General features: G+C 33.1%; 14 protein-coding genes and 2 non-coding genes across 24 annotated transcripts in view; 5 read left to right on the plus strand and 11 right to left on the minus strand.

The window, feature by feature from the left end:
- Window positions 1-2,080: 2,080 nt before the first annotated feature.
- LOC112802278 (nuclear poly(A) polymerase 1) lies at window positions 2,081-8,640 on the minus strand. Its single transcript, XM_025845395.3, has 13 exons — window positions 8,516-8,640; window positions 7,750-8,375; window positions 7,576-7,653; window positions 7,388-7,495; window positions 6,428-6,490; window positions 6,189-6,350; window positions 5,717-5,830; window positions 5,549-5,611; window positions 5,103-5,432; window positions 4,253-4,417; window positions 3,060-3,983; window positions 2,523-2,593; window positions 2,081-2,425 (listed from the first exon to the last, which is right to left on the minus strand). Exons 2-13 carry the CDS (start codon window positions 7,867-7,869, stop codon window positions 2,377-2,379), a joined length of 2,247 nt encoding a protein of 748 aa, XP_025701180.1. The 5' UTR covers window positions 7,870-8,375; window positions 8,516-8,640; the 3' UTR covers window positions 2,081-2,376.
- A 17,712-nt stretch (window positions 8,641-26,352) lies between these two features.
- LOC140173256 (probable inactive receptor kinase At5g16590) lies at window positions 26,353-26,739 on the minus strand. Its single transcript, XM_072196061.1, has one exon. It carries the CDS (start codon window positions 26,737-26,739, stop codon window positions 26,353-26,355), a length of 387 nt encoding a protein of 128 aa, XP_072052162.1.
- Window positions 26,740-29,650: 2,911 nt separating this feature from the next.
- LOC112802279 (uncharacterized) lies at window positions 29,651-32,211 on the minus strand. The gene is made up of 3 exons (XM_025845396.3): window positions 31,311-32,211; window positions 30,856-31,041; window positions 29,651-30,276 (listed from the first exon to the last, which is right to left on the minus strand). Exons 1-3 carry the CDS (start codon window positions 31,782-31,784, stop codon window positions 29,989-29,991), a joined length of 948 nt encoding a protein of 315 aa, XP_025701181.1. The 5' UTR covers window positions 31,785-32,211; the 3' UTR covers window positions 29,651-29,988.
- A 1,787-nt stretch (window positions 32,212-33,998) lies between these two features.
- On the minus strand, window positions 33,999-38,377 carry LOC112802280 (2-oxoglutarate and iron-dependent oxygenase domain-containing protein CP2). 2 transcript variants are annotated; one of them, XR_003202296.3, is made up of 9 exons: window positions 37,694-38,377; window positions 37,397-37,444; window positions 36,622-36,798; window positions 36,073-36,223; window positions 35,824-35,907; window positions 35,414-35,538; window positions 34,858-35,019; window positions 34,423-34,534; window positions 33,999-34,335 (listed from the first exon to the last, which is right to left on the minus strand). XR_003202296.3 is itself a non-coding variant. In XM_025845397.3 (9 exons), the coding sequence occupies exons 1-9, from the start codon at window positions 37,997-37,999 to the stop codon at window positions 34,297-34,299; spliced, it is 1,161 nt and encodes a 386-aa protein (XP_025701182.1). In that variant the 5' UTR covers window positions 38,000-38,371; the 3' UTR covers window positions 33,999-34,296. The 2 variants fall into 2 exon arrangements, 1 of the variants encoding a protein (XP_025701182.1); XM_025845397.3 differs by having other exon boundaries at window positions 34,858-34,976; window positions 37,694-38,371.
- A 10,817-nt stretch (window positions 38,378-49,194) lies between these two features.
- On the minus strand, window positions 49,195-49,614 carry LOC112803872 (heavy metal-associated isoprenylated plant protein 47-like). Its single transcript, XM_025847326.1, has 2 exons — window positions 49,554-49,614; window positions 49,195-49,478 (listed from the first exon to the last, which is right to left on the minus strand). The coding sequence occupies exons 1-2, from the start codon at window positions 49,612-49,614 to the stop codon at window positions 49,195-49,197; spliced, it is 345 nt and encodes a 114-aa protein (XP_025703111.1).
- Window positions 49,615-65,346: 15,732 nt separating this feature from the next.
- Window positions 65,347-75,157, minus strand: LOC112802281 (uncharacterized). Its single transcript, XM_072196062.1, has 11 exons — window positions 75,100-75,157; window positions 74,692-74,989; window positions 70,150-71,147; window positions 70,023-70,045; window positions 68,129-68,216; window positions 66,883-67,031; window positions 66,679-66,773; window positions 66,452-66,563; window positions 66,159-66,272; window positions 65,814-66,053; window positions 65,347-65,689 (listed from the first exon to the last, which is right to left on the minus strand). The coding sequence occupies exons 1-6, from the start codon at window positions 75,155-75,157 to the stop codon at window positions 67,018-67,020; spliced, it is 1,479 nt and encodes a 492-aa protein (XP_072052163.1). The 3' UTR covers window positions 65,347-65,689; window positions 65,814-66,053; window positions 66,159-66,272; window positions 66,452-66,563; window positions 66,679-66,773; window positions 66,883-67,017.
- A 173-nt stretch (window positions 75,158-75,330) lies between these two features.
- Window positions 75,331-78,657, plus strand: LOC112802284 (peptidyl-prolyl cis-trans isomerase FKBP62). 4 transcript variants are annotated; one of them, XM_072237628.1, is made up of 6 exons: window positions 75,331-75,885; window positions 75,957-76,111; window positions 77,432-77,530; window positions 77,616-77,696; window positions 77,780-77,974; window positions 78,083-78,657. In XM_072237628.1, exons 2-6 carry the CDS (start codon window positions 76,075-76,077, stop codon window positions 78,118-78,120), a joined length of 450 nt encoding a protein of 149 aa, XP_072093729.1. In that variant the 5' UTR covers window positions 75,331-75,885; window positions 75,957-76,074; the 3' UTR covers window positions 78,121-78,657. The 4 variants fall into 4 exon arrangements, with proteins under 4 accessions (XP_072093729.1, XP_025701208.1, XP_025701205.1 ...); XM_025845423.3 differs by having other exon boundaries at window positions 75,347-75,838; window positions 77,432-77,503; XM_025845420.3 differs by having other exon boundaries at window positions 75,367-75,838.
- A 182-nt stretch (window positions 78,658-78,839) lies between these two features.
- On the minus strand, window positions 78,840-82,424 carry LOC112802285 (uncharacterized). Its single transcript, XM_029298477.2, has 3 exons — window positions 81,006-82,424; window positions 79,519-79,579; window positions 78,840-79,149 (listed from the first exon to the last, which is right to left on the minus strand). The coding sequence occupies exon 1, from the start codon at window positions 82,116-82,118 to the stop codon at window positions 81,012-81,014; it is 1,107 nt and encodes a 368-aa protein (XP_029154310.1). The 5' UTR covers window positions 82,119-82,424; the 3' UTR covers window positions 78,840-79,149; window positions 79,519-79,579; window positions 81,006-81,011.
- Window positions 82,425-91,041: 8,617 nt separating this feature from the next.
- Window positions 91,042-92,108, plus strand: LOC112802288 (phosphopantothenoylcysteine decarboxylase). The gene is made up of 2 exons (XM_025845428.3): window positions 91,042-91,404; window positions 91,866-92,108. Exons 1-2 carry the CDS (start codon window positions 91,042-91,044, stop codon window positions 92,106-92,108), a joined length of 606 nt encoding a protein of 201 aa, XP_025701213.1.
- Window positions 92,109-92,308: 200 nt separating this feature from the next.
- On the plus strand, window positions 92,309-92,504 carry LOC112804425 (U2 spliceosomal RNA). The gene has a single exon (XR_003203037.1). It is a non-coding gene; the product is annotated as a U2 spliceosomal RNA (small nuclear RNA).
- Window positions 92,505-92,613: 109 nt separating this feature from the next.
- Window positions 92,614-94,729, minus strand: LOC112802286 (WAT1-related protein At3g18200). The gene is made up of 7 exons (XM_025845424.3): window positions 94,413-94,729; window positions 94,267-94,329; window positions 94,054-94,170; window positions 93,721-93,955; window positions 93,479-93,637; window positions 93,237-93,388; window positions 92,614-92,994 (listed from the first exon to the last, which is right to left on the minus strand). Exons 1-7 carry the CDS (start codon window positions 94,601-94,603, stop codon window positions 92,829-92,831), a joined length of 1,083 nt encoding a protein of 360 aa, XP_025701209.1. The 5' UTR covers window positions 94,604-94,729; the 3' UTR covers window positions 92,614-92,828.
- A 1,874-nt stretch (window positions 94,730-96,603) lies between these two features.
- LOC112802287 (probable protein phosphatase 2C 8) lies at window positions 96,604-100,694 on the minus strand. 4 transcript variants are annotated; one of them, XM_025845427.3, is made up of 10 exons: window positions 100,262-100,694; window positions 99,950-100,050; window positions 99,114-99,150; window positions 98,931-98,975; window positions 98,563-98,615; window positions 98,269-98,430; window positions 97,633-97,716; window positions 97,421-97,510; window positions 97,286-97,333; window positions 96,604-96,984 (listed from the first exon to the last, which is right to left on the minus strand). In XM_025845427.3, exons 2-10 carry the CDS (start codon window positions 100,028-100,030, stop codon window positions 96,874-96,876), a joined length of 711 nt encoding a protein of 236 aa, XP_025701212.1. In that variant the 5' UTR covers window positions 100,031-100,050; window positions 100,262-100,694; the 3' UTR covers window positions 96,604-96,873. The 4 variants fall into 4 exon arrangements, with proteins under 4 accessions (XP_025701212.1, XP_025701210.1, XP_025701211.1 ...); XM_025845425.3 differs by having other exon boundaries at window positions 99,942-100,050; window positions 100,262-100,622; XM_025845426.3 differs by having other exon boundaries at window positions 99,942-100,050; window positions 100,306-100,561.
- A 943-nt stretch (window positions 100,695-101,637) lies between these two features.
- Window positions 101,638-102,663, minus strand: LOC112799807 (probable phosphopantothenoylcysteine decarboxylase). Its single transcript, XM_025841823.2, has 2 exons — window positions 102,310-102,663; window positions 101,638-101,889 (listed from the first exon to the last, which is right to left on the minus strand). Exons 1-2 carry the CDS (start codon window positions 102,661-102,663, stop codon window positions 101,638-101,640), a joined length of 606 nt encoding a protein of 201 aa, XP_025697608.1.
- A 13,507-nt stretch (window positions 102,664-116,170) lies between these two features.
- On the minus strand, window positions 116,171-116,366 carry LOC112804657 (U2 spliceosomal RNA). The gene has a single exon (XR_003203269.1). It is a non-coding gene; the product is annotated as a U2 spliceosomal RNA (small nuclear RNA).
- An 18,201-nt stretch (window positions 116,367-134,567) lies between these two features.
- LOC112802289 (protein DETOXIFICATION 16) lies at window positions 134,568-139,274 on the plus strand. Of its 2 annotated transcripts, none has more exons than XM_025845430.3 (8): window positions 134,568-135,186; window positions 135,766-136,310; window positions 136,875-136,961; window positions 137,045-137,101; window positions 137,517-137,755; window positions 138,638-138,756; window positions 138,843-138,929; window positions 139,013-139,274. In XM_025845430.3, the coding sequence occupies exons 1-8, from the start codon at window positions 134,914-134,916 to the stop codon at window positions 139,070-139,072; spliced, it is 1,467 nt and encodes a 488-aa protein (XP_025701215.1). In that variant the 5' UTR covers window positions 134,568-134,913; the 3' UTR covers window positions 139,073-139,274. The 2 variants fall into 2 exon arrangements, with proteins under 2 accessions (XP_025701215.1, XP_025701216.1); XM_025845431.3 differs by having other exon boundaries at window positions 137,664-137,755.
- Window positions 139,275-140,426: 1,152 nt separating this feature from the next.
- LOC112802290 (serine/threonine-protein phosphatase 7 long form homolog) overlaps window positions 140,427-143,650 on the plus strand; it is a 3,916-nt gene continuing 692 nt past the window's right edge. The window contains exons 1-4 of the mRNA XM_072196064.1: window positions 140,427-140,832; window positions 142,633-142,729; window positions 142,815-142,902; window positions 142,987-143,650. The exon at window positions 142,987-143,650 is cut by the window's right edge and continues 692 nt beyond it. Coding sequence (XP_072052165.1) covers window positions 140,427-140,832; window positions 142,633-142,729; window positions 142,815-142,902; window positions 142,987-143,382 — 987 coding nt within the window. The 3' untranslated portion in view covers window positions 143,383-143,650. The remainder of the gene's footprint in view (window positions 140,833-142,632; window positions 142,730-142,814; window positions 142,903-142,986) is intronic.

Here is a 143,650-nt window from a genome sequence, read left to right on the forward strand (position 1 = left end):
ATGCTTTGGAGTTTGGAGTTTGATTAATTTTTAATTTAAAAAAAATCAAAATCTTTGACTTAGGTTTTGAAAAATTGGACTTCTGTTGTTTTTATCCATGTAGATCGATCACTGCCGTAAAAATTGAATTGTCGTTGGATGTGTAAATTAAATTTCTTAAAAATTATTATGATTATTTGTTTTAACAAATGACAAACAAATTTTATGTATAACAAAATTATTTGTTAAGTAACCAAAATAGATTTCAATCGTTGACAACGTAACAATAATTAGAAGAATTATCAAATCTCGTAAAAAAAATTATAAATTATAATGAAATAATAAATTATGCTACAAATTTAAAACTTTTACTCATCATAAAATTTAGAATAAAAGTAATAAATGTGATAAAATGAAAATCCAAAATTCAACTAAATTAGTTTTAGGGCATATGAATCTTATTAAGTGCAGATTTAGTTTTATCTCTCAAATTTAAAATGTTTTAAATTAAATTAAAAATGGTTTTAAGTAATACAATTCAAATTGGTTTAAAAAAAAATTATGAGGTAATGACCAAATCAGTACCTGAAAGATTCAAATGCTGACATTTTAGTACCTCACTATTGTTATTGACAAAATAGTCCTTAAAAGATTTTAAAATTTGACAAGCGTACCCACGAGTTCATCGGAGCACATTTTCGGCAAGCACAGTGCTGACATAGCCACTGCGTTTTGATGACATAACAAATATCCTCCCCCACCCTAATTCTTCTCCTTCTCCTTCTCCCTCCCCAATGCACTCCCCCCTTCCCCCTCCTGAATGCATTCTCTTCCCTCCCCAACCCTAATCCTTCCCTCCCCCTCTCTAACCCTAATTCCCCATCTCCAACGCACTCCCCCCTTTCCTTTTTTGAATGCATTCTCCCCCTCCCCAACTCTAATCCTTCTCTCCCCCTCTCTAATTCTAATCCCCCATCTCCAACGTACTTCCCCCCTCCTCAGTCCAAAATCTCCATTTCTGAACCCTAATCCCCTTCCCTTACCTTTTTGAATTCTAATCCCCTTCCCAACACATTATCTCACACTCTCAACTCACTCTCCCCCAAAACAGCAGTAGAGTTCAACCTTCTCACCCTTACAGAGCCAGTGTCATCGACACCGGACTGCCGCCATCTCGTCGTCGGGTCTTCTGCGTCCGCCAGTGTCTCCTTCGTGGCATTGCGTTGCCTGTACGCTTTCACTGCTTGTATCTGTTTGCTGCTAACCCCCAGTCGTTGCCATGCCTCCTCTGTCTGGGTTCCATCTCGCCTCTATCGTGTTGTGCCCCTCTGTGTCTGGCGTTCTTCTTCTATTTTTGTTTTGGTGGTGTTTGTATTAAGTTTTATTTTATTTTATTTTAATTATTGTGTATGAATTTGTTTGTTTTCTCTGAGTTTTATTGTGATTAATCTTTTTGAATGATAAATTAACCTAAAAATTTGGGACAATTCATAATTTGGGACAACTCTGTTGATGTATGAATTTGGGGCAACTCTGTTGATGTTGAGGTTGTTGCTGTGAATGGTGGTGTTGAGGGAGGGAAAGGGAAGTGTGCGTCGGGAAAGGGGGAGTGGTGGAGAGAAAGGGTGGTGGGGTTGAGGGAGGGAAGGGTAGTGTGCGTTGGAAAGAGAGAGAGTGGTGGAGATTGTTGTTGCTTTTGATGTTAAAGTTGTTGCTGTGAATGGTGGTGTTGAGGGAGAAAGGAAAATTGTACGTTGGGGAGGGGCTTGTGATGCGGCGGGAACTGCGATGGGGGAGAAGTGTGCGTTGGGGAGGGGGCTGTGACAGGGAGGGAGAGGGAAGGGGAGGAAATGTGCGTTGGGGAGAGAATTTTGGAGGTGGTTTGCCAAGTCACCAAAACACGGTGGCCATGTCAGCACTGTGCATGTCGGAAATGTGCTCCGGTGAACTCGTAGGTACGCTTGTCAAATTTTAAAATCTTTTAAGAATCATTTTGTCAATAACAATAGTGAGGTCCAAAATGTCAGCGTTTGAATTTTTTGGGTACTGATTTGGTCATTACCTCAAAAATTATTTTAGAGAAAATTGAGAGATTTAGACAGGGCTACTAATACTTTTCAAAATTATACAAAGACACATTCAAAAATTAAGTTAATTACAAACCCAGCTTACTATAGTTGAAACATTAACCTTGGTCAAATTTGGACAAGCCAAATAGTGACCAAATCAAATAACCAACCATTAAGAAATTAACATTAGTTCAGGATAGGAATCTCCCTCCCATGGAGTCTCAATTTCAAGCCTCCATTGATGGCTTTTCTAGCTCAGGATTGTTCACTGCATAATAGTTATTACAAAAATGAAGGCTTTCCAGCTAGCAGCCTAAGCTTTAAGCGTCTAAGTACCTTCTTTGTCAGAAGCTTTCCCTAAAGAGGTGAAGTTCAACCTGAAGAGCAAGAAACCAACCAACCAAGTTTTAACACAACTTAACCAATGCATTAACTCTATAATCTATATGAATATACCAAGATATTGTTGATTACCTGATAAGAGGCTTCTTCTGAGGTAGAGGTGCAGGATTCATACATAATAATGGTGCTGTCAGTTCAGCAGGCTTTCCCAAAATGAAAAAGGTAAAACAATGGAAGGAGCCATGGAGAAGAGAGGAAAAAGAAGAAGTTAATAGTCAGAACAGTGTCAATTTGTTGATGCTATTGCATGGAACCATACTACAATACTATCATATTTGCCATCTTTTATCCATATTAGTACCAAATATAATTGGACCAAATTACATGAACCAAATTCTATCTGAAATACCATAATTAGACAAAGAAAACTACCAAAAACATGAAAGACATTGTGCAAGAGTGCATGCATGCAAGTAGAGGTAGACATTAGATCCAACCTAACTTGTAATTATAGCTGTCATACAGATTTGACAGAATTTTGAGAAATATTAGCAGGAATAATTGCACGCAATTCATGAAAAACTGGTATCTAGAATCTACAAGTGTTGCATAAATTGAAGAATATGACAATCTAAATCTTCCAAATTTAAGCAATAATAAGTGGTTAACCTCAAGCTCCTCCATGCCCCCATTAGTGCATAACTGAGTCGAACATGTTTCCTTGGAAATAACTGGATGTTCCGAGACAGCCAACTTTGAGATTGAAGAGTCCGAGTTGTCTCTATTGTCTCTAACTTGATTACTACCCGCATTATTGTCTTCAAGCTCTTCAGGTTCTTCTGGAAATGCTTGATGTTGATGTGCTTCATATGGACCAGATATGATCTTGTCACTGGATAGCTTTTCTTCATTAGAAATAGATGTATCAGTAACGGGAAGTATAGGGTCGAGTTCTCTGTTGATTCTCAATGATCCATTGGTCTCACTATCCCCAGACGGAAATTGTAAAGAAGGTTTCTCACTCTTTTGGTCACCCATATTGTTAACTTCAGTCTCATCAAACTTCACAGAACAAGCACTGGAAGCGCTAATAAAAGTTCTATCTTCGTGAACTTCCCGGCTGAAGGGCGTTAAAGATGTTAAGGACTTGGAAACCTTCGAGTTATCATCCATGTTGTCCTCTGATCGTTTTCTCTTCCTCCCGTCATCTGCTCCAGATACAGCTCCTTGAGACATTTCTGCTTGGCCATTCTGGCCAGAAACCCTTAATTCACAACTTCGTTTACTGTCCCAAGTTATTTTAGATGGGTGGGAAGGTCGGACACCGCCAGGAAATACGAAGTTAGGTATATTACGTCGTTTCACATGGGAAACATGGATGCCCATTCCAGGTTTCAATAGAGTATATGCATTAATAGAGTGCTTGAATTCGTCAACGGTTAGCCTTATATCAAATTGTTCACCTTCATTCACTGGAACTCCTTGCTTACGCTGAAGTCCCATAAAGTAACAATGATGGAAAGGTCTAGATTTGTCAGAAAATTCACCAGGGTGTGGATGACATTGAAGCATGCCATAAGTGTGCCTCTCGATCTAGAAAACCAAATTACGTCATACACCGAGAACAGAACATATGCAAAACCATGTTATCCCCCACCCCCCAATCCATGAAAAAATGAATATAAAAAAATAAATAACAAGAACCAACAATACAGGGGAAGCAAGAAAGAACAAAACAAACAGGTAATTGCAACAACCGTTTACCCCAACTAAGTGGGGGTCAATTGTGCGGATTATAAGCATCGTTGCTTAATTATAAACCATGTCTGTAGGCAAGACAAACATGTAGAACAGTGTTATACCTTCAGTGTCAACTGCCGGAGGCGAGATTCGACCCAGCCCTTCCATTGTCTGAGATCATCCGCATTCTCCGCAGCAATGTCAATCCGTAGATAATTCTTGTAAGCTTCAAAAAAGGGATAACGCTCAAAAAGGGTGTCCCAATCAGCATCTCCTGCCTCCATTTCCTACAAATACAATAAGTCCAGGAGATTGACTATACTTTTAAGTAATTCAAATATCATAACAAGGTTATAGCAAAAAACAAAAAAAATAACAATGAAAACAAAATAAAAATCTCACAGCAAGAACATAACTATTCTTTGTGGGATTGTTTATCAAAATTCAAGCAACATGTAAGGCTTGTCTTTAATAGGTCAGGTCATCTACATCAATAAATGTTCAAAACTGTTATGAAAACTTCAATGCTTATAAAAAAACATTCGCCTTGATAGGGACCCGGTTATTTATGTATAAATACGCATGCTTAGCGTCATTGAACAAACAAAAATTGGCTCATGGCAAGGCTTCCTCATTTAGTTCAATTCAAATCAGAAGCAGCAAAGTTATTGCAGACAAGCAAAGTATCTATTAGAAAGCATCATGTTAGTCAAGAGAAGCCAGACTTCTCTAAATGAATATTTAACCTGCATATCTAACATAACTTCAACATAATTACAACACCATACTTGATCATGGAAACTCTAAATTGAAGCCCGTGTTATAAATCATCTTGGTGAATGGGTTGCAACAAAAAGAGGGTTTAGGCTTTTAGGGGAGGCTTGAACAAAGAATTATTCAAATTTTCAATTTCCATAAACACTGAACTTCCAAGATTTTCCGGAGAAAATTTTTTGAAAAACAATGTAATACCTCACATATTTCACTTCCCCTCTGAAATTCCTGTGACATAATACGCAAAGTACTTGATGTCACATTGTAGGTAGAGTTCATGCAAGGATAAGCAGGAGTAATTATAGGCATCAAATGATATCTATCCCTGGGATTTCTTCTAGGATCCCAAATAGGAAGTCCAAGAGATCCTTCTTCAATAGCACAAAGCATGACTGGATTAGGCCACCGCCACTGAGTATATACCCTAAAGAATCGAGACACTAACATATTAGGCAGTGCATTAGGATATAGCTGGCATATTCGGGCAACAAGCAATGCCAAGTTTATACCACCAAGAAAACCTGAAACCTGCACATGAAATAGCAACAATATGCATTAGAGAAATCAAAGGAATATATCAAAAGATGATAGAGAACAAGTTCAGAACAGAAAATAAGCTATCCTGGATGCGAGCTATGCCATACATTTGAATAAACACCACGACGCTTTGCCCAAAACCTCATGCATCTCAATGTGGTGCGAAAATTCTGGATTTCAGGGGGAAAAAAGATTCAATCAGTGATAAGAATGTCATAAAAAACACTGGAGAAACATAAAATAGAAAATCAGTGAGTAAATGTTTAATCCACCACCTGAATATTAGGAACCAAACGTAAGACTTGATCAGTTACTCTGCAACCATTAAGACTAAGAACAGTTTGTTCATCTGCATTTTGCAATATTGAATCTTGCGATATATCTAAGTCCTGACCCACAAAAAACCCATGATTACGATATTAGGTGCAATTTACACTTTTAGATCATAGTGCAAGCACACAAAACATGAGGAAGTAAGATGTATGCATGTCCCAAGAAGGTTCGCTTTCAAAGGATCAAAATGTTCTAAATCACAAATTAACAGTCTCTTCCCTGCCACCAACCAAGGAAGGACAAGTCTTTAACACAGTAAAGAAACAGTTTAGAGACCAAATGACAATGCTGTCAAAATGACATTCATATATGTTCCTTGAACTTGATGCTTTCAAAATATCTGGAAAAACCAAGTCCACAACTCCAGGGAAGGAGATACAGAAAGGAAAAAAAATTAGTCCCAAACTCACTCACCTCAGGAATAACCCACAAAGCTAATCTTGCATACAGGAGATCTACAGAAATTCCATTGAACTTGAATTTCATCACAGGGACATGAGCATCAGGCACAGGGTGCAACTCTGTTACCTGTGGCATCTCCAATAGCATCTTATGTAGCTCACCAAAGAAATCCTCCTAAGACCAATTGAAAAAAACAAGTTTAGCAGCCAGCAGATATGACCTAAAAACAAAATTGAATGAATTTAGCATACTTCTCGGGTTGCATGTCTAGGTCCCACACAAAGAGTGTCTATATCAGCTCCGGGGCCATGTACCTATAAAATTTGTTGAAACAAATTTCAGTAAGATAATAAGACAACAAATATCATTGAGGATTTTCCTGCTAAGTGGGGATTAAGATAATGAAAGCAACCAGGTTTAACAAAAGTGAGAAATATATTGCACGAACTGAATATCAGATCTTGGTCCTAGTTTAACATAAATGCATGGTAGTATCATACGTCGTTCATTCTGAAAAGACTTTTTACCCTACAACCTCAGAAGTCTCTCTCTAGACAGTATCTAAGTTTCAGGACATGCAAAGATGAAAGAAACTCAATGGAACTGTGCATCAGCAAAGGTTTTGCAGGTGTTGCCATCTTGGCTGGCTTTGATGGTAGTTTCTATCATAACTTTCTATGTAATTAACTATCTTCTTCATCAAATACATACAGCTTTGGTGGGTATATCAAACTTCATCAGTTCATCCCCCCATGGGATATTGGGATTTGGGATAGAATAATAAAAATGAAGATGAACAAGACACCTCAAGAAACTAAATTATCATTACTACGATAGAGCCTAATCTTCAGCACGGACCAATAAGAAACCATACTACCTATGAAAAGCATCAATATATATTTTCGCATATTCCAAGTTAACAACAAGAATACTCTCTGCATATAACCAAGCTTTGGATAGCAAGACTGAGTAAATAGAGTTGCAAGCTTTAACATCATACAAGCATTTACAAGCTTCTATCACATATAATTCATATGAAAAACACACTATCATCTAAAGAGGCAATAAGGTATACAACAATACTATCCTAATTAACATGCAGGCACTCCAAACTAAGAATCTGTGAAAAATGCAGAGCAAATATAAATGTGTATGTACAGGTACATATACAAAAAGAGAGTAAGAACTAGAAGATAAAAGTAGCTCCATACCCCTAGCCGATATGAGCCAAAGGTGAAAATCTTGGCATTTGCTTCATGCACCAGTTGATCATTGAGTCCCTTTGCATGGCTTATGGTTTTAACCCATGTCTTCACAATCTGAATAGCACATCATCAAAATAAAAGATCTAATTCATATAGAACTCCACTAGTTGAACCAAACAATAAACAAGTTGAACCTGGTCTAGCCTGCCAAGAACTTCCTCCCTAACCACTGCCTCCTCCTGACTCTCATATAATCCAGCATCTTGCAAGTACTTTAAAAATTATCCAAATTCAGCACAAAAAAGAACCATAGAAAAAATCACTAGAGAATCAACTTGAATTCACAATAAGTTAAAAACAGTAGAAACCTTCTCAAGTTCCCGGGTCTTGATCACATCATACTCAGTTGGTCCAGCCAATGAAATAGGCTCAGTTATGCCTAATCTTTGTTGACCATTACTGAGATTGCTCAATCCATGGATCACCATTATTAAAGTGATAATCTTTTTCCCCTTATTTTTAATGTTATATTTGAGATTGTTTCTTTACAATGACAAGGAGCTATGAGAATTATCAGTTATGATTTTTTTTTCAGCCTTTTCCCAAAAAATCAAAGCAACGTTATGAAACAGAAAAAAAAACGCCACTATAACAATGGCATGATGTTATGATAATTGTTGATTGTACAGTACTTGGGAGAAACATTCAAATCTATGAACTTTGACCATAAAGCAATGAAAGAATAAATTACACCGCCACCCAGAACAACTTCATTGCCAAAAGGGGTAAAAACAGAGTACAAAATTCAATTAGGTTTCCTACTTCCGAATCAAAATCGAAACCCTAAAGGACTAAATCAGCACCAAGCAATCACGGGAACCAGATGAAGATGGAGAGATTGTGCTCCCGCGATCAGAACTGGAAAGTCTCAAACTTGAGGAATCCTCGAAGGTTTAGCATTTCCACCAGCTTCGAATATAATTGAAACTCCATGCTTCAAAATAGAAATTAAAACAAAAATGTGCATTGTGAATAAACAAATCAGAAAAAGATATTTAAATAAATAAATGATGAAAATGGAAAAGAAACGAGTTACAAAGGATAGAGATTGCAGAAAGGGACAAAAGTGCTTACGAAGAGTAACAGAGAAAAAGGATTGTTTTAGGTTTGGAAACGGTTTGGAGTGATGAACTGATGATGAAAGCGAAGAAAATGATTTATCTTATTTTCTTATGTTTATATAATTTTTTTAATTTATAATATATAATAAAAAGTCAAAAAGAAGAGGAATTTGATCTAAAATATTTTCTAAAAATAATACTTTGTTCATATAGTATTGAAAAAATTCTTTTAAAACTTGAACGTAAATTAATTATTAATTTATTAAAAAATAAAGTACCATTAATCTTAATTAAACTAAATAGTATTTAAAAATTTTATAATTATTAATTTTATAATAGTATTCATTCTTTTATTTAATAAAATAAAAATAAAAATAAAAATCTTCGACCCAACGGACCAGCCCGTTCCGTTCCGCCAAAACTCGCCAATTTGGCGGTGCGGATTTGGCGGGTTTTTTTAATTTGGCGGGTTCCAAATCCTAGTCTGACCCGCCTTTTTTAGCAGATTTAGCGGATCGGCTCGGCGGACTCGACCCATTTTGCCACCCCTACCTCCATAGTCATATCTAGCAATGTCGTTAATAACTAAAAGATCAAACTCATTCCACTCTTGTAGATCCTAATTGATTTGTTGAAAAATTTTGCAACACCTGAAATTTCCTAGTCCCTACCAGTCCTCTTTTACCATTTTGAGAAACCCACATGAGTGATCCAAGAATTTAAACTCAGGAACAGCCTCGAACTCTCTAACAATCATTATTCTCCACAATCAAAGGACAATAATCAGATAAACATCTTTGCCCGCCTTTTAGCATCGTCTCAGAAAACTCTTCAATCCATCCCATGCTAACCAATACCCGATCAAAGCGACTGGACGATTGACCCCGGAACCACGTAAACTTCCGATCATTCAGTTTTAGAACCACCAGCTCCATATCTTGTATCCATATTTTAAAAACTACTGCTGATACCATAAACATACTTCATTTGGTTAAGTGAAGAAATACCATTGTTAGAGGTAATGTTGCAAGGAAAAAAAATAATTACAGTACTAAAATCTTAAAAAAATAGCATCAAACAAAAACACAAGAAAAATGAACATTAATGTTAATAGTATTAGTGTTGATGTTCATAATGAATTGATGATAAGGTATAGTTGCACAACAAAAATAATAGATATAGAAATGATAATAACGAGGATGAGAAAGATAATAGTAGTAGTGGTGGTAGACTGGTATTAGTCATATTGTTGAAAAGAATTTTCTAAGGGTTTAAAACTCCCATAAATTACAAATAAAATTCTTACAAAATTAATTTTTGTTATTATTTAATGGATTTTTTAACAGAAAGGTCATATTGTCCCAAACAAAAAAGGTTGAAAGGTGAAGTATTATTTATTTTTCAGAGATCGTCCTATCCTTAAAAAAAATAGACAGAGATCAGATTAAATCTTTACTCAAATTTTATTATAGTCCGAAGACCAAAAAAAATAAAATATATTCGAAATTGGAGTTGAGATTGAGATTTGAGTTGGGAGGAAATGGATCCTCTCCAATTTTTTTAACACTTGAGGAAATGAAGTGTGATCTCTCACTATTAAGTTTGTAAGTGGGACCAAAATTAAATATGAGAAAGAGAGCAATGAAAGATAAGAAATAATAATTGACACCATCTATTTTTTTTTTCATTGGAGAGGATCCACTCCCAAACTAGGATTGAAATTTTAGAAGTTGAGTATAATTGCCTACATTAGACAACATTTTCAGGTGCATAATATTATTATCATTAATTATAATTTATAACTAAATCAAATTTAAATTATTTAACCATTCATAAGTAGGGATGTCAAAAAAATTTATACCCATAAATATCTGTAAAAATTATCCGTGATGTGGAAGCTAAAAAAGATATGTAAAATTTTCACAGCGGCTGAGAATAAATGGGGATTGAGGTACACGCTCCATAGAATCCGCAAAATTTATAAAAAAATATTTAAATATCTTTATATATATAAATTATGTAAGTAATTTTATTTTATTTTATTTTAATTTATATGTTGCTAATTTTATTTGTATATTATGTTAAATTTGAAATTGAATTATGTTTGATTTGATATAATTGGTTGATATAATTGGTCGAATGAATTATGTAACGAAAATATGATGAAGACGAAAAGTATTTTATCAAAAGAAAAAGAAAGGCGAAAAAAGAGCAAAAAAAACTTATAAAGATGTATTGTCATCCCTAATTATAAGAAAATGGAAATCAAATATAAATCATATAAGCAGTAGAGGCAGAAGCTCCAATCATAAGTATGTGCAATGACAGCCAACAATCAGGATCAGCCGATCAGCAATGAATCGCGAGTCAAGGTTCATAACAAAAGAAGAAACAAAACCAGAAGTCCACTACAACTAAAAAAAGAAAAAATATTTTGAGCCACCATTAAGTTTCTACCAAGATTTTTCAACTGACTATTTAGATCATTTTAAAGCTATTCTATTATACAAACTAATATGGTTATTGACTACTTTATTACAATACAAATGGAAAGCTGACGAATTTTTTTTTTGCACATAGAATATGATAGTTTCAAGAAAAGATACAAACACACCTGAAACATTATTTCTAACTAAAAGTAATCCTCACATCTTGATCAACACATTAAGTGATGGCATGCTAAAAGCGGCCACAAATATCGGCTAAAAATTTTGATATGGAAAATTTTATAGACATATGTCTCAAGATGGGACAGAATAGTGTTATGCCTAGGATGGTATATTGACTTCATTTCCTTGCATGGGCACAAATATCCTTCCTTCTGGCCCCTTTTATTTCATTTCCTTTTGGAAATTGACTTCAAAGTTTTACATGATTTTTGTCATTTGCTTGAAAAAAAAGTAAAATCACCTACATAACTCTTAAAAATATTCAATTAATGATAAAAAATTATGTATTAGTCACCAAAAAAAAAATTATGTATTGATAAGATTATACAAACTTATCTATTCTTGTCTTCTTATTTTTTTTTTTGTTGGCTTTCTTGTTGAAGATGCGATATTTAAATTTTGGAATATTTTTCAAACTTATGCAAATATCTATTTTATCAGCTTTAATTTTATAATATATTATATATATACTAAAATTAGTCACTAATAAATATATATTAAAATATAAATATATACTGAAAATAAATTAAACTATATATATATATATTTATATATAAATATATTAGTGAATGATTTTAGTATATAAATAATATTTTTGATAATATAATCCCTACTTTGCACCCAAATTATTTTCTTTTTAATTATCAACTATATCAATGTACACCTACCTGGCTACCACTTTTCGAAGCAAATACCAACTCCTTTAATATATTTTCTTTAGATGTTAAAAGGCAAAAGTTCTATTCCTTGTTCGAGATCTGATCCGGAATTCCTAGAAATTCTGAATAAAAAAAATATCAATTTTACATTTTCCTTTGCAAGATTCTCCAAGTAACATTCTTAGTCATCATTCATGCATCCCCTAGTTTGCCGTTTTAGATGGGCGTACATCATATACAGTCACATTCATTAATGATATGGTAAAAATTGACATATAATTATTTTTATGTAAAATTAATAATTAAAAATTATTAAATAATTTAATATATTTTATGAAATTATTATTTAATAATTTTTAATTATTAATTTTACAGAATTCAATTGAATATAAATTAACACCTACCGATTTATGCTAATCATAAAATGATGCACATTGATTTTTTTTAATATCCCAAATTAGTTTTTTAATTTTTAATTTCCAACCATTTTTAATACATAAATACATCTCTATTTTTCAACGTCGTTAGTTAGAATAATAATTTATTATATTTAATAGTTGAGTAAAATCTCATTCTAATCCTTAATTATTGTTTAAAAAAATAACCCACTTTTTATTGATTGAAAAATGACAATATAATTTCTAATCATTAATTCCGTCAGATTTTCTGATCCTTCGATTAAACTTTTTATTTAATTTAACAGATTTTATTTACGTATAACGTTAACAGATTATATATCAAGAATCATTCTAATGGATAAAACATTCCATGTCGTATCAGCAATGCGCTACAATAAAGTAGGACAAATAAACTCCTGTAAAAAGTTTTATAAAACACTTAAACTCCTAACTAGTTATATACATAGACACATAAATTCATAATAAATTATAAAGTAGAACAAGTATTCTTAAATTTCAACAAGTCATTGTACCTACTATTAGATTGGTTATTGGTCTTTTTTGGTAGTAATATCAGTTCCTTGCTAATTCTTCTTCTTATTAGGTTGCAGGAATTTTGTTTGATGAAATATGCAAAAAAAGGGTTCCTCTCAAATAGTGTTACTTTCCTCGTTTCTTCTTCTTCTTAGAAAACAATATAATTCGTTTTCAACGGAAAATGAAAATAAAATCTTCTTGTTATTAATAGTATCGACTGGGTCTTTGATGACGATGTCGCTTTTGATAAGATGGCCAAATTGATCTTTTTAATAGATTTTTCAACTGGCCCTTTACTTTTACTTTTAGTAGGGGAAAGTTTGGAAGACGAAGGAAAGATCATTCCTGCGAATTAGAATTAAAATTAGTCAAACAAATGCAAAAAATTGTAATATTTCTACCATTACAACATGAATAGTAAAAAAAAAACGTATAAAAAAATGTAGTAAAACTAATGATGATTAAGTAATTAGTAACATTCGAGATGAATGAAAGAGGATTTTTTATCCTAATAGAATTTGTTCTCAAAAGAACCCACAACTGCTAATTTATTGAGAATAGAATAAAATTTTTTCTTCTTTATGAATAATCAAGTAAATGTTATAGAGTAGAGCTCAAAAGAAGAGGAAGAAAAGTAAGTAGTTAATACGAATAATGCAAAACATACCTGATTCAATGAGTAGATAAAAGTGTTGTGAAGATTGAAATTTTAAAGACGACAATAGCAACAATAGCAACAACAGTAGAGATGTTTCTTTGGAGAGAAAAGAAGATTCTTTTAAAATAAAAAGTTCAGAGTGGAAGAGGAAAAGAAACATTAGATTGTTATATAGGTGTCTTGAAAATTGACATACTACAGCATGGGATTGGTAGAAAAGACTTATAAATAGAGTAATGAACGATGAATAAAAGGTTAGAAATTCTCTTTAGAAATACATTAGAAATTCTCTTTAAAAATACACTCACACAAATTTTCACTTCGAGCAACTTTTTGAAATTTAGTTCTAAGTTAGTTTTTTGTAGATTTTTTTCCATTTTCTTTCTTATTCTACTTTCAAATTATGCACTTTATATTTATGCAACTTATTTTTTTTGCAAAGTTGATTTTGTTTCTTTTGTACTTTATTAAGTTCTTCGTTTTAGTTAATACCTTTAAAATTCTGTGAAGGTTCTTTTCATTGTATTTTTGTAATACTTTGAAATCTATAAAGTGTTTTTTATGTTAAGTTCTTCAAGTAAAATCAATTTATTTTATTTTAGAGTAAAATTTCACTTAGGCCCTTAACTATTGCTTAAAATAACAACACGTCCTTTATCGATTGAAAAATGACAATGTAGCCCCTAACCATTAAATATGTCAGACTTTCTGACCCTTCTATTAAACTCTCTGTCGAGAGTTAACAAATCTAGCCTACGTGTAACGTTAACTGATTACGTTAACTCTCGGTTTCTTGCTCCTCCTTTTTTATCTTTTTTCCTGCAAAGTTCTTATATAAGTACAGTAAAAGCTACTTCATCAAGCTTAATTCCTCTCCAATCTATCATTTTCTTCTTGATCTCCAATACAGATTTCATATCTCATCCTTGCAATATTCATCTATTATTGTTGTGAATGTGATATTGTCAGGTTTTAAACTTCTTTCATTCATCTCATTCACAAAGTTTCTTCAAATCACAGATCTTACAAGGGTCATTGATCAGCGTAATGTACGTGATCAAGTCTGGCCTAATGCTCTAATTGATCATTACCTACAAATTTGTTAAGACCAAATTAATTTTTTATATTTATATTGTCTATCAATTAAAGTGGTTCATTATGAATATATGTGTCTATGTTTATAATTAGTTAAAGGTTTAAGTGTCTTATAAAATTTTTTACAGAGATTTATTTATCCTACTTTACTGTAATATATTACTGACACATAATCAACTAACCTTACAAGTAGGAAAAATTTGTTAATTTTAAATAGAATTAAAAATTAGTCATTAAAACCACATTATCGATTTTCAATTGATGAGAAATAGATTATTATTTTGAACAATAGTCAAAGACTCAGCCGTTGAGGGGAATTTTACTCTTCAATAGTTAGGAATTTGGATTTTTTAAATTTTAGTTTTTTATTTTATTTTTTTAACACAGGTAGCTCAACACAATAAAGTGGAGCAGAAGGAACAAAGGACAACAAAAAACAAAACATAAACATAAATAAAATGTAATCCGTTGTCATCTCTGGCATTGCTATCAACAACCAAACGGATCAACTCCACACTATTTCTTGTAACTTAAGAAGGACAGAATCTTGACTCCTTCAACACCTGTCTCTACTCTCTGGAAAAGTCTGCTATTCTGCTCCAACCAGATGTTCAAATAACCGCATAGAATCCTATCAGCCATTTCTTTTGCTCAGACTTGCCACCTGTTACTCCAGTCCAGCTCTCAAAGAACTCTTTAACGGTTCCTGGGGTGGTCCATGCGCTATCAGTAAACGTCAACCAAGCACACCACACCTGCCACGTAAACTCACAAGCAAAAAATAAATGATATACAAATTCTATGTCCTTTTTACACAACACACATATATTGTCATGATGATTAATAATGCCAAGTCTACTCAGCCTCTCCTTCGTGTTGACCCTGCCTACTAGCACAAACCATGCAAATAGCTCAACTCTTGGAGGAACCAAGCCTCTCTAAATGGAACTTATGAAGTTGTAACTCGTGATGTCGGCTGAAAGAGTGTCTTTCTGTAGCACCTGCACAAAAGAATTAGTAGAAAAAAACACCATTCTTATCAAATTTCCATACAACTGAATCATCTCTATCAACTGATAACCTTACCACCCGTAACCGGTCGTGAAGTTGATTGAGCAACTCTAACTCCCATTGGAAGAGTTGTCTCCTCCATTGGAAGTCCTATACCCATTCTAGCCCATCCCAAAACCCACAGTTCTCTATTACGGATCCTTGTTAATTTGAAACAGAAAAGAGTCTCAGAAAACAATCTTTCAAAGAGCCACCTTGTAACCAAGCATCCTTCCAAAAACGAATGTTTCTGCCATTTCTGACCTCCATGGATAGACCCCTGATCATCATATCTCTTACCTGTTGCTCCTTAATATTAAGCTGGCAAATATCTTTCCACGGCCCCCCTCTTGATGGCAAAGATTGGCTTGATAACATTACAGTTGGGTCCAACTGATTACAAGAGCAAACAACCTTCTTCCAAAGCAAGTAGTCCTCCTTTGAAAAGCACCACCACCACTTGAACAGAAGCGACACATTCCTAATTAAAGCATCTCCCACCCCCAAGCCACCTAGCTTTTTCGGAGCTTGAACTACCTCCCATTTCACCAGTGGTATCCCGTTATTCCCATCTTCTTTACCCCACAAGAACCTTCTTTGAAGTCCAATGATCTTTTCTGCAACCCCCTTTGGCATCTTATACAAGCTTAAGTAGTAAACCGACAGGCTATTGAGAACAGATTTTATGAGGACCAACTTACCCGCTTTGTTGAGAGATCTAGCTTTCCATAAGTTCAGCTTGTCTTCCACCTTGTCTATGATTGGTTTTCAAGTCTTCACCAACCGAGGATTAGCGCCAAGAAAAATTCCTAAATATCTGACAAGTAATACCGCTTCGGCACATCCCAACAGATCACACATATTCGTCACCCATTCCTTCTCACAATTGACTGAAATTAGGCTCGACTTTTCAAAGTTGATACTCAGGTTAGACATTAACTCAAAACAACGCAGAAGCCTTTTATAATTCACTAGCGTCTCCGTTTCCTGTGGACAAAATAAGATTGTGTCATCTGCAAATTGGAGATGCGACAATTCTATATTGTCCCTTCCAACCAGCAGTGAAGAAATTCTGTCATTTCTAACCGCCTCCCCCATCATCCTATGCAGAACGTCAACAACAAGAACAAGCAGGAAAGGGGAGAGAGGATCACCTTGTCTGAGGCCCCTTTCCATCTTGAAAAGCTTGGTTCGTGACCCTTTGATTAACAATGACATAGATGCTGTAGTCACACATTCTTTCACCTAGGTCCTTCATCTAAGACCAAAACCCATCTTCTGTAGCACTATATCCACAAAGCTCCATCTCACTCTGTCATAGGCTTTCCGAAAGTCCAATTTAACAATTGCCGTTTGCTTCTTTCGCAGCTTAAGCCATTGGATTGTCTCACAAGCAATGAGGGCACCATCATGTATTTTGCGACCCTTTACAAATGCAGACTGAGTCTCTCCCACTAGATGTGGCATCACTGATCGCATTCTTCTTACCAGCACTTTGGATATCACCTTATAGATACAGCCAACCATACTAATCGGTCTTAAGTCTTTGATTTCTTTGGCCCCCACAAATTTTGGAGCTAGCGCCACCCAAGTGACATTAGCATCTGCTGGTAGCTTAGCACTCTGAAAAAAACCCAACACAGTTGCAGTAAACTCCTGACCAATCTCATCCCAACATTTCTTTATGAAATTCATATTATAGCCATCACTACCTGGAGCTTTACTGGACTCACAATCCCAAAATGCCTCTCGTACTTTCTCCGTCGATGGCATTTCCTCTAACACTGCTGCCTCTTCGTTAGTAATCTGCTTAACCAGCCCATCACGGATCCCAATCAAAGGGGCATGCTCCTACCTATACAGCTCTTTATAAAAACCCATAATCGCAGTCTTTATTCTAGCTTGATTCCGTACTAATCTTCCATTAATCACTAAAGAATCGATTCTGTTGTTCCTCCTTCTTGTTGATGCTGGGTTATGGAAGTACCTAGTGTTCTTGTCCATATCTCTAGCATGCTTGGATCGGCACATCTACTTCCAATGCACCTCTTTTCTGACATACCACTTCACACAGCAAGTCACCAGAGCCTTACATCTAGCCTCCATTGTTCCGTCATAACTACCAGCACTAACCTTATCATCAATCTTCTTGATCTCTTCCTCAAACTTCTTTATCCTATTGTCCATGTCCCCAAAATTATCCGTATGCCATCTCCTGAGCGGTACTGTCAGCGCCTTCAGATTGTTTGTAAACATGTCGTCTACCAAATTCCTCCACTCATCCTTTACCAACTTCAGAAATCCTTCATGTGTAAACCAGGAATCCAAACTGCGAAAAGGTCTTGGACCCTCACAAATTCTAGAATCTTCTAAAATCAAAGGGCAATGGTCTGATAGGCCCCTCGGTCCTCCTTTGAAACGAGTATCTGGGAACTCCTCAAGCCACTCCAAACTGACCAAGATCCTATCAATGCGGCTACAAGATCGACCTCAAAACCATGTGTACTTCCGGTCAGTTAACGGTAAAACGACTAGCTGTATATCTTGTACCCATTCCTTAAAATCCTCCGCAGATGCCGGTAGATTAGTAGCGTATTTCCTTTCTTCCAAATGTAGTATCTCATTAAAGTCTGCCATGAAGCAAAACGGAACCTCACATAGACCCACGATGTAGCTTAACTCCTCCTACATCACCAGTTTCTCGCTCCGAACATGTGCACCATACACCAAGCAGAAAGCACATTTGAAATTATTTTTTGTCAGAAAACCTTCAATGCACAACCAGCCATCCCTTTTATAGCAGTTCAATCTTTTAAATAAAAAATTATTCCACATTAACAATAAATCGCCCGATGCACCAACAGATTCCACAAAATCCCAATCCACCGTATCACAACCCTACAAGCGTGCTACATCAAACCTAGTCACAGCCTCCCTTTTGGTTTAAATCAAACCTAGCATATTCAACCTATATTTTTTCTTCGACTCTTTCACCACACTCCAATTTCCATACCCTCCTAGGCCTCTAACATTCCAACAACTATAAATCATTTAAAATAATTTCTACACACCTTGTTATGTTGTTTGGGCCTGCTCCTCCTAGCTTTCTCCTTTTGTTTTGCCATCTTTCTTTTTGCTGCGATTACTTCATTCTGACTTTGTAGAATCACCATAATATCTTCTTCATCATCATAAAAAACTGCACCTGACTCCATTATGAGCTTCAACATTTCCTTATTCTCTACTAGTTGTCCTGCCTGCGTACCCATCTGATCAGAATCTAGTATTGTGTGTTCATTTTCTGTCTCGGATCCATCATCCTCATAACCCCATTCATCCACATTGCCTTGACCCACACCTTCATCTTCCCCTTCTATCTCTTCCAAATCGCTCACTTTTCCCCGACATAGCATGTGTTGAAAGCTATGTTCAGACCGGCCGCTTACGTCATCAACAAACCCCTCCAATTCTGGTTCGTCTTCAAAGCCAACTGGCATTTTTTGTCCCACCGTTATCACAGCTCCTTCACCAGTGCAATGTACCAGAGCATGGCTACGTTGCTCTGCTCCCCCGCCAGTCTGGCCAGCCGCGCCGCCAGGACATCCAGCAACGCCTCCCCTCGACTCACAGGGAAGTGAGTAACCCCGGTCATCCACCTCGTCCACCAAGGGAGGCGTCACGCAGCTATTCTCACGAAGAGCGCACCTGGTTGAATCAACTTCATTCATCCTCGACCCGAGAACGCATGGAAGCGACTGACCCAGCCAAGATCCACGCTCTTGTTGCTAGTCTGCCCTATCCTGCTTCTTCGACTCAGATCCGCGAGGACACGACTGACCCGGCCCAGCTTCAACTCTGCACTCTATTTCCTGACTTGCCCCATCATGCTTTCCAGGCCTAGATCTGCGAGGACGCAGGTTACTCGGCCCAGCCTCACACCTGTCTCCTTGGTGGAGTTCTACCCCACTCAGCTCTCCTTGGGGTCCCCGTATTTGATGCAATTGGACTCCACCCAATAGCCCATGAAGACAATACTCTTCCTAAAGCCCATTGGTTGAAAGCCCCAATAGCTGCCTAACTTTATTACAAACCTTGTGGGCCTCTCTCCTTTGTAAGATCACATTTATCTCATCCCCACCATGAAGTATTTCCTCTAACTGTTTGGTCCCACTTCTTTTTTCAAGGCATATATGTGTAACTGTTCTCTCAGATTCACACTCTATACACTCATCAAATCCCCCAAAATCAGCATTATCATTAAAGCCCTTAAATTTAAACGGATCCATCATCTGTTGCCTCTGCAAGGCTATTAAATTATCTTGATTGCATTTATTCAAAAAAATGTCTGTTGTGACCATTGTACCCTTATTTTCGCCACCGTCATTAGCTCGTGTCCTGATTAGATCAGCCGCCAGATCCCACAGTGCCGCCGTGATAAACCCCAATTTGACGGTTTATCTTGTATTGAATTTAGAGTATTTTGTAGACCTTTTCTCATATTTATTCAATAAAATAGCATGGTTTTGTATATTCTCCTTTAATTGTGCTTAAGAGTGAAAACATGCTTTTTAGGTCTTAAAATAGCTAAATTTAATTCTCCTTGATTTCATTAGATGCCTTGATATGTTTGCTAAGTGATTTCAGATTTAGAAGGCAAAGATTGGATCATGGGAATGAAGGAAAAGCATGAAGAAATGGAGAACTCATGAAGAAATGAAGGAATCGCAAAAGCTGTCAAGCCGACCTCTTCGCACTTAATTGACTATAACTTGAGCTACAGAGGTCCAAATGATGCAGTTCTAGTTGAGTTGGAAAGCTAACATCCGGGGCTTCGAAACGATATAAGATTTGCTATGGTTGAACCGCGCATGGTGACGCTTACACGCATAGTACGCGCACGCGCCGTTGCTGCCACCTGGTTCACTTAAAGCAAAACGTGGCCAGCGAATTCTAAAGCCTTGTGGGCCCAATCCAACTCATTTCTGATGCTATTTAACCCAAGGAGTGAAGAGAGAAACACATGTTAGTTACCATTAGTCATAGTTTAGCATAGTTTAGTAGTTAGAGTTAGTTTCTAGAGAGAGAAGCTCTCACTTCTCTCTAGAATTAGGATTAGGATTAGGTTTAGTTCTTAGATCTAGATTTTAATCTTTGCTTTCTTCTACTTCCACCTTTCAATTCCTTGTTGTCACATTCATTCTTCTTCTATTCTCTTGTTGTAATTTTCTTTATGTTGTTCTTATGTTTTGTTGTAGATCTACTTTTGTTCCTTCCATTTTCTTGCAATTCAATAAGAGATAATTCATAATAATTGTTCTTCTTTGCTTTTCTATTGTTGATCTCTTGTTTTTGTAGTTGTAGATTCCTTTAATTCTTGCATTTAATAATGTTTACTTCTATTGCACTTTATGTGTTTGTTGAAATGCCTCTTCTAAATATAGTGTAGATTTTGTTCCTCTTGGCCTAGGTAGAGTAATTAGTGACACTTGAGTTATCTAATTCCTTTGTTAATTGGTAATTGGAGAGATTGCTAATTGGTTTGGAGTGCACTAAATCTAGTCTTTCCTTGGGAGTTGGCTAGGACTTGTGGCTCAAGTCAATTCATCCACTTGACTTTCCTTCATTTAGTAAGGGTTAACTAAGTGGTAGCAATGAACAATTCTCATCACAATTGAGAAGGATAACTAGGATAGGACTTCTGATTTTCATACCTTGCCAAGAGCCTTTTATAGTTGTTATTTTATTCTCATTGCCATTTACTTTTTATGCTTCTTATCCAAAACCCCAAAACACATTTCTAACCAATAACAAGACACTTTATTGTGATTCATAGGGAGAACGACCCGAGGTTCAATACTTCGGTTTATAAATTTAGGGGTTTGTACTGGTGACAAACAAATGTTTGTATGAAAGGATTATTGTTGGTTTAGAAATTATACTTTACAACGAGATTTCCTTAGTGAAATTCTAAACCGTCAAAAATCCAATCATCACGCCGTCAACAACATTTCTCCGGCTTGTGAACTAGCATTTGCACATATTGACTTCATGCTTGTGTCTTCCAAAAAGCATTCATCTCCGTATATTTCGCGTCCTATTTCCTTCACAAAAACATCAAATCCACTAGTCGCAACCGTGATATGAATCATTTCCTTGATCTCATCAAAGACACATGTATCAATTAACACTCTCCCAACACTGAAGAATAAGGCAGACTTCATCACATCATCACTTTTGACAACTTCTCCCCATAAGCCGCCTATTGTATTGAACATCTCCACTGACCAAACATGTAAAGGCACTCCGTGATATTCTAACCAAACTCTCATAGTCTCACTACGTTCAGATTTCTCCCATCTCCATACCCTGTAAAAGAATTGTAAGAAGCTATTCATTCTGAAGGTAAACGCTTCATCCGCACTCTTCACAGAATCAAACACTAGTAGGGCTTTGTAAGCTCCAAGTTCTCTGACTTCAACAATCTGAGGAAAGTTGTTAACGATGGCTCTCCGTAAAGCTTTGAAATCCATGGCTCTTGTGGTTCCGCCTACTAAACTCCTCAATAGCCAATGAAATTCTCTTTTGCTACTTGCACTACAACCTTTTTCGTCCAACCATTTCCTTGGTCATCCTTGACGGGTGTTATATTCTTAGTTTCTTCCACTCTCGTAGAACTTTCACCCTTCTCAGGTTGCTTGATCTCCGCTTCAGATCTTGCAAAGACCCCATCGTGACCCTAGTGTTTTCTCCTCCCATAGCCCTTCTGTACTTGGCCTCACCTATATAGATTACCTTTCTCCTTATTCTTGTATGATGCATTTCGACTATGGCCTTCATCACTCCCCCTTTTGTTGTATATCGTATAAACACAAACATATACATAATTTCATTCTTCAGCTTCTGAGCCAGATAGATGTCGTTAATTCGTCCAGTCCAATGGAACAAGTGAAATAATTCCTTCTTCGAAATATCATTCGGCAGATTGTTGACGAAAATTGAAAAAGAAATATTTTCCAAACGTTGGTACTCTTCTCGATTCCAAATCCTAGTATCTCGTTTCTGAAAATTCCTAGTTCTACCCCACTCAGTGTCCCCTCCCCATTCTCTCTCTCTCATCCTCTCTTAATTCATTAAAAATACTATTGATGACTAATTGATGGTTACACTATTGATGACTAATTGATGGTTACTAATTGTTGTATCATTGAATAATGTTTTTTCTTTCCTATTTTCTTTTAGTCCCACCTATGAAATAAATAGTAATAAATTATACTTTATTATCTAAAATAAAATTTAAAATTTAAAAGATCTAAATTCAATAATTAATAACTAGCTATAGTTGCTCATGCGAAATGTTAAATCCTATACGTGGTAATTAAGGTAGCGTTTGTTTTTAAAGATATAACAGAACATGACACTGAGACAGAGACAATAGGACGGAGACATTAAAAATTATTTTTTGTGTATTGTGTTTGGATATGATGTACAAGACACTAATGTAATGTCCAGTATTATGTTTGGATACATATGGACAAGACTGAAATATTATATGAAAAGACTAAAATAGCCATGTGATTCCAAATTTTTCATACCAAGTACAAACTAATTTAACAGAGAATGAGAGTAAAACTTAAAAAAAATATTTGAAGAGGCAAAAAATTTTAATAAAAAATTATATAATAATATTTACATTAAAATAAAATTTATAAATATAATTATTTTATTTTTATATTTATTATTAATATGTAGGAATACATATGGCTAATATTAACAAAAAAATAAATCTGAGTTTGATTAATAAAATTTTTTTTTTAGGTTAATAAGCTAAATTAATTTTAAATAAAAAATTAATTTTAAAAAAGAATTCATTTTTACATGAAAAAATAGTTTTTGCATATAAAAATCTATTTTTATTTAAAAAACTAAATTTTTTTAATCTAAAAATTGATTTTTCTTTTCAAAAAACTGATTTTTTTAAATTATATAAAATCAATTACAACTTAAAAATTAATTTTTAGTATTTTAAAAGACTAATTTGACCTTTGATAATATTTATCTTTCAAAAATTTTAAGACTAATTATTTTTGTTATTATTTTTATTATAAATCAAATAATATAATACAAGGTTAAAATGATATTGGAGTAAAAACGATAAGAAGAAATGAATTATCCAACCCAATCAAAAATTCTGTAAAAAGTAAAGAGTACTTGAGAAAAAAGAAAGAAGGAAAACATAGAGACAGAGAAAGAGCATAGAGAAAAAAGTACATTTTTTAGAACAACGCAAATTAGAAAAAATACCATGGAGTAACAGTGGAATAATAAAAAATATCTATAGACAAAAAGAAAAAATGTTCATAAAAAAAAGTTCGTGTCTCTCATCCAAATCTCGTAAACATTATGATCCTTCGTAAAAGAGTAGACACAAAAGTATAAAAAATTATCTCGGAGACAATGTGTTGTGTATCCTGTCTTCGAAAACAAACGCTACCTTAAGTGCCGCATGTTGCAATGATAATAAATTTATATGTCAGCTAAGAGAACAGCATCATTTATCGATTTTTTTATTTTTATAAATTAAATAAATGTAATAATTATTGAAAATATTTGCCAAAATAAATATTCTTCTCTTATCTCGTTTATTATGTAAACGAGATACAAGATAATTTTGTATATATCTCATTTACATGGTAAACGAGATAAAGAGAAGTATGCGACATGTGTATATTTCGTTTACAGGGTAAACGAAATACATGTACTTTTAAAAAAAATTGAAAATAATAAGAAGTATTAATAATATCAATAATCCAAACTTTTAGTATATAATTAGTACATAAAAAGGTTGGTAAAAGAAATTAAAATGGATATTTTTTTCGGTGACTAGAAATTAAAATGGATATATTTGATCAATTAGTACTCAAAAAGGTTGATGGGATAATGGTAGAGAATTGAAATGGTTATCTCTCACGTTATCTCCCACTATTCACATGGGAGATAACCGTTTCAATTTTCTTCCTATTATCCCATCAATTCTCCTAACAATTGTCAAACGGTTATTTTTATCAATTAATCTCTACATACAAGTGTTTTGTATTTACAAGCTTACAAGTCTTAAGGAAACTCACTCATTAAACGCGCTGATTGTTACGTGCTTTTTTAATAGAATTTTAAATCAATTCAAATCAATTAACGCACAAATATATAACTTCTATTTTTCAAAAGATTTCGTTTCTTTTTTCGAGTTTCTTGCCAAATTTGTTGGATCTCCTTCTTGTGTTCTCGTTTTGAAGATAATGGAACTTCAGAAATACACCCAAACGATTACATAAGTACACCCAAACGATTACAGAAATACACCTAAACGGTTACAGAAATACACCCAAAAAGTTACAGAAAGAATTACAGAAATACACCCAAACGGTTGCAGAAATACACAAAAAAAATTACAGAAATACACCCAAAATAGGGGGAGACAGTATATTTCTTCTTGAAATCTTTTAATGTTTTGCTGGTTAAGGATGAGGCACATGACAGAGACAATCTAGAAAAACATTAAAACAGTATTTTGAATAATGTTTCTTCCTTTTTTCTAGTGATTTTTGATGGAGATTTGTATCTTTTCTTCTTGATTTCTTCTACTCTTCGCAACGTTTCTGCAGAATCGTAGTAGTTTGTTTTGAATGTCTCTTGAATCTTGATGGTTTGCGTTTTGATTGAGGAAGAAGAGGAATAGTGAACGTGTTGTGGAAGGGGCGCGTGTTTTTTTCTTGATGGTTTGTGTTTTGACTTTTGATTGAGGAAGAAGACGAGGAGTGAACGTATTGTTAAAGGAGCGCGTGTTTTTTTCTTGGACTTAGAGCAACTTGTATAACTTGTAAGTCAAAAAGGCTTGTATGTGTAGCAGGCCTCTATTTTTATTTTTCAAATTTAAATCAATCCAATTGTATTATAATTTAATCTAAATTTTTTAAAATAGATATATTTGATCAATTAGTACTCAAAAAGAGTACATAAAAAATTTTAGATTAAATAATGATCCAATTGGATTGATTTAAATTTAAAAAATAAAAATAATTGTTTGTCAATTGATAGCATAAATTGATGGGATAGTGGGAAGAAAATTGAAACAGTTATCTCTCACGTGAGAGATAACTATTTCAATTATCTTCTCACTATCTCATGCATTAGCCTTTTTGAGTACTAATTGATCAAATTTATCCATTTTAATCTCTCATATCTATTTTTTATGTACTAATTGCCTGCTAAAATTTTAGATTATTGATATTATTAATATTTTTTATTATTTTCGAAATTATTTTTTAAAAAAAAATATATGTAACTCGTTTACAGTATAAACGAGATATATGTATATCTCGTTTACACTATAAACAAAATACATACAAAATTATCTCGTTTACAGTGTAAACAATATAAAAAATGGATATTTATTTCAATAAATATTTTTAAAATTATTTATTTCATAATTATTATATTTATTTAATTTATAAAAATAAAAAATCCCGTCATTTACAATCATATTTTAAAAGGAAAAGTATGTGGAACCAAAAGGGATCAGCCAAAAACTAAACAAAATCACATTAATTTATATTAATAATTAATTTTAAATTTTTTAAATTTAAAATTTAAAAAATTTAAAATTAATTAGGTAAACCTAATTAAAACCTATAAAAGCCTTCCTCTTCTCTCTCACATTAACCTACCCACCTCCAACAATCACACACAGATCTCTCTCTTGCCAATGCTGCTGGAAGCGCCGACGACTTCTATGCTCTCCAAGTAAACCTATCTTCATTCAGTGAGGAATGAGTGGGAGCCGCCTTCTCCGTTAGGAGTTCCAAGAGCAGTATACCAAAGCTGTAGACGTCTGCCTTTTGTGATACTTTGCGAGAGTCAACGACCTCTGGGGCACAATAGCCGGAAATACAGTTGGGTGTGACGGTCGGGAGAGCAAGATGAGCAAGGCCAAAGTCGGAGACACGAGCTTCAAATGATTTGGTGAGAAGGATATTTGAGGATTTGATGTTTCCATACGAGGATGTTGGTCCGTGTGAATGTAGGCATGCGACCCCACGAGCAGCGCCAAGGGCAATGGCAGACCTTGTTTTCCAATTTACGGGAGTTCCTCCGGCGTCGTTATATGAAAAAAACATTCATTTAATATGAAAAAAAAAACATCCTAATACTTAACAAAAGAAACATCCAATTATATTTTAGTAAAAATAATTAAATATCTATAAAATTTAAAAAAAATAAAATTTTTAAAGAAATAGAGACATTCACATTTGCAATACAAAAAAATACGAAAAATATATAAAAGAACATCCATTTAGTATGAAAAAGAAACATTATGATACTTAGCAGAAGAAACATCCACATATATTAACTCGTATAGATTTTAAATTCACCAAAAGTATTTTGGCTGGTTTTTGGCTAATACCTTTTTGATTCCCTAGCGTTGCTCATTTTAAAATAGGCAAACAAGTTTTCAAGATTTTTTTTCTTAGAAAACATATCAGCTATTGAAAATTTTTAAAATTTTAAAGTTATCCCTTCCATTCAAAACATTATGATTTCTCTCCGAACTATCTTATTTTCAACTAGCACAAAAATTTATTTAGATAATCTTTCAATTGGTTTCTAAAATTCTCAAACCGCTTTAATTAAATCTTCTACTTTTTAAAATAATTAAATATATTTTTTATTCTCAAAAATGTAAATTTTTATTAGTCCAAATGTTATTATTAGTTTTAACATTACTGATATGTATACTTAAATGTCAATTTGACAGTTTGTTACAAACTAATGTAGACAAACAATGAATTTAACTTAAATTAGTATTCCAAATTTATTTAAAACACTCAAATTGATTCATATACAATTATAAAACCCTAACTCTTAAATCGTCATCTTCAAAATTTGTTCTTCCTCCCCTTTTTTAGATCCCCTAAATTTGGACCTGCTTTCCCCGCTTTCGCCAATCGCAAACCTCTTCTCCCCTTTAAACCTATTCTCTTTCTTCCCACTTCCACCCTCCTTCCCCCTTCTTCCTCTTCCTCCCTTCTTCGACCCCTCCCTCGTGAACCTCGCCTGGCCTTCATACTCCTCCTCTGCCAACTTGTCTTCGAACTCCGGTGCAACCTACTGTCTTCCTAATGTCGCCTTTCTTGATGAGCCTCTACTTGGCTTCGACTTGGACAAAATGTTATCGTAGACCGGAGTCTGCGAGCGCTCATAGTGTCACCAATTGCCACCATCCCCTTCGTCCTCGTAATCATCGAGAAATGCATCATCATGATAGAGTTCAAGATCAGATTGAATGTCGTTGTAATCTATCAAAGTTTCTCCGTCCTCATTGCAGTACCTAAAAGCGGGTCTGTCGGAGAGCAACATGGAGACGCCAAGGGCAGCCTGCTTCATAATGCCGGCAATGCATATGATACTTTAATTGATCTAATTCCACGACTCGATACTCAACACTTCTGCGAATGCTGTAATTCTTCATATACTGCATTACCGCATCTCTGCTTTTGAACCTGTGCCCAATTCAAAACTCCATACCACCGTCGAAGTTGTAATCGTCCTCACCCTTGTTGGAAAATGGAATTTTTTTTTGCATCACGTCCAGATACAATGTATGATAGTGACTGGGTACAGATGACAAAGTCGAAATTGGTTGTGAGATAGGCAGAAGATACCGATGTGATGGCTTGATGGGGTCTCCGGTACAAACTTCTCCTCATCATCATATTCAGAAGAACCACTCTTGTTGCTATCCGCAACATATCTTCAGAAGAACCGCTCTCGTTGCTATCCGCAACATACTCCTTGTCGAAGTCCTCACCGACAACGTCCATGTCTTCCACTGAAGTAGCAACATGTAGCGGTGGTGGTGCGAGAGGTGGGCCATCCTGCACAAAGTTCGACTGGCTAGATCTACCGCCACCGATATCACCAACCTCCGCAGAAAACTCCATCACTTGTTTCGCCATGATTCTCCCATGGATGTCAAACATTAGGCCCACATGCTCGTCGTCATGGAGCCAAACCTATACCCCACCCTTTCGATCTCTTTTCTCCCGCTATCACCGACGCTACTCAATATTAGACTCTTCAGCTCCGACAAAGAACTTACTTAGCAAGTACGCAACAGAATGGGATTCTCACACTCAAATATCACCCTACTATCACAATTTTTCATATGGCAATTGGGATATACACTTACAACCAAATATCCACTACTACTAGATATTTTGGCTTATTTTTCGAAAGAAAAAAAGTAGAGAAGAAGAAGAGAAATATTTGTGGAAAATACAAAGGGTTGCACATTCTTTTATAGCAGCTGAAAATTTGTCGTAACATATCTCGTTTATATTATAAACGTTATAATTCTTCACGTATCTTATTTATAGTATAAACGAAATATACACGTCTATCGTTTCATGCCTTATTTCGTTTTCGTTTACACTATAAACGAAATAAGAAATATGACGTATTTCGGTAAAAATGCTACAAAATATATATTTGGTAAATAAAATATTTATTTTATTTATTTAAAAAAATTCTCTAATGGCACTATGAGTTGGAACATATTTGTATATTAAAAATTATTAAAGATCAAATATCCATCCAAAAAATAAATTAGTTGGGGTATTACTGTAAAATAAAAAATATAAAGGAAGAAATGAAACCCCTCTTGTGAAATTTATTCTTTTGCTAACCACCAGGGCTGCAGTATGCTTATATGTATTGATATTTGGCAATTGAGGAGCCAACGAATAAAACAATTTCACATGTGGAAAATGAACAGCTGGAATTCGGCAGTTGATGTGCATACTTTTATGATAGGTCTTTAAATAATTGGAAACTAGCTAGCAGCAATGATTAATTAATGAATAATTTCTATCCGCTACGCGTTGAATTAATCCTCCAGCTACCAAAGGATACTAATTAAACCAAAGGGGGAAAAAAAAAAAGCGAAGTTAGTTGGTTATGGTTAACGTGTCAATTACACCATATATAGCGTTACATTACATTAAAAAAAAAAGAAAAAGAAAAAAGCAATTACAACAACACTGGGATTGAATAAATTTAAATAATTTATCATTTTACATTGAAATCCAACAAAGGACTTTAATACAAAAAGTAAAAGTTAAAAAAAAGTATTCATAAAATCAAATTCTCCACCGAACCCAGCCACTAACATGTCTTTATCTAACCACAATTTGAGGCATTTTCAGCTGCAAAAAGAATCCAAAATAATGAGCCCTGAGCATCATGCAATGAGCTGTACCCATTTCATTCCCCACCCAATAATAAAAAACAAAAAATAAACCACAAATTAGAAAGAAAAAAAAATAGTCTTTTTGTTCCTTCTAATAATTCTTTTCCATGTGCACCAATCAATCGTCATATGTGCAAGACTTCTTGAGAGAAATTAGGGCATTGAGCTTCTTGGGGTCCAAAGTGATGGAACAATTAACCCTCTTGTAGTACTTTGGCTTCACCAATTTCCCAAGAACATAGGCTCTAGATCTCACCACAAAGCTAAGTTTCAATGGCACTGGCACAGTTGGAACACCCGTTGTACTACTCAAGCTATTACCACTTCCATAGAGAGGGATCTTGTTGCCCATAACTGAAACACTCACCAACCTTTGACTCTTCCTAGATTGATAAAACTCCTTCATCTGCAACAATTAATAACGTTAGACAAAATAGAAAACATGCTTGTGCTTGTACTCATAACCAAGAGTATGTAAAACCCCAAATTAGTTCACCTATCCCTAATTAGTTGTCGATCATGCTACTGGATACAAAAAGTCAGCTACTAAATCAACTACCATATAGAGGATACATATTTCGAATGATGATGAACGAACATAATTTAAATTTTGAAAGACTAATTTGCCTAGGTAAGCCCCAAAATGGTCCCCTAAATTAGCTGCGTGCACTAAAATAGTTTTCGAAATTTCAATTGCAGCAATTATATAGGCAAAAATGCATCATGTTAGTCCCCGGGTCGTTTTTCATCAAGTGACTCGAGGTACCGTGGTGCACTTTTGCCAACCTAATTGGTGCAACTGGGATCTCGAAAACTATTTTAGTAACCAATGTGAAGGACCACTCTAGGCGCTTAACAGTTTGTCCCATCATTTTGGCAATTCTTGACTTTAATTGATAATATCAAATTGGGAGATTAATCTAAAACAAATTAATGAATGATGTTAACGAAATAGTAGGCATGGGTATGAATAAGAGTGACTCACATTGCCGGAAGCAATAACAATATCTGAATAGGAGAGATCCAAAGGTGTTGCAGATGCATGGATCCCAAAGAAGGTGCCAGTGTTGCGATATGTGAACTTGAGTGTAGAATTCATAGTGATCATGTCAGTGGCCACACCAGTAGCATCTGAACCAGCTTGGACTCTAAGATGGTCGAACTTTATGCTCTGCAAAAACAAACCCACGCCACAAATTGAACCTAGATCCCTAAAATTCCTTATTGAAATAATATGCAAAATACTGAATTTATCAAGACCCACTTCAGATTTGACTCTGAAAATATCAAAACAAGTGGAAGTAGTGGAAATGAAAGCATAATGGAAACAGTAATGAGCAAGAAATTGCAAAATTGAGCAACACCCAGCTCAGATTTCATTCTCAAATCCTAAAAAAATCAAGACTTGAAGAGACTCCAACGAGAGAAAAGAAGAAGAACCTTGACGGAAATCTTGGGCTTCATGGGTCTGCTGGCACCCCAAAGTATGAGAGAGAAGAAGCTGAAGAGAACAAGGAAGCCAAGAACAAAAGCTAGAACATAGCAGCGGCGAGGGAGAGTTTTATCGTGTCGATCGTCGCCGTAGAGAAGGTCTTCTTCGTCAATGGCATCGATGTGGCTGTTCCAGGCCTTGTTGTTGTGGCTCCGGTGGTGGTGGCGGTGGTCCTTGATGGTGCTCTTGCCGTTGAGGTTGCTGTTGCTGTTGCTGCGAGTGGTGGAGGCGCGTGGAGGTGACGCGGCGGGGCTCAGGAGAGGCGTGGAGTGGAAGGAAGCTGACGTGGCAGTCTTCTCGCCGTCGTGGGAGTCCCTTGAAGGGCTCTGGACGTAGTAGAGAGGGCGGCGCGGCGGTGATCTCGCCGGCGATGAAGTTGCAACGCTTGTTACCTCTGAGTCTGTCTTTGCATGATGATGCATCTTTTCTTCTTCAAATTTTTTATGATCAATGAGACTCTCCCTTGTTGTTGTGTGTTGATGAATGATGAATCAATCAAAGTGAGAGAGAGGGGTTATTATTTGATTCAGAAGGGAATGGAAATATGAAATGGTTCAGTCAAGGTTCAATAATAATGGAGTTTTTTTATTATTTTATTTTTTTTGTTGTTTCGGTGAAAGAAATTTTAAAAAAAATATTTATGAAATAATAATTTGGAGAGTGTGGAAGGATCAAGGAAGAAGAATGGGACACAACTAGATCTCTGAATTGTGACTTTCTGTGATAGCTGAGAGGGTCAGCACTAAGCAACGACTCTTTGTTTTTGCCTGACGCAGACTTTTTTTTTTTATTTCCTTTTTCCTTTTTAGTTTTTTTTCAACTTTTTTTTTATTATGAAGAATATTAGATAGTTGCTGTAGTGAGTAGTGACGTAGATTATATTTTGCTTTTGGATTAAAGTTTTCTTACAAAGGTTTAGGTTTTATAAGATAAGGATAATTTTAATAGAGTGACAGAGATAATATAAAATATTTTATATAATTGTTTAATTATATTTTTTTTGTATAATTATTTATATAATTAATTTAAAAAATAATTATTTTTATTGATATAATATTATATAATTATATGTATGTATAAAATTATTTTATACTGATAATAAATTAAACATCTTATATTATTATTATTTCGTTATGTTATCAACAATATTTCGCTCAACATTTGCCAATTTTTATTTATCAATGTATTTAATGGAAGTGTCTTTGTGGATGTGTCTAATAAAAATATCTTTTTTATAGCTGTGTTTAATAGAAGTGTCTTTATAGATATATTTTTTGGATGTATCTCTTTATATATGTGTTTAAAATATAATAATTAATCATTGTTAGTAATAAGTTGGCAGATAATATGTTGGTACCCTATACTTTTTCTTATTATTATTATTATTATTATTATTATTATCAATGTGACGTAAAAATAAATATGTATTTGCAAAACAAGGAAAATGAATACAAAATGGTAATGAAACAGAGCAGGAATTATTAACAAGGGACAAGGAACTAGAGGTAAGCAACTTTCTTTCTCGGTTGAATTGCATTTGTGAAGTGAAAAACGAAATAATTTTTGGGTAAATAAAACAAACTATAACAAACAAATAATAATAGGAAAGGATAGGACACATGGGAAGATGGGAATTAAAAAAAGAATATGCTTGATGGCTGATGAGAGAGAGATGGTTGTTTATGTGATTTATGAAATTGTAAGGTTGGTAAAAGGAGAGAAGGAATTTGAGCAGCCGACACATTACAGGGATTTTTTCAACAAACAAGAATCTGCCAGTAGTTTGTTTTGCGGATGCATGTCATATTGTCAATTAAAAACAGCAACACATGATATTTAAGTAATGTGCACATGTAACCTGTTTTCCGGGTTCAATTAAAGATCATACCGTACATTAGAATTTGTTTATATTTTCATAAACTTTTTTTTTTTTTGGCTGAAAATGGAATAGTAAGCATTTTTCCAGGCATTGGATTGTGTTATCTTGCTCTGCAGTTTTCCTCTCATTTTCCCCCCAGATTTTCGGTTTGACCTAAAACACCAATTATTGTTGGGTAGATTAAAACATTGCCATCATGTAACAAATCCAGCCACTTCCACAACAATAGGTATGACTTATGATCATAGTGGGAAAAAACATTTGTGGGTAAAAATGTAAAATACCCATTTAAATCCTGGTTTGCCTGGTGGTTGGTAATGGCAAGTATATTTTAGTCTAATATTGGTTGAGTAGGTCTAAATTAAATTTGGATTTAATTATCATCAAAAAAAAAAAAATTTGGATTTAATTAATTAAAAATTTTCTATAATTTTATTAAATTTATAAGTGAATCCCTGTACTTTAAAAATTAAAAGTTAACCAACATATATCCTTAGAAAATATTGATTTTTAATTTTTTATTAGTAAAATTTTTTTTACTTTTTATTTTAATAAGTACACTACATATCTTTTTCTATAAAAACTTTTTTAATTAGTATTTTTAACATATACCTTTAGAATACATACTAGCTAAACCTTTCAAATTTTGCAATAAAATCTATCCTTTAAAAGTTTGTAATTTAATCTTGTCCCTAAAAAGGAGGTAAAGAAAATTTCGATATCTCTATATTGATTATTAATTTAAACATTCTTGAAATAGGCAACAGGCAATTGCTGGATCTCTTCTATTAAAAATGAAAAATGATGGGGAAAAATTGAGTTAGAATACAATAATTACATAATATATATGTATATATAAATTAAACTAGATGTTGCAATGCACAATAACCTTAAGTATAAGATATTATCAGGGTTAGAAATCAAAGCTTATTTCAACAAAATTATCCTCATCCAGCAGAGATTACTTTTACAGACTCCTGGATCATGAATCACAAGTTCATTGCCTTTGACAACTGAAAACAGTTGCATCATTTTACAACAATTCACATTGCAAATCATTTCGAAGTGGATTCGCCTTCCTTTGCAAGCAACTCCTGTAATAGCGTAATACCATAAAATCACAGATGTCATATTTTGCAACCTCCTTCTCGAGCATAAAGAATTCGGATGAGAGAGATTACCGATTTGGTAGATGTGACCCGGGAGCACTGCATTTCCCTTTTCACTTTACTGCACTCCCCACACCAGCTGGAGCAATCGGTTTGATACCTTTTCACCTCTCTAAAGACAGAGCTACACAGAAATAATGCAACCATTAATTCAACAAAATGGAGAGTGACATACCTTTGAATTGACTAATCCATTCAAGCAAAAATTAAGGGTAATATAATAAAAATGCAAAACAGAATTTCAATATCGCAATCCAAATGAGTTGCTGGTAGACATGCAAGCAACTTCTCATCTCAAACCAATGATGACAAGGGTGGGACTGTGATGTATGAAACACGAGCAAAGACCGGTGCTATTTGCTATTATAAAATTTTATTTTATTTGAAAAGAAAGAAATTATTGGACAAACCGAATTTGCATGGAGGCCAATCTATAAGCAAACAAACCTTCTGCACCACAGAAGTAGGTTGACACGATGGCCAGATGTTGTAGCTTTGGCACCACGGCGATGGCGACCTCGATGAAGCACAGCTCGTCCAGGTTTATGGGAATAGTCAAAGTACTCCTGCTTTCAAATAATGGACTCCATAAAAAAAGTGTACAACCACCTATGAAAAATAGCAACAAGCAATGGTCCATAAATCTCCTTAAAAATAGTACATTGTCACAATATGAACCCAAAATGAATAATTTCATCTGGATTCATCAGCATTATCAAAGCTAACATATGCCGGTATACATATAATGGAAAAAACAGAAATACATACAGCAAAAACACACATGAAGAGTATAAGTCTCTTTGCAATTTAATGCAAAATTCCCCTTTGTGTTAACCAAACCCAGAGTTCATCAAGCTAACAGTTGCGCAGAAACTTAAAATGAGATTTGTTTCTTAAATGCACTGCCCCTTTAGTGAAAGTAGATCCTTGCATACTCATGGTGAAATTGGAAAAAGAGATAAGAAATTAAGCATAAAATCTTCCTAATACCACTAAGACTTACCTCTGTATAGGTTGATGTATTTACATGTTTCTCACATCTTGTGCCCTGAAAATACAATTCCCCTCCAGAAAATTCCTTGCCCAGGCAAACATTTAAGGTTACTTCTGAGTCATCGACATGAAAACCTGCGAAAGTACAAATGTAAGACTCTTTCTATTGAAACATCCAATGCAGATAAATTGGCTGCTATAGGAATAGGAATCCAAGCTTAGTTTGAATTTGGAATTTTTACATAAGCATAAATTGGTTCATCGAAATTTTTATAACGGAAGAGATTAATAAATGATAACAGTAAGAATAAAATGTTTTAAGATACTAACCTTCTTCAGTATAAACATCAAATATAATCCAGGTGACCTATGGAATTGCAAAAAAATAAAAAATAAATACTGATCAGGAAGTGCCCTTACCCATGTCAACAGCTTTATCTTTACCATATTCAACAACAAATCCATGATGAGAATCCAGCGATGATCCAATTTCGGGAAACAAGACTGTATAAAAATAAACAGAAGAAGTAATTGAACACATTTCTCTAGCACGAACCAAACAAGGGAAATTGAAAAAGATTTTAAATAAAAAAATCAATAAGCAGGATAGTCATTTCTAGAGAACAAATTCCAACAAAGCATCATGACAATATCAATCACAACGTTCACCTCGAGACAGTGGTCGAATAAAACCTTCCATAAGTTTCTCAAGCATTGGTCCAAAGCCAAAGTCATCAAGCACAACGCCATACTTATTCATGATATTCGGACGCATGATACGGAATTTTGTTTCAGCTACAAACTTCTCAACATTTTCAATCTGGACACCAAGAAAAAGTTACATAACGTCTAAAAAATTAAAGAATACAATCAAGGATATGCATATATGCATTTGGATTGTCTTTTGAAAAAGTACCTTGTTTTAATAAACAATTCATTCAAAACCCCGCAAAATATTACTAGCTTATTGCTTTGTATATTAAAAGTACTTTTTGGTAAACATGATTCTATCCAAACACCCTTAAAATTTTATAAAAGTACTTTGTGTGTGTGTGTGAATGTTTTTTTTTTTTTTGTGGGGGGGGGGGGGGGAGGATACTTATATTTGGGAGGGGGAGGATGAAAAGTAATTTTTTCCTTTCAAGAAAATCCAAGCGCACATTCTAATTTCTAGTATGGTATATATGACAGGTAGTGATGGTTAACATTGTAATGTACCTCGGAGAGGAATAACTCACAAATGCGTGGTTGTAGCATTTGAAATATAAAGATGCCTGGAGAAGGCTCGGATATTATCCTTCTAAAGCTTTGTTCTGTATTTTCATTAATTGCATTCAGAAATGCTGGGACAAAGAATGCCGTAGGATTCAGAGTATACAATTCTCGGAAACGAGGCTGCAAAGTTGGGATAGAAAACCTGTCAGTCTTGCTAAAAATTAACACAACAAAGGGACAGGGAGGTGGAAAGACAATTGTCATTACAGTACAGCACATCTACAATAAAAAAGGACAGAAGTTCTTTTGTATTTCAAACTCCATCGAGCCTCTAATCCTTGCAATTTTGATGTAAGTAATAATTTATTCAGTTATAGCATATTTGATTATCATGTTTATAGAAATCCTTTCCTTCAAAGATAGAGAAAATGCCTAATACACCGATGCCATACATTTAGTGGGATCAAGAGAAACTTTAACCTCATATTATGCTACTAGAGTAACGAAAGACAAGATAGGAAGTAGGATTCTACAGTTAGCATATTCGCAATTCGGCCAAACTAGAGGTTCATTATAATAGGAAGTAGAATTCATTTTCAGATTCAAGCATCGTAGTTTATTATACATTCTCAATTTTTTTAAAAAATAATTTATGTGACATTCTTTCCTTCTTCCACTTCCGTCTCCAGAAATATTCATTTCAGGTTCAAAATCAACTCCAGGTATACAAAAGTATACAAAAAGAATAGTAAAAGTTAAAAGTTGGGTTGTCGCATACCCGATAATTTGCTATTATCCTCAGTCTGTATGCTCTTAGCTTTTGTATCTGCCAATGAAAATTTAAACAGTCATGAAATTTTGTGGAAGACAAAGTAACAGAAAAAATAATAACCATAAAACTAAATGATAATAACAATGATGTGATGATAGTACGTTTTGATGTTTGAACCACAAGCTTTCAACAGGGGCAAATATGTACGTTTTGATGTTTCAAACCACAAACTTACATTTTCCGAGCAACAAAATAAATTAACCGAAAAAAAAAACTTAAAAAAGAAAGAAAGAAGCATCATACTCTGGTCTGCTCTGCGCGGGGCATATACTTGGCTAGAATGTCGTGCATGAACTTGGCCTTGTGTTCGCGACGAACATTGAGCATGTTCGGCGGAAGGTACCTCTCCAGCGCGGTGAAAACCGCTGGGCAGTACTCCAATTGCAAGTCTTCGTACTCCTCCGCTTTGTGCTCCTTGTTCGGATTCGGCCTCAGCCTCAAGCTCGAAGAAACCAACGCCCTCGCAGCTGGATTCTCCGCCTTCGCCGCCGCGGAGCCGTTTGCGGCTGTCGCCGGGGACGGCGCCTCCGGGCGGTCGTTTTGTGACATTCTTCAAACCGCTGATTGTGGGAGCAATTGAATACGCCCCAGTTCGCACTTCACACCATGGAGATGCGAGAATCGGAGGGGTAAATTAGGGTTTTGTTGAATTAGATTTGGGGATTTAGGGTTTTATTATTAGTAGTATCTTCTTTTTCTTTCTGGTTGAAGTACTGAAGAAATGAAGTTGGGGAGTTGGGAAATGGGGAGTGAAGTTCGTTCGATGTTCGGTTTTGGTAAAGTGTTTTGAGAATTTGAGGGATGGTTTTAAGTTAACTTCGGATTTTGGTCTGAAGGATTTTTTGGGTACGTGGAAGTTACGCTCCGGAAATATTGGTGGGTGTAAGAGCAACTCCTTTCGTTTAATTTCGTTTTAATTATTTTATTAAAATAATTATACAAATAACAAAATTTTATTTGTTAATTTTATTAGGATGGTACAATTTTTTCAAAATAAGACTAATTTTATTTCATTTACTAGTAGACATGTCCGTGCTATGTACAAAAACAAAATAACAGAAAAATAAGAATGCTAATGTATATTATAAACTAACCACTCAAAATGAATAGCACAATTAAGTCTGAACTCATTTTTTTTACATTTAAATTATTTTTTATTATATTAATATAGTAATCAATTTTAAATCCATATACACTAATAATAGTTTTTGGTTGTGTGGTTGTACTAGTTTTTTATCATTTGTTACTATTTTTTGAAGTGAATTTTTTGTAATTTGGAGACGGCTAATTTTAGTATAAAAAACTGAATTTAAAAAAATCATTTGCGAAATGGATTATTTAGATACTTTTATTCTTGTTAATGATAAAAACTATCAAGTGTAAAATTCTGATAATAATTTGGTGACTAAAATCAAAAAAATCTTAAGTTAGAATTAGAGAATAAAAATTAATTTAATTCAAAAAAATGTCAACTAAATTGCTGATGTTTTGGCTAAATATACAACATCTAATTACATACAACAATTAAAATGAAATGAACCTTAAAAAAATTTAACAATATTATTGCAACGGAACTACTCCCTAGTGTTTACTGTTTAGTGTGTTTTTTTTTTTTTTTTTTGTTCCTTCTTATCCTTTAACACAAGAAAAAAAAATCCATACCCACATTGCACATATGTCGAATACTCGTTTTAAGAAATAGTGGATGATACTACTCATTATATAGGTGTTTTGTTATTGGTTTTGGTTAAAATATATTTAAAGAATAATACCAATGTCAAAAAAAAAAAATTGTAAATAGTAACAACATATTGAATGAAAAAAGTCAAAATACAAAAATATGGCACAATCAATTATTGATACCAAGAACGAAAAAATTGCACAAGAATAAATGTTTTTGGTTAAACATCTAATCTATTGGGCAGTACATAATAGGTAAAAATATAAAATTGTGGACATTCATTATGTAAATAAATTTTGGAAAATTTTCCTGTAGACTACATTCAAAGTGTGGTATATGGGTATACTTTTGGTTTAAAAAAAATATAAATTATAATTTTTTTAAAAAAATTATTTTTTATTTTTTTAGTATTTTTATTTTTATTATTAAAAATTTGTCAAACACGTTAAAAAATAAAATAAAAATCATTAAAAAAATTAATCAAAATGACGACACAAACAAACTAGAATAGATATTTTCTGTTTCCTACTGACACGAGCCCATATCTTTGCTTTTCTATCGATCTCTAGTTCTAATCTCCCTCCCCAATCCAATATTATAGTGCCAGTATACAATTCATTGTCATGAAACCCTAATCCTACTAGTTGACACTTAAAGCATACGCATGAAGCATGTTAGGCCCCAAAATATTAATTATTGTCTTAAACTTTTACATCTTCAAAATATTTTTCACTAAAGTAATTTACTTTACCCACAACATACCAAATCTAAGAGTCAATCTATAACTTTTTTTTAAAAGCAATTTCATCACAAACAACTTCTTATTAAACCACTTACCTAATTTCAAACCAATTAACGGCTACTCCTTTTAGTTACGCTTTGTAATTACTTTATCTACAAATTCCTACTAATACTATAGTCAAATATGTAAATTAAACATATCACAAATTGTTGGTTTTTTTTTTCTCCTTTGTGAGGCTCAAGCCCAACATTTTTGGGGTGTATTCTTGCATCCTAGTGTCACAACCCTAATTTAGATTTTTGAGGTTTTTTGAGAGAGAGAGAATAGCCACCAAGTGAGAGAGAAGAGAGAAAAACAGAATTTCTGTTTTTGCCCAAAACAGTAAATTTCAAATGACAGTTTCTCAGCATGAAATTTAAACTACGTGTTCCTATCATCTTGTTCTTCATTCTGGTTGGTGGAGATGTTGATTGGAGATTCATTTGATTATAGTGGAGCTATTTCATTGGTCTGTTGACTTCATCACAAAAATTCTACATTTTTTTTACAAATGAGAACATTTCTGATAAGTTGCTGAATGTACAAGGTGGGATTCGAACTCCTAACACTTGCTTAAGCGGACGAGTGAGTTGATCACTCGACCAACCCAAATTAGTTAGAAAACTATTTGTTATTCCCCATTTATTAACACAGTGGGCTATTTCAACCCACAGCAAAAACAAAACTTCTTCTCTAGGTTCTAATTTTTTTAGGCTCACACTAAAACCCATCTAAATTGTTTTTTTTTTGGCCCAAAAGGCTATTTTTTCGAAGCTATCAAAATACACTCTATCTTACAAGTGCTTACAAGGCTCAAAAGGTAAATTCAAAAATCATGGCACCGTTCGGTTGTAGAAGGAATTTTTTACATAAAAGATTCTTTCACGGTAACGCGACACATATTTTTTACAGCTATAGAAGGAATTTTTTTTCTATATCGTAGCATTCGTTTTTATTGTAATATAGAGACGATAAAGAGGAGCCAAGTCAACCAACAATGTGTATCATGAAATCACTTGCCCTACAACTTTAAGTTAATAAAAAAAAAGTACATCAATACTTAGATGGCTAACATATTTGTCACGCAAGAGGTTTTTTTTTTTAATTTTTGTTTGCATAAATTTTTACTAGCCTTATTTATCTTTTGTTTGCATGATGCTTAAATCATTCTTTTGGGGTCATCCAGGATTAATCTTTAAATCTTTAGATAATAGAATAAAAATTCTAATATCATCATATTATGAAATTATTTATTTCAAATGTTTAATCTAATAAAAAAACACATAAATAATTATATATCTAATAATATTTAAATTATTAATTTAGCAAATTAATTGTATTTTTGGTGAGAGTGATTAGATATAATTGGCAAGTTCTAAAAGTTTCTTAATTGTATTTGTGTGTAAGCGTGTGGATTTTTTTTAAAATATATATGGATGGAATTAATTATTGGTTAGTTATCATTAGCCAATTTTAAGGTTTAGGTTTATAATTTAGTACTTAAAGTTAAATATTTATGATTTATGATTTAAAATTTAAGATAATTAAATAATATTTAAAAAATTAGCTAATATTGATAAAAAAAGTTAATTAATTATACTTTTTACCAATTTCTATTTTATAGCTACTTATTATATCTACTCAATGTTGAAATGTAACTAATACAAAAAATAATTTTGGATAAAAGGTAAAAACTAATAAATTATACATCTCATCACTCTCTCTAGATTACACTATTACTTATAATTTATCAAAATTCTTTAAACAACACTTTGCTCCATTGAAAAATTTGTCATCTTTTTTATTCATTGGTGATTCTCTATATGGGCTATATTATTTCAGCTATTTCCAAAATATAGAGTAATCCTTTTGAAATAGTAGAAACTTAATTATTCTGTTATTTGTTAGAAAGACAGAGTTGAATTGACTAAGTTAAAAATCACATCAATTTTCAATTGGATTGAACTTTACCAATTTAAAGTAATGGAATAATAAAGTATAAAAAACACACTTCTATGTGACTAGGGCAAAATAATTCAGCATGCTCTGTTTTGCTTAATTAATTAATAATAAGGATATATTAAAGGAAAGTTCTATGGTGACATTGATCTTGGTGACTAAAGGTGAAATAAGTTTGATTTACAAATAAAATATTGATACATAGTAAAAAAATTAAATCTAAAACTAAAATGATTCTCTTTTTCTTATAATTTCTTATAATTACTTTTATCAAAATATTTTTTATAATTATTTTTATAATTATAAAAATAATTTAAAATAATATTAAAATAATTTTTTAATTATATTTATAATTATTATTTTATTATTATTTTTATTTTTAAAAAATAATTTCTTATAATTATTTTTATAACTATTTTTACTAAAATATTTTTTTATAATTATTTTTATTTTTTATAATTATTTTTATTATTATTATTTTTAATATTTTCTAAAAATAATACCAAAATTATTTTTTAATTATTTTTATTATTATTTTTTATCAAAATAAATTTTTTATAATTATTTTTTTGTAATTTTGGAAAACTAAAACCAAAATAATTCTCTCTCTTATCATTTTTTATGATTATTTTTAAACTAACACCGAGAGGGAGAATATCATTTTGGTGTTAGTTTTTCAAAATTACAAATTAAAAAAAATAATTATAAAAATTATTTTTAGAAATAAAACTAATAATAAAAATAATTAAAAAAATAATTTTGATGTTATTTTTAGAAATTATTAAAAATAATAATAATAAAAATAACTAAAAAATAAAAATAATTATAAAAAATTATTTTAGTAAAATAATTATAAAAATTATTTTTTAAAAATAAAATAATAATTATAAATATAATTATAAATTTTTTTGAAATTATCTTTTATAATTATAAAAATAATTACAAGAAATTATTTTGATAAAAATAATCATAAAAAATTATAAGAAAGAGAGAGAATAATTTTGATTTTAGATTTAATTTTTTTGTCATATGTTAATATTTTATTTGTTGGTCAAACTTATACCACCTTTAGCCACCAAAACCAATGCTACCATAGAACTTTCCTATATTAAAATGAAGAATATCACAACCAATTAACTTCTAAAATTATAGTAATTGAAAGAAAGAAATAGAACATAATAAAAGTAAATTGTACATTTATTTAATTTCTTGCAACTACTAACATATAACAAACTGAGAAGACCTAGTAAATAATTATTATTATTATCATCATTAATTATATTAATATCTTAATCAGTATAATTTGTCACATGATGGAACAATTATTGGGAGATGGATCAGAATTATAATAAACCGGATAGTAGCAATAAGGAGCAGAAGGAGTAGTGTAATAGCAAACACAATTATTATTATTATGTTGCTTGCGTTTGTTATCATCTTTCTCCTTCAATTTTTGGACATTCACAAGGTTTACACATTTAAACTTCTTCCTAAGAACCCTAACCAAACACACAGCATCAACTTTTCCAGTCACCACCAATTGGTCTCTATCATCACCTTCCAATGCCACTGAGCTTACACCTGAATAATAACTAATTATTGAATTGAACTTGATAGTTGATAGTATATGATTGTGTACAAAATACGTGGTTACCTTTTTCTTGAGATGCAAGCTTGAGTGCCTTGCTTCTGCATTTGTCACAATCCAATTGCATCTTTATGGTTATTTTTTGCTGCACAAGAATACATATATTTAGAGTTAGTTTCACATGCATGTCATCACTTATCACACTTCCTGAGGATATTAACCACATATATATATAGCTAGCTAGCTACTACAAAATTAGAAGCTTTATGTGCAAATTTAAAGTTTAAAGTGGTCCTGCACACTTTATTCAAAGCTAAGTAGTTATAATTAAAACATTATTAATTACAACTATATTAATTATTAAATGTCAAATTGATTTATTTTTAATTATTTATGAATTTAATTAATATATGCTCTAAAAGCACATTTTAAGATTTCTATGATAGTACTTCCCTCAAAATATTAAATTGATAAGAGGAAACAATATGAATGATTATATTTTTAATAATTTTAAAATAAGAAAATTTGTATAAAAAAAAGACAAAGTTTAAATTTTTAATAATACATTTGTTCTTTATTTATTAAAGTACAAAAAACTAAAAAAATTATAATAGTTAGTATGTTAGACACAAGTTAACTAAACTCTAATTTTATATATGTCTCGATACGGGCGCAATACAAGGCATTCGCTCCCATACCCAAACAAACAACATATTAAGAGGGCCATCCATCTCCTTCGTATCATATCGTGATGCACAGCATAGTGCTCTGTAAAGATGTGCGAGACATGCTGAACCCCAACTATAAGTATGGATTCACTCGAAATAAATCGTGAAGCAACGGTAGATACTTCGCATGGGCGTATGCAGTCGACTTATCTGTGAATAGGGTCGACCCTAACATAAAAAAATCTGACATCTCACGTATCTCCTTATGGACTCTTCAGTGTCTAACGGCTCCACATCTCTGATACGTCGAACCCAACCAAGCTTTATATAGGATTTCGAATTACGACTGAGTACTGGTTCACGTCCGAATATTGCCATGCTCCGACTCTTAACGAAATCACTACTACTGTCAGTCCATCCACTCACAGGCTCTCCATCAATGGGTAAGCCAAATATATGTGCGACATCTTCCAATGTCACTGTAACCTCACCCACCGGCAACACAAAAGTGTGAGTCTCCGACTTCCATCTTTCAATCAGAGTAGCTAACAACGGGTGAAATCCTCTTATCATCCAAATTCTAGATATATGGTAGAATCTCGTGGCGTGTAAGTAATTTTCAACCCTCGGATTCTAACTCTGTGGCGGATCCAATTTACACACCAACAAATTTTTGTTAGACTACATCAACAAAAATATATTTGTTATATTAGTTATAAATATTCATTTATTAATAAACAAATATTAGCATATCTATTTGTAGGTAATCACTTCATTTAATAATATTATTTACATATTTATTTATTTTAATATTTTATTTGTTAAAATAATTAACGTACAGTGCATTACCAATACCATAGTTAAAATATTTTTTTTTCGTGCATCAAAAGCATATATTTCTCAAATATTATTAATAACAACGTATATATTTTTTTAATATTTATTTATTACTTTAACATTTATATATTAAAATTTTGAATATGTTCAACATACATATTTATTTTTTTTACAGAATATATATTTTATTTTACTATAGTATTATTTTTATATTTTAATCGTAAAAAAAATATTTTTTTTAATTTTTTTAGTATATTGTATAGTATAATGTATATTTTATTTTAGTATTTTTATAACATAAAATTAATTCAAAATTAACAAAAAAAATATATTTTAACATGTTAAATAACAAAAAATAACAGAAATTTAAATATACAATAAAAATATAATTTAACAACTTATATAAATTGGATAATCCAAATAATTTATAATATGTTCCTACGGAGCATTATAATTACGAACTATTTTTTTAAATAAATACAAAATAATATATTTTTTTTTGCCTATTTTCTCACCCTTTCTTCTTGTGGAGCAGCAACTCCCTTCCCCTCTTAGTTGAATTGCAACCCCCTTTCCCTCTGTTTCTGATGTAATGCACTAATACTTTTCTTTCCTCTCACTAACACACTTTGTATACATTGCAGTTAGGAGAGGCTCTTTATATAGAGCAACTTAGGCCACGCTTACTGTTTACTGGAGTGAAACCTGTCTCCTGCATGGCAGCAGCTGCAACACACCTCCCGTGGTGCAGGCACATCAGAACTCTGCAACGCCAGCTCCACCACGCTCCTGCGTGGTGCCACATCCTTGCATGCGCGCCGCGTCACCACGCCCCCGGCGTGCTGCTGGAGTACTGACATGCTGCTGAGGAACACCACGGTCCTTACGTGTTGACTGAAAGCTCCACCGTCCGATAAATCATCCCACCCTCCAATATCCTCCCAAAACACCAATTTCTTTCCCATAACAAAAATAATTTCTAAGTTGTTAGATCATACACATTATTCAATTACTAAAAGAGCCAAAAGAAACAATAAGTCTTTGGAACCTTGGAAATCCAACCCTACCACATCATAGGTCACATCCATCAATGGGGAATAGGAAATACAGGAGAGGGAACAAGGAGAAAAGCTCTTTCCTAGAAGAGTTTTTCTGGTCATATTTTCTCACTTTACCTTATCCCAAATGTTTTGTCTTTCCTTATTTTTGCAAACCCTAAACCTTCATTTTTCCAAACCCAAACTCTCAGACCGTTAACAAATGCTAATTATTGCTAAACCCTCAGCTATGCTTTACCCCTAATAAAACATTAATTTTTTCACATATCAAATACCGTTATAATATTAATCTAAAAGTAATTTATGTTTAAATTCAAATTAATTCAACATGACACGTTAATATTTCAACATGACATGTTAATATCTCAATGCCTAACATTTACATATTAACCAAATGAGGTACTTACTCTTATCGTTCTTAATTAGCAATTTAGCATCACGAAACCACAACATCATAAGTAAAAATTTAACCCTTTTGTTGGAACACACATAAGGACTTCAATATCTATTTACTGGTTATGAATATCTTTTTAATCCTAAACTATTGTCAATCACCCTTTATCCTTTCTAAAATCATGTTACGTTTTTATAATGATATACAAAGATAATTCTACAATATTACCATTCAACAATCTACCATTGTATACAATTCATTTCCATGAAATCCTAATTCTACTAGTCCACACTTAAAGCACATGCATGAAACTATGATTTGTATTTATTTCCATGAAACTACATTAAACATATCACAAATATCACACCATAAAATAATTTGTATTTATTTTCTTGTATGTGACTAGACCAGTATGGATTTTATCCGCGGATACCCAACCCGATCTAACCCGATCGAGTAGGGTCCGCTGTGGGTAGAGTTGGGTGCAGAGCGAGTAGGGGTGCGGATTGAGTCTCAACTCTACCCAAATATTATATGTGGGAGCTGAACCAAAGGCCTTAAGCATGTGCAAAAGGTTCCTAACCGCTGAACAAAATTTATAAGCTTGTAAATTTCATTCATTTGTTTGATAATTAACTTGTGTATGAGATACTTGTATTATTTATGAGATACTTATATCATTATAATATTTTTTTTGTCAACTCGCAAGTAGGGTCGGATACCCGCAGGTTGAGCACGGATAAAGTTAGAATTGGGTATTTTTCAATCCACAAATAGGATAGAGTTGAGTGTTAGTTAAAAACTCAACTCGCGGGTAAAGTCTACCCTACCCTACCTATTACCACCCCTATATGTGACCACATTATTCTGTTGATTTCATCACAAAAATTCTGTATTTTTTTACGAATGGGTACATTTCTGCATTTGAAATCAACTCTTAGAAAACTATGTTATTTTCCATTTGTTAACACAGTGGGCTATTTTTTTTTTGGTTAACAACAGTGGGCTATTTTAACCCGCAGCAAAAACAAAACTTCTTCTCTGGGTTCTAGTTTTTTGAGGCTCACACTAAAACTATAAAACCCATCTAAATTAAAATTTCTCTTTATGGCCCAAAAATCTCTCTTTTCCGAAGCTATAAAAAAACACTCTATCTTACAACTGATTTACAAGGCCCAAAAGGTAAGTTCAAAACTCGTGCCACGTAGCGCCCGACTCAGTATATTAACGATATCTTATTACACTTACACCTAGATTTAAGCATGCTTAATTCTAATTAACAAACAACTATTCTTTTATCTTTCCCCAGCTACCCACCTGCAAAACCCTTGCAACATTGCAGCCCCTGTACCCAAATCTTCATTGCCAGATGTGACGTACAATGAAAGATTCTTTTACAGCAATGCGACACATATTTTTTACAGCTGTAGAAGGAATTTTTTTCTATACTGTAGCATTTGTTTTTATTGGAATGTAGAGACGATAAAGAGGAGCCAAGTCAGTGGATTATATGTATCATAAAATTACCTATTCCAAAATTTTAAGTTAATAAAAAAAGTATTTAAATGCTTAGATGTCTAACATGCCTGTCACGCAAGAATTTTTTTTTTGTTTGCATAAATTTTTGCTAGCCTTATTTATCTTTTGTATGCATTATGTTAAAATAGAAATTCTAACCCCATATTATGAACTTTAAAGCTTTAGGTAATAGAATAGAAATTCTAACACCATATTATGAAATTATTTATCTCAAAAATTTAATTGAATAAAAAAACTATATAAATAATTATATATTTAATAATGTTTAAATTACTAGTTTAGCAAATTAATTATATTTTTGGTGAGAGTGATCAGATATAATTGGCAAGTTCTAAAAATTTTTTAATTGCATTTGTGTGTGAATTTCGTTTTTTTAAATATATATATATATACACACATATATATATATATATATATATATATATAAAATTAATTTTTGGTTAGTTAACATTAGCCAATTTTAAAGTTTAGATTTATAATTTCGTATTTAGAGTTAAATATTTATAATTTAAAATTTAAGATAATTAAAATAATATGTAAAAAATTGACTGATATTGATAAATAAAGTTAATTAACTATAATTTTTATTAATGGCTATATTTTATAGCTACTAATTATATTTACTTAATGTTGAAATGTAACTAATACAAAAATTAACTTTGGATAAAAGGTAAAAACTAATAAATTTACGAATACATTTCATCACTCTCTCTAAATTACACTATTACTTATAATTTATCAGAATTCTTTAAACAATACTTTTCCCGGCCCATTAAAAAATTTGTCATCTTTTCTATTCATTAGTAATTCTCTATTGACTATATTGTTTCAATTATTCCCAAAATATAGAGCAATCCTTCCAAATAGAAACCTAATTATTCTTCTGTTTGTTAGAAAGACCAAGTTGAATTGACTAAATTAGGAATCACATTAGTTTTTCAATTGGATTGAATTTTACTAATTTAAAGTGATGGAATAATGAAGTGTAAGTGACACACTTTCATGTGACTAGAGCAAAAGCATGCTCTGTTTTGCTTAATTAATTAATTAATTAATAATGAGGATATATTAAAATGAAGGATATCACAACTAACTTTTAAAATTATAGTAATTGAAAGAAAGAAATAGAACATGATAAATTAACTCGTACATTCATTTCTTGCAACTACTAACATATAACAAACTGAGAACACCTAGTAAATAATAATTATTATCATCATTAATAATTATATTAATATCTTAATATAATTTGTCACATGGTGGAGCCGAAGGAGATGGATCAGAATTATAAGAAACCGGATAGTAGCAATAAGGAACAGAAGGAGTAGTGTAATAGCAAACACAATTATTATTATTATGTTGCTTGCGTTTGTTATCATCATTCTCCTTCAATTCTTGGACACTCACGAGGTTTACACATTTAAACTTCTTCCGAAGAACCTTAACCAAACACACAGCATCAACTTTTCCAGTCACCACCAATTGGTCTCTATCATCACCTTCCAATGCCACTGAGCTTACACCTGAATAATAACTAATTATTGAATTGAAATCATAGCATTAATTACTATATCATTGTGTACAAAATACGTGGTTACCTTTTTCTTGAGATGCAAGTTTGAGTGCCTTGCTTCTGCATTTGTCACAATCCAATTGCATCTTTATGGTTATTTTTTGCTGCACAAGAATACATATATTTAGAGTTAGTTTCACATGCATGTCATCACTTATCACACTTCCTGAGGATATTAACCACATATATAGCTAGCTAGCTACTACAAAATTAGAAGCTTTATGTGCAAATTTAAAGTTTAAAGTGGTCATGCACACTTTATTCAAAGCTAAGTAGTTATAATTAAAACATTATTAATTACAAGTATATTAATTATTAAATGTCAAATTGATTTATTTTTAATTATTTATGAATTTAATTAATATATGCTCTAAAATCACATTTTAAGATTTCTATGATAGTACTTCCCTCAAAATATTAAATTGATAAGAGGAAACAATATGAATGATTATATTTTTAATAATTTCAAAATAAGAAAATTTGTATAGAAAAAAGATAAAGTTTAAATTTTCAATAATACATTTGTTGTTTATTTATTAAAGTAGAAAAAATTAAAAAAAAATTATAATAGTTACGTATGTTAGATACAAGTTAACTAAACTCTAATTTTATTTAAAAAATTGTATCTGGATAATAAAAGAGTTTTCTTTAATCATTTTTAATAGTTATTAAACTTTTAAAACTAAACAGTTTCTATAACAAATATTTTTTTAAATAAAATTTCAATGACAATAAATACACGGATATTATTGAATTCTACAAAAACCTTTTTTTTTTTTAACTTTTAACGAGTATTGTTAAAGTAATATTTAAGAAAACCCATTAAAAATATAGGTGTTTATTAATGTTTAACTCACTCAAAGGATAAAAAAGATATTAGATTATGTCATACTACAATACAAAATGGTAAAGTAGATGCTAATATGATAAACTAGAAATTGAATATTTCAGAACAATATCTCTCTCTATAAAATCAATACTAGGCAAAACCAAAGTTATTTTTTTAATCACTCTCCAAAGACAATGTTCCCTTATTATAGTAATCTAATTGACTTTAATTAATATATAATACGGAGAATTAAAAATAACAACGACAAAATGATCCTATACCAATAAATTGTTTCAAAGGGTTGGATCTTATGTATAACCCTAAAATTGAAACTGCTATAACGATTAATTTATTAATGAAATTAAAATTTTGCTTATAAATTATTGCAGGTTTAATTTATTTGTAGGTTTTACGAAATAAAAATGTAAAATTTATATCCTTAAAAAACGGTATCCACTTGTTAAGGAAGTTAGAAATATCGCTCATAAATCATTGTAAGTGTATGAATTTTATAAACAAATTGTAAAATCCTATCACCTATAGCAATTTATGTAAATTAAAAAATGAAAAATATGTATACAAATTCGGTTTGAGATAATTTAGTAGCTGAATATTTTTTTAATTATATTTATGTATGTGAAAATAATTTATATGTATATAATATATAGTGTCATATGAGATGTTACCTTCATGATTGGAGACAAGTGTTGTTGAAACCTATCGGTGAAACAAGCCTTTCTTATTGGTTTTTCATGTAAAACTTTAGAATGAGGTGCTTATTTACTTTCTGCCTCTCTCTTTATATATATAGTGGAGTGTATAGTAGTAGTTTCTTAATATCTTAATTATTTCATTTTTTAAGAATTTATAAAGTAAATATTCATATATGTATTTTCTCCTCTTGATAGTGTAACTGTAAATAAAGTAAAAATAATTAAGGGACTAGTAATAAGGGGAAGGTGTGTGTTTTGGGTATAACTAATGAAATAATGCATCAAGCTGAATTGGTAAACTCTTTTGATGGGCCCAAAGAGAGCGAGATGTAATAATAAAATCTTCTACGAACCATACAAAGAAAGATTTAAGAGAAATTTGGTCTCAAGGAATGTCACATTTAGAGTAACGTTTGTAAAACTGTAACTAGGCTAACCGGTTTTTTTTTTTTTTTTTTTTTGGTGAGAAAAACAGAACAGATTAAAGCAAAACTATGTAGTTAAATGTTTATGTAAAATATCTTACATTTAATGTCTTAGTTCTTTAAGTTTGCCATTCAATCATTTTAGGAATTTTCAATGCCCAAAGCCACCTCCAATCAGTCCTAATATCCCACATGCAATTTTGATTCAAAATTCACTCGTAACAACCTTCACTTGTCAAATAAACTTTTGGTAGTTGATACCTATTTCTCCTGTTGGTCAAGAGCTTACTTCAGTGGCCCAATAATTATTGGGCATGGAAATACTAATGTTTGGTAAAATTTTTATTTTTTAAAGGTAGTTTATAAAAGTTAATTTTTAAAATATGATTTTTTAAAAGTTGTAACATTTATATTTGGTAAATTTTTTATTTTTCAAAAGTAGTTTATAAAAGTTAACTTTTAAAAGATGACTTTTTAAAAATTGTAACATTTATGTTTGGTAAATCAAATTAAAAATAACTTTTAATAAACACAAGCAACATCAATTGTCTTTGGTAAAATAGTTTTTAAAATTTTAAAATAGTATAATAGACATAAATGTAAGTATTAAATTTAAAAATTAATTAACATATGAGGTTATATTAGACTTTTAAATTTTAAAAAGTACAAGCCAGGCACCGGATTCGATGGTCCTAGAACGTTTGGACCATTAAATGGTCCCATAACAAAACATGTTTTTTAAGTTTTTCAATAACTGTTAAATAGTCCGTTTTTAATTTTAATTACAAATTAACTCCATATATTTTTTTAATCATAAAAACTATTTTTTATTTTATAAATTATTATTTTATCATTCATCTATTATATTTATTAATAATAAAAAACAAAAACAATAACGAATTAGATCTTCCATTGATCGTAATAACTTTTTGGCAATTCCAATCGATTAAAAATTTATCTTTAATTTTAAAATCGTGTTTCTTAGAAAATCAATCGATTGGATTAACAAAACAATCAATTGAATTTCAGGTTTTTCATAACTCAATCGAAACGATATAAAAATTGAGAACGGTATGATTCAAAATTCATTACCAATCGATTGAATGCAGAAAAAAACTTATTTACGTTATATTTCAATCGATTGAATGATCATATCAATCGATTGAATTGGAATATACCATTAGTCACGTACAAAATTCAATCGATTGTATTCTCGTACCAATCGATTAAACCTTCATATATCATTTTAATAGCGGCCTTTTCAATCGATTGGGTAATATAAACAATCAATTGAATTATAAAAAACTCACATTCAAGTCGTTCAATCAATTGATTTTTGCGAAAACCATACCGCCTTGCAACTTTCAATCGATTGTTTTGTAGTAACCTGAACTCCAATCGATTGAGTTATGAAAAACTTGAAATTTAATCGATTGATTTTCTTAGAAACACGATTTCAAAATACTCGACGGATGTAATAGATCAAAGATAAGATTGGGATTGCCAAAAAATAATTACGATCAATGGAAGATATAATTCGTTATTGTTTTTATTTTTTATTATTAATAAACATAATAGATGAATGATAAAATAATAATTTATAAAATAAAAAATAGTTTTTATGATTAAATAAAATATATAGGGTTAATTTGTAATTAAAATTAAAAACAGCCAGTTATTGAAAAACTTAAAAAACATGTTTTGTTATGGACCATTTAATGGTCCAAAGGTTTTGGACCATCGAATCCTTTACCTAAAAAAAATTATAATAAACATGTTTATGACGAAGAATAATTTATTTTTTTTAAATTTTTTAAAATTTTATATAATATTTTAAAATAAAATAATTTTGAAATAAAAAATTCATAATAAACATAAATATAATAAATAAACTTTTTTATTTTTTAACTTTAAAATTTTATATAAGTATCATAAAAATTTATTTTATCCTAAACATCATCATTAAAAATACTAAATTACATAACTCAAATTTTAGAGACTAATAGTTTAAATATTTACTTGATTGTACTAATATAAATAGAGTTATCATTAGTCAATAATAAAATTTGTATGTAATCCAATGTTAGTACTGGGTATATCCATTACCCATCTATATATATTGGCTCACCTTTACAGATCACAAAAAATGAGACACATATCTCAAATAAGCTACTCTTATGATTATATATCTATATTTACATATGTATATACACGTTGTTATTATAATTTTGACAAGGAAAATTTTATGATTGATTTTCATAAACCAAGTCAATCTCTTCACATTTCAAAGAACAGATAAAAAACAAATAAACATAATAGATCTATTAAAAAATACAAAAACAAAAAATAATATAAATAGATAGAAGTTTATATCTAATATCTGATAGAGATGTATTTGTGTTGGAATTTGTGAAGAATGGGTTGAAAAATAAAAAATATACGAAGAAAACTGTGTTAGAATTTGTGAAGGTTAAGATGAGAAATTAGAAATATATGAGGATTTTAATGGCATAGCAGGAAATATGTGCGAAAAAATAAATAAAATTTAATAAACACAAACTAATTTTGAAAAGCTCCTGCTTAGGTGCTTTTAAAAGCATCCCTAACTTTTAAAATCGGTAAATACAAGTATTTAAATTTTTTAATTTACTAAAAGTAAAATAAAGTGCTTGCTTTTGAAAAAGTTTTACCAAACTCAACATAAAAGTGAATATACTACTAAGGAGCCAATGATTAAGCCAAAAAGAATTATTTGTATTAAAGAAGTCATTTGTATTTACAATATTCAAAACAAGACCTGAAGATAGGATTAGAAAGACACATTTAATGTTTTTGCAACCATATATACAGGATGTGTTCTTCAAATTCGAAACTTCACTTATATATTGTCTTCAATGGTGTTTATATAGACCTTGAAAAAGAGTTGAATCAAGGTGTTTTAAGACTTTTTTAGATGGATTTGCTTTTATTTTTTTCGTTGAGATAAATTTTTTTTACAGACAATTCTTACCATACTTGATAATTGGGCTTTTCATTTGTCAAATTTGGGCATCCAAGACTAATAAGTACATGTATGAAACACCAATATTTTTTTTAATTTGTCGTGTCTATATGTCATACATATTTTAAATGCCATATTTATTGATATTCATTCGATATGTTTATTTTTTGTGTTTAATTATATCATAACAAAAAATTCTATTTCGAATATTATTGGACACATCTAAATATCATTATATATCAATGTATCTAGTCTTATTCTTAATATGTATTTTTAAATGAGTTTAAAAATAATATATATTATTAATTATTAAAACAAAAAAATTTAAATATTTTATATAATTAAAAAAATATAAAAATAATTAAAAATTAATTTATATTTTAATAACAATAAAATATTAAAATATTATTATAATGTATTCAAAAAAATATTTTATATTTATATATGTCATATTTTAATTTATAAAAATTTAAATTATGTATCTGCATAAATTATATATCTGCATATTCTATATCGTATTATATTCTATATTTGTATTAGGATTCGTACATTATAGACGTGCATCAAACAAGGCCAAGAGTTTGGACTAGTCCAACTAGTCTTTTGTCATCATAAGATATATATATATATATATATATATATATATATAAACTTATCAAGCAGGCTACATTCGAAATCCAAGAGTCCCTCACTGCCAACGCCAAGCCATCGTATCTCTTTGAAGCAATCATAGTCAGTACCGGAACTTAAAATAAAATTTTGGGAGACCACATAGAAGATAATTGTCAAAATATTTTTGATATGGACTCATTTAAGATAAATTCGTCTAATCTAATTTTTTTGGCTTGGGTGATATTTCATCTAATCTAATTTCTCTGGCTTGGGTAATATTGCCAAATTTAAAGCCATTTTTCAGGGTCTCGTTCTAAAAAACTAAGGTAATTTTTTGAATTTTTAAAGGTTGCATCTCATTTTTTTCGTGATTCATTAAAGTAGAAGAATTATCTACAGGTGTTGATACTATAAAAATTATATGTTTTCCTTTTTAAATATTAGTCTTCCTCTTAAAAAATGCATCAATTCTTTGATTTTTCATTATTATTTTATATAAAAATTTGAATATATATCCTGTAGAATATTTAAAGAAGAAATTAGAAGGACAAATATTAAAATTTATAATATTTATTGAATTTTTTTATCAATTTATACAATATAATAATATTATTACTTATTGAATATTCTATTATTTTTTATTATATAAAAAATTAAATTAAATAAATAGTAAAATATAAAATAATATTAAATTAAATAAATAAAAATATCTAATTTTTTATATGTAAACTTAAAGATAGAGAAAGTGTTATTTATTGAACTTATTGAGTACTTTGAGTCATAATAAAGTATTTAAACCAATTGAATTATTTTTTATCTTTTGAAAAAATACTACTAATTTTTTTATAAAAAGTTTGGAGGGCCATGGCCACCCCTTGTCTGAATTAAGCTCCGCCACTGAATTCATAGTGTTCCAAGGAAAAATAGTATTAAGATCAAGATTCTAAAAACCGGTTCGAATCAACTAGTTAAATCGGTTAAATTGCGAATTGCTGTAAAAAAATGAATCAGTCAAATATTAAAATTTTCAATTTAAAAAACATCATTGAACTGTCGAATTAGTTGGTTAAATCGAACCATGATTCGGCCGATTTTTTGAATTAGAAAGCAAATGTTGTTGTTTTAGTTGTACTGAACCCTAACTTCACTATTCCATTCCAGTTCAGCCCTAACTCCAGACTCCAGGAATGCGTTCTCTACCTCTCTCACACTCAGTTCAGAGCTCCTCTCATCGAGCTTTTGGTCTTCCCTCACTTCCGTCCAACCACCGCTTACTACCGCCATTGTCGGAACTTTCAACTTCGAACAGCCATCGCCTGTTCCCTCACTTCCCCTCCATCGTGCAACGGCCATATCGCAACCTTTCTTCGCCTCCATCGCGCAGCCACCATGAGAACGTGGAAGTCTCCATCGCACAGCCACGGTCCCGCCGACGCTAGCTCTGTTCTACCACAGCCACTGTTCCGTTCGAAAGTGCTCTTTGTCTCGGTGTCTTCATCTTGTGTGCTCTGTTCAAGGCTTCTAGGTAATCTTTTTTTAACTATAATTGAATAATTTTTCATTACTGTGAACTGTGATTTTTTATTTTTCTATGAACTGCAAAGTTCTGAAAATTGAACCGGTTAGTAAACCGCTCTAGCTATTGATTCATTGATTTACTGGTTCAATCAGTTCAATCGTAGTCCAACCGAAATAATCGTTTTATAATAAAATAATAAATAAAATATAAATAGACATACTAAAACATAATTATAGTCTAATATAAACTTTAAAATATCATCGAAATTAAATATATTACATCAACCACAATATTATAATCTCGTCCAAATACAAATTCAAGAATCAAATAACAATAACAAAATCAAGAATATTTTATGTATTATAATAAAAAATAATAAATGAATGTTGATATATTTATTTATAGTTGACAATCTAGAGTCGAGGATAAACAAACATTCATTCAAGATTAGATAAAAATGCTTATGAAGAACTTTTATATGACATCATTAAAAAGTTACTTCTTTATAATTCTCCACCTACCGATTATTATATATAGACACATTCAGTTAGCACAGCATAGAATAGGTACCACTGAATTACAACTAAGATTAATGTTAGTAGACACAATTGTGCTTTGCAATTAGAATGATTCATTTGTTCCCTGGTTATTCATGCTTCATGACGAGAATCAAACACTTCAACAGTTGACACCATTGTGCTCCCATCAAATCCACCAAGTGCATGCCTATAAAGTGAATAGATAAGTTCATGACAGTGCAAAATTAGTCACATAGGTTGTTATTAGGAAAGAAACTAGTGCAAGTCTTAATTTAGGAATTAAGAAATGCATAATTAGCAAAATTTATATGCTAAATTAACTAAACAATCTAAGCATAGTTTTAATTGACTTAATTGAACACCAAAAAATATAACAGTGAACAGCAAAGCACAAAAAAATCCAGCACAACAGCAAAAAGATAACAACCACCCAACAATCTCAAAGATCACAACAACAATTTTATAAATTAGCAAAAACACAACCCAACAATCTCAGACAAATAATAAGTACACAACAATAGCAAATCCAGCTAATAATCTCAATCTCAAAAATCACAAACAATAGCAAATCCAGCAAATAGCAAATCCAACATCCTAATAACAAGAAATAAGAACAATCTCAATCTCAAAAATCCTAACTACAACAATTTAGATCATTAGCAAATTAACAACAATAGATACACACAACAAAAATTTATTGAATTTAGCAAATAAGCAAGAACAATACCTAAATAGAAAATTCAACAACTCGATAAAAAAACAAGAACAATCTCACTCTCAATCCAGTAAATTCAAACACAACAACCCAACAATTTAGCAAAATAGCAACTTAACAAGATCAAGAACAGAAAATCATAGTTAAAGAAAATAAACACAACAGAACAATACGGTGGGAAGAGGTATGTTGAGTTAAGAAATTAACTAATCTTAAATTAATGATGACAAATATTAGTTTATTGAGTTAAACACCCAATTAATTTTTTATTATGTTTAATTAGTGTTACAGGCTAAAGAAATAAAATAGAGCAGCCCAACTCAAATGGAACAAAGAAATAAAAGCTGCTGAGGTATATGAAGTGCAAAACCTAAGCCCAAAGAGAAATAACAAAGAAATCACATGGACTGAGAGCATGAAGAAAGAGAAGAAAGCCTTTTCCTGGTTCATTCACTAGAAAGGTAGAGTACAAAAGTAAATGTCTAATCACCCAAATCAAAACAAGCTAAGCTTAGTCAGAAGTTAAAGGTGATTTATTTCCATTTGCATGCAATTTATTTTCTTCACTCCTTTTCCAACTTTCTGCGACACCATTTTGGGAATAATGGAGAAAGAAATCTCTGATCTATGTTGTTGTAAATCAATGGTTCACAAAGTTACTTGGAGCCAAAGCACATTCTTAATGGTATGGATTTGGGGCTTATCACTGAACAACAATCCTTGCTGCTCAGTTGACCTCGATTAAGAAGAAAATCAGAATGGAAATTTCTAATTTGGGGGTTAATAGAAGAAAGTGAAATGACAAGCTTGAGAGGCACACAACTCAAGGAGTTGACTCAGAAGAAAACAAGACAGCAATGGTGAAGAGGTACAAAAAGAAAGTTTTGTTTTTTGAAGACCAAGGAGAGAGAGAACCAGATTTTGAAATTGTTCTGAAGAGTTCATCTGTGAAGAGTTCCTCTGTGAAGAGTTCATCAACTTTGGACAGTGTTTTCTAGTAAAAGAAGCATTCTGCCAAGATAAAGAACTTAATCAGAAGCAATTGAATCCGATTCAACTTATAGCAACAGAGGCTATTAATGCATCAATCTCCTTCATGTTCTACAGTATGTATTTTATTTTCAATGTATATCTTTCTGTAATTTCTTGAGAGGAAAAAGGCTGAAAGAGAGGAATCAAGAAAAAGCCTATGAGTGATAAAAGGCTGAGTGAAATACTTGAGAGAAAAGCCTAGAGTGATTTCAAATTTCTTTAGGTTGTTTCTTATATCTTGTGTCTTGTACCTGTGAGGTGCCCCTTTCTAAGTTGGGTTAGCACTTAGAGTAAAGAATTAGGTATTTGCATAACCAAGTCAAGTTAGATGAGAACTTGAGAAAGAAAGGATTGAGTGAATCCTAAGAATTGGTGTATGTAATACTTTAACTATAGTGGAAATTCCACCACTGTTGTGGTGGAGATTGGATGTAGCAGGTTGCATTACACAAGGCAACTGAACCAGAATACATGCATGTGTTATTTCTCTTCTCTTTCTCAGAGTTCTATTTTATGATATTTATGAGACAAAACAAAATTGTCTCATAAAATTTTCGCTACACAGTTCAAACAGATTCTAAGTAAAAGTTTATGATTGAAAGATTAACTCATTAAAGTAAAAGAAGGCCATAGATTCAACCCCCCTCTCTAAGCCTTCTAAAACCTTCAATTGGTATCTAGAGTCAAGGAAGAACTATGCCTACTGGAAAGAAAGGATGCAGATCTTCATCCAATTCATTGATTATAACATATGGAAGATTATTGTGAGCGGCCTCAAGATTCCAATAAAGACAAGTGCTGATGGAGTAGTGACTCCAAAAGAAGAAATTGAAGGAATGACGATGACAAGAAAAAAGTGGAGCTGAACACTAAAGCCATCAACCTTTTACACTGTGCTATCAGCTTTGAGGAGTATCGAAAGGTGTCAAGATGCAAGACGGCCAAATAAATCTGAGAGAAACTCCAAGTTACACATGAAGGCACCAAGCAAGTCAAAGAAACGATGATTGATATGCTGCAAAAAGAGTATGAGATGTTCAACATGAAGGATGGAGAAAGTATTGATCAAATGTTTGAGAGATTTTCAATCATAATAAACAACCTTGATGCTATGGGTTTAACTCACACAGAACAAAACCTAGTGAGAAAAGTTCTTAGAAACCTCACAAAGGAATGAAAAACAAAAGTCACTGTCCTAAATAAAAAATTGAATCAAAAGAAACACACACAATAGCCAAGACTCAAAGAAAAAGGAAATAGCCTTTAAATAAAAAATTGAATCAAAAGAAAGTAATTCTAGTGACAATTTTTCAGATGATGAACTTGTGTTTTTTGCTAGGAGACTTAGAAGGCTAATGAGAAAAAAAGGTAAGCACAAGGGCTCAAGTTTAAAGGAGTACAAGAAGGACATTATCAAAGTGATTTGTCACAACTGCAAGGAGGCTGGGCATCTCAAGTACAACTGTCCGAAACTCAAAAAGGAGGATAAAGGAAATAAAGAAAAGAAGAGAGTGCTCATGGCATTTTGGGAAGATCTTGAGAACGATTCGGATGAGGAAGAAGACCCCAAATGCGAAGCTCAAATCTGCTTCATGGCTGGTGAGGATCAACTTGATGAGGTAAATTACTATGACTTATCTATAGATGATTTACATGTTATCATATATGATCTCACCCTCAATTCTAAAAAATTACTGAACAAATATAACAATTGCAAGTCTGAAAAAGAAATGTTGAAAGTTGAAAATAATTTTTTGAGAGAAAAAGTGAAGAAAATCGAATATGCTTTGGATATTATTGAAGAAAATAGATTTCTGAAATCTGAACTTGAGAAACTAAAAGGAAAGCACATTATGGATCCTTCTCAAGAGCTTATTGCTGAAAATGAAAGATTAAATAAAATGATTAAACGATTGAATAGTGATTTAGCAAAATTTGCTCAAAGTTCTAGCAACTTAGACAAATTACTTGCAAATCAAAGACCATTGTTTGAAAAATCTAAGTTAGGATATGTGACAAAAGATAATGTAGTTTTTGATAATTCTTCAACAAAATTTATAGCCTCTTCTTCAAAAAACAAAATCTATCATAAATAAATCTGGCTGGGACATGTTCCCACCTATGAAGAGGAATTTAAAAAATATTATTTTGATGAAACTACATCATCTTCAAGGACCGAACCTACATCAAACAAGTCGGGTCTAGGCTATGTATCAAAAAATGAGGTTGTTTTCAAAACTCCACAGTTTCACAAAAGAACCTCTTTTTGAAGAAGCCCATATGTTTTCAAAAATTCTGATTCGAATGATCTTGCAAAAAGAAACAAAGTCAACAAAAATATATTTGTCAAGAGAAACAACCATTCTTCAAAAATAAGAAAACCTCAACCTTTTAATCATTTCCAGCATAAAAATTTAAATCACTTTCAGCAACATGCATCAAAAAATGATTGCCTTAATTGTAAGAAAACAAGTCATTCTTACTTACAATGCTTCATTGAAAAAAGAAAAGTAGGAAACCGAACTTATAATGTTGTTTGTATGACTTTAATGCACTTGGACAGCTAAGGTGAATTAACTTCAAATGATCTAAATTAATTTGGATACCTAAGATTGATTGAAATCTTATGCAGATTTGCCTGGCATCCAAGAAAAAGAAAGATATGTGGTACTTGGATAGTGGATGTTCTAGGCACATGACTGGAAGGTCAACTTTCTTCATCAAACTAAACAAGTATGATGGAGGTTTTGTGACCTTTGGAGATGATGAAAAAAGTAAAATTGTTGCTGTTAGAAAAGTAGGTAACAATCACTCTACTTTCATTGATGATGTCTTTTTGGTTAATGGTTTAAGGCATAATATTTTGAACATAAGTCAATTGTGTGATTTGGATTATTTGGTGATTTTTAAAAGATTGGAATACTATGTTGTGAATGAAAAGACCAACGATGTATTGTTTATAACTAAGCGTTGTGATAATGTGTATGGACTTACACTAGATGAACTAAAAGATCAAAATATTGCTTGTTTTTACTCTAAAGAATCTGAAAAGTGGATATGACACAAGAGATTAGGTCATGCTAGTATGTTTCAAATAAACAAGCTTTTCAAAAAAGGATTAGTAAGAGGTCTTCATTTGATAAAATTTGACAAAGGCATTACTGTGATACTTGTCAAATGGGAAAACAAACAAAGAGTTCATTTAAATCAAAGGAAGACAACTTTACTAAAAGATCACTTGAATTGCTACATATTGATTTATTTGGTCCAACAAGAACTCAAAGCTTAGGTGGTAAACATTATGGGTTAGTGATTATGGATGACTGCACAAGGTTTGGTTGGGTTTTATTTATTGCACACAAAAATGAAGCATTTTTGGCTTTTGAAATATTTAGCAAGAAAATTCAAAATGAAAAGAATTTAAAGATAGCTTCAATAAGTGACCATGGAACCGAATTTCAAAATCAATCTTTTGAATCCTTTTGTGAGAAATTTGGAATATCACAAAATTTCTTTTATCCAAAAACACCACAACAAAATGGTGTTATTGAAAGAAGAAACAGGAGTATTCAAGAAATGGCAAGAGCTATGCTTTGTGAAAGCAATGTTCCAAAATTCTTTAGGCTGAAACTGTTAACATAGCTTGCCATATTTTGAATAGAACAATCATAAGGAAATTTTTGAAGAAAACTCCTTATGAATTTTGGAAAGGTCACCCACTAAACTTGAACTATTTATATATCTTTGGATGCAAGTGTTTTGTCTTAAATAATAAAGAAAACTTGGGTAAATTTGATCCAAAGGCATATGAATGTTTATTTGTAGGATATTCCATAACTAGTAAAGCCTATAGAGTTTATCATCAAGATGCTAGAATTATAGAGGAGGCCATACATGTTACCTTTTGTGACACTAACTTGGTTCAAAGTATTTTGAAAGATTGTGATGCAGGAAATCAAGTGCAAGACGAAGAAGAAGAAACCCAAAATCAAGAGAAAGAAAGTTTTGGGCCAGCTGTATCAGAAATTGTTGTTACAGAAAATTCTGCAGGAGACAATTCTATTTTGTCTCATGAAACTGGCAAAAATTCTGAAAACCCATGTTCCTTGAATCCCTCAATGACTGAATCTGCCTCTAAGTCCACAAGACCTCATGACTGGAGATTTTTAAAGAACTACTCACAGGAATTTGTTATTGGGGACGTCTCACAAGGTTGCTTTAATTCATCCAGGCTGCTGTTTTCTTCTTATTGCATGTGGCAAGTGAAATTTCATCTCGAAGAGATAGTAGCGACGATTGAAATGTCAATGTCTTTGTTCAAAGGAGGTATCATGTTGTTTTGCCTTTTGGTTCATTATTTCTTTCTTTCTTTTGCTTTAGACATAGCAAACAATAAATAAGTAACGAAAAGTACTAATTCAGCTTTTTTGTACTGCATAATTCTTAGATTTTTATTATTTATATGAAAATAAGTTTTCTTTTCATTTTGTATTTCTATAATGCTAATCATATTTAAGTGATACACTGACTGTTCACAATTATTTTGCAGATAGATACCTATAACTCGTTTTATTATGACCAATTTATACCTACTTCTCTAAATAGGCAAAAAATTTGGGCCGAAAACTGGCCTGGATGGTATGCTGGATTAATTTTACCATGTCACAGTGACATGTATTTATCTTAATCATGTTTAATAATTTGTAGTGGTTTCCTTAATATTTTTGTCTTTTGTATGTTGTTATTGTAATTGGAGAACTAGCTTATCTAGTGACCACTTTTCAGTTCCATAAGATTGATAAAAGGAGGGAGTATGCAAAATTTACGCATTTTCTAAGAAAGTTTACTGAGTTTGATAATTCTGTAACATAAACTATTTTTTCCTTTTCAATAATCAGTCTTTTATTTCTCATTTCCCCTGTCATGTATGTATTGTACTTAATCTGATAAATGTTGCTTACAATTATTTTGTAATAACTAAGTGATAACCTGTTCTAATAATAATAACAATCAAGAGTTCTCAAACTCTTGTTAACCTGTACAGTCCTACAAATTTAGAAGTTTAGTTTCCTAGATTCATTCAAGAGTACACTCTTTAGTGGATACTAATTTTCCTTTTCTTTAACTGCCGTTTGGCAAGAGATCTCTGATGAGATTGACAGAGAAACTAGTCACTCCAAGGGCATTTCTTCTGTTCCTATCCATCTTAGTATCTACTCCCCTCATGGTAAGACCAGATTTATAGAACATACTTAGTAGCAATCATTTTCTTTTCAGCAGTAACATTATCATGCATCCTTCATATATTTTCAAGTTTAAAAGATTCGTTTCATCCATTTAATTTGGTGATTTTGGCAGCTTTTATTCTAACAATGGTTGATCTTCCTGGACTTAAAAAAGTCACCGTTGGTGAGTTCCAAAACTTGAATTTTTCTTAAAACCATTAAGACCAGATTTCTAGCATATAGTATGAAAAAAAAGAAACGCTTATAGTAATCACTAAATTTTAATCGGGTTATTGTAGAGGGTCAACCAGATAGCATTGTGCAAGACATTCTACCAAGCACTCCCTCCTAAAGGAATATAAAACTTGCTTATTACATTCAAATCTGCGTGATTGAACTATGCTAGATAATTTTGAATTTTTTTAGGATGTATGCAACATGCTTCTTAATTTGTAATCTATTCATAAATATCTATTTTTCTTCTTGTTTTGAATTCTAAGGTGCCTTGAAAATTTTCTATATTGTGAATTTTATAATGGACAAAAGGTTCTTTTCGTACTTTTATATATTGCATACTTTCAGATTCTCAACCTAAAGAACAAAGTTAAAACTGATTATCCATAATCAAGTATATATATATATATAAGAACTAACCTTAAATGGTTTATTATTGATTCGAAACTTAATCCCTGGAATAAAATGCAGCCAAATAGAAAAACCCCGGTCACAAGTAAAACCAAATTATGCATCAAACTTGCTTAGCTTATAACAATGGAAATTATATAATTAGTTAAAGGATCCAATAATTTGTACCCATAGTTCCATTCAGCATAGACATATGGACCGATCAACCTTCTTTACACTCATTGCTGCTATCATTTTAGTGTTGTTTCCGGTAACTGAAAGAACACACCAATTCCAACAATAATGGACTACTGCTATGTGCTTAGCCTATTGGTATATAAATAAACATAAAGAAAAAGATGCTTACAAATATAAAAAGTTGAAGAAAATGACAAAATTGACTTCAAGAATAAAAATCTCAGCTTTTCTTGTTATCTTATCTTTGAATTTTTAATTAGCACATATATAAAACAAGCTTTTAAATGCTTGCTATGATTTATTCTATGGCATTGCACTTTTGTCACGTGTATAAAACGTTAAAATGTCTTTGCATGCATAGTCTTTACTTCATGAAAAACAAAAGATAAGACATAACCGATGCTATTTATAAATATAATATAATAATAATATAAACTTTAAGATAAGGTATGAACTAATGGATTTACATTTAATATACTATTTTATTTAGAATATTTCATTCACCATTTTTATATTTGGCTAATCAATCAGCAGTAATCATGATTTTTCAACTAAAAAAAATCTAAGATCCTTCATGTCCAAGCTATGAAGAAGGGTAGGTACTTCATGAAGCAACAATGTTTATGTACAAGAAGCTTCAACAGCAAGACTTTTAGTTACTCTTCTACATGGATCTCCAAATGTATCAATTGATACATTAATTTTACAGCTGCTTAATCCAATGCAGGCCTGTGTATATAATCAAAGAAAACTATGAGTTGATTCAGCATACGATACGATACAAAGTGAAATGAAAAATAACTAACAAAGGTACCTAAGAAAATGTTATTTAAAGAAGCTCTGTGTGTATTACCTTCTTAACAATGGATAGAGCCTTGTTGCTGCTGCAGCTACCATGGTTGAAGTTTCCACCAGTCCCACTCGGCGTGCCAAAACTGGTGAATTTAATAGAAAAGATGATCTGCTTAGGATTAGGACACACTAGTGACAAAACTGGCCCTGATCTTCCTGATTCTGAGGGTAAGTTTGACTGTGGGTTCTACTGTCCAACACTGCCACTAGATTGACCTAAGTCTTCACCTTGAAGACCAATCTGCATTCACAAAGATATAGATTGTGTATCCTTCTAACAATGTATCTAGCTAGCTAGATACAACCAAGAATCAACAGTGACAGATAAAAGCAAACGGAGTGTAACCTGATATGATCGTTGCTGGGAGGAGAGGTCAATAGTAGTTCCATTCTTCAACCCTTTCAATGTCACTGGCCCAGTGATCCTAGCACCCTATGTGTCAAAGAAAGATCCATAGTTCTGATTTGTATAAGAATCACATCAGCTTATATTAGCATGGAAATATTTTGACTTCTAGTTTCTAAATCACATAGGAGAAAAGATAACAAGGCCAATGCTTCAAAGAAACAAAATTTCCTCTATTAACTATGCTTATATAGTATATATATTCAAAAAAGAAGAAGAAAAGGAGGAATTACTTGAAGACCCACGGTTAAACTCAAGAGATCAAATTGTGTTCTTCCCAGCTACAAGTGTGATGAGGATATCCACGTTGACTTTAGCATTGCCACTGTTTCCATTTTTCACTCCCTGAAATTATACTTTCACTAGTATTATTTGAAAGAACGGAAGCCTTGGAGAAACGGTTGAGTTGTCTTCACGTGATCAGGTTCAAGCTGTAAAATCAGTCACTGATACAACTCACCTGCAAGCTTCCCATTTATGAAAGCATGAAGGGAATGTCCAAAGGATTCGATGTGAAGAACAGTTTGAGCACTAACATCATCTTCAAAATCAATGCTTCAAATAAAAAACAAAAAAAAAAACAAAAAAAGGATCATAATGGATCATGCATAGATTTCAAATCAGATAGAAGAAAGCTTTTTCAACCATTGAGAGGCCTATATACCTTAGTGAGTACCACAAAGAGTCACTCTTATCAGCAGTGATATTTATTTGCTCTACTAATCCAAATTTTGAGAATGAATCATTCTTTGACCTCTACTTAGTCACCCAATTCTACATATATATGTTTTTCAAGAAGCTATCCACACACTCCTGCACATATTTCGGCCAAAATGGAAACTTGTAATTTCTTAGCTTCTTCTTAATTATTAAAAACTTCCATTTAATTTGCTTCTACAGTTGTTTAATACAAAGGATATTGAAAATTTTAGTGTTTTCATATAAAAACTAATATGGCAACAAACGTGGAATTATCAAGAGAAGAGTAGGGAAAATGCCTGCGCTGAGAATGCTTGCTATAAGGATCTAAAAATGAAACTACCGTACTGAACATGTGAGTTAGTGAAAAGTGAACATGTGTTTATCATTAAAATGTACTCAACCTGGTAGAGTCACAACCCCATTGGGAGTAGCCTATAACCATTAAATCTTTTTTTTTTTGTAACTTATGAATAATATTAGAAGATACAATCAAAAGTTTAACAGATCTTAGAACCTCAAATAAAACTAAAAATATACGAACAACATACTTTTCTATCCTGATTAGATGCAGGGGATAAAGTCCTTAACAACCACACGCAAATAAATGCCACATTGTACATAAAACTAAGGGTTTTCTTGCATTTCTGTAAGTGATTATAGGCAGATAAATAGAAATAACATGCATACTACACTAATCCATAAATAGAAAAAAGGTTCTATTTACTACACAATAAACCAACTGAATGTGGAGTTTGAGCTTCAGAATCGTAAAACTCCACACAAACATCAAGCCTAAATTTGTTGACCTATCTTGCTGCATACTTTCAGTTTAGCATAGTTGTTCTTATAATCTTATCATAATTTCCAAATGGTATGGGAGTCATACTAATTCATTGCTATTAGTTTCATCTTTTATTTTTATTTTTATTTTTTTGTCTTTTTGGCTATTAGATTCCATTAACAATAAAACAAGAAATACAATTGACATGAAATTTACATGGTGCTGTCAACCATATTGTCACCCTTTTAATTTAGTTAATTAAACCACATTGCCTATGGAGTGAAGTAAGAAATACATTTTACTTCAATATTTGGATATGTTTACAAAGGGTTTATTGAATCACCTTTTTAATTTAGTTAGTTAAACCACATTGTCTAATGCCTACCTTTCATGTTTGTTTCACAGTTAATATTGAAGTAAATCTTACTAGAAGAAAACTCATTTGGGATATTCTTGATGGCACTCAATAGCTCATTGTTGGAACCCTTAGCCTCCTTGCATCCAGGTCTATAAGACTATAACAAGAAACAAGCACAGCAAAATTATTATCCGATTTATCATCTTAGCTCTGAAAATTGGATCCATGAGGCTCCAACAACCCAATGTACCAATCAAATTAGAACGCAGCTTATCTAAATGCTTAGTCAAGCACTAAATAACTTTACCTAATGCTTTAAATAACTTGATTAGTACTCTTTATATTTAGTAATCTTTTAAAGGAAAACTGGCTCCAATTTAAAAAAGCTGGAGAACCTTCTATTATTATCAAGACTTTATATAGACAATGAATTAATAGTATTAAGAGAGTATATATTTTACTTACCCTCCTTTAATTTGACAGATCAAACATTATATTCTGATTTTGTAAAGTAGTAACTTGGAAGAGTCTTATTTGGAAATGAAGAAAGTGGTTCTCATGTTAAAAGTGGTGGAGATATGAATGCCTTGAAAAGAAAGGTAGCTTTCAAGGTCTACTCATAGACAATATATTAAGGATGACATGGATCTCTTCCTTTACAGTTATCAGTAAAAAATCTATTGTTGACATTTAGAACTTTTATCTAGGTTTGAATAGGTACCTTTCTTCTATTATTTATTTAACTTGAATTTTGTTTAGGATAATTGGAGTTCACCTCCATGACATTTTCTCCATACCATGTGTACTTTAACCTTGACTTGGAAATTAGTTCCTAACAGATAATCATGGTACATACCAATTAAGAGCTTTTAAAATCGTAGTCCTTACTCCTTAAGTATTTAGAAGATAATCTCTCTCACTCAATATCAAAGTTTGGTCTCAATTATATGATTTTTATTTATATACTAATTCTGTTGTCACAATTAGTAGTTTTGTGTTAACCTCAATCATAGCAGTTCACTAGTCTTGCAATAAACTTTTATGCTATTAATATTGATTAGTGATTAAGGTTGTAATGATTAGTTGTTATAATTGTCATGCAATCAAATTCATAAGCTCTTAATTGCGACATGTATTGATTGGGTTTTTCAATTTTTGTTTGGTTTGCAAGACCGTTTTCTATTTTATTTTTAGTGTTCAATTTTCATAATTTTCAAAGAAAGAGGCATAAATAGAAAAAAAAAAAAAGAAATCCCATATTTGCAAAATCTTGGAAATGGAAAAAAGTTGGAAAAAAATAGAAAAAGAAAAGACAACGCAAAGAAGACCTAACATGGCATTCTGCATAATGGAATGTATAACTTTGGATGCTTTGTTAAAAGGGGGGTGAAAATTCATGAGATAACTATGAAAGAAACCATTAAAAAAATGCTACTGGAGATTGTTTTAACAGATATTTAGAGAGAGCCTAATGGCATCTGTTTAGCCATGTTACTTGTCATGGTTTGTGTATATTTTTGTTGAGATCTATTACAAGTTCTCATAGCAAACAAGGAATTTTCTGCTACTTGACTCACATGCCAGAATTGTTGATCTCTTCTTTACAAAGTAGGCTGTTTGTTCAAATTTGTATGTGAAATATAAAAGTCTGTGTGGATTTTATGAACTTTGGTGTATGAATGTTCAGGATGATTATGAAAAATCATAGATTAAGAAAGTGTGCTAACAGGCTAACATAGAAATGATGAGCAATCGTAGATTCTTAAATTAAATGTGCAACATGCATATGTAAAATATCTAAGTGCATATAGGAGAACCCAACCAATATTGTTTTGAAGCATAAAATCCAGTGAGTATGGGTTCAACTAGAAACCAAATAAGTTGAGAAGAATTCTAGTGTCTCACAATTGATTCCGAAGGGGCCAAATACAAATCAAAGAGAAATAAGATCAGATAAACTCACATTAGAGAGCTTCAAGTCAATACCTACAAAGATAAGGAAAAATAAGTCGCACAGCAGAATTTATAGAACTATGATAATATTCAGCAAGAACAGAAATGTAATTTCAATATGAGTTGATGTATCTTACCTTCTTTTATCAACTTCCCGAAGAACATTCCCCGCCATGTCATACTCATCTGTCTGAAAGCATGAATGATAGTTGCAGAAGTCACATCATTTGGTAAGCAACCATTGTGTTCCATTTCCGACAACAGGGTCAATGCTTCTTCACACAGTCCCTCTTTGCAGAGCCCATTGATCATAATATTGTATGTCCTCACATTTGGAGGACAGCCTTTAACAGAAAGATCTTGGAAAATCGCTCTTGCATCTGAAAGTCTTCCACCTTTGCATAGGCCATCAATAAGTATACTGTAAGTGCGTATATTTGGATCAATGCCACTCTTTTTCATTTGATTGAATAACATAAGTGCCTTGTCAAGTTGTTGGTTTTTGAACATCCCATCCAACAAGGAATTGTAAGTGACTACATTAGCAGGTTGACCTCTATCATGCATCTTGTCCAAAAGCTCCAAAGCACAAGAGATTCTCTTTGATTTGCACAAGCTATCAATAAGAGTGGTGTAAGTTACCGTGTTTGGAACCAAGTCCTTACGAAGCATTTCTTGAAAGAGACTCAAGGCTTCATCTAGCATTTTACTTTTGCAGAAGCCATTAATCATGATATTGTAACTTTGAACATCCGGAGAAATTCCCTCAGCAAGCATTTCAGAGAATAAATGAAAAGCATCAGTTACAAGGTTTTCCGTGCACAGGCTATCAATAATTGTGCTGTACATGACGACATTAGGAATAATCCCAAGCAGTGGTAGGGTCTTTCTCAACACTTGAATAGCAGCTGATCTGTATCCGGTGTTACAGAATCCCTGAATCAAAGTCCCATAACTAACTTCATTAAACTGAAATCCTAGAGCCAGGACTCTATCATGAAAGTGTAGTACTTTCTCAACATTACCACAGAGACAGAGACCTTTCAGGATTGTTGTCAATGTTACCGTATCAGGTTGATATCCCATCATGAAAATCTTGGCCAACACAGAGAAAGCAAGCTTCATACGACCCATGCTGGAACAACAATTGATTAAGATGTTCAAAGTAAGCAAGTTAAGAGCGATTCCCCGGGCTTGCAATTGCAGAAAAAGGGAAATGGCGGTGGGGAACTGGTTCCTCTCGGCAAGAGCCGCCAAAATCATGTTAAAGTGGGTGATGGGTAGAGGAGGACGACGCATAAAGAGCATGCGAGAGAAGGAATCAAAAGCTTCATCATGAGAGTGAGAGTGTAGGGATGAAGTGGAAGGGAAGCAAAGAGGAAGAGCGGAGTGGGGAACAGAATAAGGAGAGTGCTTTGGGGTTTGAAGAGCATGCCTTAACATGATTCGTGAGAATGAGAACAATGTCAACATTCTTGATTTACCGAACACAAGATGAGAAGATCAAAAAGTTTTACCAAACCAAATCTAAGAGTAGTATCAAGCTTATTCGAGGTTATTTGCTTTGTTTAATTGTTTCTAATTTTATTATCTTATCTTAGGCCACGAATTTTAGTAATAAGTAACAACATTTCAAATTAAACCCTCTATTTTTTTTTACAAGTTTGTAATTCTACGATTTTTTACTATCCAAATTTTCCCTCTCCACCCTTAAACATAATTTCGTTATTTATGATTCTATTATTACTTATAATTAATTTTTTATTTATTTTGTCTTTTTTTTTATAGAATCATAATTTATATTATACAAAATTTTGATAATAAATGTAGGGGCAAAATGCACCATTAAAATAAATGGAGGACAAAATTATATGATTTTACTAAATTCAAAAATGTTACCTGAATCATTTAAAACCATCTTCTTATGCTACATTCGAATTAGGAAAACCAACCGTAATTTGAATTAGATCAATTCGAATTAATAGTGATGTTTGTAATTTGAATTTGACCAATTATGCATGCATGTGTGCTTGGTTTGGTAAAACTTTTTGAAGAGGTGCTTGTACTTTTTAAAAGCTGCTCTTCATTTTGTATTTGGTAAATAAAAAAAATCATGTGCTTTTTCTTATATCTTTTAAAAGATCGGAGTACTTTTAGAAGCACTTAGGATAGAGCTTTTCAAAATTGGCTTGAGCTTTTCAAAATTGGCTTGTACTTTTCAAAATTTAAAAGTCTAATATAACCTCATACGTTAACTAATTTTCAAATTTAATGCTTGCATTTATGTCTATTATAGTATTTTTAAATTTTAAAAGCTATTTTACTAAACACAATTGATGTTGCTTATGTTTATTAAAAGTTATTTTTGATTTGATTTACCAAACATAAATGCTACAACTTTTAAAAAGCCATCTTTTAAAAGTTAACTTTTATAATCTACTTTTGAAAAGTAAAAACTTTATCAAACTAAGCCGTGGTCTTAGGATAGTTCAAATTAGCTTGATTCGAATTATACATGCATAAGTGTTAAGGTAGTTTGAATCAGAGTGACCTAATTTAAATAAATTTATTAAAAAAAATTAATTATTTAAATATTAAAAAATATATTTTATTCCATGCATTAAAAATAAAACTAACAAAATATTTAATTATGAGATTTTTTCAAAATATTTATGACCTATCAATTCGAATTTCATACAATACTCTTTTGCCCATTCTTGATAGCTCATGAATATTTTGAAAAGTCTTGTAATTAAATATTTTGTTAGCTGTTTTTTAATGCATGGTATAAAAAATATATTTTTTAATTTTTAAATTATTAATTTGTTAAATAAATTTATTTAAATTATGTCACAAAAAAATATTTTATTCTATGCAAAACAATTTTAAAAAAATGGCTTAAAAGATAGTAGAAATACTATAAAAATTTGTAATATCCCAATAACTTAGGTTAATACATGCATGTATTCAAATTTTAAATAAAATACTCTACATAATCAATAATAATTTCGAAATTAAAAAAAAAATTATCATGTAATTACCTAATTCACTAGCACATTATAAATTTTTACTGGTTAACATTGCATCCAGAATTATGATAGCACTTAGCAGCATTTGCTTTCTTAACACTCACAAGTATATATATTTACTTAGATGAGGAATTTTATATTCTTCTGCAAATAATCATTAATTGTTCTGAAAACCGAACCGTCATCGAACCGTTCTAGCTATTGGTTCATAGGTTCAACTGGTTTGACCGTAGTTAAACAAAAAAAACCGTTTTATAATAAAATAATAAATAAAATATAAATAAACACATTAAAATATAATTATAGTCTAATATAAATATACAATGCACAAGTTAAAGATAGAAAATATTGTCTTAATGTAGCTAAGTCAAAAAGTAAAACAAATTGATAGTATTGCACAACAAACACAACAGAACCTGAGACAAAAACACAACAGCTGAAACAAAAAAAAAAATCCAACACAGAAGAGGGGCAGCAAGTCGGCAGAGATAGAGAGCAGGGACAGTGCAACCAAACAATGAACAAAACTCAAAAAACTTTGAATCAGTAACATAGTCAGTGCAAATTCAAGAAACTTTAATAAAATTTAACTATACAAACAGACAATAGAGCAGTAATAGAGTTATAAATCTAAAATTTATCATCAAATATAATCAGTAAGCAAAGCCAATCAATCAAGCATTGACTGGGCATTCGAGAAAAAGAAAGAATAAAAAAAGAATAAAAAAGAACTTTTAAATCACAGCAACAACACAACAACACCAATTGAAACATTTAAAAAGAAAGCAACAAAAAAGAATATCTAAAAATCACCAAGCTTGAAAACAATAATTTGATCTCAACGAATTAAAAGCTAAGCTTCCAGCAAAGTGAAGAATACCCAAACCAAAGAACCTTCAATCACAGTTTAAACCAAAATTCACGATCCCCTCAAATTGAAGCAGCAAGCAACTTGAAAATCAAAGAACCAAAAAATAATTTTCAAATAAAAGATTCAGCTCACCAATCCTAATCAGAAATAAAATCAAATTCCAATAACAAAGAAATCTAGAAGCCTAGAATAGGGCAGATCAGATCCTGAGCAAGAGGGGGAACAACGCTGACCGGTGAAACAGAGCTGGCGCCGGCGATAGTAACAAGTGAAGTAACAACAACAAAGTTCACAGCTTAACTAACAATAATTATTCATTCATACCTAAACATTATCAGCAATCAAATAACAGTACAATAACAATACATACCAAAACATTACTAGCAATCCAATAACAATACAATCCAATCCAATTATTCAATTGAAACAGGCAAACAGGCAATAACAATCCATTCCAATAACAATACAATCCAATCCAATAACAATACAAAGTTCACAGTTCTGAATCAGTAACTTAGTTCAGTTGAAACAGGCAAACAATTATTCAATCACTGTATCACTATATCAGTTCACATTTCACAGTTCACAAAAAAACAATTATTCAATCACTATATCACCATATCAGTTCACAGTTAAATGACTTGAATCAGAGTTCACAGAGCTTCACTATTTCAGTAAATCATAAATTTAGAGTTGACAGAGTTTCACTATATCAGAGTTCACAGAGCTTCACTGTATCAGAGTTCAATCATAAATTCATAGTTAATAAAAAAAATTACCTAGAGAACATGCAAGTGACTGTGGTTGCGGAGAGGGACAGAGACAGAGACACCGAGGGAGACAGAGCATGCAAGAGTGGTGGAGCAGACGGTGGCTTCGAAGGTTGCGATGGCTGCTGCGCGACGGAGGCTTCGAAGTTTGCGATGGCTGCTGCGCGATGGAGGGGAAGTGAGCGAGCAGACGGTGGCTGTTCGAAGGAACGACGGCGGCGACACGAGGCGGTGGCTGGACGCAGGTGAGGGGCGCTCTGGAGCTCGATGAGATTGAAACGGCGCTCTGGAGTCTGGAATGCTAGATCTGGCACGAGAGGATGCAGTTAGGGTTTGCTAATTGCCTCAGTGAGTGAAACGGCGACGTTTGGTTGGCCATTCAAAAAACCGATCGGATCACGGTTCGATTCGACCGACTGGTTTCCGACCGATTCACCAGTTCAATTACAGTTTCTGAAATCCACGCTTTTGGCATATGTTCGAACCGTTTTTTTCAACGGTTTACGGTTTAACCGGTTCGACCAATCGATTCGAACCGATTTTCAGAACCTTTTAATTCTATTACATAGGAACCATTTTATAATTTTCATTCCCTACATTTGCTTCCACTTTTTGTAATTTAAATTTTGAGTGATAAATGACAAAATTAAAATTAAAAGTACACTCCTTTCTTTGAATTATACTATAAAAAACAACATAATTTCTTGGGTGGAAATTTTATCTGCACTCCGCCCACAAGTCCGACGACTCCCATACATTCCGACTAGGGTCCCTCACCACTGTGTTACACTGTTTCGGTGCTCCTGAGGCCATGTATTCTGCGTGTTGCTCTCTTGTTGTTCCAAGACCTTTCTACTCTTCCAGCTGATGATGGTCTTGACACTATTGTCCGAAACCACTTCGCCGGTGATGTAAAATCCATGTACAATTCGCCACCACGACCTTTATTGGACTGGTTGTTGAGGTACCCAAGACACCCACATTGAACTCCTTCCCCCTGTCCTCCAATTTCGATAAAGAATCTATTCCTGCAGACGCTAAGAAGATCATTCCTCATCTCCTCAATAACTTCCGGTGGCAGACTTCCTCTCGGAACCCAAATGAAGCCAATTCTGCCCTCTTTCCCTTTCATATCCAGAATGTCCTTAATGATTGGGTCTATCTCCACAACTCTCTTTTTCGTTTTCAAAGCTTGTCAAATGGGTAAATGATCAAATTCAATTATAGCTTTCTATATCCCCAGATTTTTAATTAGAATAATGGCATTTCTGCAGCTAAACTGGAATTTGCTGAGATTTTGGATGTCGACCCTGCCATCATTCTTCCGATTGCATCCCTGACCACCACTACCGTAACTCCATCTCCAGTCGTTGCTCGATATGCTACATCAATATGTGCTTTCACCCAAGACTCAGGTGGAGGATTCCAGGTAACAGTTCTTCCCTCGCTCTTTTTGTTATTTTTCTCTGTAATATGCATATCCTATATAATGTTTGCCTGAATGCCATCTCAAGGATTTTTGCTCTAATAATGACTCTCCTAGAATCAACTTCTTGTCTCTAAAATATGGCCTTATTCCTATTCTTTCAAATTTTCCGGGAAAGAAAAACTATTTTCCCAACCATAAGTTCCTGTTCTGAATATGCATTTAACTAATCTTTCCAATAACCAATCTCCAAAGGATGTGACATTGTTCTTTGCGGGATTAAGTTGACATTCGGCTCCAAACCAAGCCACTCTTGTCCAAGGGCATAGAACGATAGCATTTCCATGCTTTCTATTCCATTATTGCATATTTCTATTGACACTGAGACTGAAACTCAATATCATGTTTGTTGGCCTGGAATTAGAACTGAAATTTCAGTTTAGGACATAAAATTTCAGTCTTTTCAGTATTTTTACAAAAATAGTTGCCGTCGCACCATCTTTGTAAGCACGTTTTTCAGTTCGTGTTATCCTCCTCAACCTCTTTCTCTTTTCTTCTCCTCCATGTTAGTGTTTGTGTTGTCTTCTCTTCTCTTCTCTTCTCTGTCACAGCTTGTCTTCTCTGGCTGTGTTTGTTTTTATTGCAGTTTTATATGAAGTTATATGGAGTTATATGAATTTTTATTTGAAGAGTTGTGTTGCTCTGTTCAAGTTTTTTATGGTCTTCTTTGGAGGTGTTATATGAATTTTTACTATCATTTTGTTTAGTTACTTGTCAACTCTGTTCAAGTTTTTGCTTGTCTTCTCTGGAGGTGTTATATGGAGTTTTTGCTTGGTCAAGTTTTTGTTATCATTTTTACTATCATTTTGTTGATACAGGACAAATTTGCTAGGAATAATATGTGATGTGCTTTGCTGCTGCTAGGAATAATATGTCCAATGCTTGCTACCCATGCTACATTACATTCCTTTTCAGTTGAATTTTCATTGTATTTTATTTTAAAAGCATCAATGTCATATTTTAAGGAATCAGTGAACTGATTTTTTTTTATTTTATTTCATCAAGAGTCATTTTATTTTTGACAATTGACACTTTAAATAATAACTCTTGGGTTTTAGTTGGGAGAGTTGAAATATGATTTTCTGAGCCATACAACATCATCTTAGTTTGAACATAGTTTGGGGAGGAGGGGCGGAATGGGACTCAATGGCATGTTATTTGTTATTGATGTTGTATTGTCATCCATGTTATTCATTCACCTGTTTGGGAACATTTTTGTTCATTGTTGTCTTAAATTGTTGTTCCTTCTTTTGTTCTCTGCAGTTAAATACGTGGCTAAGCTTGAAGATGGGACGGTTGTTTTGAAATCTGATGGGGTGGAGTTCACCGTGGAAGGTGGTCAGTCATCGAGTTTGTGCTCAAGTTAAAACTCTTAAGTGGTGCTTTTAATTGGTTTCTGATTTATTTTGCATGTACTAATAATATGTGGCTTTTTCTTGTTGTGCAGGTTATTTCTGTCCTGCATTGGCCAAGGCTGTGAAAACAATGAAGAAGGGAGAGAAAGTCATCCTGACCGCGAAGCCAGAATGCAAGTTAGATTGACTTGTTAACAGAATCAACGTACATGACATATTTTGCTTGTGCAACTTCATTGACATGTTAGTTTTGCAGATGCGTTTGGTGAGAATGGAAGGCCAGCATCAGGTGATGAAGGTGCCGTGCCTTGGAATGCTTCTCTGCAAATTGATCTCGAGTTGGTATCTTGGAAGGCTGTATCTGACATAACCAAGGATAAGAAGGTTCTCAAGAAGACCCTGAAGGAGGGAGAGGGATATGAATGTCCCAATGATGGAGCTGTGGTTCAAGGTAAAGCTTTTGGTCAGCATTATGATTCTTTTTATTCGATTTACTATCTTATTGGTTGTGGTTGTTGAATTCATTATTTTCATTGTTGCAATGAAACTTATTGGTAAGGTGCAAGATGGGACTGTTTTCGTGAAGAAGGGTCATGATGATGAGCAGCCATTTGAGTTCAAAATTGACGAGGAGCAAGTGATTGATGGACTTGATAAGGCTGTAATGAACATGAAGAAAGCGGAAGTTGCGTTGGTGACCATACATCCTGAATACGCTTTTGGCTCATCAGGGTCAACTCAGAAGAGTACATTAGTGCAATCCATTCTCAAGTAGAATGAGTGGTGATTGTCTCGAGTTGTGAAGTCACGTGTATTTGAGTATGTGGTCTAAGATTTTGTTTAGGAACTTCGGATGATTTAAATATGCACAAAATCCAAGTACTTATTAGGTGAAACTTCTTAATGCTTGTTAAGTATGCACAAGTTATTATTAGACTATGATATGAAACCAATTATTCATGCTTTGTAAATTTATATTGATGAATTCAACATGCCAAATTCATAGCTTCCTACCATTTATGCTATTGGCAAGTTATTGCAGCCATCTGATAATGCTTTCTAAACTTATGCACATAATACCTCTGACTTCTTGATGTAATAATAATTTGTATGGAATCTGTATGGAATTATGTGTAAGAATTTATACTTAAAATAGTCTCTGACTTCCTGCTATCAGATTAGCTATGATGTTCAACTAATTCAGTAACCCTCAAGCATGGGCACACTCATATCATTTCAAATATGTACCATCACTACTCTATCTTCTCTTGAGCAATATCCAGCCCACAAAATAGTTATTCAACATAGCCATAATATGTAAGAACAGTCATCTTATTGAAGAATCTAGCTTTTACAATAATGTTCATATGCTTAATACAATCCAAAGCAATTATTAGAGTTTAAAAAACAAGACTATGATGAGAAACATACAAACTACAAAACTAAAAATAAGAAAACAATCTAACCGTTTCAGTAATAGGCTAATAGCATTTCATTCTCTAGTTTTACATCAGGTTCATTCACAATCGCAAAAACATTCCCCCATGACATTAGAACTGCCGCTGCCATAGGAACCGATTGTCAATCTTCTATTTCTAGATGCCATTGTTAAATAGGCTGCTGTACCTGTGAGAATAGGCAAAACTCAAAATAGCATTCAAGAAAGAGTAATACAAATAGGTTTATCCAAATGCAAACTGTTTAATGGGTAACCACTTCTCAACTAGTCCTAGCACACCCTTGATTATCAAAATCTATTTAGTATACTACCATTCAACACAAATCTGTTCTCGTAACTCTAATTCCATTTAACCCTTCACTCCAACCAAACTTCTTAGTAATTTTTGGTTCTGAAAAACTTTAATTCCATTCAAATATTCACTCCAGCCAAGCATATGAAGTTGAAAAACATTGCATGAAATAAGACAGATTGTTCTGCTAAACTTTTATTCAATTCAAATATGTTCTAATAACTTTAATTCCATTCAATTGCACCTGTAGATACTTGCCGGGGTTATCTGCAACGGAGGACTAACGGGAATCTGCCACCTGCTCCCTGAATAAATGGGGAAAGGAGACAGGGATTAAGGTATCCGCTCTACGGGAACATGTGAAATTCCAACGAAGGAGAGTTTACTTAAATGCCCTTATTTACATAACAAATATGATAAAAATAATAACATAGAATTTCTACTATAATGACAAAAATTGCATAATATATCTATTATACATATAGGTTATGATGGCTGAATAAGTCATATTGACAAAAAATAATGTAAATGACATTTGAAATAAAAAGTTACCAAACAAAAAATTTTAAAGTAAAGCATTAGTATTAAATTTGATTCCGAAGGGGCCAAACACAAATCAAAGTATAAAGGAAAATTCACACTAGAGAGCTTTAACATTGTTTGGATTAATGTGCAGCCAGTTAAATTTATACATGCAACATGGTAGATTGATATTTACCATACATAACAAGGATGAAAGCCATGTCAAGCCTCAATCTAAGTTAACCACCAATACAAGATCAAAATCATTTTCATAAATATGAACAGTGAAGCTATATCATAGTCCGACATCTGATTGAAAATAAGTACACAAATACAATAATTATGCAAAGAAATTCACCAAATAAAATCAAATGCAATTCCAAAGAGTTCTGTATCGTTTCATTTTTAACATCCCCATCACAACACCACACAACAAAACTCCAAGCCAGTATGAGTTTTTTGAAAATGCTTATAAACATGGACTTAGAGACAATGGAATAATGTCTCCGAAAAAGTATTTGATAATGTACATATTTTCAGCAGGAGCAATCTCCAAGCAATACAATTGAGTAGCATTAATTAAGAAAATGGCCAAAAATTTTGAGATAACTGAACCATATTAACCTTAACTCGATTTTGCCAAGGCTGATGAAAAGAGGGGACACGCATTTTAGAAGGCGGGTTTATTTTTAAGATGGAAGTGAAAACCATATAGCCTAAGAATAAATCCTCAATACCTACTTAAATTTCCTTTTACAACAATTCCTGGAGGATTCAATCAAATAAACAGTAGTTCATGGTTGCTTATGATAAAACAGTCAGAGGAATTAGTTGATATATATATAAGGAAAAATAAGTTGCATAGCAGAATAACAGAGAACAAACAAACAAACAAAATTTAAATCTTTTTAGTTTTGCTTGGCATGATAAATATATCATCTCATAGAATAACAATAAAGAGCATTCAATTGCTACAAAGAGATCTTAAACACTAAACCTGTAAGCTATAACTAGGAATATCATCTAAAGAATCAACAAAGCAGTGGAATTAAAAAGGATGATAGCAATTGCAAAGATCGAAAGTGTAAAATTAATTGATGTTATGGCATTGCCAAAGTCCTCTGACCCAACAGACACAGAATTTACAGAACTATGATAATATTCAGCAACACTAGAGATGTAATTTCAATTTCAGTTGATGTATCTTACCTTCTTTTATAAATTCAATAAGCCTCTAGCAATCATTTCCCGAAGAAGTTTCTCCGCCATGTCATTATCATCTCTTTCAAACAAAGCATGAATAACAGTTACAAAAGTCACAGCATTTGGTAAGCAACCATTGTGTTCCATTTCCGACAGCTGGGTCAATGCTTCTTCAAATAAGCCCTTTTTGCAGAGCCCATCGATCTTAATATTGTATGCCCTCATATTTATAGGACAGCCTATAACGCAAAAATCTTGAAAAATCTCTTTTGCATTGTATAGGCCATCAATAAGTACTCTGTATGTGTTTATATTTGGATCAATGCCACTCTTTTTCATTTGATTGAATAACATAAGTGCCTTGTCAAGTTGTTTGTTTTTGAACATCCCATTCAACAAGGAATTGTAAGTGACTATATTAGCGGTTTGACCTCTATCATGCATCTTGTCAAAAAGCTCTAAAGCACAAGAGATTCTCTTTGATTTGCACAAGCTATCAATAAGAATGGTGTAAGTTACCGTGTTTGGAACCAAGTACTTACGAAGCATTTCTTCAAAGAGAATCAAAGCTTTATCGAGCATTTTACTTTTGCAGAAGCCATTAATCATGATATTGTAACTTTGAACATCAGGAGAAATTCCCTTAGCAAGCATTTCAGAGAAGAAACGAAAAGCAAGATTCACAAGTCCTTCCTTGCAGAGGCTATCAATAATTGCGCTGTACATGACGACATTAGGAACAATCCCATGCATTGGGATCTTTCTCAACACTTGAACAGCAGCTGATATGTGTCTGGTCTTACAGAGTCCCTGAATCAAGGTCACATAAGTGACTTCATTAAACTGAAATCCCCGGGCTTCCAACAGCTGAACATGGGGTAGGGCGGTGGGGAAATCGTTCCTCTTGGCAAGAACCCCCAAAATCATGTTAAAGGAGTTGATGGATGGAGGAGGACGCATAGAGAGCAAGCGAGTGAAGATATCAACATATTTATCACGTGATTGGGACTGAGAGTGTAGGAATGAAGTTGAAGGGAAGCAAAGACGGAAAGCGGAGTGGGGAACAGAATAAGGAGAGTACCTTAACATGATTCGTGAGAATGAGAACAATGACAACATTCTTGCAATCAAGAGATGAATTCACAAACACAGAATTAAGAATTAATGCAGTGAGAATTAGAGAAATTGAAGAAGGCATGAGACAGAGAAATGATTATTGTGAATGAGAATTACACTGCAACATCCACCCCGTTTCTTCGTTCCTCATTTCTATTGTACGTGTTCTCACTCTCACTTTCCCATATGGTCTTTACAGTGCACACCCACTCTTCGTTCCTCGTTCCTGTTGGGTTCTTCTCTCACTTTTCCATATGTTAGTCTTTAGCAAAGATTCTAAGAATCGGGCCGCTCATTAAATTATTCATTGGTTTATAAATAAATTTTAATAAATATATTAAAAATATTGTAGAGAATATATTATAAATAAATTTTAATTTTTTTTTTGAAAGACATACATTATTTATATTAGAGTTATATAAAATTGTATTTTTTTTATTTTTGATTTGCATTAATTGTTACACTGTTTTTTTGTGTTTTCTTTTGTATCAACTTTTATATATTATAAATAGATAGATAGATAGATAGATTTGGCAAGATTTGAGTGGTGGATTCTAAAATTTTGCCAAGTAAGCGATGTTGTTGACATGACGTTAGTAGAAGAAGAGAAACAACTTAGAAGTAATGTGGGTAAACCTAATTTTGGTTGTGACTGTTGGACAGAACCGTTTAAAAAAGAGGAATACATAAACTTATGCTACTTGCAATGAGTTCACAATTAAAATGTTATTATTGATAACAAATAAATATGGCTATTGAAAATGATATTGAACAACAGAATGAGAAGAGTAAATGGCAAAGTTGAAAATCTTTAGGAAGATACCTGGGACGAATTTCCTACGTTGGCGACACCGAATTGTGACGTTGGTCTGAGACCCAAAATCGACCTCCGACAGGAGGAATGGAGTTTGCCGAAAACCTCAACAAGAGGAATGGAGTTTGCCCTGGTTTCTGCAATTTATGTAATGCGGCTCCGTCAGAGATGAACATCGTGATGGACAATTTGTTTTGAGAAAAAAATAATGGCTCATGGGACCGAAAGAGAATGGAGAAATAGGATCTTGGTACGGAGAGGTGTCAAGAGGAAGAGGGTTTCGAGAAGTATGAGAATGGTAATAATCTCTTTGGTTTTCAGAGCTTTTTTTTTGGGGGTAAATGTTAATTTGTGTTTTTGTTGTTTTAGAAATAAGGATTGGTTTGGAAAAAGTTAAGTTGTTGGTTTTTATTGTGTTTTTTAGTTATTTTTTGTGTTTTTTTTTATTTGAAAATAAAAGTTGATTTGGTAAGATTTGAGTAAACGGCAAAGTTGAAAATCTTTAGAAAGATACCTGGGACGCATTTCTACGTTGGCGACGCCGAATGGTGACGTTGGTCTGAGACCCAGAATCGAGCTCTGACATGAAAACCGCAACAGGAGGAATGGAGTTTGCCCTGATTTCTGCAATTTATGCAACGCGGCTCCGCCAGAGATGGACATCGTGATGGACAATTTGTTTTGAGAAAAAAACAATGGCTCATGGGACTGGAATAGGATGGAAGAAATAGGATCTTGGTACGGAGAAGCGACAAGAGGAAGAGGGTTTCGAGAAGTATGAGAAAAATAATAAGCTCTTTGGTTTTCAGAGCTTTTTTTTGGGGTAAATGTTAATTTGTGTTTTTGTTATTTTAGAAATAAGGATTGGTTTGAAAAAAGTTAAGTTGTTGGTTTTTATTGTGTTTTTTAGTTGTTTTTTGTGATTTTTTTTAAATAAAAGTTGATTTAGCAAGATTTGAGTGGTGGATTCTAAAATTTTACCAAGTAAGCAATAGTGCTGACATGATATTAGTAAAAGAAGAGAAATATCTTAGAAGTAATGTGGGTAAACCTATGTACCTACTTTTATATATTAAGATTAGATTAGTCTAATTCATAGTTCAACCGAACAAATCGTTTTACAATAGAATAATAAATAAATTATAAATAAATATCTTAAAATATAATTATAGTCTAATATAAATTTTAAAATATTTTTGAAATTTAAAATAGGGACAATTTACTTAAATAAATTATTTAAAAGCAAATTTTACCCAAATACAACTTTTGAAATGAAAATACGTAAATATAATTTTTTATATCTCTATAGAAATCACTACTGACAATAGCGATTGATAGCCGCTGTTTATGTAGGTCAGGATTTACACAAAAATCACTATAGCCAGCAGCGGTTTCTGTTGAGAGTGGCATGTGCATAAACCAATTCAAACCACACCGCACTGCAAATAAAATTAGTGTTCGAATCGAATGTGTTTTTGACTCAAAACCGATCTAAACCACACTATAAATACCCCTAATACGTATGAATTTATTATCGTACCAAAACAAACACCTTTTAAAAATATTGGACACAACATCTATCCACTTTGTCTGTAGATTTAATCAATCTAGATAATTCTGTCCTTGCTTTTCACTTTTCAGTATTTAAATGCAATTGTTGTTTCTTTTCTCCAAAAGGAGTTGTGACAATCATGGTAGCTTTTGTAAAGTCATGCTCTGCATATAAAATCATTTCACAACAATAGTTACTCTTGATTTTATGATCATGATACTTATTCGATTGAATTTCTCTTACTTTTCCACCGAAGATAATTTTTACTGTATTCTAAACTTCAAAGTTTGAACCATTTAATATAGGAATACTGCTAATTTGTGTAGAAATATTAATAGCTGAAATCATAGTTTCTTTATTAGAGCAAAAAAAAAAGAACATACAATAAATATTAGTTTAAACATGTTCAAATAATGGTTGTTAAGAAAACTCTAGTTGTTGTTATTGTTATAAGATACTTCAACTAAAAATAAACAAAAAAAATCTTGTGAATTTGGGATATGAAGATCTATGCTTGTAGAGAAAAGAGGGATGACTGTAGAGAAGGGAATGGTGATTAAATTTGGGGATTAAAATTTTTAATTTTGATTTAGGGACCAAATTGCACCATAAAAGTTTACTAATCCATGTCAGCTAGCCATTACCTGGCCAGCGTGTCACGAAAGAGTCCAGATCAGCTTTCCGGTGGTGCCAGGTGGACGGAATATGCCGGAAGGACGAATCTGAGTCTCGGAGTGCAACTTCAGGGACGAATCTGAGTCCTCGAGTGCAACTTCAGGGACGAATATGGGTAACTTTTAAGTTCAGTGACTACTATGAGACTCGAGTGCAACTTCAGGGACCACTTTGAGGCTTATCTCGTGAAGAAATCAACATATTAATCAAGTGATTAGGACTGAGAGTGAGAGTGTAGGAATGAAGTTGAAGGGAAGCAAAGCTGGAAAGCGGAGTGGAGAACAGAATAAGGAGAGTACCTTAACATGATTCGTGAGAGTGAGAATGAGAACAATGACAGCATTCTTGCAATCAAGAGATGATTCACAAACACAGAATTAAGAATTAATGCATTGAGAATTAGAGAAATTGAAGGCATGAGTAAGAGAAATGATTATTGTGAATGAGAATTACATTGCAACACCCACCCCGTTTCTTCGTTCCTCATTCCTCATTCCTATTGTGTTCTCACTTTCATTTTCCCGTATGGTCTTTACACTGCAAGACCCACTTTTCGTTCCTCGTTCCTATTGGGCTCTTCTATCACTTTTCTGTATGTTAGTCTTTAGCAAGGTTCTGAGAATAGACCGGTCATTAAATTATTTTAGTCACTGGTTTATTGGTTTATTAGTTCAACCAGTCTAATTATAATTCAATCGAACAAATCGTTTAAAATATAATAATAAATAAATTATAAATAAACATCTTAAAATATAATTATAGTCTAATATAAGTTTTAAAATACCTTCAAAATTTAAAACAGGAGCAATTTACTTAAATAAATTATTTAAAAACAAATTTTACCCATATACAACTTTTAAAATGGGAATACACAAATGCAATTTTTCATATCTCTATAGAAATCGCTGCTGGCAGTAGCAGTTTACTGAAAAACATAAACCACTACTGGTAGCCACAGTTTACATGGGTTAGAGTTTTACACAGAAACCGCTATAGGCAGCAGCGGTTTCTGTTGAGAGTGGCATGTGCATAAACCACTACAAGCAGTAGTGGTTTATGTGTTTGGGGGTGTGTACGTAAACCGCTAGAGGCAGTAGCGGTTTACATTGAGCGTGTACGCGCCATGGTTGGCTATATATACCCCCTTAAAGGCATTGAGATGGAAGAAGAGTGTCATTTCTCACAAATGGATGGTGAGAAGAGTTTTGTGGCTCTAGTGCATTGCTCCGGGAAAATTCAAAAAAGCAAAAGGTACGGTATAAAATTTACGGATAGAGAACCACTCAGGATTTTTATTCGGTCGTCGAGTATGTTGGCAAAGATAAAACACAGCATATTACAGAAGTTGGGTATGTGTGGGACAAAGTGGGTAAAAAAATTATTCTACAAGATTCTCATTGCCGTTGTGTCAGCTGGTGTGAAGTATGAGATCTTTGTGATAGGGTCCAATGAAGACATGCAGGTCTTATTTTACTGTTGGCGGAGTTTTCCGGAGGTTAGAATACCCGAGCTGCTTGCGAAGTTGGAAGATGGTATCGATAGCTCTGGGGCATCGGCTCGAATCCTCAGTTGACGATGATGGGTGGTGCCTCGATGTCGATGCCTGTGGTAGCAGTGTCAGGTCCGATCCCTGATCCTTCACGTGTTGCGGCTGGTACTGATGGTGTGCCTTCGAGTTGAGAATGCAATGCAGGACGATGATTCGGACGATGAGCCGGTCGACGTTGGTAGGGACAGTGATGAAAATATTCTGAGCAGTACACATACACCCCACAGAGCTTCTGGTTCCGGCACACAACAGTATCCTCCACACTTGTCAACCTTGAACTTGGAAGTCGTCGGCCAACAGTGGAATGTAGAGGCAACCTTCCCGGGCCAGGGTCTACATGATGCGACTGCTTTGATGGAATATCAGATTGGCCAATCTTTCTAGAGTAAGGAGGAAGCTGTGCTGAGTGTAAAAGATTCCAGCATCCGGCATGGAGTTGAGTATAGGGTGATGGAGTCCAGCCCTCTCTAAATAAGAGACGATCCTGTCATGCATAGGCATATTTTGTTGCCGTCTCACACTGTAGATACACCTACTTGATTTCACCCAACATGAAAGATATACACAAAGCAATTAAATTCTATTTTCTACAACGAAAAATCCTATCTAGTTACACCAACTAAATAACTTATGTAAGAACCCGGTTTTTGGTAAATAGACTTTTCTAGCTATTTTAAAATTTATTTCGCAAAATCTAGAATCACGGACCAATAAGAAAATAGTGAGGCTGACCCAATGGTATAAAAAATGAAAATAAAAAAAGAAAGAAAAAAGAAAAAAATTAAAAATTAAAAATAAAAAAAAGCCATTAATAAGGTCAAAATTGACTTTATGAGGGTAATTAATTCCCCCTAAGTCAAGTTTGACTAGTAAATAATAGATATTAGATTACCATTAGTTTATTTTCTCAGTAGAGACTTTTGAGTTGGAAATTCACTTTTAATGACGGTTTTGCGTGCGCCGATAAAATCTCTTGTAACCGAAAACTTCGAAACCAGTGGTAGAGATAATTTCTACCTTGATAATTGTGTCTCAAGATTAATATTAGTCATTCATTCATGATTTATTTCTTTAAGAATAAATCTTAGCCATTAATTATTTTACCACACGGTAAAAGTTAACCGAACCGAATTTCTGACTAATATTCCGCAAACAAATCCTAGAGACCCCAAGTCTTCTTACTTGGCATCCAAGTAACTTGTATCTCCTTCTCAGCCTCTGAGATGAGACTATCTCAGCCTTTCATTCCTCTCTGCTGTATTTTTAACCTCGAGTAACTAACTGCGGTTAACTGTGGATGAGCTCGACACATAAGCGCTAACCAAGCTTCCTCGTTTTCACACCCCTTATTCATTAAAGCTCAGCCCTTGACCACGAAAATTCAAACCCCTTTTACCATCATAAATTCACTAAGACTTTGATTTTTTATTTAAGGAAGCATTTGCCACAAAATTCACAAAACACTTTACACATTTTTACACACTTTTGACCAAATTCTTGAGAGAGAAAGAGAAAATTCTGCACACACTACCTACGTTTTCAGCCTCTTATCTCACGATTCATATACTATTCTTCAAGTGTTTTTCAAGGACTCAAACCATACAAGCACAAACTCTTGTCCGTTTTTGCCAATCTTTGCGTTTATACTGAATTCGGCTAGGAAAACTCTTATTCTTTCTCCTTTTCTTTTTCTTTTAAAAATAAAAAGTAACCATGAGGAATCCTTACTCTCCTCTATTTATAGAAATCCTCTTGAAGCACCCCTGGAGCATGCCTAATGAGTTAAGGAGTTTCGAACTCACCGTGGTTGAATTTTGATGTTTTGCGACACTTTAGGCCCAAAAACGAAACTGCACCATCACCATCTGTGTTTCTGCCCTTGTATGCATATTTTCTAGTGTGAAAAATGTTTACTAACTGAATTACATAAGAGGTAAGGGTTAGGATTAGTTAGAATATGTTTGTGTTTGTTTTCGGTATTCATATGAGCCACTTTGTGGTGATTTTGTGCTTGATTTTTAATTCTGGAAATTTAGTGATGCTTCGCTGTTTTTGGACTATTATTTGAGTAATATTTGAAGCTTATTTGCCTCTAAAAAATGTATGGGACTATCAAAAATTAATGGAGCACTTGGGGTTTAAGTTTCAATCCTTAAAAGTCACTAAAAGTGGATAAAAATGAAAAACTGCACCCCTGAAAATTCAGCCACTAAATGATCATAAAAGTCACGTGTATAAAGGTTAAAAAGAGGTTAGAAAACTTATTTTTAATCTTATGGAACAAAGATATAAAAGTAAGAAGGGTGTTATAGTCATTTTTAGGTAAAAAGATGGTTAAAAATATAATTTAATGGAAAGATAAGTAAAATTTTGAACCTAGTATTCTCAAGGATAAATTAGTAATTATATAAATTAATTGAGTCAAAATTATAATTACAATAAAGTTTCGGGACTAAATAAAAATTTTAGTAAAAATTAAAAATAAAACGGTAAAAAGTAGTAACTGGAATAAGTAAATAAATTAATAAAAGGTGAGAAATGATCTTTTAGGTTCCTATGGGTAGAATTGGCATTAATTAAAAGTATTATAGATAATTTGGTCATAGAAAAATATTAGGATTAATTCGGTAACATTTTGATGCTAAATCAGGTTAAACGATAAATTAGAGTACTTAGGGACATATTAGTAATTTTAGGCATAAAATCAAAATACAAAATTACTAATTAATTTAATGATGGGTAAGAAGGTCTTTTAGGAAAAATATGAGGGTAAAATGGTGAAGTAATAATACTAGTGGTGAAAGCGTCACTCAAAGTCTAAAGAAAACTAGAAAAATGAAGTTTTGTACAAAAAGGATAAAATTGAAAATATACAAAAATACTAAAGATATTTTAGGTGTATGATTTTTTAATTCGAAGATAAATAAATATTTGATTAATTAAAAATATAAAATTATTATTCAAATTTAAAAATGCGAGACATTTAAATCTCTCTAAAAATCTATTTATCCTTTTATATATATATATATATATATATATATATATATATATATTTTGGACATAAAAATTTAGATATTTAACATTTTAAAAGGTGAGAGACGTTTTTATATTTTAATTACTCTAAAATTTATTTATTTTTGAATTAAAAGATGAAGTATCTATTTGTTTTTTCTATATTTACCATTTTACAATTATCTTATGAGCTTGATGAAATTCTCAAAATGACAAAATAAATTTGTAAGGGTGACAAAAGTAAAATTTTAATAGAATGATTATGTAGTGAGTATGATTAAATTCTACAAGTTTTTTCCCCTGTGCAAATAGCTAAAATTGATCAATGAAAATGGATTATTCTTTTTTAATTAAAATGCTTTTTTAAGTTTATAATGTAAAACTTTTGACACGATGAAAATGACGATCCGGTAAAAGGTAATAAATATAAGATTCAGTTAGTTTCACTTTGAATGTAATCCAATTTTCCAAATTAAAAGGTTATTGTTTCAAGCTTCATATTCATCATGAAAAGCTTGAACCCCACTACCATATAAAACCAACTCATGTGTAAAGTGTAAACCCATCAGCCATCACCATTGCCAAAACTCAAAAAGCTTATTCTGGCGGGTTTTCTACTCACTGTATATTCATTCACCAGAGAAAAAAATCTCAGAAGGTGATACAACTGTTCCTTCTAAATTCATTCTTTTCTTTGCTTCTTCTTTCTGCTTTCTTCCCTTTGCTTTGGTGATGATTTCTCTGATTACTATTATTGTGGGAATTTTCATTTTTGATTGTATGTTCAATCATTGGTCATGCGTTTCTTGCAATGTTTGAGAGAATAGCGCGTTCTGATTCAAGATTCAGTTATTCTCTTCTTCTTCTTGTTGAGTCATCATGAAACGGTTCATCACTTCTTTCTGCTCTGAATGGAAGCAACTACTATAACGTAGCATTGTGTAACCAAATTTGGTTTGGTTTTTTTTGTTTCTTTTAGCTTCATTATGCTATCAACGTCTCTCACTCTCTCTCTCTCATCGTGCATTTGTTTGTGTCTTTTTTCTTCTTTCTTGCATGAAGATTTGAAACTAGAAACAGGCTTATGCTACAATTTCTGATATATGTCTCTTTTCAAGCTTCTTTCTCTTCTTCTTTTGGTGCTGGAAATGTGATATTGAACTTTGACTTGAAGTAATTCCCATTCCCACTTCCATTTGATCATTCTTTTTCATATTTATGAGGCTATGCTTATGATATTTTTATAGGAATCAATAATCCTCTTTCCTATTATGCATTTTGTTTATTAAGTCTAATAGCAATTCTGATATTTACAGAGACTGTGATGGCTTCATTATCACCTGAGGAAAGTGTAGGGCAAAATTTTACATGGCCGAAGCCTTGTCCTCCTCCAAGGAAGCCTCGCGTTCTCCTCGCTGCTTGTGGATGCCTATCGGCTGCGAAATTCGGACAGATTTGCCAATGTTTCTTGACATGGGCAGATATAAATACTGTGGTCACAGAAAATGCACGGGTTTTTCTTGAAAGATTATCATTTCCACATAATGTCCAAATGTTTTCCGATATAGATCAAGGGAGGGTTTGGTCAGAATCAGGTCCTCTACTCGGTTCGCCTTTACCCGATGCTCTGTCTAAATGGGCTGATGTCATGGTCGTTGCTCCAATTTCTGCAAATACCATTGCAAAGGTAATCAATAAACTCACATGATATGATTAGAAACATTACTTTCTACTAAGAAGAATTAGATCTTGCTTATCAGAGTTTTTATGTACTATATATGTCTTTTCCTGCTTCCTAAAAATCATGTAATGTTTCGATTGGTATGTTTGCATCTTATTTAGAGTGATTTACATGTTCTACTTTTGCATTACTCGCATGATTGGAACCTGACTTGTGTATAAAACAATCATATGCTGCTTTATATGATCAAAACTAATGTGTACAAAAACTCATATCTTGCTTACAACAAGGCCCCTTTTGTTTGTTTACTAAACAACTCAATTTTAAGGATGTTTTTGTAATAATTCAAATAAATCTACATCATGCTATTTAGTTTATATTCCTACTTATTGCTAAGAAATGTAATGTTCTGTTATTAAGTTGCATCTTACATAAGAGTTATTTCATTTGCTTGTTTATGGTTGCAGATTGTTGGAGGGTTGTGCGACAATTTGCTAACAACTATCATAAGAGTATGGGACTACGAAAAGACGCTCTATTTCGCGCCATCGATGGACCCTTTGATGTGGGCAAATCCTTTAACAGAGAGACATCTTCGTTCCCTTCGTGCACTTGGTCCCTATGTAATCATACTAGCTGGAGACAACGCTCAAAAGCATATGCCTGATCCTGAAATCATTTCTGTATTTGTGAAAATAATATCAGAGTGAAAGACTGAGAAGAATGAAAGATTACGCGTCTATAATTGTGGTATGCAGTAAGCTGAGTTCATTTTGTTTGGTGAATCAACAAGAAAAAAGTGACTGATATTGTGCTGTTTGTTGTATAAGAAGAGTACCACATCGTTGGAAAGTGAAAAGTGATGTTCTGTGAATCAATATAAAAGGCCAAGTAAGCCTCGTTAATAAGCATACCTTTCTCGGCCTTTTGGCTAAGATCAAGTGTAGTATCTGTTCTTATCAGTTTAATATCTGATATGTGGGCCATTGGTCCACACGATATTAAATTTATTTTTTGAGGGGGATGGGCCATTACAGTAGCTTGCTACTGGGCCTGTCAAGCGTCGCCCAAGCCTTACACTGCTGCATGAGCCTGGCGCACCCCACCAAATTAAGTCTAAAATCTTTTTAATCAGTTTTATGTAACTATTCTTAAATTTTAGGGTTCGATAGAGATTTCGTTGTTTATATTTCATGGTATCAAAACATGAAGAAATATAGTAGGAAATTTGCTTTTCATATATAAAGCTCATACTTCATATATACATATGAATGTAATGTCATCATCGCGTGAAGTCCTATTATTAATAATCCAGCTTAGCCAGCTACACATAAATATAAATATAATTATGTGATAACAATATTGTTGATGCTAAGTTGTTAACCAAATAACCATTGATTTGGTGGTTCAGATACTGCTCTCTCTCATTCTCATGGTATGTCTTTTGAAGCTGCATCATCAACTTTAATCTCTTCCTCTTCATTCAGCAACAAGGGTTTTGTTAATGATGATGGTGGTTCAGTAATGTTCTTTTCACTGGTTTTTCCCCATAGGACTAAGTAGAGACCAAGCACAATGAGGATTGCACCAATAACCCTGTAATCAAATAAAAACTTGAATGAAACATTCCTTTTCAACAGAAACATTTATATAATCTTACAACACATTTAATGGGTACTCTAAAAATATTCACATCACTCCTTTTCATTCATAAATATTATCCTATTGTAAATTTTTCACAGAATTAAATATGTTAGAATTAGAGCTAGATTTTATGTAGCTTTGTTTTCCTTCATATAAAGTAAAATTTGGTGCAACAAATTAAATTTTGTTCATACCCTCCAGAGTATAACTGATCACCAAGAATTATTGCTGCCATGAGAGCTACTAGGACTGTTTGCAACGGCTGAAAGGCAGCAACAAACACAGGGCCACCCTTTTGGATACACCATGTTTGAAGAAAGATGACAATTGCAGATGATACAATTCCCTAAGTAATCAAAATTGAAATTAACTTTTCACATTTTATAGATAGAAGTACTTAATATTTGAGAGTTGGAAGTTAAGGAATATTGATTACAGCATATAGAATGAGGAAAAGCTCTTGTAATGATACTATCTTCCAATTTCTCAAGTCAGTTTCTACAAAGGCTGCTATGATCAAGAATTGGATCAATCCGAAGAAGCATGTGAACGCCGTGAGCGAAAGTTTCGCCGGATACTTCTTCACCACAGGAGCCTGCACAGAAATTCTTATTGGATTTATGAGATATATAAAACAAATGTCCAACCAAGAAAAAACCATGATCATTATGATCTGACCTGAAAAACCATCCAACCAGCCCATGAAAAACAATGTCCAAGCAAGTATATGCAACCCCATCTCCAATTTTGTTGCATTTCTTCAGAATTATGATCTCCAAGTGTTTGATGGCTTTGTAAGTGAAGAAGAGGAGGACCTTTGTATAGAGTAATAATAGTAGCACCACCAACACTTGCAACGGTTCCTATAACTTTTGCTAATCCATTTCTCCTTGCCATGTTCACTTTCTCAAGCCTGGCAAAGAAATTAACAGTTTATTCGTCACGCTTACATTGACCTCCCTATAGAGGAGGCTAATCGTAAAATGTGATGAGGTGATTTGATTTGATTACCTTAAAGTTAAGGCCAAGATAAAAGTGATAGCGGGAACTGAGTTTTGCATTGCAGAAGCAAAAGTTGGAGAAGCATAATATAATCCCAACAAGTAAAAGCCTTGGTTTGCAGTGATCCTACAACATCCAATGAAAAATCACAGAACAGAAGGAACTATTAGAACTAATAGGAATCCAACAATCATGACTATATATATATCTATACATGCTTACCCCAATAATGCTAATAGGAAGAACTGAACCAATAAAGATAGTGTAAGAGATGGTCTTTGATTCCTAATTACAAAACATATGTAACAAGAGTCAGAAAAATGATTAACATAAAGAATATTATGGCAGGAAAATTGGAAGAAACTCACTTCTCTAATAGATAGGCAAATGGGGTCAACAAAATCAAAGCAATTAGATTTCTATATACAGGGTAAACAACTTTGCTAACACCAATGTTTAGTGCAAGTCTTGATACAATGTGAAATCCTGCAAAGCAGAATTGCAGTGCAAGTAATGCCACAAGAAGCTTCACTTTCTCTCTTACAATATTGCTTCCCATTTTTCTCTGCTTTAGACTTGTTATGGGGGCAACAATATAGAGCAGTTGTCTATATATAGATTGAAATCTTGGAGGAATATTAAAATTATACAGTTTTTTATTTTAAGTTTTTAGTGTAAGTAGTTAGGCACGTTATTTGATGATTAGAATAGCAATTAGTAAGATTGTGTTTAAATTAGAACTTTTAGATAAGACAAAATAAATAAATAAAAAGAAACGAAAAAACAATACAATAATCTTTTAGTATTTTATCCACATTTCATAAATTTGTATATATAAATATAATTTCTCCCATAATGCATCTCGTCGGATCAAATTTTTTTAAAGTGAGAAAATTGGTAAAACAAAAAGTAAATATCTAATTATTATTGAATTAAGATAGTGAAGATTACACAGTATAAACATTATAAATTCAAGAGTGATTAACATCTATTTTATTATTTTATTAATTTTCTCATATCTCTAACACTTAACTTGTGTATCTCTATATTTTTTTTCTATTTTCCTAACTAAACTTGCCTAAAAGCAATTTACAAAGTTTTTTAAAAAATGAAACGTTATATGCACTACTTTTATACACACCTTTTTTGTATATTTTCTATTTTATACCATGAAAATGTATCTTTTAAACCATAAAAAAAATATGTACAAGATACACACAAAGAATTGTGTGAAAATTATTTTAATAAAAAATTGTAGAAAAACTTATGTCCTAAATTATTGATATTTACTTTGTCATACATACAATTTTTTTTTTCATATTTTTCTTGTTGACCTTAGATTGAATAATTTAGGGAGACAAATTATAGATGAATCATGTTAGCCAGGCAGTTAGAGAGTGACCAACCTTCATCATTTGTATGACCATGTTCCCATTATCCCTTTATCTCACTTCTGACTTTATGTCTAATGAGACCGTTGTCACAATTTTCAGTCTCTACATAATAATCATTATAGAAGAATATTTTTATTACTTTTCCACAAATCTAATCCACATATTTATGATAATATAATGACTCTGTCTGCTTCAGACTCAAATAATTATTTTGAATGCATTCAATAAAAACATGAATCAAACAGGCAAGACTTTATCATTTTTGCATATTTTATGATTCATAAAGAAATCGGGTATGCTCTAGAAGTGAAAATGGCGTATAGCACATGCAAAGTGATTGCCATAAAATAAAATAAAAAAAACAAGGTTATTGCCATTTATTTGCAAGTGAGTTTTTTTTTTAAATCTAGTTATTTCTTTGTTTTGACCGATTCAGAAAGAGAAATGTGTTCTTTTTCTTTTCTTTTACCCCCCTCAAGAAAGATCTCAACCCTTCAAATGCCACTTAATAAATGCTCATCAATAACGATAACATAGCTCAATAAAATATAACTTCAAATTCAAGAGCCAAAATGTTACTTTGTAAATTTGATAGTAAATCATTAAGCTAATCTTGAATTATAAACCTTAACATGTGTACTATATATTAATTATAATTTATATCTTACATTCATCCAAAGGAATATCTTAGCTCACCTAAAAAACATGAAAGGAATATGTTAGTGCCTCAGTGTCAGGAAAATTATTGACTCAATGTGCATATGCATGAACCTTAGATTGTTTCACGAGTCTTAAATAAATTTACAAAAATGGCAAAGATGAAATTTAGCAAGTGAGAATATTCGTAGTTAAGTGGCTGCTTGTGGAAGATACATTGTGTGCAGTCGGGGGAAACATTTTTTATTTGCTAAAATTATAAATTCACTGATTGATAGGGGGTTTATAGAGCCACATTCTCCTATTTAATTTAAACATTTTTTTCAAAAATAAATTGTAAACGCATTTTTAATGCAATTATTTTTCCCAAGCTCAGCATGCTAAATTGTACTTGGTTTGAGTAACTTCAGTGATGATGGCCATGGACTTCTGCACAAAAAATTACTTATCAGCTTCAAACTTGAAAATTCAGTGTGAAGATCTCATTTGAGTCCAAAACAAAATGATGTTCAACAAAGAAACTAACTACCATTACTCAACCATGTATATCACAATTATCCATTGCTTCAAACATGACCACAACTACAACAATCATGCATCAGTTTCATAAGCATAAGCTAAAAACATTGCACACTTATGCCTTGTGAGCCACCACTTATGCATTGTGGTAGGCAATTCACACATTGTACACTCTCAAGCTGTAGCTATTAGCTAAACAAACCGCGATTCCATTTGAGCCTCAGCTATTGTAACACATGGAGATGGTGTCATCAGTAAGTTAACTGCGCTTGAATACAATAACAATTGCGGTGCAGTTATCTTTGCAGCGACGCTCACGTACAGCTTCCCTTACAAGACGGCGGCTCACAGCTGCAGCACTAAGCCCCTCCTACAAAGGCTCAATTCAATGTTTTCCTCAGGTAAGACAAAATCCTTATCAAATATAAAAGCAGCAATAAGAACATTGTGGAAACTAAGATTGTGACCCAGCTTATTTGTGTTGTGTGTATTAGACATTAGACAAGCACCACTGGGATAAACGTTAAAATTAAAACACCTCTATGTTAAGAATCAGGTATACAGCAAGGCACATATATTAATGGAAATAGTTTGACCAGTTAAAATGTAAACGTATAAGTTATAACTAGTACAAGATTGCAAGTTGTCAGAACAAACAAGAAACTCCTTACATTCAATAACTTCTGAACAAAATCAACAGCATCACTGGGACCAAATACCTGACATCCGGAAAATCTCATTTCATAACAGTTAATCAAACCAGCAAAACAACTAAATAGGACAATGATGGATCCTAGAAAACATACCCCCCACAAGCCATCACAGCCAAGAATGATGAAATGCTCTCTCTCAGTAAGATCAAAAGAATGGATATCTGGGGTTGCACTACAACCCACCTGCAAATGGTATTTTTTCTTTAACGTTAAAATCCTGTTTTAGGCCTATTTCATGGTATGGATAAATTTTATTGCCTAACTGACAAAGAGAACAAGGAAGCCTTTCTAAGTTAGCAGCAAACCTTTTTGAACTGCCGGTCTCCAAAACCCCTAGAAATTTCTAGACGCCCTTGCAATCTCCCATTTGAGCTTACAACACCACCAGCCTGCAAATTGAAGTGATCAGAATAGAGAACCAATTGATGAAACTCAACACCAGGCCTACATAGATAAGTCACGTAACCAACAATTCTAAATGTAATGCATCACATATAATGAATGCTTCAAGGGACTAATGAAAGTTCTTCAAAGCACAGCTATATACAGACACAGAGACATACAGTCATGGGCTTCTCATTAATTCAATTTTTGAACTAGTTTGAATTTGGCACCTTACTAGATAAGCTGGTCCTAATAAGATTGTGAATCATGAGTTATTAAAGCTTCTGGCAACATAAGACTGAATGCTAAATCAAAATTCTTATTATGGATGCTTAACTTTATACCAGAATGTTGCTGTGTCCAATTATGTGTGAAAAGGTACATTAGTTGGAAGTGTGTGGAAAGTTCTATATAAAGAGATGGAAATGGTAATTAGGTGTTTTTGCATAGAGCCAAAAGTTATAGATCAACTGCACGTCCTGAGAACTGTCAAGTAACAGGTATATATAAATCCAAAGATCTAACCAATGTCCAATCATCATTGAAGCATTTTGAACCTTCTGAATGCGTGCACGTTCCTGTGGGAAGATAGGTTTGTGCTCTCTCGTCAAAACAATGGCCTTTAGTGCATGGGCTCCATCAGAATTACCTTGGGATCCATCACTTATAGCTGACCGAGCCAAAACTGCTTTGGCATCTCCTATGTTTGCAACGAAAACCTAAAAACAGTCGTCAAACAGTGTTAAAAAAGTGGGGAAAAACAGGGTTATGAATGAATTGGCAGAACACTGAGAAACCACGAGCAGACCCTATTTGGATGGCAAATAGAGAATAAGTAAACACAAGCTTACTTTTTGTCCCAATACCCAGACACAGACAGCTGTGGCACCATCCTGCCATCCCCCTGGTAGCAGTACATAGACTCATAAAGATATAAATAACATGAAAGAAATCTCTAAAGATTATATTAATTATTATTAATTAACTTGTATCGAAATCTATAATTCAAAAACCTAGGCAAGTGGCCTGCAGCATAGTGTGATACATTTCCTTTTTTTAATACCAAGGGGGAAAAAGTACATTGTACTGTTAACCAATTATAAAACAAAAAATCACATGGACTTCAAACCAATAAACTTTGAAACCCCAGTAAAAACTTGCTTACACAATTCAGCCACCTATAACAAGAGATTAACAAATCGAAGCAATCAAACTGTACCTTCAGAACTTTCTTGAAGAAGAGACTCATCGGTTTTACGAAAACCTAAATCAGAATAAAAACATCATATGAGAACATTCTGTAACCAAAAAAATAGATGAATATAAGTATTCATCCACAATTCAGTATCGCAATATACAAATGAGGGATTGAATAACGAAAATAAAAAACTTGAATGCTTACCATCAAGTATCGCTCTTTTAGCTGCCTTTACATCCAACTGAAACAAAGCAAAGCAACCAAGATATTAGAGGCAAAAATATATAAAACTGAGAGCAATAAAGGGCAAAGATATCAAAGACTACGGAAGTTGAAAGGAATATATTTTTTATTTTGAAAAAGAAGAAAAAGAAATCTCCCAAGAAGACCAGAAGAATTCATTTTGATAGAAACCTCCATTTTACTTATGAGCTTATGATCAAGAAAACTGGCTTTCATGTTTCCATTAATTGTTTTATTGACTATGGAGACTAATCTCATCAACTCAACTATACAAATCTGCTGTACAAGGCCTAACAGACAATATATGGATTCCTCTCGTGCCCCCTCATGTTCTTCAAAATAAAATCTCAGTTAGAACAAGGGTACACACCCTATGGTTCAACAGCTTTCAACAAAACTTTGCAAAATGATACTGATATTTTTGCTACTTCATAACCATCTTCCTTGATGATTCAGTCAACCAACAATAAGAATGGTTGCAGTTGCATAGTTTCCCTTAACTGTAGTTAACTTCAACTGTATCTCATATGACAATCAAGAAAGAACAGAGGCCTGATGAGGATCATAGAAGTTTGTAATAAATGAATAGAAGAGTTTGAGTTACCCTGTGTGTAGTGTAGTGTTAAGTGTTAACTCTATCTAAGCAACTGAGCCTAACTAAGTGAACTAATAGTCTAATAGATTCTAGTATCTGTACATATAGTAACTAATTTAACTGTCTAAAAAGCAAATACAGAACAACTATTATTTTGCTACAGTATGCATAAAATTAGACCAAGCAAAACACACCAACTCACGTGGTAATCCAGCTGAGATAACATTCCCATGCAAATGCTTCTGTGCGTATTCTGCAGCCAACCGTCCTCCATGCCCATCATAAATTGCAAAATGTGCACACCTGAAAACCAAGCTCTCATAATCATTAGTAGAGAACAGAATGCAAAAAATCAAGAAATGAATTTGATTTCAGGAACAGGCAACAAATTATCCACAACCCTATTTCCACAAATCACACCATTTGTTTGTTAAAAAATAAAAGAGGAACAAATACTAGTGATAAATCAAAATGATTATTCATCATCTATAATAATAATAATAATCATAATGACCTTAATTTTCCAGGGTAATCTAAAGTTGCGTCTAAAAGAACAACCCAAGCATCTTCCATTGTGTGCCTAGAACCCTTATCCTCAGCTGCATCAGCATCAATTTCGAAAGAAGCTTCGACAACCGAAGAATCTTCCGTCTTTGGCTTCTTCGAGGGAACATCAACAAGATCGTCGCTTTCCGAATCAGCTTCGCGCTTTTTGGGTTCAACTTCCACCGTGACGGTTTTGCCCTCTGTGGTTTCGTCCATTTTCGCTCTTACAAATTCCAATCACGACAACAAAGGGTTGAAGGTTAAAATCGTTGAAAAGTGAAAACCCTAAGACTACTACAATGATCTCCAATCTCTGCTACTCACCTATAGTCTACAGTACTAATAATTAATAAATAAATACTAAAATTTATTTATTTCTAAATAATATTTATCTATCTACGATTCTTGAATGAACCATTTTGATATTAAAAATAATTTAGAACTTAATTAGAAAATATTATTTTTTTCCCTAAAAATTTAAATGCTTTTATTAGATTTTTTTGTTTGGATGTCTCCATAATATTCGAGGATCATCCTAAAAAAATTATAACAATTGAAAATGGATCTCTCAATTTTTTTAATTATTTTATTAAATGTGATTTTTTTATCATTTAATATTTTTTATATACTTTTTTAGTTTTACTTAAAAAATATGTAATAAAGGATCATACTTTATAATAACAATGGAGAAAAAAATTGAAGAGAATTCATTTTCTAATGTCTAAGGGTGCCTCCTAATATTTTAAAATTCTCTATTTTTTTTGTTAAAAAAAATAAAATACAAAAAATAAGATTTAATTATAATTTTATTAAATTTTTAATTAGATTTTATTATTTAAAATTTTATAATTGAATTCTTATACTAGATAAATATTTTTAATAAGGATTTCATTAAATTTTTTTTATCAAAACCAAGAATTTAATTATAAATCTCCAAATATATAATCTAACTAAAAATTTGGTAGAATTATAGTAATTAATTGCATGGTTGATAGACAATATATTATTGTTATTGTCCTTTTCTGAAACTCTTTTTAAGAAAAAAGTAATTTGGTCATAAAAATTTTGGGCAACATGTGCAAAATTCTAGATTTAAATCCCCTTGTCACTAATGAATAAGAAAAGAATCGATTTCAAGCAAAGAAATAAAAACATCGATTAGGAAGTTTAAAACATGTGTTCTAGGAAGTGATTAACAAAGTAAAATCTAGAAAGTTTTTCAACTTCCCCAAACAATGTGTTATCTACCTTGCTTACATGCATATCACATTTTACAGTTTTCAAATCTAAATCCATTAAATTTGTCTCTAAGTACACATATCTGAAATTTGACTCTCACATTCTTCAAATGCACCATATATTATCTCTCACAAATTTGGAAATCTCATCAGGTTCAGGCAGTTTCCCATCTTTCTTCTGAATTAACAGTGTGATTATAAGGATCCCAAGTTCATGAAGGGAAATATAGTTTCTCAATGTGGTATAATTTTCCTTCCACAAAGGGTCCATGGATGGTACTACAAACAATGGCTTTCTTACGCAGTTCCATGCTCTCACAACACTTGTTAGCAAAGTGTCACAAAACCCTCCCGCAATCTACAACAACAGCAATATCACACATCTTTTATGTATAAAAGTTAAAAATGAAACATGCAATTATGCAAATAACTCTTTGTAAGATGCATACATAACATAACAACTCAACTTTATACAAGTAATAAAGATAGAACATGCAAATAACTAATGGTAAAGATTCATGAGAATGTTAGATAATTTGATATGTTTGACTAAATTATCATCTAATAGTTTTCAACTATCAGCTACACATGATGATAACTTTACACGCAAACATGTATACCAACTTAACATTACATGATTCTTAGGTGAAAATTATTTCGACCAAACACAGATAGTCAAAGCAAATTAGAATGCTAGCAACTAGGAGAACACATATAGCACATCCACATTCATCTAAATTACATATAAAATCTGAAAAATTGAGCAGCTTATTGATACCTTTGCAAGGGCATGTACAGATAATGGAGCAATGACCATGGCATCAGCCCACATATAAAGCTCAGCATGAAGGCACACAGCCACTTTTTTCTCCCACAAGATCCACTGATCATCGTCCATATACACGAGCACCTCGTCTGGGAATGGTGGTTTAACAAATTTCTTTGCTGATTTTGTGACAATGACTTTTACCTCGGCCCATCTCAAGAAAGCTTGGATCAGTTGTCTGAAATTCGCAGCACTCTCGCATCCACAAACGGCAAGTAGGATTTGCTTCTTCTTTGGCGGTGCCACCGGAGGCAGTAACACCGCATCTGCGTATGTTTTTCCCCTCACAATATATGATGAGGCCATCACACTATCTGAGTCTTGTTCTGCAAGGCACAATATCTTTTCCAATATCAGATTTTATTGATTCTTGTAACAAGTTCATGAGCACGGCCTTATGATAATCAAATGGAATAATGAAAATTATTTGAAGTCAGAGTTCGATTTGCATAAGAAGGAATCAAGGCAAATTCAGTTACACAATCGTAGTTGCTTCACTTCAGAGCTAAAAGAAGTGTTGAACTGTTTCAGGATCACTTCACAAGAAGAATAGAAAGATAACTGAATCTTGAAACAGAAGGCACTTATTCTCTCAAACGTTGCAAGAAATGGATGACCTACGATTCAACATACAAAAAAGATTGAAAATTCACATAAAAAGACTCAAACTTTAGGCTTCATTGTTGATGGGGTGCTCTGAGAATTCATCACCAAATGATGCAAAAATCAAACGGAAGAAAAACGGGGGAAAAAGAAAGAAGTTTTCAAAACAATGAAACTAAAAGGAATAATAGAATTAGTTGCATCACCTTCCGAGCTTTCTCGTTGGGGAATGGTGATTGAATATCAGAAGCAACACAACACAGAACAGAGAATTGAAAACCCGCCAGCATAGGCTTCATGAATTTTTTTTCTCCTAACAGAGAAATTAGAAATGATGGTGAGTTAGTTGGGTTTATATAGAGGGTTCTTTGCTTGCTGAATTCACAATAAAAATTTAACTATGGTCCTTATTTTATTAAACAAGAAGAAACGTTTTTGTTTACAAAACTAAATTCAATTAACCTTAAAAAGAAATTTTAATCACAAAAAAGAAGTTTTAATCCCAAAAGGATACTCCATTTCGCGTATCAATTTTACCTTGTTAAAAAATGTTTATATTCCCTTATTTAAATTCTAAATTTGTTTTGTCGTATGATTACTTTACAGGTTTGTACCTTGCTTAGATTTTAAAAGAAAATTACAATAAAAAACCAAAAGAAGACTTTGCTACGGTGATGTGAATCAAGGAAGTTTGTGGTGCTGCATATGCTAAAGCTAAATTATTTTTGAGCAATGCTAGGGGCCAGCAATTTTTGTGATTGTTAGCCATCAACTAGCCATCAATGATGATTTGATGGTGTGAGATTGGTATGAGATTTCATCCAATAGCTCACCTTCCTCTGCTAGTTATATGCTGGCCAAAATTCAATAAAACTGCTGGCCCCCTAGACTTTTCCATTATTTTTTTATTAGAAATCAATGTCTTTGTGGGTGCTGATTTTTTAGTGGAGAATTTTTGTTAATAATAATAAGATCAATCACAAAAAAAAAGAATAAATACCCTTTTCGGTCTCTGTCTTTTTTAAAAATTGACAGCCGTACTCTAATCTTTAAAAATTGACAAATCGACCCCTGTTTATTTGCTCTGTTAGACACATTGACCCTTCTGTGGCTCCCTCGCTTGAAACTCGACGAAAAACGTTGACTTGTAACGATGAGCAGGTGACTTGAAATGTACACATAAGCTGAATTTGTTAGGACAATTTAGTCCCTGTCCAGTCATCAAAACGTCGTCGTTTGAAGGAAAGGAGAGACGCGTGTTTTAGTGACCTTCTTCCCCTTCTCCCCTTACATGTAGCTTCAGTAGGGAAATCACCCCCACTTCGAACACAAAATTACATCCTAACCCTAAGAAAGTGAAACGTTTCCCTCCAACTCAAGCTGACTAAGAGTTCCAGCGAGGAGGTGGCGAAGGCGTTGTTGACAGAGCCGTTGATGGCGCTACTAAGGTTTGTGTGGTTTAGTTCATTCGCTACTTTCTGAATTGGTTGTACTTTGTAAACTTGGATTTTTGTAATCCTTTTTTGATACCCTTAGTCACTGTCATTGGTTATGATTGGTGTGGATGATTATAGTAGTTAGTTAATCAAAAGTGTTGCACATTTTTCTTCTGACAGATGTCATATGAAATTGTCTCTGTTTTTCACCATGGGAGTTGGTTTGAAAGGAATTCTGATGAAGTGTTGCACTACTTTGATGGAAAGGTGGAGACATTTTCTCCGTTAGATATAGACTATGTTAACTTCAAGAATTTGGTGAAAATGTTTACGAATTTAGGGTATACTAGCTACAAAGAGGTTTATTGGTATGATGGTACTACCCCTGACTTGGAATCTGGATTGCATGTTCTTAAAGGGGATAAGGAGATTAACCATATGTGTGACAAAAAAAAATGGAAGATGTGGAGCCTGATTTGCTTGTGATCTATTTTGAACACAATGTTAGCAAGCCAGATTATGTTGCTAGAGGCAGGACAGTGGATAAAGCTATTGAAGTTGATTCTTCCTCTTCTGACGATGGATATGAGACTACTGAAGATGAGCCCTACAAATTTTCTCCACCTGGTTTCGAATTCAGTAGTAGCAGTAGTGGTGAAGAAGGTAAGGGCAAGGAGAAGTGTGTGAGCAAGACTAAAAAGGGTGGAATGAGTGTGGAACACAAGTCTGCTAAGAAGAGGAGTGTTGGAAAGCCAAATACTCCTAAGAAGAAGAGTAATGTGCCACCTAGTGATATTCATGACAAAGAATTATCTCCTAGGACTAAGAAGAAGAGGACAAAAAGATATGTTGGAAGAGTCAAAAAATATATCTTGTCTTAAGAAGGAGGATGTAATGTGCTAAGGAGTGGGCTTAACACTGAAGTAGGTAATGGGCCAGGTGGAGTGGATCCAACTCCAGAGGCAAGGAATAGGCCCAGTTCAGAGCTTGGTAATGAAGAGATGGACTCAGACATTGACAAGCACTATAAATATGAATCTGAGGCATTTAACTCTCTCATTTCTAGTGAAGAGGATGAGGATAGACCAAGATATCCTGATTTTAATGAGGAAGCTGAATATGGTGAGGTTGAGTTCCAGATAGGACAGCAATTTACTACTGTGGAGCAGTTTAAGTAAGCATTTAAATACTATTTTGTGTTTGAGGGTAAAGAGCTACAATATTTGAAAAATGAGCCTAAGAGACTTAGAGCTAAATGTGCTGAGGAGGATTGTCCCTAGCTTGTACTCTGTTCCTATAACAACCAAAGTCTTTGCTATCAGATTAAGACACTCTATGGAGAGCACAACTGTGGAAGAAATCTGAGTAGTAATATGGTAACAAAAGCTTGAGTCACAAGCAAACTGGTTAAGAGGCTGCTAACCCAACCACTTATGACATCAAAGAAGGCGTTGGAACATATGAAGCAGGACTAAAATGTCCATGTAAATTACAAGATGATTACTCGAGCTTTGAAGGCTGCTAGAGAGGAGACAGTTGGTTAGGAGCAAGAACAGTATGGCAACTCAATTTTTATGTGCCTAAATTTTTTTTCTGACTGAATCTAAATGGGACCTATAATTTTTTTGTGTTGCACAAAATTTGGATATAGTTGAACCAAGTAGAATCAACAACGTGGCTGTGACACCCCTAGACCCAGTGATACCCCTTTTTCCTGTTCTAGATTTAGTTTTTTTATTGGTTAGATAACTGATATGGACTGAAGTCCCACTTGAAACACACTTCTTTTTTATTGTCCCTATCAGGCTAAGGCAAACAGAAGAAAAAACTTTCCAAAGTGAGAACCACCTCCACACAGCTCGAGGAACCAAGAGTGGAGATCCCACTTTCATAATCTGCACCACTACAACTAGAGGTCTTTTTTATTTGTCAAACTACTATTGCACTGTTATAAATTTTTAGCCCTCTATTCCAATTATGAATATGGTTTTTGGTGTTTTTTATTAGGGAATTAATGCCAATGCTAGACCTTCAATGCCAAGTAACCCAAACACTATCAACCATGGAGCACAATCCGAAACAGGGCAAACAATGGATGTGAGTAGCAACAGAACCCCATAAGGTCTGGAACAACAGAACAATACTGCTGAGACTGGTCTAGAAACTGCACCAACCTTCAAATTTGTCCCCATACCTAGACTGAAAGAACCTTCTGTATCTAAGAGGAGATATTGCTTAAGGCCACCAGCGATGAAATGACCAACTTATACACATGGTTACAGCAACATAGGATTGGTGTCTTTTGTTTTTTTTTTTTTTTTGTTATGGATCCACAATGTATTAAAGGCTGGGACCTGTTGTTTAATGACTTAAAATATGTAACAGACTAATAGTGACCTTTTGTTTAGGGAGTAAACATTTAGCTTAGCAAAACATTTTTTGTTTCCAACTAATACATCAGCAAACTAAGCTATGCCTATGTGTATAGCATTATGAATGAAATTCCTTTGCTTTTGGATATAAATTACACTGTCCAGAATTTCATAGATCCATAACTATTACACAAAATTAGATTATCATTAATACAACAAAATCACAATCCATCCATATAGAACATAGTAACTACATACCCAAAAGTAAACTTTCCATATATTAACATTAACCATACATCCCATACTGCAACAACATACAATCTATGTCCTAGACTACAACATATTTCACTGCTGCTAATACAATCAACATGGCTACCATGACATAGACCCTAAACCCAAGACTCCATTTCTTTGAATTTCCTTCGATTGCCAAATCCACTTTGTGCTCCAATTGCTCAAACCCATTCTCTAGCATTAACATTCTTCCATCTACATCAATGTCTTCCTCATGTGCAAAATAACAAGAAATCAACTCATCCAACCACATGAAGTTGTTGTAGTGAGGTTGTTCTGTCTGCAATTGCAATTATCATGAAGATCATTTGTTCAAGTACAAAGGCAAATTGACTACAATAATCAAGCCTGGAGGAACACTTACACAATAGTGACAACAACCGAGGAAGATCCTGTTTGGGTTCTTGGCAGTTGCAGATCCTTGCATGATTGCATAATTTCCACACTTGCATTTAGGGTGTTGAAACTTTACCTTCTTCCCTCCATTAGCATTACTCCAACCCATCATACCCATCCTACCCTTTTGAAAGATTCTAGCGCTGATGAAATAGTATCTGATTTTTGTTATTGACAAAATAGTCTCTGAATGATTTTAAACTTTGACTAGTGTACCCCTGAGCTCCCCGGAGTACATCTCCGATGTGAACGATGCTGAGGTGGCCATCATATTTTGATGATATGGCAACCTTGTTAATATGAAATACCTAGGTAATTAATTAAAAATTCCACCCTGAAAAATCAAAACACCGTCCCCCTTTTCTGAAACCTTAATTCCCTCCCTCCCCAACACACTCTATCGTTCTCTAACTTTGAATTGGTGCCTCAACCTTCTCACTCTCTATCGCTGACACCACACGGTTGCCGTCTCATCGCCGGGTCTTCTGCGTCTGCCAGCTCCTGCGTCATCTATTGCCTCCGTCTGCGTCGCGCCGTCCATACATCTTCACTAATATCTTTTTAGTGCCATCCCTGCACCACATCTCGGCGCCTCCTTTGCCAGTGTTAAAGCTATCATCTTGGCTCTGACATGACTCATCTTCTTTGCCTCTGCCTCTGTTTCTACGTGCCACTTCTCTTCCGCCTTGAGTTCGTCTTTGTGGGTTTGTCTCTCTGGCGTTGTCGAATTGTTTCCGTGACTCCGTTTCTCTTACTGAATCAATTTGTCTTTTTCTCGAGCTTCGCCACCTTTGTCTAGCCAGCATCTCTACGTCCTCTTCTGGGAGCTCTATTGTAGTGTCCAATTTGTAAATTTTCATTATCTATTTTCATTCTGTCTTTCTCTGATTTTTATTCTCTTAGAGAATCAATCTATCTTTCTCTATTTTTCATTCTCTTTCTCTAATTTTTTTAATGAATATTGTGATTTTGATACTAACATTGATGACCTGATTGGAATATGAATTTTTATATTGTTATGTTTGTGTTTATCAGTATGGTTTACGGTTATGAAAGAGTGCATTGGGAGGGAGATTTGGAAAAATTAAGGTAAACTTAGTGTGTTGGAGAGGGGAATCCTTCGCTAGATTTTTCAGGTTTGGGGCATCTCATAGAGAGCGCATTGAGGAGGGAGGGGATTAGGGTTCCAAAAAAAAAGGGGAGTTTTAGTGTTTTGATTTTTCAGGTTGGATTAGGGTGTTTAATTAAAATTTTCAATTAAGTATATACATTAACAAGGTTGCTATCTCAGCAAAATACAGTGGCTAGCTCAACAGCATTCTCATCAGAAATGTACTCTGGCGAGTTCAGGGACACACTTGTCAAATTTTAAAATCATTCAGAGACTATTTTGTCAATAAGAAACGTTAGGTGCTATTTTGTCAGCGCTAAAATCTTTCGAATACTGATTTGGTATTTACCTCTTATATTTACTAGGGTCATTTACATTAATAAAGTGAATGAGGTTCAAAATTACACAAATGTCTTAAATCAATTTTTGTTACATGCATGTCCTAGCACATCTCTATATTATGTTATCTACATGTAAATCGAATCAAGTTTATTCGATTTACTACTTATTTTGCTTGATTATCATGTCATATGTACGAAAATCTTTTCGTTGGTCAGAGCAGATGCATCGGTTACGATTAAGGTGTTGCAGGTAGCAACTGAGGCAAGCTATGATTTCAGGCCTAGCTACAGGAAGGTTTGGATGGCCAAGAAGAAGGCAGTAGCACCAAGGTTCTGAAAATTAGTTCGGACCGGCCAGTCAAACCGGTCAAATCGTGAACCGTTGAGAAAAGCGGTTCGGACAAAAGACAAAACTACAGATTTCAGAAACCGCCATCAAACTAGTGAACCGGTCGGGAATCAATCGGTCGAACCGAACCGTGACCCGTTCGATTTTTTGAAAAGGGAACTAAACGTCGCTGTTTCACTCACCAGCAATCCCTAGCTCTTACTCTATCGTTCAAGCCAAGCCCTAATTGAGCTCCTCTCAGTCTCTCACACACACTTAGTCCAGGGATGGCTTCTTAATCCTCTCAATCTCATCGAGCTCACCTCCGTCCAGCCACCATCTCGTGCCTCTGCCGTTGTCGTTCCTTCGAACAGCTAGCACCTCGTTCCCCTCCATCGCACAATAGCCAGCTCAACCTTTGAAGCCTCTGTCGCGCAACCTTCGAAGCCTCCATCGCGCAGCAGTCATCGTAACCTTTGAAGCCACCGTCTGCTCCACCACTTTTGCATGCTTTGTCTCCCTCGGTGTCTCTCGGTGTCTTTGTCTCCCTTAGTCACTTGGTGTCTCTGTTTCTGTCTCTTGGTGTCTCTGTCCCTCTCTGCAACCACAGTCTCTTGCATGTTCTCTAGGTAATTTTTTATTAACTATGAATTTATGATTGAACTCTGATATAGTGAAGCTCTGTGAACTCTAAATTTATGATTTACTAATATAGTGAAGCTCTATAAACTCTGATTCAAGTCATTCAACTATGAACTGATATGGTGATATAGTGATTGAATAATAATTTTTTTGTGAACTGTGAAGTCTGAACTGATATAGTGATATAGTGATTGAATAATTGATTGAATAATTGTTTGCTTGTTTCAACTGAACTAAGTTACTGATTCAGAACTGTGAACTTTGTATTGTTATTGGATTGGATTGTATTGCTATTGGAATGGATTGTTATTGCCCGTTTGCCTGTTTCAATGGAATAATTCTATTGAATTGTATTGTTATTGGATTGCTAGTAATATTTCGGTATGGATGAATAATTATTGTTAGTTAAGCTGTGAACTGTGTTGTTGTAACTTCACTTGTTATCATCGCCGGTACCAGCTTTGTTTCACTGATCAGCGATGTTCTCCCTCTTGCTCAGGATCTGCTCTGCTCTGTTCTAGGCTTCTATATTTCTTTGTCTTGGAATTTGATTTTATTTCTGGTTAGTATTGGTGATCTGAATTTTTTATTTGAAAATTATTTTTTGGTTCTTTGATTTTCAAGTTGCTTGCTGCTTCAATTTGAGAAGATTGTGAATTTTGGTTTAAACTATGATTGAAGGTTCTTTGATTTGGGTATTCTTCACTTTCCTGAAAGCTAAACTTTTAATTCGTTGAGATCAAATTATTGTTTTCAACCTTAGTGATTTTTAGATATTCTTTTTGGTTGCTTTCTTTTTAAATGTTTCTACTGGTGTTGTTATGTTGTTGCTGTGATTTAGATGTTCTTTTTATTCTCTCTTTTTTTTGAATGCCCAATCAATGCTTGATTGATTGGCTTTGTTCACTGATTATATTTGATGATAAATTTTAGATTTATAACTCTATTACTGCTTTATTGTCTGTTTGTATAGTTAAATTTTATTAAAGTTTCTTGAATTTGCATTAACTATGTTACTGATTCAAAGTTTTTTTAGCTTTGTTCATTGTTTGGTTGCACCGTCCCTGCTCGATCTCCGCCGACTTGCTGCCCCTCCTCTGTGTTGGATTTTTTTTGTTTCAAGTGTTCTGTTTTTGTTTTAGGTCCTGTTGTGTTTGTTGTGCAATACTATCATTTTTTGTTTTACTTTTTGACTCAGCTACATTAAGACAATATTCTCTATCTTTAACTTGTGCATTGTATATTTATATTAAATTATAATTATATTTTAATGTATTTATTTATATTTTATTTATTATTTATTATAAAATGCTTTTTTCGATTCAACCATGCTCAAATCGGTTAAACCTATGAACCAGTGAACCAGTAGCTAGAGCGGTTCGATGACCGGTTCGATTTTCATAACCTTGAGTAGCACAGATCTACGGCGATTGGAAGGAGTCTTTTGGCGAATAACTCCTGACACCATTCCCAAGCTAGTCAACCATCCTCCATGAATTTTTCAAACTCTACCAGGCACCCACTCACGACCTTCCCATCGACAAACAACCTAAGCTGAAATGCCACATCTTGCAGCATCACCGTGCACACTTCAAAAGGCATGTGAAAAGTGTGCGTCTTGGGACGCCACCTCTCAATGAACGCAATGACTATAGGCTCATCCAACCAGAACTAACAACTGTTTAGTTTGGCCAAGTGGTACAAACCAGCCCTCTCTAAATAAGGTATGATCCGTTCAAGCATAGACATATTTTGTTGCCGCCGAATGCTATAGATACATCTACTTGGCTGCACCATGCAGAAAAGATATACACAAAACAATTAAATTCTACTTGATACACGGAAAAACTCTAACTAATTACACCAAATAAATAAATAATACCATAACTAAACAATGAAACAATTAAACAATTAAATTATTATTTAATTAAAAAAATCAAATTATTAAATTTAAAAACTACTTATCAATCGGTGATAAAATTTAAAAATCGATTTTTAATCTGTTATAAAAAATAAACCCCTTTTGGACAAAAACCGATTTCTAGACCAAAAAATCAGTTTCTTAAAAAAAGCCTTTTTTAAAAATCGAATATTTAAAATCAAAATTTGAAAAACACGATTTTTTAAAATTTGATTTTGGTTAACCAATCTTGAAAAATACGGATACAATTTTAAATTTGTTTTGTTGAGTTAGTTAACCAAAATGTGATTATGATATTTTAACTGATTAACGATATTTTGATTTTTGGATGTACACTCCTGCTACATTCTACATCCTAAATTCCAAAGTCTAATACTCAATTATAAAGGTTAAATTATAAATTCTAGTATACCCTCCATACAATATTCTATTTAACAAATTCTATTACTCAGAAAAATAAAATAAAGCTAACCTCGCCGACAATGGTATTGGCAATATGGACAACACCATTCAATTGGTACAAGTTTTGTTTGTCTGCCATGATGTCCAATTGAAGGTCAACGCTGAGAAAATCTGAATCCGCTCTCAAAGTACTCATCCCTCTCTCTAGAATTTTCTCTCTCTAACGAAATTCTAACTCCACACCAAATGAGGAATTTGCGACTGGCTTCTACGATTTTTATACACATTCAACGTAAATCGTTACTACCTCTAGCGGTTTACGTTCACACATCACAACATATAAACCGTCACTGTCTCTAGCGATTTTTATATATTGCCATCTTTCACGTAAACTGCGACTGCTAGTAGCGGTTTATACGTACTCCTCTAAACCGCTACTGGTAATAATATGGAAAATTGCATTTCGGTATTTGACATTTAGAAATTTTGAGTAATATTCTTCTCTAACAAATATTTTATTTAAGTAAATTGTCCTTGATTATTTATTTATTCTATATTGCCCTTGATTATTTATTTATTCTATATTAACTTTAAAACATAAATATTAATAAAATAATATTCGTATTTGGACTCAAATAAAATATCAAAAAAAAATTAATTCAGTTCAAATTTTAAAAAATCTAAGAAATTTAAAACGGAACAACAAACAATTTCTAAAAATTCAAAAATCATATTTTGATCTTGAATTTAAAACAGAATAATAAACAATTTAAAAAAATTCATTAAAAATCATCTTTTAATTCATTAGCCTCTAAAAATTCATTATCAAAATTTTTAATATTAAAAATTTAATATAAAATATAACTCTCTCAAATAACATAAGAATTTAAATTTAATTTTTTTAAAATAATATAAAATAGTCAATTATATTTATACAATATATAATTTAAAAAAATAATTAAAAAACTATATCAACAAAATTATCATTTAATTTATAAAATTAAATATAAAAATTAGGATAATTTACCATAATAAATAAAGTGGCTTCCAATATTACCAATATACACAATTTGCAAAACGGATACCAAAATGTCTTTTTTTCACAAACTATGTAAATCGCGACAGGGGACCCACGGTTGACAAATACACGTAAACCGCTACAGGAGTGTCGTGGTTTACGTTCTAGGCCAAAATTAACATAATCCGTGATAGGATTGTCGCGGTTTATGTGTGAATGAGTAGTGTGCATAAACCGCGACATGGGTCCAACGTTTTATGCGTTAGTATAAATACGCTTCAGTGTATCCCGGATTATATATTTGTGGTTGTTTCTAGATTTTTAGAGAGAGAAGGAGAGATTTTCTAGAGAGAGAAAGAGAGAAAAGTGTGGGTTGGTTGAGCTTGTTCGTGCCGGGATTATGGCGGAGGAACTCAGTCTTTACAGGCTCAACAGCGTTGCGTACATTGCTGGCAGCATAAACGAAGAGGTTAGTTTGGTTATTTTTAGTTAATGTTATTTTGTATAATATTTTTTCAAGGCTTGTGATTTAGATATTTAAATTTAGATTTAAATTATTATTTTGAAATCATAAAATTTAGTATTTAATTAATTTAAATTAAAGTCTTGAATCATTTACGTAGGTTTTATCGAATTTTGTGATTAGAAAATAGAAATTGTATGTTACCTATTTAAACTTTAATATTGTATTTTTTGTGTTAGATTACTTTAAATTAGTGTTGAATTTTTTATTTGTTTGGTTTCTTCTGTCACATGCTCCAACCGACTAGGTATATTTATAGTGTCCAGAGGCAGCAGAACATGCCTCTGTATGACAGGATCATACCCTATCTGGAGATGGCTGGTTTGTACCACCTGACAAGGCTCAACGCGAGGTGGTTCTGGTTGGACGAGCCCTTAGTCAGTGCTTTCATTGAGAGGTGGCGTCTTGAGATGCATACCTTTCATATGCCTTTCGGAGAGTGCACTATCACGCTACAAGATGTAGCATACCAGCTGGGACTGCCCGTGGATGGTTTACGTGTATCCAAGTGCTTTACAGATTTTGAGAAGCTTATGAAAGAAGGCAAACCTGCGTGGGAGTGATTTCAGGAACTGTTTGGTGAGCTTCAACCATAGAATAAGGTAAAGCAGTATACAGTCCACTTCACCTGGTTTCAGGAGAATTGAGAGGTTCAGGGTGCTAGCGGATGATGCTACAGAGGAGACCGTACGCATATATGCACAGGCTTATACTAGAATGCTACTTTCCACTCAGTTGTTCGGTGACAAGAGTGGAAATCGGGTTCATATATGTGGTTGCCCTTTGTAGCGAGGCTTGATGATATGGATAGTTATAGTTGGGGGTCGGCAGCGTTGGCTTGGCTATATCGTTGCATGTGTCGGGTAGCCAACAGAAATGTGACAAACTTGGCAAGCCTCCTGTAGCTACTGCAGTCATGAATTTTCTGGCGGTTTTCTAGCCTCGGGCCGCAGGGATTCGACACCTATTCCTTCCCATTGACTTCTAGGTGTACATATCTGCACAGTTAGACTTGAACTGTAACTTTTTTTTATTATAGTTCTACCTGTTAACTAGGTCATTAGCAATTTATACATGTGTATAACATTGTATTTGTTCAGGTGGGTTACCTACTTATCGACATCTGACCGCAAGGAGGAGAGAGTTATCCAGTGTCGCCTTTCGTTGGACCGCTCAAGTTATAGCGCACATGTACTTGCTTGATATACTTTGTCGTCATTGAGTGGCACCAGGTGGATAGGGTGCTGCCACAGTTGGGTGGCATTCAGTACGAGCCTGAGCTGACTTCGAATATAGACTGACTCCATGCCAAGGATGGGAGGCGTGGGGACAGATGGTTTCCGAGCTACTATCAGGTATGGTACCTTAGTTGGCAGAACAGGGTTGATTCTGTTCTGAGTATCCTCCAGGTGCCTGATCCCAGGCCGTCGGCAGACTTTCTGAGATGGTGGTACAGAGTGGCCCATAGGTTTCTGTCGTCGAATTCCTTGATTGCCGATCCTAGGACGGAGGAGATCAGTTAGGATGTTGTTCAAAGAGGTTCGTCACAGGCGCCTTCTAGGGTTCCGATGCCGGACGTGCCGAATAACAGGCACGTGGAGAGGCGACGACGCATTGGTATCCGGGCTACAGACCAGAAATGGCAATAGCTGGATGAGATGATTCAAGATGACATAGCTGGTGGCGACAGAGTAGGACATGCCGATCACCGTGTCCGGCGTGGCCGTCCTCAGCGTTGGGGTGGTGCATTAGGGGTTGCATCTGGTGGTCCTGGTGATAGACCCACCCACTGAGCAGGTAGGGACGGGATCCCAGGAGGTTCTTTTTACACATATTTCGAGCTCCCAAATATATCATGAGATCCATGGAAAGATGTATGATGACCTGGCGGGCCCGACTTTCACGATGGATATGGACGATTAGGTCGGCATCACAATTCTATTCCGACTTCTGACCCTCAGGAGTACCAGCCCCAGCCATAGTTTTATGTAGATCTGAATAGTTTTATGTAGATCTGAATGAACCTGCTAACAGCCCGTATGACAGTTGGTTTGGCATCCTAATTATTTTATGTTTTCACCATTCACACATGTCAATTCTAATACAGCTATGTTTTCACGATTCACACATGTCAATTCTAATTCTAGCTGTATTATGTATATTGATAATATTAAAAACTACTTTATTTGTTATGATAAATTACCCTAGATATTATTTCTTTAAAATATGTATAAACTATACACGCATACATTAAAATTCTTTTAATAAATAAAATCCTTTTAATAAATAGTTTAAATATTTTATTTACAAATATAAACAATAACGGAAAAATTTTAGACTTTCTTTGGTGGGGTGCGCCCTTAAAAGTGCTAAATCATTTAATTAAATAATTAATTAACAATATCGGAAAAATTTTAGACTCTTTGGTGGGGTGCACCAGGCCCATGCAACAGTGTAAGGCTTGGGCGACGCTTGACAGGCCCAGTAGCAAGCTACTGAAATGGCTCATCCCCCTCAAAAAATAAATTTAATATCGTGTGGACCAATGGCCCACATATCAGATATTAAACTGATAAGAACAGATACTACACTTGATCTTAGCCAAAAGGCCGAGAAAGGTATGCTTATTATCGTTGCTTACTTAGCCTTTTATATTCGGTTTGCGCAACACTGCTTCCTTGACCCATCGATGTGAAACTCTATCATTAAACTAACTTCAAAGCTTATTTCATTCATATAGACATACATATGTGTGAACCGAAGAAGAATCTACAACATCGTTCATTCTTTTGGATCTGAAATTTATGCAATGAAGAAAATCAAGATATTTGGTAAGGCACTTGTAACTAAAAACACCTCATTATGAAGCATTGATCGATCTGAGGAAGAAGAAATTATCCATGAAGATAGAAGTGATAGAACTTTATATCCAAGAACACTAAATTAATATTTATAGACCCCGTGGCTCTTAAACGTGCTGCAGTTACTTTTTTCTTATGTTTTGGTCATAATGGGAGGCGAAAGGGTAAACTAAACTAAACGAAACTTTTCCTTCATGTTTACCGAAATGAAATGTGAGTAAAGTTTCACGAATAAACTCCCTATATATGGATTGAGCAAACAAAATTATAACAAGAAGTGTACTTTCCTGGACAACATAAATATATATTCATTTTCAAAAATAAATTGGTCACTAAAACAAATTAAATTATGCTTACAAAGTTAAATAATAGGAAAATTATAATGTACAGATTCCATTCTATAAAGATTTATAGATGTTTGGATTGGAAGAAGCCAAAAGTGACATGTGTCCATAAGAGATGCGGCTAGGAGCAGTTTGAAGGTCTGTGCAGAAGGGTGTGTACGGAAGCCATCACGGAGCCGAACTGCTGAAGCTGGAACGGTGGAAGGCTCCGTTTGGTAATTTTTTTTCGGAGAATTTCGAACTGGATATAATAAATCACTAATGATGCTAGCATCAGTGTGCATTACTGCTTTGGATTTGTGCATATATTACTTTCCGCTCCTCATAGTAAAATATATTTTTGGAAAAACTTCTTTTCATTGTCATTATTTATCGATGTTCTATCTTAAATTTTTCAATTCATAAAATCTCGAGCATAAAAATGAGAATAAGATGATTTAGAACTTTATTAATAACAAAATTAAATAATTTAGATAAAAAAATTAATACAATATATATACATTCTAATAGTTACAAAAAGTGAATTGTTTTTATTTATATTTTAAGTTAGTAAACTGTTAACACTACTTTATAAAATATTAGTCAAAGACATAATTTTGAATAAAAAATAGTATGATATAAATTAGGGCAAAAGATATAAATAAACCAAAGCTATTCTAATATTAGGTGATTTACCTAAATAAAAAAATGTTAGGTTGATCTCAAAATCATATTTCTATATAAATCGAATTGGTTAAATTCCATTTACGCAATATAGTAATAAATCAAATTGGTAAGTTTCGAATTACATGGAAATATTATTTTTTTTGTATAAATTGAATTGGCCTCGTTCAATTTATACATACATGATGTCCGTAGTAATAAATCGAATGAGTATGATTCGATTTATACATGGTTTGTGGCAACTAGTAATTCGAATTAGGTTGCTTCGAATTATTGAATTTGATCGTCCATAATAAATCGATAAAGTCCAATTCGATTTACTAGCAAATTGAATTCTATTTATAAATCGAATTTTGACTATTAAATTTAATGTGAAATTAACTTATATAAATATTAATTTTTATTATAAAAAAGAGTACTTAACTTATCAATTTTTATATGTTATTTTTAAGTTAATAAATAAATAAATATTAATTTTTATTATAATAGTAAAAAATTATAGCATATTAAAATAGAATACTAAAAAAATATTACATAATATAAAAAATATACTAGAAAAAGTATAAAAAATTATAACAAATTTAAAGATAATATTATAATTTAATATCATATTTTGTTAATATTATTGAATGAGATAATTTGAACTCCCTAAGTAGACGCAATGAAGTGATTTCACTTGCTCCAGATGAGGATATGAAGTAATGATATAGAATGGTTGAAACAGAATAACTGGTGATGGTTTTGTTTATGATTCTAATTATGATTCTTGGAGAGTTGGGAAGTTGAGAAGCATGAGGAAGATGAATTAGCTTTAGCATTTCCTTACGACAGTTGCCTATTTATGGATTAGTGAGAACATAGGGTGGATGTTTAGTGAAAGGAAGTCTAGGATGCTTAGTGAGTTTTTATTACAATGCATTGTATTTATTTGGCATTTTTACCGTACTGGTAACCCATGGGTCGGGGTTCTCATTCCGTATATATTTTTTGTTTTTCAGATACAGGTTCAGGTGCTCAGAAGTGAGCTGTGGTTCATCTGAGAGACGGCGAAGATCTTTATATTTTCTACTTTATATTTTGCTTATAATCTCTTCACCTTTATTTTGAAAAGCTTATATTATGTATTAAACTCTTTTGAACTTACCTATAGAGGCTCTTATGTTTCTTTTAGGAGAGATTAGGAGGTACTGTTGTCATCTACCTTTATACTGTACCCTAACCGGCCTAAATTTCGCGGATCGCGACTAATGGCTAATTATTTATGATACCTATCAATTTCAGGTTTCTCATTTAATACTTCCTTTCAATTTTAACTATAATTATGTATTATAATCCATCTCAGAGTCGTACCACCGAATATCTTTGACTTATGACTCGAGTATAAGGATTTGAATATTATGATATTACATGCGTCACCTGACCTTCACTGTTTCACTCTATTCCTTCTTTGTGGTTTGAGCGAAGCCGTCAAAAATAGGAAAATACAACACCTTAAGAGTTGTTGAAGTCATAGTTGTCAGAACTGAACCGGTTAAGTTATTGGTTCATTAATTTATTAGTTCAACCGATAAATTACTGATTGAATCAGTAGAACCAGTCCTACATAAATAAAAAATAGTAAAAGGTTGAATAAAGTGACAATTAGGCCCTTGAGGTTTTCAACTTCGAATTAATTAGTCCTTAAAAAATAAAGTACTAATTTGATTCTCTATGATAATAAACAATGGACACATTATCTCCTTCTATCAATTTATCATATGAAATTTAATAAGGAGTAGACACATAAAAAAAGTGAAAAAAAAACCTTGTTGAATTTGATTATAAAAGTAATTTATTCACTAATATTTTTTAATTTTTTTTACTATATTCATTTAGATTTATAAATGTAAAATCTATAGTTTAATGTATTCCAATATTTTCTATAATATAAATTATAATTTAAAATAATTTTTACCAAATCAGTATTTATAATAATAAATATTATGTTATATCATAATTTTATTTATTCTAACATTATAAATTTTGAATTTATTAATATGCCTGTAAAAAAATGTCAAATGTATATTTAAATGTGAGATCAAAATTATTATAAAATACTAAGAAAAAATTTATTGGATTATTTGGATTAACAAAATAAAATAAACAATGCTATTAATTATTGAGACACTTGTATAAAATTCAATGCATTTGTAGGTGAACCATACACAAATTTTTAAATAAATAGGCTTGTTTCATTTTCAGACTTCAAAGCTAAGCCATGAGCCAACTTTTCATTTACAAGACAAAAGATGGACATATGTCAAAAAAAAATATGGTTAAAATAAATTTTTTGTAAATCTATATAAATTTACATCTGTATAATATAAGAGCACCTCTAATGGCTTATCTCAATTCAACTTTTTTCTAATACTTTGAGAAATTTACTGTTGGAGAAAAAGAGAAACAAGTTCTCTCACGGAGTTCAAGGTAAAAGAGTCCATACTCAGAAAGACTCAAGGACAACCAATGATAACTTGTCACATGGCAAGTTACCTTTTAAATAAATATATATGAAATTATAATTAAATAAATAATTATATTAAATAATTAAATTATAATAAATAATTATATTAAATAATTAAATAATATTCAATTTAATAATAATTATAATAATTAATTAAATTAAATAATTATAATTTTATATAATTATAATTTTATTAGTTATTTAAATAATAATTAATTAGATTAAATAATTAAAATTTTATTTAATTAATAATTTATATTAATTATTTATATCATAATTAATATTAAATATTATTTATATTTATATTATTATATTAAATTAGCCGTTGTAAAACTAGCCGTTGTAAAATTAGCCGTTAGAAACTAGCCGTTATTATGTTATCGTTATTATTAATAAATTAATATTTTGTTACTCTATATATACCACTTAGATACACTTCTATTCTCACACTATCTACTACTCTTCTTTATCTTCTTCCAAGTTTACGAAATCAAAGTTCTGCTACTATTATTTTTTGTTCGAAAAAATGGATCCAAACCAACTCAACTTTTTCTTCAATTACTTACAAAACTTTCCTCAAATTCAAAATCCCAACAATCTCAAACCTCAAACTCTCAAGTTCCAAATCAAAACTTCACACTACCAAATTCATTTCAAAATCCAAATCCACAAAATCTTTCTAATTTCAATTTTTAAGCTCCTTATAATAATCAGTTTCCTATATTCCAACCGCAAAATCAAAATTCACAAACACCCCATTTTCCATTTTCGTCCATATTTAACCCCTCTATCGGAAATGTTACTCTAACTTCCTTGCCGTTTCCAACTCAATTCAGTGCATCAAGACATAACTCATCTGGTGTTGGTGGCTCTTCTAACCCATCCTCTCAGACTCCTATACAATCTAATCCAAATTTGCAATATTCAGATTTTGCCAACCCTCGTGGATTAGATGCTATCGACCTTAATGATGATGATATTGAAGATCGGAGGCAAGATAGTATTCAACACTGGCATTGGAAAGAGGATGAGATGCTGATCAGTGGATGGTTAAATGTTTCAACTAACCCTGTAGTTAGTACCGATCAAAAGGAGGAAACATTTTGGAGTCGAATTCATAGCTACTGTGTAGAATTTTGCTCCGACATAATAAGGGGGGTAGTTGCATGTAAGAAGCGATGGTATAAGATCAACAAAACTGTTGCACAATTTGCTGGTTGCTACGATCAAGCTAGTCGAAACATAAGGAGTGGTTCGAACGCTGATGATATAAAGGAGTTGGCTTATAAACTTTATTCCACAAATTATGGTCAAAAGTTCACTTTTGAGAGGCATTGAAACATGCTTTGGTTGGAGCAAAAATGGAGAAGCCAACTACCTACACAGAGTGGCGGCTCAAAGAGAACCAATGTTAGTGCAACTGGAGCATACTCATCCTCATCAAACTCAGAAACACCGTTGGCTGATGAACCCGATGTGGACTCTCCCGTTCGCCCACAACGATCAAAGAAGAGCAAGCAAAAAGGTAAGGGAAAAGCACAGAGGTCTAAAGATTTTAGGGAAAGAAAATCATTGGTTGTCAAAAAATTATCTCTCATGGAAGATATTAAGAATGTTAGAGAAAAGGAACTAATGGATAGGGAAAAAGAAAGAGAAGAGGAGAAGGAACATAGAGCAAAGATTATGCCAATCAAAGAGAAGGAGTTACAAATTCAAGCGGCAATGAAAGAACAAGAATTACAAGTTCAAGCAGCAATGAAAGAAAAAGAATTACAAACTCAGAGGTATATTAAAGAAATGGAGATAAAAGCAAAAGAAAGGGAAATGGAAAGGATGGCCAAGGAAAGGGAAAGGGAAATGGATATGCAAATACTTAATGCTGACACGTCTACAATGAGTGAAAAACGACGAGCTCTTCATGAGATTGCATGTGAGAAAATAATCGCCAAGTGATTTACTTAATGGTTCCTTGTATTCGTAGAGTTATGTAGTATGTTCTTATTTTTATTGCGTATTACTGGTTTATGATGTAGTTTGTTTTATTTATTTCTGATGTAAGTTTTTAAACTAGTCAATATTATTGTGCCTTTATTATTCATGAAAGTGACCGTTGCAAAACTAGCCGTTAAGGTACTTATTGCAAACACACTTATAAATATCAACTATCCATGACTCTGCAACTCCACTTCAATTCTTGTTTCTCACCTCAAAAGAGAACTAAAAATTACATTTCTAAATATGGCTAGAAATTTTGATGATATGTTTAATGAGGCTTTGTATGACAAAAGAAGACGGCAAGATAACACAGTCATAGATAATTGGATCGATGAGTGTTTACTCCAAGATTCAGAAGAAGAAGATATTGATAGAAGCTCTATCACAATTACTCGTAGATGGATCAACACAGATCGAGAAGCAGGACATGATCGCCTTTTCAAGATTACTTTGCAGATGAACCAGTGTATAATGCTGACATTTTTCGACGGAGATTTCGAATGAGAAGACATGTATTCCTTCGGATAGTAGACGCTCTCTCAAACATCTATCCGTATTTCCAACAAAGGGTTGATGCAACTGAAAGAAGAGGCTTGTCATCACTCCAGAAATGTACCGCTGCGATACGCATGTTAGCATATGGCGTAGGAGCTGATACTGTTGATGATTATGTGCGCATAGGCGAGAGCACTACAATTGAATGCTTGGAAAAATTTGTTGAAGGTGTCATTTTGGTGTTCGATGATGAATACTTGCGAAAATCCAAACCAAATGACGTACAACGCTTGCTACAAATGGCAGAGGTTCGTGGCTTCCCTGGCATGTTGGGTAGCATTGACTGCATGCATTGGCAATGGAAAAATTGTCCAAAGGTGTGGAAAGGTATCTACATGAGTGGTTATCGTGGGGTTGCAACCATAGTACTTGAGGTTGTAGCATCTTTAGACCTTTGGATATGACATACGTTCTTTAGAGTTTCTGGTTCAAATAACGATATCAATGTGTTAGATCGTTCTCCAGTGTTTGATGATATTCTAAACGACCGTGCTCCGAAGGTAAATTGCACTATTAATGGTAATAATTATACTATGGGATACTATTTAACAGATGGTATTTATCCTGAATGGGCCACATTTGTCAAATCAATCTCAAAGCCACAAGGAGAGAAACGCAAGTTATTTGCACAATACCAAGAAGGACAAAGAAAAGATGTGGAGCGAGCATTCGGAGTGTTGCAAGCACGCTTTGCAATTATACGTGGTCCAGCTCGTTTTTGGAAAAAGAAGAAGCTTGCCAAAATAATGAGAGCTTGTATTATATTGCATAATATGATTGTTGAGGATGAAAGAGACACTTATGCAGGAAATTTTGCTCAGGGCTTAGAGTACGATGATGTCGAAAATGGCTTATCACAACCTCAGCTGCGAGAAGAAGATTTCGTACCATACCATCAATTTCTCCAAAGAAATGCCAACTTTGAAATAGGCAGCAGCATAGACAATTGAAAGATGACTTGATTGAACACATATGGCAATTTCACAATGTTTGTCGTCAACTATAAAGCTTAATTATGTTTTTCTTTGTATTAAGTAATTTTACAAATTAGTATAACCCCGAATTATATATTGTGTATTATTATTATATATGAATTTATTTAATATTAATATATTTTAATAGTGAATTATTTTTAAATTTATAAATTTAAATTACATTATTGAAAAAAATTAATTACATTAATTTCAAGTATTTTAATTAATTAATTAAGTGTGACCATAATAGGGACTAAAGTTAGTTCCTCCTAATGGAGAAGAAAGAGATGTTTTGAGTTCCTATTTACTGTTTATGACGCAAAAGCTGATGTGGAGTTACTTTTTATGACAGATGGGCCATAAACAAGAACTGGGATGAGTTCCCTACTGGAGATGGTCTAAGGACCCTAAATAATAAAGCTGCACATTTGCACTCAAATTATGATATATAATTACATTTCGTATATGAAAGAATTACATTTTGCATATGCGAGAGTTACCTTAGATTCGGTATTATCATTGATTTCAATTTTTTTTTAATGGTAGATTTCATATTATCGTTATTTCAAAACTTATTTATAAATTATTTTTAATATAGTCAAAATTCAGAAGGATTGGTTAGCACCTAGGGAAGGCCAGGATTGGTCGCCGACAACGGAAAGGAGTGCTCAGAAGCGTCAGTCAGCCGCTCCCCTTTCCTGGTAGAAGATCGTTTGAGGAGAATCATATGAGACAAGTCACCATCAAAGCGGTCATGAAGGCTGGCATCAACTCCGGCGACCCTTAGCGTCTTTGTCCTCGCCGGAATGGCAGCTACAGCAAGTGGTATGGGTAGAAGTTCTTCGTACGCGATGAATATGATTAGGCGTGGTTGGGATTTTTGGGAGGGAGTTGGTTTTTGCTTTTTTGTTTGAATTTTGTGGGTGATCCTGAGTCTATTCCTGGGTCGGGTCGAGTCGAGTCTCCAGGCCTTGCCTATCACAAAAAAACCTTATCAATGGGATTTTAGTAAAAAAATGTTTTAGAATAGATTACTTAGTAGTCTCATTTATATTCTAAAAATTTAATAAAGGTAATTATTTAAATTAGTTTTTAAAATTTTTAAAATTGGACATTATGTCCTTTAAATTTAAAAATATATAAAATAATTTTTAACATTTACTTCTGGTAGACAATATATTTCTTTCCGTTAGTCACTAGTACTGATTATTGATATGGAATGTTAACTCGCACACGTGTAGTTAAGGTTCCATATATACAAGTTAGACAAATTAGTATTTATGATGAAGTACAAAATAGTCTCTGAAAAATTTTTAAAATTCTAAAATAATCTTTTTAGAATTTTATATATAATTATTTTTAAAATAATAAATTTTAATTTCTCAAAACTTTTGTTCTATTTATCTCGAATTTGATTATTTATATATACAAATTTTTTTTATGTAATTTCAAAATAAATTATAAATTAATTTTGAAAAGGCACTATTTTTCAAAAAAAAATTAAAACAAATGAACCCGTATTTATTTTTGACTATGCAAGATACTAGTTTAATTTAATTTAATTTGTAGGTATCATATTCTATATTGTCCAATAAAAATAAATATTTAAAATTTTTTGTGTATTTTAAAACTAAGAAATTATAGCATTCGATTTTAAAAATTTTAATGATCGATTTGAATAATTATTTTTTGATAAATATAATTAAAGATTTAATTATTTATTTATTTTTTTATTAATTTTGAGGATAAAATTATTTTAAAGAAATTATTGTTACTATAAATCCACTAATTAGACGTATAAAAATTAATTGATTAATTAAGATTATAAATATAAAAAACTATTATTATTATTATTATTATTATACAAAACAAAAAATTAACGGTAAATTATTATAATAAACCAATTGGCTTCCAAAATTACCAAATCTTCTAAAACGAAAAAGACTACTTGAATATCTCATGTAACGACTTACAATAAATGAACAACCACTAAACTAATTAGTTAATTTAGTAATTTAGAGCATTAGCTTTTTATTTTTTATTTTATTAATATGTATAAGATTCAAAATGATTGAATTTTATATTTACTTTAAAAAATTTTGATATTTCTGCGCGCGTAAAGTAGGGTAGGGTAGGATTTAAAACTTTAGGGTGCGGGTAGAATTAGGGTTGAGAGATTCTCAACCCGCAGGTAGGATAAGGTAGAATTTTAATAAAAATTTTAACTCGTGAGTAGGGTTAAGGTAGGGTCCAAAATCCTACCCTACCCTACCCATTGCCAGTCCTATTTTCAATAAGCATAACTAATAATAATTATATTTAATAAATAATTTTTTGATTTTAAAATATTATAATAAATATAAATATAACTTTTAAATAAATTTATATATTATTAATATATAAAGTTATATTAAATTTTTTTATTTTATTTAGAATAAATTATGACTAATGTAAGGTGGGATAAAGTCAGACAGTCCCATGTTGAGAAAGATTTACAGATTTGGAATTGAAAAGCGTATCTCCGATTGGAGAGTGAATCATTCACGATTTTTGTGGATAATTTAACAGGCAATGTTTCAAAGAATGAATTGTTTCATATGTTCAAGTGGACAGAAGGATAAATGAGATCTATTTGGCACGTAAGGAGAAGTATAGTCGGATCCATCTGTTTGCTTTTATCAGATATACTATAAAAGGAGGGGGCATTAAAGGCCATCAAGAAGATGAATGGAATGCGATTAAGGAATAAAGATATCTTTATGGGTGAAACTAAGTATAGGAGAATTGATGTCTAGGAAAAAATCATTTATGGGTGAGGCTAAGTATAGGAGGATTGATGTCCGAAAAAAAATCACATGCCAGAGTGTCTCGTGATGCAAAACAAAAAAAAATTAAAGAAAAAGATATTGACGAGAAAGGGATAATTGTCTTGAAACACCATATAAGTGAAGAATTAGAAGCTCAGAGGGAACCGTTAAAGTTGGAATGGGATGCGGTGGTAATGTTGCCACAAGGGCTACTGGAGGGAGAGCATGACAAGGATAGAAAGGTATTTGCTGTTGAAGATTTGGATGAGTGGCATGAGGATTTTTTGAAAACATAATCCTTTGGTGTATCCGACAGTTATGGTGAGTGCGGAATCTATGAGATCTTAAACAATCAGAATCCTTTGGTGCATAATAAAGTTTTTAAATAATTTTAGTTAGTGGAATATGAGGGATTTAGGGGGTGTTGAAAAATGAAAATGGTAAAAAATTTAAGCTTAAAATAATGTAAATATGTTAAGATTGATAGAGACAAAGAAGAAAGTGATTACTAAGTTTGATGTAGTGTAATTTTGGGATAATGATGCGGTGGGTTTGAAATTTGTGGGATCTGAAGGAATTTTTGAAGGTTTATTAATAATGTGGGATGATATGATGTTTAAGTTGAGTAATTGTTATAAAGAGTAGAGATGGTTGTGTATACAAGGAGAACTGACAAATAATAATTTTCATTTGTGCGGTTTGCTTGGTGTATGGTGTGCATACAAGGGAAGAAAAACTTGCTGGTGGGAAGAGTTGAGGTTTTTTATCGAAAATATGTCAAGTTCCTCTTTTCTACATGGGTGTCTTCAATGCGGTCGTGCAGTTAGAAGAAAGGAAAGGCACTAGTGTGTTAACAGTAATATGGAACTGGTGGATATAGAGCTGAATTACTGTAAGTTTATGTGGTTCATGGGTCGTGCAGTCGAATTGATAGAATGTTGGTGAGTTCGGTTTTATTGTTATCATGTGGAGTACTTGGTTGAAAAGAAATGTCAGAATCTTCAAGAATAATCAAGAAATATGTGTAGCAGGAATAGTTTATTAGGAATTACAACGAGTGGAGTGATATTTGATCTTTTGAGTTGTTGATGGCTTTTGCCAATAATAATTAGAAATTAGTTTATTTTATCTTTTTAGTACATTTTTGTTGATACTCCACCTTGTTGTGTTGAGCTTTTTGTTTCAAAAAAAAAAAATTGAACAAATTATATATTTATTAATGACGTAGTCACTCAACATATTCTTTTAGTACTCTTTTTAAATATTATTATTATTATTATTATTATTATTATTATTATTATTATTATTATGTGATTAATTTTTTATTTATTTTGTCCAAAAATGGTCAACAATTCATATATAATAATCTTATTATTGAGAGTACTTAAAAAAATATTAAAATATGTTATTTTATATGTTATTTTTAATTTAATAAATAAATATTAATTTTAAAAAAAGTCTCGTAATTAAATATTTTATTTACTTTGTCCAAAAAAGTGTACTTACCTAAGTCTTTTATACTACTAACATCTCTTAAGTCATTTTTTTAAAATTATTTTGCGGACAATTTACTTGAATAAAATAAAAGAGAGAAACGTTTACTGAAATGCAACAATTGCAATTTCCTTACCAGCGTGTCCTAATTTATTATTATGTAAACCGTGGTAGGTAACCACGGTTTATAATTTAGACATAAACCGTGAGAGGTTGGAACGATTTACGACTGAGAAACAATGAGCATAAACCGCGGTAGGTAACCACGGTTTATGAAGAAAAAAATTTGATCATAAAACCCTATAATATGCCACGGTTTATGAAGGGATAGGTAAAAATGCAAAAACTCTTATTATCTGCCACGGTTTATGAAGAGAAGAATTCTATATATATGAGTAAGATTCAAGCAGTTGAAGAGGAGCATTATCATAATGGCAAGTGAAGAAGAGAGTTTTCTTGTCTTAGTGCATTGCTCTGGAAAAATTCTAAGAAGCAAAAAATATGGTGTGAATTCACTGACAGAAAACCGTTGAGCGTATTTATCAGTTCATCAAGCACTTTGTCAGATGTAAAGAACAGCATCTTGCAGAAGCTTGGGGTATTTGGGAGCAAGTGGGTGAAGAAGCTATTCTACAAGATTCCCATCGCAGTTGTGTCGACCGGTGTTACGTATGATACGTTCGTGATAGCGGCCGATGAAGATATTTGGGTTCTGTTTCATTGTATTAGGAGTTTTCCAGAGGTCAGAATACACGAGCTATATGCGAAGTTGGAGGTTGGTGTCGATGGTTCTGGGGCATCAGCTCCGGTTCATAGCTCGACTGTCGTGGGCGGAGCGTCTAGTTCGATGCCTACAGCCAGACCAACTGTTTCCGCAGGTTGCATCCCCTTCTTTTGCGGCTAATTTAGATCGAACGGAGGCAGTTGCTTCTATACCGTTCGAGAATCGTGGAGTCTCGCAGCAAGTGGTGGCATGATTCACGATGTTCAAGAGTTCGAGGAACCTGATTGAGTAGAGAATGTAATGCGAGACGATGACTCTGACCAGGAGCTTGTAGATATCATTGGGATAGCAATGATGACACAGGTGTCAATCCACATACACAGCAATACAGTATATATAATCCATTCGTGTAAAGGTATATTCTGTTGTCTCCTGACACAAGTAATAACCCTAGTAGACTGCAACATGTGGATAAAAAAATTCTCAGCATGCTTGCAATATTAATAACAGTAAATATAATTTAAAAAAATTAATATACAATCACAACTTGAACGTTTATACTCTTTATCCATAACTGAAACACGACATTTTTTATTTCTCATACTGATTTTCTATTATCTCTAATAATAATAATAATAATAATAATAACATTGATAATAATAATAACAATAATACTAATAATAACAACAATAACAACAACAACAACAACAATAATAATAATAATAATAATAATAATAATAATAAGGTAGTATAACTAACATCTTCATCGATGTTTTCAGCCACGTGCGCAATGCCATTTAATTGGTACATGCTAATTTCGTCTTCCATGACTCCACTATCCAAATGCTTCAAAACACCAAAGCCTTTTCTAGATTCTCTCTCAACCTCCTAGATTCAAAAATTTTGGTTTAACACATATGAAATCCGTCATGGCTTAACGCGAATTATGTATTTATATTAGTCCAAGCATAAACCGTGGTAACCAACAGGATTTTATGATTACACAGTTTACTCATAAATCATGGTAACCTAGCACTGTTTCAACCCACGTTTTTCATGCATAATCCGTGGTTACCTACCGCAGTTTACTTTCATTGTTTCTCACTCATAACTCGTGCCAACCTTTCACGGTTTATGTCTAAATTGTAAAACGTGGTTACTTACCACGGTTTACATAATCATGAATCAGGACACTCAAGTAAACAAATGACAATTGTTGCATTTGAGTAAACAATTCTTTCAATAATTTTATTCGAGTAAAATGCCATTGTTTTACATGGAATAAAATATTTTCTTGTGGTATAATATAAATAAATTTATTAAAAAATATATTTACTCAAATTTCAAATACAATACTCTTCAATCAGTAATAATTTAAAAATTAAAAAAATATTTTATTCCATACCTTAAAAAAATAAACTAACAAAATATTTAATTACGATATTTTTTTAAAATTAATATTTATTTATTCAATTAAAATTAACATATAAAATAACATATTTTAGTATTTTGTAAGTACTCTCAATAATAAGATTATTATGTATGAATTATTGATTTTTTTGAACAAAGTAAATAAAAAATTGATCATATATAATAATAATAATAAGATTATTGAGAGTATTTAAAAAAAGTACTAAAAGAATATGTTGAGTGAATGAGTCCTTAATAAATATATATTTGTTCTAATTAAAAGGAAAAAATTTAATATAATTTTATATATTAATAAATATATAAATTTATTTAAAAGTTATATATTTATATTTATTATAATATTTTAAAATTAAAAAATTATTTATTAAATATAATGATTATTAGTTATGCTTATTGAAAATTATTGAGGGAGATGTTGTTTGTAAATCGTGGGTTTCTATTTACATAAACCATTAAATCTGCTTCGATTTACCATGGACTGCTGCTCACGTGTCTAAATCGAATTGAGTTGGTTCGATTTACATGCAAATAAAAATTGATTCTCATTGTTTCGATTTAGTGCTTATATAGAATTCGAAGCCATTAGCTTTGTGTATAGATAATTTGCGTTTGCATGCAATTCGAATTTAATGGATTCGATTTAGTACCATTTTACATAAATCGAATTTAATCAACTCGATTTATATAAAAATGCAACTTGGACATTCAGGTAGCCTTTTTTATTTTGGGAGATTTGAGTAATTTTTTTAAGTAAAAAAGCTCAACACAACAAGGTAGAGCAAAAGAAAAGAAACAAAAATTCATAACGCTTGAATAATAATCCCTAGCCATCTCCGGCATTGCCATTAACAACCACAGGATTCACCACCAATCCACTCATCATAACTTGCAAAGGATATGTTAATAATATCCACCACACTTGAACCTTGATTTTTGAAGATTCTATTATTTCTTTCTAACCAAATTGTTCAGATGACCGCAAAAAAACAAACAAACCACCGCTTCCGTTTCATCTTTCTTGCTGATATATCCGTCTAACTTTCATAGTGTTGCTTGAGCGTCCCTGAAATAGTCCATATCCTTCCAAGAGCGAACAACTAAGCACACTACACATGCCAAGTGAGCTCATAACCAATGAACAAGTGAAAAGCATTTTCAACAGATTTATGATATAAAATACACATGTTATCATTCTGGTCAATAACACCTAATCTACACAGTCTTGCCCTTATATTAACCCTACCAATTAGTGCAAACTAAGTAAACAACTCAACCCTTGGTGAGACGAATCCTCTCCAAATAGTACTAGTGAAACTATAACTTGTGATATCCGCCGGAAGTACATCTGCCTACAATACATGCACAAAGGAGTTAGTAGAATAAACACCTATTTTTTTTTATCAAATTTCCATATCACTCTGTCCTCTCTTTTAGTTGTCAGTTTCACTGATTGTAGAACCGCATGAAACTGGTTTACTAGTTCCATCTCCCACTGAAATAACTCTCGTCATCACTAGAAATTCCAAATCTACCCTAACCCATCCCAGAACCCATAATCTCCTATGACAGATCCTTGAAGATTTGAGACCGAGAAAAATCTTGGAAAAGTAACTTTCAGAACACCACAAGGTAACCATCTATCCTCCCAGAAGCGGATTATTCTGCCATCTCCTAGTTCCATAGCCAAGCCTCTGATCATCTTCTCTCTCACTTGTGACTCCCTGATTTGTAGTTGACAAATATCCTTCCAAGGACCCCCTCTTGTAGGTACAAATTGATCACAAATCATTTCAGAATGATTCATGTTATTACAGGAACATACAATTTTATTCCAAAGTGGACAATTCTTTTTCGAAAATCTCCACCACCACTTGAACAGAAGCGCTGTATTCTGAATTACCACGTCACCAACTCCCAAACCTCCTGCTTTTTTGGGCCTATACAACTTTTCATTTCACTAGAGACATCTCGTCTCTCCCGTCCTCCTTACTCCATAAAAAGCGTCTATGTAAGGATATTATTTTGTCTGTCTTTGGCATTTTGTACAAGCTGAGATAGTAAATAGGCAGACTATTAAGAACAAATTTAATGAGAACCAACTTACCCGCTTTATTCAAAGACTTTGCTTTCTATAGACTTACCTTTTCCTCTACCTTATCAATCACTGGTTTTCCGGTCTTGACCAGCCTTGAATTCCCCCCAGAGAAATGCCAAGATATCTAACAGGTAAATATGTCTCTTTACACCCCAACAGTCGACACATCTGTCGTGTCCAACTTTGCTCACGATTAACCGGGATCAAGATGGACTTGTCAAAATTGATACTCAGTCCTGACATCATCTCAAAGCAGCGCAGCAACCACTTATAGTTTTTGATCGTGTCTTCTTCAGAAGGGTAAAAAAGTATAGTATCATCTACAAACTGCAAATGTGACAACTCAATGTTATCCCTTTCAACCAACAACGGAGTAATGCGTCTATTCCACACCGCCTCTCTAATCATCCTATGTAGAACATCCACAGCAAGGACAAATAGAAAAGGAGAAAGAGGATCTCCTTGTTGTAGATCCCTTTCAATTTTGAAGGGTTTAGAGGGAGAGCCATTTATTAGGACCGACATAGACGCAGAACACACACACTCCTTTATCCACTCCCTTCATCTACGGCCAAACCCCATCTTCTGCAAAACAATATCCACAAAACTCCACTTGACTTGATCATAAGCCTTTTGGAAGTCTAGTTTACTAATTGCCGAGCTCGTTTTCCTCAACTTCAGCCACTACACAGTTTCACATGCAATCAAAGCCCCATCATGTATCTTCCTACCCTGCACAAACGTATTCTGTGTTTTTTCTACCAACCCTGGCATTATCTTTCGCATCCTCCAAACTAGGACATTTGATATAACCTTATAAACACAACCCACCATACTAATTGGCCTAAAGTCTTTGATTTCTTTAACTCCGACAAACTTTGGCGCCAAAGCCACCCTTACCCAAGTAACATTCGCATCCCTAGGTAAAACAGCTGATTGAAAGAATTTCATCACGGCTATAGTAAATTTTCTACCAACACTTCTTAATGAAATTCATATTATACCTATCACTGTATGATACCTTAGTTAACTCATAATCTCAAACTACATCTTTAATTTTGAAAAACATTTGGTTTATTATAGTAATTTACCCAAAAATTAACTTATTATATTGAATTTGGTTCATTTAGCGATTTTTATTTTTGATATGGAAGTGAGGTAGGTGTGTTGCCTCATTATGGAGTAAGTAGGTGTTTTACTTCATTGTGGTGTCAGAGGAAGAGGAACTCGGACTCAGGGAGTTGAGAAAGAAGAACTCGGATCCAGGAAATTGTGGGAGAAGAATTTGGAGGGTCCGTTTTCTAACCAAAAAAAAAGAAAAAAAATTAATTGAAAAGTCCTATTAATTCACCGTAAAATTCAAAATTTTTTCTCCTTCACATTTCAAACCGTCCGATTTGGTACCTCATTTTTTTGGACACACAACTCCCTCCCTCCAATTTCTTGCTCCATGGTACGGTCAAAAGCTGTTCTCACATTCTTGTAAAATACCTCCTTAATCCATATCAATGGATTACACATAAATAAAGCATATATAAATTAATGAGCCTCAATTTAGAGTAACAAAAGATGTGGTATTACAAAAGGTATCTGGTCAGCAATGTGACTTCTGAATAAAATGACGAATACCCAAATCCAAGTTTGTTTACTCCAGTGCTGGACTTTTTTGTATGATTCTTTTTAATCAATAAAAGCATGCCTTGTTTTATGATTATCTCCCTTTTTTCATTTCCACACAGATACGTCTATGACTTGGCTTTCCTAATCCACATTTGTCGTATTAGGCACACCCATGTCATCTCTATGAATAATAGACATCCATGTAACACAAATCCACGCCAGCCATACAACATTATACATTTATACTACTTATTTATACTATTAATGATCTTTCTTTCTACAAGATACCATATACATTTCTCTTTTCTTGACTACTGCGTAGATTGCATCAAGGAAACATGACAAACAAATATCAAAGGCTGAAAGAATAGTTTATGAATTATATATGGATGCATTGAGAATTATTCCGTGGATACAAATTCCTAGTTAAATGTTTCAAAATCACGTACAGTCAAGTCAACTTTTTCCTAACTTATAATAATAATTAGAATTTAGCTAACTCACTTGAAAATTAAAATGGTTATAATAAACTAAGATTAAACAAATTAAATTCCAAATTTAAACTTAAATTAAAAGGTATATCTAATATGTCTTAAGGATACATAATAAATATATTATTAATAAAATATTTTAAAATTTTTTATTTAATAAATATATTAAAAATTTATATTTTTATATTTTTAATAAAAATGTTCTCAATTTATAATGTTAAAATATATCTTTAAGATATAAAATAGACAACCCAAATTTAAATTATGACGACTCATTTATTGATTTTATTCTGAGTCGTTGAGAATTTACTTTTTATTAATGACCTGAGCAGATTTTCTTAGTACATTGAAAAAAAGTGTAAGGTCCTTTATATGAATTTTAATTTTCAATAAAGCATATAATCACTTTTGTATTTTTATATACTAGTAGTAAACTATTACCGAAACTTGTGCATGTGTATGATGATCTTCTGCAAAGTTATTCTCTGCTACATGTGACATTTGGACCCATCATTTTCCAACTATAAATTAAATGTCTCTAAAAATCAAAGATTTTCTATGAAAATAAATTGAGTTCACAAGTAACCAATTCATCAGACACAAGAAAGGGCAATGGAGAGAGAAGAACACCAAAAGGCGTCTCTCCATTCTCCTTTGATTCAAGATTGTGCAGAGCAGAACAAAGCAAAATCAATAGAAAAGAGTGAGGTAGTTGAAGAAGTGAAGAAGCAGCTATGGCTATCAGGGCCTTTGGTATCTGTGAGCTTGCTCAATTATTGCCTGCAAGTCATATCTGTCATGTTTGTTGGTCATCTCGGTGAGTTGGCGCTTTCCGGCGCTTCAATGGCCACTTCTTTTGCCTCTGTTACAGGTTTTAGCTTATTGGTTAGTCTTCTTTCCCTTTCATGTTTCATATCATGATATATTCCATTGGATCCTATGTTTTTATTGGTTGACCATAAATTGATTCAATATAAAGAAGAAACATTGTGAAGTGTTACAAACTTAGTCTATCAAGTACTGTTACAAAATGGTACATTAGCAAATTAAGGTTAAATTAGTCCTTGCTTCCTGTAATTTCACCAAATTTATAATTAAGTCTTTATAATTTAAGAGCTTTCAATTGAGTTCCTATGCCATTTTGTCTTGGGCTAAGTTGAACACCCTTTTCTTTCTAATTAATAACTCTAATATTTTTAGTAAGGCAAAGACCTAACTACAAAATTTAAAATAGTATAAGACTAAGGATTAATTTTTAAACTAAAGGACTTGTTTGTAATTACAAATCTACTTAAACTATATAGAGTGATAGAGTAATTTAACTATGCAAAATTCTTAGTCTAGATATATTGATTTTTTAAGGTAATATTTGATTTAAATTGATAGTTATTTCGAAACGGATGAAATTCGTGGATGGTAATGAAGATAGAGAATGGATCATAGTTGGTTTTGTGTTTTAAACAGGTGGGAATGGCTAGTGCCTTGGACACCTTATGTGGGCAATCATATGGAGCAAAACAGCACAGAATGTTAGGCATACACATGCAGAGAGCAATGCTGATTCTCATGATTGTGAGCGTTCCGCTCGCGGTTATTTGGATCAACACAAGATCAATTCTGATGTTTCTTGGCCAAGATCCTGAGATTTCTACGGAAGCAGGAAGCTATGCTCAGTTAATGGTTCCAAGCCTTTTTGCTTATGGCCTTCTTCAGTGCCTAAACAGATTCTTGCAAACACAGAACATAGTGTTTCCAATGGTGTTCTGCTCTGGAATCACTACTTTGCTACATGTCCTTATTTGTTGGATTATGGTGTTCAAATCTGGATTGGGGAGTAGAGGAGCTGCCATAGCAAATTCTATATCTTATTGGATCAATGTTTTATTGCTCTCACTTTATGTCAAGTTTTCTCCTTCTTGTGCAAGGACTTGGTCAGGGTTTTCTAAAGAGGCATTTCAAAATATTCCCTCATTTCTTAGGCTTGCAATTCCTTCAGCTGTTATGGTTTGGTAAAATATCCAACTCTTGAATTTGGCTACATTCATAACTCAAATGTATCTTGGATATCAACCCAAGAGTTCAATTAAGGAACCAACTTTTTTAGGTTAACATCAGGCAACATTTTTTAATTATAAATTTAAAATTTTATATCCTAAATTCTAACTCTAAATCTTAAATTCTCTAAAAATAAAGATTAAAAAAAAATCATTTACAATAAAAAGAAAAAAGTTGACTAATGTTGACTACTTAAAAGTTGATTCCTTATAATTTTTTAAGGAAAAAGTACAGGAACTAACTTTTAGTTAGCTAATATTAGTTGACTTTAGTATTTAAGGTTTATAATTTAGAATTATGGTTAAGTATTTATGATTTAGGATTTAGAATCTAAGATAGATATAATAATCTTAAAATAATTGACTGATATAGACAGGAAAAAGTTAGTTATCTAAGAATGCACTTTTTTAAATAAAAACCAAATGCATTTTTTGCTACCTTTTCAAAACATTAAAGTTTTTACTCTTGTTGAGATCTTATTGACTCGAATTTTTTGTTACCATTGTTATGGTGAACAGCTTGGAAATGTGGTCATTTGAAATGATGGTTCTCCTTTCCGGTCTTCTTCCAAATCCACAATTGGAGACATCAGTTCTTTCTATTTGGTTGGTTTCTCATTTCAGATACTTTTCTCAATCATACTTTGCATTAATTATTGTTTTGACCACCCCAATGTTTGTTTTCTTAGCTTGAATACAGCAGCAGCAGTTTGGATGATACCCTTTGGACTCAGTGGAGCTGTAAGGTTAGTATTTCTTATGAAATCTCACAGTTACATGATAAATGCAACTTACTAATATTCAAATACTCATTTTTCAACTTACTAATATAGTGTTACAGATATAACTATTCATTTGCCTCTTCCTATCAGCTTAAGCTTTTTAGTTTCGTGACATATTGGGTGTGTGTGGTTGGAGGGATTATAAATAATTCCTAGGAATTTTAAGATGGAAATATCATATTCCCATGTTTGGTTCAAAGTTTGAAAAGCTATTCTTAAGCAAGTTTGATTCCCGGAAATCAAAATACTATCATTTCAATTCCCACCTTCCCCTTGGGTATCTTTAATTCCCATGGGAATGGAATCTTTGTAACAAAGTAATACTTGAACCACACACACCCATTATGTATTCCTGGTAATGGTTGTGTGATTGTTTCAGCACTCGCGTCTCGAATGAACTTGGAGCTGGTAATCCCAGGACTGCACGCTTAGCAGTGTGTGTTGTGTTAGTAATGGCCATTATTGAGGGACTCATAGTTGGATTAGTGCTAATATTAATTCGCCATGTTTGGGGCTATGCGTATAGTAACGAAGGCGAAGTGGTCGATTATGTTGCAGTTATGCTGCCAATTCTTGCAACATCCAACTTTCTTGATGGACTCCAATGTGTTCTTTCAGGTTTTTTCTCACTCTTTTGGCCAAATCTTGTTGATACAAGTCAATGACTCCCAACATGTTCTTTTAGGATTTTTTGATTTTTTCTTTTTAATCAGAGGCATATTTCAGTAATGAAACAGGACAAGGAAGTTTTGATTTGAAACAACCAATTATAGAAAGGAAGATGTAAACTACAGTGATTTTGTATTTTAATAAACATGACTATACTATGTTTATACTAAAATCAGACAGCAAAGTCATCCACCAATATAAAATACATGTTGAAATACAAATACATATTGAAAATTATACCACACATGTATTTATGCACAAATATATTAATGGCTAATTTTAGTGGCTGATTTTGGTGTACAAATATCATTTTTGTAATACACAAGATGATAACACCAACTACAATCCTAGGACTTGATCTTCTTTTGATTCTGTAATCAATTTTGCATAAAATATATGAATGGCATCACATTCTATTCCCTATGGGAAAAGAAAATGGAAATTAATGGATCTAATTTTTTATAAAAGAAGTCTTGAAAAGAAACTTACAATGAAATGTTAATTAAGAATGCTTTAGTGAGACTATGCTCTATCAGCATTCCGTTTTTTTTACATCCTTAGATTAATGCATCTAAATAGAAGTTATCAAGATAAACGATCCAATGATATACCAAAAAATGATAATGTCATAAAGAGAGGTGAAACTCAGTTGTTTTCATGTGAAACTGATATCTGAGAACCGTTAGATGATTTGACAAGTTTGACTGAATTATTCTCTAACGGTTTTCAACTATCAACTTCATATGAAAACAACTGCATGTGAATCTTTACCTAAAAGAAAATTGACAGAGTTAGGAGAATGATTCATTGTGTCAACTTGTATAATTGCAGGCACTGCTAGAGGATGTGGTTGGCAGAAAATTGGCGCATATGTGAATCTGGGATCATACTACTTAGTTGGGATTCCATCAGCTATTCTCTTGGCTTTTACATTTCATATTGGCGGCAAGGTAGAAAAAAAAAAACAAAAAAAACCCAAGTTTCATTCCTTTGTCACACATATGTATAATCACCTGATTTTTATTATACTGTGTAGGGGTTATGGCTAGGGATCATATGTGCACTAATTGTTCAAGTACTTTCTCTACTGACCATTACTATAAGAACTGATTGGGACCAAGAGGTTAAGTAGTTTTTCATCCTTTCATTTTTTATTTATTTATTTTATGATGGGTGCTGATGTGGCTATATAACTATTTGTTATAGGCAAAGAAGGCTACAGATAGAGTCTTTGATTCAATCACACCAGACAGTATAGTCTCATGAAGCTGCAATAATGTCATATGCACGCACACTCTCCGTAGGTTCTATTTTTTGGAAGAAAGCAAAGCAAACTTTGTCACCATTCTTAGAAAAGAAAATTCTAGCTTCACTATGCAATTATATATGGTTGAGTTGGAAAAAAAATTCTCCAAACTGAAAGATTAATAAAATAATAAAATAAATTATTAGATTTTATTTTCTTATACATCAACCTTCTCACTCTAGAGAATTTTATTCTGATGGATTAATGGTTTGTAGTTTTGGCTGAACACAAGGGTTATATACATCTATGACCTATTATATTTAGCAACGTTCTTGATTTTCTTCATTGCTCCAGAATTGGAAAAAAAAAGACAGAGATGAAGATAAGAGAAAAATTAGAATTTAAAAATGAATTAAAATGATAAAATTAAAATTAAAATTTATTCAAATATTGTCAGAAACAATTGAATTAAATGTTTAGTTTTAAAAAAAGTTTTAGGGATAAAAAACGGGCAATTTACCATATTAAAACAATTGGGAGAAACCTTTACCAGATTGCAACAATTGGAAAGTGCATACCTTTATGTCTTGTTTTATTTTATATAGAAACTGTAGAAGTTTAGCACGGTTTCTAAATGAACATAAACTGTGCCTGCTAGCCAGGTTTTATGTTGAAGAGCATTTGAAGGTAAACCGTGGGAGGCAGCCACGGTTTACTTATGGAGAGAGAAATACATAAACCATGGGAAGCAACCACGGTTTATGAAGGAAGTGGTTTGCGTATAAAACCCTAGAGGCAGCCACGGTTTATGAGTGTGTAGGTATAAATAGGGAAGCCGTGGCTGGTGAGGGCGGATCATTTGTGAGGTTGAAAAAATTTGGAGAAGGTTGGTGGGTGAGAGTGAAAGATAATTTTTTGGTTTAGTAGTTTGTTTGAGATTCTGAACCAGCTGAGTGGCGAACCGATGGAAGAAGAAGCTCGCATGTACCGGTTAAATGACGTTGTGTATGTGGCTGGATTTATCGACCAAGAGGTTGGTTAAACGACATTTTTAATATTATTTTTTGTTTAATGTTGTTATTATTAATGCTAGATGATATATTATTATTTTAACAATTATAATGAAAATTTTTTCAGTTATCATCGATGTGAGTTTTTTATATTTATAAAATTTCTAATTTTTGTTGTTGTTGGAATTATTTTTTTAGTTTGACGTGTTAGTATTATTGTTAGTATTATTTTTGCTGTTCTTGTTATGGTTATTATTATTATTGATATTAATGGTAGTTGTTAGTATTGTTGTGTGTTGAGATTTCGTTATCCATCTTTCTTCAGCCTAGTAGGGTTATTAGCGGTGTGAGGAGACAATAGAATATGCCTTTACACGATCGTATCATACCGTATCCGGAGACCGCGGGCTTGTATCACTTGGCTAGGCTGAACAGTCAGTGGTTCTGGGTTGATGAGCCTCTACTTAGCGCATTCATTGAGAGGTGGCGTCTTGAGACCCACACCTTTCACATGCCCTTTGGGGAGTGTACGGTCACCTTGGAAGATGTGGCCTATCAGCTGGGTTTACCGATTGATGGTGAGCTTGTGAGTGGGTGCCTTAGTGAGTTTGAGAATCTGATGGAAAACGGAAGACCGGCATGGGTGTGGTTCCGCGAGTTGTTTGGGGAGTTACCTCCGCAGAATAAAGTCAAGCAGATGACAGTGTGCTACACATGGTTCCATGAGCGGTTTCGGGTTCTGTCAGCAGATGCTACTGACGACATCGTGCGTATATACGCGCGAGGCTATATTATGATGTTGTTGTCATCTCAGCTGTTTGCGGACAAAAATACCAACCGTGTCCACCTTCGCTGGTTGCCTTATGTGGCATTGATGAGCGGATAATTTGTACGCTTTTTGGCATTGTTTTCAGTATGTTTTTAGTATGATCTAGTTAGTTTTTAGTATATTTTTATTAGTTTTTAGTTAAAATTCACTTTTCTGGACTTTACTATGAGTTTGTGTGTTTTTCTGTGATTTCAGGTATTTTCTGGCTGAAATTGAGGGACCTGAGCAAAAATCTGATTCAAAGACTAAAAAGGACTGCAGATGCTGTTGGATTCTGACCTCCCTGCACTCGAAGTGGATTTTCTGGAGCTACAGAAGCCCAATTGGCGCGCTCTCAACGGCGTTGGAAAGTAGACATCCTGGGCTTTCCAGCAATATATGATAGTCCATACTTTGCCCAAGATTTGATGGCTCAAACCGGCGTTCAAAGTCACCCTCAGAATTTCCAGCGTTAAACGCCGGAACTGGCACAAGGATGGGAGTTAAACGCCCAAACTGGCACCAAAGCTGGCGTTTAACTCCCAAAAGAGTCTCTACACAAAAATGCTTCAATTCTCAGCCCAAGCACACACCAAGTGGGCCCGGAAGTGGATTTTTATGTCATTTACTCATCTCTGTAAACCCTAGGCTACTAGTTCTCTATAAGTAGGACCTTTTACTATTGTATTTTCATCTTTGGACATCTAGTTCTTAGATCAGATCTTGGTTCTTCTGGTTCCCTCTCTGGGGCCGAAGCCAATGATCACACTATCACTTATGTATTTTCAACGGTGGAGTTTCTACACACCATAGATTAAGGTGTGGAGCTCTGCTGTACCTCGAGTATTAATGCAATTACTATTGTTCTTCTATTCAATTCCGCTTGTTCTTATTCCAAGATATTCATTTGTACCCAAGAACATGATGAATGTGATGATTATGTGACACTCATCATCATTCTCACTTATGAACAAGTGACTGACAACCACTTCTGTTCTACAAGCAAACAAGGCTCTAATGTTTATCTCTTGGGTTCTTTAACCGGAATCTTCGTGGTATAAGCTAGAACTGATGGCGGCATTCAAGAGAATCCGGAAGGTCTAAACCTTGTCTGTGGTATTCTGAGTAGGATTCAATGATTGAATGACTGTGACGAGCTTCAAACTCCTGAGGGCGGGGCGTTAGTGACAGACGCAAAAGAATCACTGGATTCTATTCTGGCCTGATTGAGAACCGACAGATGGATAGCCGTGCCGTGACAGGGTGCGTTGAACATTTCCACTGAGAGGATGGGAGGTAGCCACTGACAACGGTGAAACCCTTGCATACAGCTTGCCATGGAAAGGAGTAAGAAGGATTGGATAAAGACAGTAGGAAAGCAGAGAGACGGAAGGGACCAAGCATCTCCATACGCTTATCTGAAATTCCCACCAATGAATTACATAAGTATCTCTATCTTTATCTTTATGTTTCATTCGTATATCACCCATATCCATTTGAGTTTGCCTGACTAAGATTTACAAGGTGACCATAGCTTGCTTCATACCAACAATCTTTGTGGGATCGACCCTTACTCGCGTAAGGTTTATTACTTGGACGACCCAGTATACTTGCTGGTTAGTTGTGCGAAGTTGTAGTGATCACAATTTCGTCCACCAGGCATCGTTGGAGGACTTGGGTAGATATAGCTGGGGCTCGGCAGCGCTTGCCTAGTTGTACAGATGTCTTTGTCGTGGAACAAACAGAAACGTTGTCAACTTAGCTGGGCCACTACAGCTTCTACCGTCTTGGATTTTTTGGAGGTTTTCATGTTTGAGGCCTAGTGGTTTCAACATATTTGGGTTTCCACTTGCATCCAGGTAAGGATATATTATTTTAGAGACAGAAATTGTTCATTTACATGTCGTGTTACCTGTTATGACATTCTCTGAATTAAACTTGTAGGTGGGTTGAGTATCTACCGAGGAACAATGCAGTGGATCAAAGAGTGGTGGCTGCACGCCTATGTTTGGATAGATTACGTGTCCATAATGTGAGTCATTTAGTTATCATTGATACAATTATGTCTTCCTTGTTATACTATTTGTTTTACGTAACGTTTCATTATGCGATGTAGATCGTGTGGGAGCCATATTCCTCTCCCGAGGTGGCAGCTGTTGTTCATCCGGAGATACTAGTTGACGAGCACCACAGGCTATGGACGGCGGTTACTAGCCTGATTTATTTTGCCGCCATTGAGTGGCACCAGGTGGATAGGGTTATGCCGCAGTTTGGCGGGGTTCAGCATCTCCCTCAGTTGGCTCTGAACATAGATTGGCTTCATGCGAAGGATGGGAGGGGTGGAGACAGGTGGTTCCCCACCTATTATCGGGAGTGGCATCAGCATTGGGAGGATCGGCATGCCACAGTTATACCGGTTGACCGAGTCGCTGACCCCAGTCCATCAGCTGAGTACCTGGACTGGTGGTGTCGTGTGGCCCACAGATTTTTATCCCCAGAGGTTGCATTTTAGGATCCCAGGCCGATTGTGTTGACTGAGGAGGCTCGTCATAGAAGGTCATCACAGGCACCTCCGATGGTGCAGGTTGTCGATAGACCAGACAACCGGCGCGTGGACCGGCGTAGGTGTATCGGCACACGTACCACGGATCGAGAGTGGCGATGGCTGGCCGACCGCTTGGAGGAGGACCAGGCTGGTGCTGATCATGGAGGTGATGTTGATTATCGTGTTCCTCGACGTAGGGCCAGACGACATAGTCAGCGGGATGGTGGTGGTCGGG

This window comes from Arachis hypogaea, chromosome 5 (assembly GCF_003086295.3).
Source record: "Arachis hypogaea cultivar Tifrunner chromosome 5, arahy.Tifrunner.gnm2.J5K5, whole genome shotgun sequence".
Classification (NCBI taxonomy): domain Eukaryota; kingdom Viridiplantae; phylum Streptophyta; class Magnoliopsida; order Fabales; family Fabaceae; genus Arachis; species Arachis hypogaea.

Bases quoted from the DNA above. Each gene is read 5' to 3' on its own strand.
- LOC112802289 (XM_025845430.3), top strand. From the start codon at position 134,914: ATGGAGAGAGAAGAACACCAAAAGGCGTCTCTCCATTCTCCTTTGATT. The intron at 136,311-136,874 runs GTAAAATATCCA...TATGGTGAACAG, and splicing joins CCTTCAGCTGTTATGGTTTG to CTTGGAAATGTGGTCATTTG. The intron at 137,102-137,516 runs GTTAGTATTTCT...TGATTGTTTCAG, and splicing joins GGACTCAGTGGAGCTGTAAG to CACTCGCGTCTCGAATGAAC.
- LOC112802284 (XM_072237628.1), top strand. From the start codon at position 76,075: ATGTGCTTTCACCCAAGACTCAGGTGGAGGATTCCAG. The intron at 77,531-77,615 runs GTTAAAACTCTT...CTTGTTGTGCAG, and splicing joins GTCATCGAGTTTGTGCTCAA to GTTATTTCTGTCCTGCATTG. The intron at 77,697-77,779 runs GCAAGTTAGATT...TTAGTTTTGCAG, and splicing joins CCTGACCGCGAAGCCAGAAT to ATGCGTTTGGTGAGAATGGA.
- LOC112802286 (XM_025845424.3), bottom strand. From the start codon at position 94,603: ATGGGAAGCAATATTGTAAGAGAGAAAGTGAAGCTTCTTGTGGCATTA. The intron at 93,638-93,720 runs GTCAGATCATAA...ATTTCTGTGCAG, and splicing joins CTGGTTGGATGGTTTTTCAG to GCTCCTGTGGTGAAGAAGTA. The intron at 93,389-93,478 runs GTAATCAATATT...TTGATTACTTAG, and splicing joins TTTTCCTCATTCTATATGCT to GGAATTGTATCATCTGCAAT.
- LOC112802278 (XM_025845395.3), bottom strand. From the start codon at position 7,869: ATGGTGATCCATGGATTGAGCAATCTCAGTAATGGTCAACAAAGATTA. The intron at 7,496-7,575 runs GTTCAACTTGTT...TGTGCTATTCAG, and splicing joins TTCTTGGCAGGCTAGACCAG to ATTGTGAAGACATGGGTTAA. The intron at 2,426-2,522 runs GTAATCAACAAT...CTTGCTCTTCAG, and splicing joins CAGAAGAAGCCTCTTATCAG to GTTGAACTTCACCTCTTTAG.
- LOC112803872 (XM_025847326.1), bottom strand. From the start codon at position 49,614: ATGCAATTGGATTGTGACAAATGCAGAAGCAAGGCACTCAAACTTGCA. The intron at 49,479-49,553 runs GTAACCACGTAT...GTTATTATTCAG, and splicing joins ACTTGCATCTCAAGAAAAAG to GTGTAAGCTCAGTGGCATTG.
- LOC112802280 (XM_025845397.3), bottom strand. From the start codon at position 37,999: ATGTCACAAAACGACCGCCCGGAGGCGCCGTCCCCGGCGACAGCCGCA. The intron at 36,224-36,621 runs GTACATTACAAT...CTTGGTGTCCAG, and splicing joins GTGAGTTATTCCTCTCCGAG to ATTGAAAATGTTGAGAAGTT. The intron at 34,535-34,857 runs GTTTGTTTGCTT...ATTTCTGTGTAG, and splicing joins CTACTTCTGTGGTGCAGAAG to CTCTGTCTTTAGAGAGGTGA.
- LOC112802288 (XM_025845428.3), top strand. From the start codon at position 91,042: ATGGCTTCATTATCACCTGAGGAAAGTGTAGGGCAAAATTTTACATGG. The intron at 91,405-91,865 runs GTAATCAATAAA...TTATGGTTGCAG, and splicing joins CTGCAAATACCATTGCAAAG to ATTGTTGGAGGGTTGTGCGA.
- LOC112802285 (XM_029298477.2), bottom strand. From the start codon at position 82,118: ATGTTGTCATTGTTCTCATTCTCACGAATCATGTTAAGGTACTCTCCT.
- LOC112802287 (XM_025845425.3), bottom strand. From the start codon at position 100,509: ATGGACGAAACCACAGAGGGCAAAACCGTCACGGTGGAAGTTGAACCC. The intron at 97,511-97,632 runs GTTTGCTGCTAA...TACCATTTGCAG, and splicing joins GAGACCGGCAGTTCAAAAAG to GTGGGTTGTAGTGCAACCCC. The intron at 96,985-97,285 runs GTAAGGAGTTTC...GAGCCTTTGTAG, and splicing joins TTGTTCAGAAGTTATTGAAT to GAGGGGCTTAGTGCTGCAGC.
- LOC112799807 (XM_025841823.2), bottom strand. From the start codon at position 102,663: ATGGCCTCATCATATATTGTGAGGGGAAAAACATACGCAGATGCGGTG. The intron at 101,890-102,309 runs GTATCAATAAGC...CTGTTGTTGTAG, and splicing joins CTGTACATGCCCTTGCAAAG to ATTGCGGGAGGGTTTTGTGA.
- LOC112802279 (XM_025845396.3), bottom strand. From the start codon at position 31,784: ATGCATCATCATGCAAAGACAGACTCAGAGGTAACAAGCGTTGCAACT. The intron at 31,042-31,310 runs GTTCTTCTTCTT...TTGTTTTTGCAG, and splicing joins AGCCCAAGATTTCCGTCAAG to AGCATAAAGTTCGACCATCT. The intron at 30,277-30,855 runs GTGAGTCACTCT...TAATTGTTGCAG, and splicing joins TTGTTATTGCTTCCGGCAAT to ATGAAGGAGTTTTATCAATC.
- LOC140173256 (XM_072196061.1), bottom strand. From the start codon at position 26,739: ATGTTTTTTTCATATAACGACGCCGGAGGAACTCCCGTAAATTGGAAA.
- LOC112802281 (XM_072196062.1), bottom strand. From the start codon at position 75,157: ATGCCAAAAGCGTGGATTTCAGAAACTGTAATTGAACTGGTGAATCGG. The intron at 70,046-70,149 runs GTAAGATACATC...TTATCTTTGTAG, and splicing joins CGGGAAGTTGATAAAAGAAG to GTATTGACTTGAAGCTCTCT. The intron at 68,217-70,022 runs GTGAGTTTATCT...TTCTTGTTATAG, and splicing joins TTGACTTGAAGCTCTCTAAT to TCTTATAGACCTGGATGCAA.